Consider the following 144,179-nt stretch of genomic DNA (forward strand, 5'->3'; position numbering starts at 1 on the left):
TTCAGAAATGCACAGGTTTGGTAGGTTTCCTTAGGTGCCGGCTGAGCTAGAGGCCTAAATCTACAGGTAGGCACTTCGCAAAAAACACCTCTGTTTTCTTCAAAAAATTTGGATGTGTCCACGTTGCGCTTTGGGGCGTTTCCTGTCGCGGGCGCTAGGCCTACCCACACAAGTGAGGTATCATTTTTATCGGGAGACTTGGGGGAACGCTGGGTGGAAGGAAATTTGTGGCTCCTCTCAGATTCCAGAACTTTCTGCCACAGAAATGTGAGGAACATGTGTTTTTTTAGCCAAATTTTGAGGTTTGCAAACGATTCTGAGTAACAGAACCTGGTCCGAGCCCCGCAAGTCACCCCATCTTGGATTCCCCTAGGTCTCTAGTTTTCAGAAATGCACCGGTTCAGTAGGTTTCCCTAGGTGCCGGCTGAGCTAGAGGCCAAAATCTACAGGTAGGCACTTCGCAAAAAACACCTCTGTTTTCTTCCAAAAATTTGGATGTGTCCACGTTGCGCTTGGGGCGTTTCCTGTCACGGGCGCTAGGCCTACCCACACAAGTGAGGTATCATTTTTATCGGGAGACTTGGGGGAACGCAGGTGGAAGGTAATTTGTTGCTCGCTCAGATTCCAGAACTTTCTGCCACAGAAATATGAGGAACATGTGTTTTTTTAGCCAAATTTTGAGGTTTGCAAAGGATTCTGGGTATCAGAACCTGGTCCGAGCCCCGCAAGTCACTCCTCCTTGGATTCCCCTAGGTCTCTAGTTTTCAGAAATGCACAGGTTTGGTAGGTTTCCCTAGGTGCCGGCTGAGCTAGAGGCCAAAATCTACAGGTAGGCACTTTGCAAAAAACACCTCTGTTTTCTCCAAAATTTTTTGATGTGTCCACGTTGCGCTTTGGGGCGTTTCCTGTCGCGGGCGCTAGGCCTATCCACACAAGTGAGGTATCATTTTTATCGGGAGACTTGGGGGAACGCTGGGTGGAAGGAAATTTGTGGCTCCTCTCAGATTCCAGAACTTTCTGCCACAGAAATGTGAGGAACATGTGTTTTTTTATCCAAATTTTGAGGTTTGCAAAGGATTTTGGGTAACAGAACATGGTCCGAGCCCCGCAAGTCACCCCTCCTTGGATTCCCCTAGGTCTCTAGATTTCAGAAAGGCACAGGTTTGGTAGGTTTCCCTAGGTGCCGGCTGAGCTAGAGGCCAAAATCTACAGGTAGTCACTTCGCAAAAAACACCTCTGTTTTCTTCCAAAAATTTGGATGTGTCCACGTTGCGCTTTGGGACGTTTCCTGTCGCGGGCGCTAGGCCTACCCACACAAGTGAGGTATCATTTTTATCGGGAGACTTGGGGGAACGCTGGGTGGAAGGAAATTTGTGGCTCCTCTCAGATTCCAGAACTTTCTGCCACAGAAATATGAGGAACATGTGTTTTTTTAGCCAAATTTTGAGGTTTGCAAAGGATTCTGGGTAACAGAACCTGGTCCGAGCCCCGCAAGTCACCCCTCCTTGGATTCCCCTAGGTCTCTAGTTTTCAGAAATGCACAGGTTTGGTAGGTTTCCCTAGGTGCCGGCTGAGCTACAGGCCAAAATCTACAGGTAGGCACTTCGCAAAAAACACCTCTGTTTTCTTCCAAAAATTTGGATGTGTCCACGTTGCGCTTTGGGGCGTTTCCTGTCACGGGCGCTAGGCCTACCCACACAAGTGAGGTATCATTTTAACGGGAGACTTGGGGGAACGCTGGGTGGAAGGTAATTTGTTGCTCCCTCAGATTCCAGAACTTTCTGCCACAGAAATGTGAGGAACATGTGTTTTTTTAGCCAAATTTTGAGGTTTGCAAAGGATTCTGGGTAACAGAACCTGGTCCGAGCCCCGCAAGTCACCCCTCCTTGGATTCCCCTAGGTCTCTAGTTTTCAGAAATGCACAGGTTTGGTAGGTTTCCTTAGGTGCCGGCTGAGCTAGAGGCCTAAATCTACAGGTAGGCACTTCGCAAAAAACACCTCTGTTTTCTTCCAAAAATTTGGATGTGTCCACGTTGCGCTTTGGAGTGTTTCCTGTCGCGGGCGCTAGGCCTACCCACACAAGTGAGGTATCATTTTTATCGGGAGACTTGGGGGAACGCTGGGGGAAGGAAATTTGTGGCTCCTCTCAGATTCCAGAACTTTCTGCCACAGAAATGTGAGGAACATGTGTTTTTTTAGCCAAATTTTGAGGTTTGCAAAGGATTCTGGGTAACAGAACCTGGTCCGAGCCCCACAAGTCACCCCATCTTGGATTCCCCTAGGTCTCTAGTTTTCAGAAATGCACAGGTTCGGTAGGTTTCCCTAGGTGCCGGCTGAGCAAGAGGCCAAAATCTACAGGTAGGCACTTCGCAAAAAACACCTCTGTTTTCTTCAAAAAATTTGGATGTGTCCACGTTGCGCTTTGGGGCGTTTCCTGTCGCGGGCGCTAGGCCTATCCACACAAGTGAGGAACATGTGTTTTTTTAGCCAAATTTTGAGGTTTGCAAAGGATTCTGGGTATCAGAACCTGGTCCGAGCCCCGCAAGACACCCCTCCTTGAATTCCCCTAGGTCTCTAGTTTTCAGAAATGCACAGGTTTGGTAGGTTTCCCTAGGTGCCGGCTGAGCTAGAGGCCAAAATCTACAGGTAGGCCCTTCGCAAAAAACACCTCTGTTTTCTTTAAAAAAATTGGATGTGTCCACGTTGCGCTTTGGGGCGTTTCCTGTCGCGGGCGCTAGGCCTACCCACACAAGTGAGGTATCATTTTTATTGGGAGACTTGGGGGAACATATATTAGCAAAACAAGTGTTATTGCTTCTTGTCTTTCTCTACATTTTTTCCTTCCAAATATAGGAGAGTGTGTAAAAAAGACATCTATTTGAGAAATGCCCTGTAATTCACATGCTAGTATGGTCACCCCGGAATTCAGAGATGTGCAAATAACCACTGCTCCTCAACACCTTATCTTGAGTCCAGCAGACATAACGGTATATTGCTTTCGATAATCTGACATTGCAGGGAAAAGTTACAGAGTACAATGTAGAGAAACATTTATGTTTTTTTCATCTCAATTTCAATATTTTTCTTTTTCAGTTGTTATTTTCTGTAGGAAACCCTTGTAGGATCTACACAAATGACCCCTTGCTGAATTTAGAATTTTGTCTACTTTTCAGAAATGTTTCGGTTTCTGGGATTCAGCATTGGTTTCATGCCCATTTCTGTCACTGACTGGAAGGAGGCTGAAAGCACCAAAAATTGCAAAAATGGGGTATGTCCCAGTAAAATGCCAAAATTGTGTTGAAAAATTGGGTTTTCTGATTCAAGTCTGCCTGTTCCTGAAAGCTGGGAAGCTGCTGAGTTTAGCACTGCAAACCCTTTGTTGATGCCATTTTCAGGAGAAAAACCACAAGCCTTCTTCTGCAGCCACTTTTTCCACTTTTTTTTAAAACAACTAAATTTTCCCTGTATTTTGGCCAATTTCTTGGCCTCCTTCAGGGGAACCCACAAAGTCTGGGTACCTCTAGAATCCCTAGGATGTTGGAAAAAAAGGACGCAAATTTGGCTTGGTTAGCTTATGTGGACAAAAAGTTATGAGGGCCTAAGCGCGAACTGCCCCAAATAGGCAAAAAAAGGCCTGGCACAGGAGTGGGAAAAGGCCTGGCAGCGAAGGGGTTAAGGCAGTGCAACACCATGGACTGTAATTAAACAGTTTTCAGTAGTTTCGAAGTTAAATGTAAAAACTCACATTGCTGTCAGAGATGAATTACACACAATGGTGGTGGTTGTACGAGAGAATAAGTTATTTTAATTTTCATTGTTTATATAGATGTGAGAAACTGGGTTGTTGATTGACTGAGGCGTGAGGCCTGGTCAAGAAATAGCCACAATCCCTTGCACGGTGAACCACAAAAAGTAATTAAAATAACCTGTGCTTAACCATGAGTAGCTTGGCACACAAAGCAGTCAGACTTAACTTAGAGGCAATGTGTAAGTATTTATGAAGCAAACAAACAGTAAAAATGTAAAAACCCAACACAAGAAAAAAACTTGTAATCAGGCACTTATTACTTCTAATAATAGTTGGCTGGCTTTCCATTTTAACAGATGAACAAATCTTTCACTTAGTAAAAGTAGTAGGAAAACAAAAAGTGAACAATAATGTACAGTAGGAACACATTTCAGAAAGTGATAATTTGGAGGGATAGTGTAATGTTTTATCAGCATTAACACACATACACACAGACAAACACAGCATACATATATATATATATGGAACTAAATGAAACTAAGATAGATTTACATTTGCCAGAGTCTTCAATTTAAAATTCTCAAATCATGCATACAGTGTAACTCTATAAATGACTGCAAGAAGAGGGAACATAGAAAAAGATAATTATCACAACGTCATTTATGTCCCATTGAACAACAAGCTAACAAACCAGGGCCTCCAAAAGACCTCCTTTCCAAGCATCCTACAAAGAATAATGAAATTTAACGTAAATTTAGAAATGTAACCGAAAGATAATGTACAATTTCCAAATAGTTCGGCTTCTGTCATTTTTGCAGGACAATACAACCCCGATCTGTGAGGATTCTGGACTGAGGTTGAAAAACTGCAGCAAATTTTTAAGTGAGCGCTAATTGTGCACTGCATTTACTAGGATGCAAAGGGGTGAACTGTGCTCCCAACCCCACTTCTGTTTAACAAGTGGAATGATATCAATCTTTTTAGGAGAGAACGTTGGATCTTCTGCCTCTCCACCCACAGAATGAGTTTGAATGATGAAATCCTGTGGTGTGAGATTTAACTGTCTTACTAATCTTCTTTGACTTGAAGCAGTTCTTATTATGGTTAAATGTGGGATCTGAGTGAGTATATGCCACCTCAGCACCTTAAGAACTATCATATCTTACATGGACTTTGGCCCTCATTATGAGTTTGACGGGCAGTGGAGGCCACCCACCAAACTTGTACTGCCACCTGACCACCATTCGGCTAGAACACCGCTGGCTCTATTACGAATTTACCGCAGGGCCGGCATGCAGCAACAGCGTTTCAGCCTGCAGGCCCTGCAATAAACATGGCCTTAACATTGACGCCAGATCGTAATCAAGCCGGCGGCAATGTGGCAGTGCGGCGGGTGCAGCAGCACCTGTCGCGCTTTCCACTGCCTGTAATTTAGGCAGTGGAAAGTGCGACGAGGCTGTCCATGTGGGCCCCTGTACTGCCCATGCCAAGTGCTTGGGAGTGCTGGGGCCCCCATGGGTCCCCCTGCACCGAAATTCCGCCAGCCATTCCATGGCAGTTCAACCGCCCTGAAAAGGATGGCAGATTGGGTAGTCTTAATCCCCAGGGCGGCGCTGCTGGCGTATTACAACTCCCAAGACCACCAGGCTGTCGACTGATGGCAACCTGAAGGTGGCGGCGATCAGACCGTGGCGCCTCCGCCACGGTCATAATGTGACAGTCAGTCCGCCATGACCGTGGCCGTTCGACCACCACCGCGAGTCTTGCGGTCTTAAGACCGCCAGACTCCTAATAAGGGCCTTGGTCTTTTGTCTTAATACTATGGATAGGGAATTTACACAGTTGCTGTACGATCCCTTTGCTTTCAGCTGATTTCCATAGTTACCTTTTATCTCTTCTCTCAATTACTATTTGGGAAACATTATGGTGCAAATTTAGAATATGGTGGTTACCGCCACACTATTGGATGGCCATATCCAATGAAACAGTCAACACCAATTGTCACCTTTACTGTAGATTGCTGCCAGGATACGATGTCTGCAGTTTTGATTATCATCAAGGTTCCAACTAGAGACATTCAATCATACTCAGAACACCATAAAATGGCCACCACTATGTAGCGACTTTCCTAAGGACTTTACTTTGTAAATACGATGTTTGGATTATATGGACTTTTTGGACTGCCATTTCCAGTTGCCCCTTACTCAAACTTACACACTGCCATACTAGATGCTGTTTACTATTACTTATGTCTCCACCAGGGACATTTGGTTCTGTTCATAACACTACTAGATGGCCGCCACCATGAAGTATGTCTTGCCATCAACTTCACTTTGCAATATGTCTGCATTACACAGGCTCACAGCACTGTCACCTTCCACTGCTCTTGGTCTAACTTATTCACAAACACTGGGAAACTTTAAGTCACCTGTACGCTTAGAAGTTAGATGGTGTTGAGAATAGTTAATATTCCAAGCAGAGACATTGGGGGTCATTATGACCCTGGCGGTCCTTAGACCGCCAGGGAAAAGGTGGCGGTTTCACCGCCTAGAGGCTGGCGGTGAAGACTGCCGCATTATGAGTGTGGCAGGTTGGCCTCAGTATCTCCGACCCAACAGTCCACAGAAGACCGCAGCTGTATTTGGAGCCGCCTATCCACCAGAGTTTCTGCCTTTCCACCAGGGTTTCTGCGGTGGTAGAATAGCCACGAAAACCCTGGGGTAAAGGATACCGGTGACAGTGAATTTCTTCACTCCCCAAGCGCATTTGACACTGTTTTTGCTTTGACTCGACTTTGTGACATGATGTCTTCATTCCACAGTCTTACAAGACTGCCACCACCTGCTACCTGTGGTTTGACTATCTCATAAACTTTGGGGAACTTTGAGCACCTGTTTGCTCAGATAGCATTGTGCATAGTTAGTATTCCACTTACAGATATTTTGTCTCGCTTGCTTCAACTAAAGATGGCCACCACTAAGTAGAACATTCATCATTGATTCTACTCATCACCACTTTCCAGTCACGTACTTCTATTGGGTACTTGCCTTTTCCCCCTCTGACGACCACAGATGCTACACCTGATTACGATCTCTCTGACTGGCTGCTTTTTAAAAGATGGACCACTTCTTCTGCTGAGTCTCACTCTGGGCGAGCAAAGGAAGGTAGGTCTTATGCACTTTCCGCTCTGAAGCCATGTGAGTATGATCAACTCATGGGATGTCACATTTTATCATTGTTATCAAAAGACCTCTTATATGGATATGACTAGTCTCTAGCCACTGACCGGTTACTCTGTGACCCATTGATTATAGACTTCAAACTGCCACTTCTCTTTTCCTTATAGTTAGCAGTTGTGTGGTAATCTTTACTTTCGACCCATGATGCAGATTTGATTGATTCTTAGGGTAAGACCCCTTATTCAGATTAAAATATGATCTTAGTGTGACACCTACACAGTTTGTGTATTGCACGCATCACATTTGTCCACATGCCTACCTATATTTTATCACCTTTTTCATATGATGAATACTAATTAATGTCATACACAGCATGCGCATTTCTACCATTGTGCACATTACTATATTGAATGCTGATCGTGATGATGATTTGAATGAGATTTATAAGCAACACTTGGTGTTTATCATATGTCCGCCCTTGTCTTTCTCATTTACTTGTTCTAGGTTGGATGATCAATGTTAATTATTGTATCAGGTACTGTTTTCCTGGGGAATGCCTACACTTCACTATATGGTTTAGGTGTGGGGTAAGGATAGACCCTTCCCTTTTCTTACATCCTAAAGAACTAAAGAAGTGCCATGGATCCTTGTTAGGCAATAGGGTGTGAACCATGTTGACCTGACTTCATACACTGATCTGAGGCTATCTAGGGACATTATGCCTTCACAGCAACCCTGAACCATTTGTTGTTTTTTAATTCTGCCAAGGGAGCCATCACATTAACTTTGATCCGGTATCCCTTAGACAATTTAATTTTCCTCAATACTCACAAACACTGTCACTCTGCCCTATCCTCCACATCCTAGACCCCCTTACTCTTACATCTCTCATCAAATGGCAAGATTTTAAAAAATCTCCGCTAAAGTGATCCTTTCTGGGGCCCATAGGGCACTGCAGTGCTGGCCATATGAGGAGAACGCCTGATGATGAAGCCTGACATCCTTAGGGATGTGTGAGGGCACCAGGAGATAAACCTTAGGATTCCCACCTTGTGTTTCATCCACCACTCTCTTATTTTCCTTTTTCTATCTGGTAGGAAAAGTACCTCTACAAATTGTTACATTAACAGTTTCCAAAAGTATTACATTTTTTCTTTCACATACAGAAGTAGATTGACAAGGATCTCACCCTACACAACACAGCAAGGCAAATAAGACTGTGAAAAGGCATGGCTTGAGATGACAACAAGTTATCAGACACAACGTTGTCTTACAGGCTTAGATGTATCTTTTATTCACTGTATTAGTAGGCAAGAAACAATAGTGAGGAATTAGCTAGCTGTCGTCTTTCTTTCTCTTCTTAGGTGCCAAACGAGAATGGACTAACTGTGGTCCCTTGAGATAACAGAATATGATCAGGTGAGTAAGAGAATCAAAACATTTCACTGCTACCTCAAAATCATTTCATACCTCTAGTGTCTGAAACCGTGAATAACACAGTGTAGGTTTGTCCAAAAGAAAAGGTGCTACTGTGGCGTATCACCCATGTAAAATAGTGTCCATGATTATAAGGAGAAGATGAGAAAATGTTAACTGCCGTTCTGTTAAGAAAAACCTGCCCCTCTTTTCTTATGTAACTACACTTCATGCCCCTTTCACTGGCGGTGTTTTGCCCCAACTAATTTTACCCAGCCCCACATGGCCCTACACAATTGTGGGTCTGCTCCATTCACCACTCCTCTTTGCTCAGTCTTTCCACCCTGGTTCACGTTCCCAGCCTGTGGATTCATCCTGGCTGCAACTGTAGTCGCTTCAGCGTCTTCCGTGTTCTCTGCATCATTGTCTTCTAGCTTTGCCTTCAACCACTATGACGATGACACAGGATCCCCCATTCTTTTTTTATCCGGAGACTTCCTATTGGAGTAGTGCTCTGGCCCGCTTCTCGTGTTGAGGTATAGTCTTCATTAAAGATGTAGCAGTCTTCCTGTGAAAGAGAAGACGTCTATATTAGGGGTGAGAAAGAATATGTATTTCTCATGGGCTCAGCTGTCTGGTGACAGACACAGAAAGGTCAATTTTGGGAGATTCCTCAATTTCAGGAGACCCTAACAAATCTTTTATGTGCTCAATGTAGGACTTTAATAAATAATTCACACCAGCTGCAACATGGAGAACGTAGTATACAAGATAATGTGCCCATGTGGGTCAAGATATGTGGGTATGACCTTATGTAAAGTCCATATCAGGATTAATGAACAAAGAAGTAACATCAGGTGCAAGCAGAGCACTACGAAGAAAACAAACACAGTAAAGACATCAGCTAGGTCATGCTGGAAAAAGTTCATGTACCATAGAAGGGGAATGTAGTTCAATCATTGCTCATTTGGGAACAGCATTTGATATACCACCTCAAGACACACACCAAGAGGTTAAATGATGAGCATTCATGGCTAGTCAAGTAAGCCATTTTTCTGTTTTAAGACCATGAGGTACATCAAGTGTTTTACTGTTGCACATAACTTGGTTTTTCCCTGTAGTTGTATTTGAATATTACTTTTAAATTCATTCCAACTATTGCCATTAGGTTAATTACAACTACTCATAGGTGTGGAGATATTAATCAAACTGTTTTGCATGAAGGCATGTGCAACTTTGGACTATAATATGAGGTTATCTCAGTCACCTTCTTATTAGGGTGGTATGACCCATTCTAACTGTAGTTCCTCATATACACTAGGGGTGTCCATTTTTTCACTACATTCTCTATTGAGTACCTTAATGATTGTGCCTATTAGTTCAGTTTTTGTCATTAAGGCATGACATGATCATTCACACCTACCTCTGTACCTAGTATGGTTGATTAATTTTCATTATGTGCATTTGTAGTGGAACCATCCAATTCTTGTGGGCCCTGGTGAGGTAAAACGGCCAAATTCGTTTTTCCCTCACTGTAGTGAATGGCCTCCATAGGCTAAAATGGGGAGACTTTATTTTAATTAACAAAGTCCCCTTAAGTGTCAGATACATCTGTTTTGGTATCAAATTGTTAAAATAAATCCCACAACTTAAAATTGTTGGATTTAATATAAGTAGCTCAGGTAAAGAGTTTTAAACTCCACCTGAGAAGTTGCCAAGTTCAGCTCTGTGGTGCCCTTCTCTGAATGGCCATCCTCTGGCAGCCTGTCCATGCTGCCTTGATGTGTGAAGTGGCCCGGGCTGAACACAAAGAATGTGCCTGGGGGGAAGATCTGCCTCAGCAGATGGGGAAGCAGGAAGGGGGGCTTCCAAACTGGTCTTCAAAGGCAGGGAAGGACATTTGGAGAAACCAAGCACCTCTCTCACACCCTGCAGTCCCAGACAACTAGGTGCCCTTTTGATTAGATTAGGAGAGGACAGGAGAGGGGTGTGTTTAGGATTTTGAGCTACACTAGTGGGTGGGCTCAGCCAGATGTAACCTCCAAAAATCAGTTTCAACCACAATGGATTTTTGAAGAATGTTGCTCCCTGGGATTGATGTTTGTCACACTTCCCAGGAAGTGGTCATCACAGGGGGAAGGACCCTACATCTGATTGGAGAACCAGGACCCCCCTGTTTTTCACCCAGGAGCAAGGATAAATATGGCAAAGCTGCACCCACAGCTCAGATCCCTACCAGATTCCTACAAGGAAGAACATCAGCAGAGGTAGGACTGCCCTGCTGGACCCTCATTGACCTGGTCAGTGAACTGCTCTGCCACCGCGTAGCTCCAGCAGTAAGTGCAGCCCGTCTGTCTTGAACTCAGAAGTTCAAGGCCCTCCTCCACCCACATGCTCCTGCCTGCCCCTCATCCCTGGTGTCTACTGGGAGAGCTCTGCTCTTCCGTTAGGCTGCCCTCAGCCTCTTTTTATGTCCTCTCCTTTCATGTTGCTTTTCATGTTCTGTATTGTGCCTTTTTTGCTTTCTGTACTCTCTTCTATCTTTTTCCCCTTTTTCTCGTTTGATCAATCATTCATTCCTCTTACTCTTGCTTCTCTCTCTTCTCTCACTCTATCTCCCCTCCGCTGCTGTCCCTGCAGCCTGACCCCCTTTTTTGTGTTGTTTTCCCACTCCTACTCCCACTTCCCAGCTGTCCTCTCCTCCCCCCCTATTTAATGGCGGCCACTGCGCGGTAAGAAGAGCAACCCTACTGACCTGGTCAGTGAACTGCTCTGCCACCGCGTAGCTCCACCAGTAAATGCAGCCCATCTGTCTTGAAGTCTGACCTCGGTCAGAAGTTCGAGGCCCTCTTCCACCTGCAGGCTCCTGCCTTTGCCTCATCCCTGGTGTCTAGTGGGAGAGCTCTGCTCTTCCGTTAGGCTGCCCTCAGCCTCTTTTTCCATCCTCTCCCTTTGTGTTGCTTTTTGTGCTCTGTGGTATGCCTTTTTTGCTTTCTGTTGCTTTTAGTGTTCTGTATTGTGCCTTTTTCGCTCTCTGCGCTCTCTTCTATCTTTTTTCTCCTCATTCATGCCTCTCACTCTCGCTTCTCTCACTCTCCTTTCACTCTATCTCCCCACTGATGCTGCCCCCGCAGCCCTGCCCCCCTTTATCGCACCGCTTTCTTGCTCCCAGCTGTCCTCCCCCCTCCCTACTTAATGGCAGCCGCTACGTGGCCAAAGACACACCTAAGGCACACCTGTCTATGCTCATCCATGATCTGACCACGACCAGTGCTAGGACCCCTGGACCTGCCACCTCCCACCTCTACACTCCAACAGCTCTCATCGCACTCAACCCAGGATGCGACAACAACTGCAAACAGGCATCACCAGCCGACACCCACGGACCCTTCAGTTGTCTCAGCTGCCTCAGCTGCCACCAAACCCACACCACCACCAAGACCTTGGACCTGGCACAAGCCACCCGCAACAACACATTGACTCAGAAAAATCTGAAATGCATTCTCCTCAACATCTGCTCCCTCCATAAACACACTACCAAAATCTGGGACCTCCTTGACTGCACCACCGCGGACGTTGCTTTCCTCACCAAGACCTGGACAAACGCCATCTCAGGCCCAGACATCGCCATCGCCATTCCCCAAGGATACAAGATCACCTGGAAAAAATGCCCCAACCGCCTGGGGGTTCGGGGGTTCACCATCGTCCACAGGTCTAACCTCCGTCTGAGCACACAGTCCGAAGACTCCAAAAGCCTGATGGAACACTTTCACTTCAAACTACAGACCAGCCGACATCCACCCTCAGGGGCACCTTCATTTACTGCCCACCGAGACCCCGCACACCCTTCGCTGATTCCATCACTGACTGCATCACCACACAAGCCATCACAGCCACCAACTACACCCTGCTGGGAGACCTCAACTTCCACCTCGACAACCTTCAAGACCCCAACACCGCATCCCTCCTAGACAACCTCCACAACATAGGGCTTTTACAGATTGTGACAGAACCAGCGCACTCAGCAGGACACACCCTCAACCCCATCTTCACAACAGGAATCTCCATTACCTTCAGTCACACCTCCAAACTTCCATGACAGACCACTGATGCATCCATTTCATCTTCAACACACCCACCGTCATCAGACCCCGGCACCAACCATCACATAGAAGCTGGACAAGAATCACAGACGACCAGCTCACCATCACCCTAGCCAACTCTGCCCCCGCCTTTGCACACAACGATGACCTGAACACCGCAGGACACACCTTTCACAAATGGATCGCCGACTGCACCAACACCACAGCTCCCCTAAAAAAAAAACAGCACCCACACTAAGAAAGCCAGCTGGTTCACCCCAGAACTCCGAGAATCCAGACGGGCTTGTCACCGTGTTGAGAAAATCTAGAGAAACACCAAATCCTCAGAAGCCAAAAGCAACTTCAGAGCTGCCACCAACGCACACCACCAACTCATCAGAAACACCAGAAAGAAAGCTATTCAAGATAGAATCTCCTCACATGCACACAAAAGCAAGGAACTCTTTAGCATCATCAAGGAGTTCGCCCAACCCATCAGTGAAACAATTGACATCCCACCCTCACAGGACCTCTGTGACAGACTCAACACCTACTTCCACCACAAAATCAAGGCCATCTATAACAGCTTCAGCGAGGACAACCCATGCACAGAATCCCCTCTACCAAAACCCGACACCAACAAACCAACAATCACCAACTGGACTTCCTTCACCACCGAAGACACTCTGAAAACAATGAAGTCCATACACTCCGGGGCCCCCACAGACCCATGCCCCACCACATTTTCAAGAGAGCCACATACACCATCACCCGCAGGCTCTGCCTCACCATCAACCGCTCCCTAGCTGCCATCTCTTTCCCCAATGATGGGAAACACGCCAAGATCAACCCCCTCCTCAAGAAGCCCATGGCAGAGCCCACCGACCTCAAAAACTTCAGGCCCATTTCCCTACTATCATTTACTGCGAAAGTCATTGAAAAAGCCGTCAACAGCCAACTCGCCACTTTTATCGAAGACCACAACATCCTCAACATCTCCCAGTCCGGAATCAGGAAAAACCATAGCACCGAAACGGCCCTCCTGGCTACAACAGATGACACCGGTTGCACTCATCCTGCTAGACCTTTTGGTGTCCTTCGACACAGTCTCCCACCACACCCTGATATGAAGTCTTCACAAAGCCGGCATCAGAGACAAGGCCCACAACTGGATCCAATCCTTCCTCTCCGGCAGAACTCAATGAGTGAGACTCGCCCCCTTCCTTATTGACCCCACACCTACCACCTGCAGAGTTCCCCAGGGATCCTCCCTCAGCCCCATGCTGTTTAACGTCGACATGGCCCTGCTAGCTGCCATCGTCAGAAGCTACAGAATCAACATTGTCTCTTACGCAGAGGGCACCCAACTCATCCTCTCCCTATCTAACGAACCCAACACAGCCAGACACAACTGCATCGAAGTCATGGAAGCTGTTGTCAACTGGATGAGAAACAGCTGCCTTCAACTCAACGCAAACAAGACAGAAGTACTCATCATGGGCCCTCAACCCAAAGTGTGGAAGGACTCCTGGTGGCCACCCACCCTCGGAAATCCGCCCACCCCCACAAGCCAAGCCCACAATCTCAAGATCATCCTGGACTCCAAACTCAACATGAACCACCAAATCAGCTCAGTCATCCCCACCTGCTTCCGCACCCTCCGCCTCCTACGCAAGACTCTCAAATGGATCCCCCTCGAACATAGACAGACCATCACACACGCCCTCATCACCAGCAGCAGTCTGCGTCGGAATCAACAAGAAACTCACCAGCAAACTACAGAACATCTGGAACGCCACCTCCAGACCTTTCCTCGACCTGCCTCGTCACCGCCACATCTTACAACAACTGTGCACACTACACTGGCTTCCCATAGAGAAAAGAACCACCTTCAAGATCCTCACCCACACATACAAGGTCCTCCACAACACCGATTGGCCTACATGAACCGGTGACTCAACTTCCACGTACCCCACAGGACCCTACACGCAGCCCAGCATTCTGTTGCCGAAGTAACCTGCATCAGGAAAACCAGAACAGGGGGACACTCCTTTTCCTACCTCGCAGCCACCACCTAGGACACCCTTCCAGTCCACAAACCACCCCACCCCTCAACTTCACAAAGGATCTGAAGACATGCAATTTTTAAGAACCACCTCACCTTTGGATGCTACAATTCCCACCCAGTGCCTTGAGACTGTTGCGGATGAGTAGTTGTGCTTCACAAACACTGATTGATTGATTGACCCCTGACGTGCACCTCGACACTGCACTCTGAAGTACCGCACTAGCTGCACACTTGGACTTCACCACAAGAAGGACTTTGCCTGGCTTCAACTCATTCAAGCAGGGACTCCATGTTTGCTACAGGTAAAAAATTGCTAACCAGAGTCCCCTGCATTAAATCCTGAAGAAACTGACCAGCTGACCACTGCCTGTTTTGGAGTTTGAGTCAGGTGCATTCTGGGAGTTGTAGTGCGCACCCTCAAGGAGGAACTCAGAGATTCTGGAACCTTGGGGTGAGCTGTGGACTCCAAAAGAACCTTAAAAGACCTTCTGGAAGAAGATCCAGAAGTTTGGAGAAGATTGGAGAACTTTTTGGATAAAGCTCCATAAAGGGACCGACCCGCCACATCAACTCTAGCCGGCTTGCCTCAACCGTGACATGGCCTGACTTGCAGGTTTGTCCCACTGAAGAAAATCTCTGAGAAAGTGACTAAGGCCCTCATAATGAACATGGCGGTAAAGACTGCACTGACGGTGGTGGTGGTAACTACCACCAAAAGTCAGGTGGTCTGGGCCGCCAAATAATGAAGCACATGAAAAACAGGCAGCCTGAAAAACATCCACCGCCAGCAGAGGAGTGTCGACAATGATGGAAGAAGCCGCCCACAATCCGACGAAAAGGCCCTACCCGCCCAACAAATAATAAAGCACTAGACCGCCATCAGTTCCGGGGCGGGAACCACCGCAACGCAAAGCCTGGCAGAAACAAACTAAATAAAAGGAAACACTCACCGGAGGCTCACACAACACACCGAAGCAGACATGGAGAGAGAGTTGCAAATTATGCCAGTGCTGCTCCTTGCCATATACCTCCACGACTGTGATTGCCGACGAAGACGACAACAGTAAGTCCTGCAACCTACCAAACAAAGGAAGAAAGGGCACAGTTACATACCCACCCACTCCACCCGCAATGCACCCACCACCCCTCACAATATCACAAGCCACACGCACCTGAGCAAGAGGTACTTACCCGACACAAGCCCAAGACAACCTACCCAAAGTACCCACATGTGCACAACACCCCCCCACAATGAAACGAGGAACCACGGATCCAGAGTGTGCCAACACCAACACTGGGCACACAAACTTTATTAAAGATCCAGGAGCAACAGAAATGAGGCCACTGGCCAGTCCATATCAAAAAGGCGGATGGGCCCAAATGGCCCGAACTTGACTCCCACATGTGCACATGGTACTCCACCATAAAGGGGCATCAATGGGGCAGCCAGGCACCGTAGGGAACAGGGGCAGAGGGTTGCGGGGGTGGGGACTGACGTCTGGGAGGGGCGGGCTTGGGCTTACGTTTGGGAGGTGGAGGAGGTTTGGGTTTAGCCTTGGAAGTTGAGGGAGCGGGCTTGGACCGGGGGGCGGCAGATGTTCCTGGGCCAGCATGGGGCCTCTTGCTCACAGGGGAGGGTGCACTGGAATGGGAAGGGCGGACTGGTGCGGACTTGGACATGGGAGGAGTGGACAGGGCAAGGATGCGTGCACGTTTAGGGATGAGACGGGGTGGGCGAGTGAGTTCAAAAAGGTCTACACGGGATAGGAAAAGTTTCTTAGGGGCAGTCGGGGTAGACCTGGAGGAAGGTGTGAGAGTGGAGGTAGAGGGAGTGGTTGTAACAGGTGTAGGTGTGCGTGACGTGGATGCAGGTGACTGTACAGTATGCTGAGGTGTGGTGGATATGTGTTGGGTGGGTGTCTAGGAACGTCTGAGTGTAATGGGAGGAGGGGGGTGGACACAGTGGGACAAGACAGGCTGCCAGTGTAAATGGATGTTGTCTGGGTGTCTGCAAGTTTAGTGAGTGTGCTGAAAGTGGTACTCAGAGTCGTGGTGAGTGCAGGTGCGGTGTCTGGGGTGACTCCAAGAATGGGGTCAGAAACAGTGAATGAAGGTGCAGTGCCTGTGAGCGTGCATGTAGAAGTGACAGACAGGGAGGCGGGATAGGTGGACACACTGGGGGAAGTGGATGTTGTTGTGTGTGCCTTTGTATGTTGGTTGTGTGTAGGAAGTGTAGTGCTTGTGTTTCTCTGTGTGCTTATTGTGTGTTAAGGTGTGAGCATGGCTGTCTGGATGTTTGCTTGGGATGGGTGAAGAGAGTGGGTTGTTGGAAGGCGTAGAGGTGGTTGGAAGGGGGACACTGGCTGCCGTCAAAGAGGAGGCCAGAGCCTGAAAAGATCTCTGTAGGCCAGACATGGCACGTGAATGCCTTCCAGGTATGCATTGCACTGCTGCATCTGGGATGCTAGCCCCTGGAGGGCATTCACTGTGGTTGTCTGCCCTACAGAGATGGTCCTCAGAAGGTCAATAGCCTCCTCTGTGAGGGCAGCAGGGCTGACTGGGGCAGGGGATGAGGTGCCTGGGTCGAAGGAGACACCCACCCTTCTGAGTGAGCGGGCACGGGCAACTGGGTGGGGCTCAACTGGGAGGGCGGTGATGGTATGGGGGTTGGCGGAAGATGTCAAAGAATGGGTGGGCCCACTAGGATCCACCATGGAGCTCCCATCGGAGGAGGTATCAGAGAAACTACCTCCGGTGGTAGTTGCCTCCCCCGTGGTACTCCCCTCGCCCTCCAACCCACTGGTCCTCTTGTCGTCGCTCGACTCTGCCTCCTTGGAACCGTGGGGCGCTGCATCCCCACTCGCCGGTGCCACTGCTCCCTCGCCAGATGATGCTGATGTACACAGACAACACAAGAGTACAGGGGTGGGGAGCCAAAACAGGAGAGAAATCTGTAAATAGCTGAATGGATGTACATATCTGGTTCACACATACTCCCACCGAGCAAATATACCAACAGGCAGCACCTACAGCTATACTCATGGCTATGCCCCTGACTAGTGGCAAAAACCCTGGTAAACAGCTATCTCCAACATTACAGAAGGACCTGAAGAACTGCAGATCTGCCCCTTATCATTTAACTGCCCATGGGGCCCATTATGCTAAATGACATCAGTCAGAGTCCCTGTCACTAGACAGCATATGTACTACAGCACCCTCAGACATCCATCAAAGAGGCATACAAGGGTCTTGGTACTCACCCCCTTGTGTCTGCTGTGCAGCCTTCAAGCGCCTATCCACGTCTGGATATGGCACCGCCAGAATGCGGTGCATTAGGGGGGTCAGGGCCGACTGGCACCCCTTCTTCGTTGGGAGGACTTCCCCAGCTGGGCCTCGTAGGTCTTGCTCGCCCAGCGCTGCATGTCCTCCCACTGCTTCCTGCAATGGGTGCTCCGCCGGTTGTAGACCGACAGGGTTCACACTTCCCTGGCGATGGCATGCCAGAGTCTCCTCTTCTGATGGGCGCTTACCTGTAGTAGACACACAGGAAAGAAACACTGAGGTCAGAAAAAGCAGGTGATACCGCTGGCCATCCATCCCCTAGGGGACAAACACTTAAAACAGAATTACAGCACCTCACTCACACAGATTGCCATGCATTAAATGGCTGTGCAGTTACAAATTGTGCACACATGTTTACAGGCATCCACCACCATCACACACATCCATGCACCCCAATCCGCCTACTCACCTGCACCTCTGGTCATCCATATAGCTTGGCATACAGCAGTATCTCCACTGTGACTCGTGCCATTTCCAGGACCAGAGTCAGGACACAGCAGCACACTCAGGGGAGTACTTACATGCACGGAATCCAGGAGTCAAGTGAAGCTGGGGTGATGAAATAGCATACACTCCGCAGCAGTGTATACCGTCACTGCCGGCGGCGATCATGATAGGCCCATATTACCCATTGACAACCATGTTAACCAATGACTGGGTGCATGGCGGAGAACACCGCCTTACACCATTACGACAACCGCTAGCAGTATGAAGTCACTTCCACTGCTACATATCTGGATGGCAGGGGACTGACATTTTGCGAACTACTACACAGTTATTATTTGGTCATTGGCCCCATGCTGGCCCTGTGGACCCCAGCCCTAAAACGCATGGCCAAAAGACAATTTACTCACCACAACAGTCCAGATGTATCAGTTAGGACATGTCACTACAGTTTAACATCCTACAATACTTATGTGTCACCTACTTGTTTGACAGCAGTGTCATATACACAACATGTTGTGCAAATGAATTTGTGTACCTCACATGTGTTCTCCACTTCTCCTAGGTACAGACCCACGTGGTGAGGACCCTATCTGTGTACAGACCACTTGTTGATTTGGAGACCATGGTGGAAAGTCACATCATTATCCATTACAGACTCACTTGTGCTACTATTCATGAACTTTGTGCATTACTGGATCCAGCACTGAGACCGGCTAATCGAAATCAGCATGCCATCCGTACTGAAGTGCAAGTGCTCTCTGTACTCCATTTCCTGGCCACGGGCTCGTTTCAGGTGACTGTGGGCATGGGTGCAGGGTTTTCACAGCCAATGTTTTGCCTCATCCTGTCCAGATTCCTGGATGCATTTGAACAACACCTGGAAGTCATATGCGAGGTTTCCCCAAAGTGCTGAACTACCTGCCATCAAGTAAGACTTTTATGCCTTTGCCAACATCCCCCATGTGAAAGGTGCCATATATCGCACCCACATAGCTCTCATTCCATCAAGAGTAAGTGAACAGGTATACAGAAACAGGAAGAACTTTCACTTTATGAACATTCAATTGGTGTGTACTGCAGACCAGTACATCTCACATGTGAATGCCATGTTCCCTGGATCAGTCTATGATTCATTTGTGCTGAGGAACAGCAGTGTGCCACATATGATGGAACAAATACAAGGGGACAGAGGATGGATCATAGGTGAGTGTGGCTGACAATTTTACTGTACATTGCTGACAGCCAGGCAGTCTGCAACTGAGGGTAGTTAGTTACAGTCATGTTTTCCCACTTTTGGAGGTGATTCTGTCTACCCCAACATGCATTGGCTCCTGACACCAGTGAGGAATCCTAGAACAGATGCGGAGAGGAATTACAATGAGGCCCATGGAGGTGCTAGGAGGGTGATTGTGCGCACTATAGGTCTCCTAAAGGCTAGATTCCGTTGCCTCCATATCTCTGGGGGTTCCCTGTGATGTGGCTCTGAGGAGGTGTCTAGAATAGTGGTGGCCTGCTGCATGCTGCAAAACGTGGCTGTGAGGAAATCTAGTCCCCTCTTGGAGGAGGAAGGTGCTGTATATCCAGACCAGCTTCCTCTGAGAGGGGATGAGAGTGATGATGATGATGAAGAGGGGGGAGATGTACACTCCAGGAACCATCTGATCCAACTATACTTCCAGTGACTAAGAGGTACTGTTTGCTGATATTGTTGTCTGTACTGCATACTGTTGGTCTGACTTATTCTCTATGGGGGTGTTGGATCTGTAGACATTTACACTGTAACAAGATTTTCAAGTGCCATGTGACATGATGAACAACTAGTTAGACATTCCTGCAATAAAGGTCTGAATATTGGATTTCAATGGCAAATGCATTCACACTTCGATTTAATTCAACGTAATGACAGGGGATATTGACATTGGTGTACATGTGTTTTAATAGGTGTCAGGGATGCAGTGGTGCTCTTTACAGTGATGGCAGTGGGCTGATGGTGGATGTCCATACTGGCTACATGGTCTCAGCGATTGGTGACAGTGGTAATTTGTCCATCTGTACCTTGAAGGTTGTTGAGTTGCTATTGGCCGGTGAGGTTGGTGGTTCAGTGGCACACTTGAGAGACAGTCCATGTCAGAGTCACTTCTTTGACGGTGCCTTGGTCTTGGCAGGTGTACCAGTATCATATCTGGGCCTGAGGGACCGTTTGAGTGCCTGTTGTTGGACTGTACGGGTAGGGGTGCTGGTCTCCTGTGTGTCCTTAGATAGTGGCACCAGTCCAGTTGCTGCTGCTGATGTTGATGACTGGTCTGTATCGTGGTCTGTGGTAGGGGCTTCCTGGTTTGTGGGGGTCTCAGGCTGGGTTGGGAAGTGGTGCAGCAGCACCCCTGCAATGGTGGCCATGGTGGCATTGAGCTGTTTCCACTGCTCCATGGCCTCTTAGTGGTGTGCTATCTGCAGTCTTTGATTCTGGTCCAGGGTGGCCACGATCAGGCCCATCCTGTCCTGGGTATGGTGGTATGCTCCCAGGACCTCGGAGATCACCTCCTGGGCTGCAGCATCCATCCTTTGGCCTCCCCCTGGGCCACTGATGCCCTCCCACTGGCCCTAGTCCCCTTTGCCTGTGTCCCCTGCACAGGTCTGGCAGTACCACTTGCACTGGGGCCATCGTCATCCTGCCTGTTGTTAGGTGGTGACTGTGGCCTCTGTACTTGTGTTCCACCAGTCTGTGGCCTGGATACACTGGTGTGGGGTCATTTGGCCAGAGCTGATGTTGGTGGCTGGGTGGTAGGGGTGTCAGTGGTGCCCTGGGTGGGGCTGCTGGATGGTTACAGTCCAGGGCTGTGTGATTGGCCAGGATATTCCTCACTGTCCATACTACCCTCACAAGTGTCTTGAGTGGTTCCTCTGTCTCCATGTGGGGCGCTGGCACTCCTTGTCCTTTCTGTCAGGGTGGCATGGTTAGTGGTTCCTGTGGGGGAGAATGGATATGTATGTTATATTTACAGAATCAGATGGGGTGAACAGGGCAGGACTATTTTGTGCAGGTTTCCCACTGTTGGGCCATGCAGGGTTTTTTTGTGAGCTTGTCATTGCATTTAGCATGGAATGTGGAGGTGCATTGTGGGTGGTATTCCTTGCAGGGGTAAGTGACTGTGGACAGGGGGAGGGATGTGGGTCTGTTGGTGGGTTTGTGGGCATGTAGGGTGCCTGGATGTAGTGATTGTGGCCTGGGTGGGATAGTGGTCCTGGTGGTAGTTGAAGGGGTGAGGTGGTGCATGCATTATAGGTGTGGTGGATATGGGGTAATTGTAGATGACTTACCTTAGTCCATTCCTCCACTGAGTCCAGTGAGGCCTTCAGGGTGCAGGAGGGCCAGTACCTTTTCCTCCCAGTCAGTGTAGTCAGGGGGTGTTGGTGGAGGTCCTCTCCCAGACTTCTGGACCGCAATGTTGTGCCTTGATGCCATGGACCTCACCTTCCTGCACAGGTCGTTCCGTCTCTTGCGGATGTCGTCCCTTCTGTGTGGATGGTTTCCCACTGCATTGACCCTGTTGACTATGGTCTGCCATAACTCCATCTTCCTGGAGATGGGTGTGTGCTGGAGCTGTGCCCCGAATATTTGTGGCTCAACCTTGAGTATATCGTCCACCATTGTTCTTAGCTCCTTTCTGTGAAGCGTGGGTGCTTAGGGGGTGCCATGATGTGTGTAGTGGGTGGTAAGTTGTAAGGCTATTGGTGAGGGTGCTGTTGTGTGGTTGGGTGTGTGAGTTGTGTGTTGTTCCATTCAGCGTCTTCAGGTAATGTTGTCAGTCTGGTTTCTCCTATTGGTGGTGCAAATGATTGTGGGGTGTGTCAGCGTGTTTTATAGTGTTGTGGATGTGTGTCAGGTGTGTGGGTTTCAAACTTGCCAATGTGTGCATTTCTTGCAGTTGGGTTCCATTGCTGGTCGTTCGGCATCCACTGACCACCGCAGTGATTTGTGCATCATTATTTGGAGGGCGGGGGACTTGTGTGCTCGGCGGTGACGGGTGGGATGTGCAGCTTTTTCGCTGACAGGGCCCTGGCGGTGGCTTGTGGCAAACAACATTTTGGCAGTTTCTGTTTTTGGCATCTTTACATGGCGGGTATCTGTTCACTGCCAATGGCGGTATTCTGTTCACTTCGCCACGGCGGCTGACGGTGTTTACCACCATGTTCATAATGACCCCCTAAGTCTGAATGTAGAAAGTTGACGGGGATGTCACAAGCAGTGTATCTGAAGAGGGCTCCAAGGACGTCAGATCACCATTCAGGTTCGGCCCGGTTGAAGGATTTTCTTCTTGAAAAATCATCTAAGTCCGAATGTAGAAATCTTCACCAAGGGCTCCCGCGACGTGTATCTGAGGAAGGGCTCCAAGGAACCCGGATCGGACTGGCAACTTTGTTCCGCTGAAGAAAATCTTCAAGAAAATGACTAAATCCAAAGGTAAACTTTTGACAAGGCCTCCCGCTTGCTGTAGCCGAGCAGGGCTCCATCGTGGTGAGCCTTAAACTTTGACTTTGCCCCGGTCGAGGTGCCACCAGATGACCAGATTGGCTTTATTTGTTTCTATGCACTAAAAAACACTAAGGCCCTCATTATGACATTGGCGGTAAATATTGAATACTGCCACGCTGACTGCCGCCAACATACCACCACAAAAGCGAACATCCGTTGGCCAGATTATAACAGATACACACAAAACCGACAGAAAACAGCCACAAACACAAATCCGCCAGACCCACTGGACTTGATAAACTGTCGGCACTACCACCCATACGAATAAGCCATCAAAACAATGCCCTCCAAATAATGACCGATGAATCACCACAGCAGATATTCAACAGTGGTAAACCATTGGCAGTGCACACCACCATGGTGGAGATGACCACTCAAAAACCAAACAAGACAACATTGGCCAAAAGAAAAAAAAACACACCTGACACAAATACACACACCCCACACACTCAACCAAAAGTACTATAAAACACACCCCCACATCATCCACAATCCTTTGCAAACACGAGAAGACCACTACACTTTGCCAAGCCAATCTCAGAGAGAACTGCACGCACATATCACAACTACCCATTTATCTGTCACACACCACATACACCACCACTTCACACATCGCCCTCTGCAGAACACATACCACACAACACCCATGTCCCCAAAAAGGCACCCCCGTTTCACTGAAGAAGAGTTGCAGGTCATGGTGGAGAAAATAGTCAGGGTACAGCCACAGCTGTTTTGGAGCACAGGTACAGCAGATCTGCATTGCCAGGAAGATGGAGCTATGGCGGAGAATCGTGGACAGAGATGCCCCCTGCATACCAGTCCAACTACTGGTGCTAGGCTGACCAGTTTCTGCCAGCCTGCCACATCCAGATGGGTTTTTGGCCACATGGGGCGAGTGCCTTTGTCCTGGGTGGAGGTCCTTCACACCTCCCCCTGCAGGAACCGTTACACCTGGCAGTGAGCCTCAAAGGCTCGAGCCTGGTGTTACAGCGTCCCAGGGTGCTCCAGCTAGTGGGGATGCCCACCCCCCGGACACAGTCCCCACTTTTGACAGCAAGTTCAGAGGAGATAATGAGAAAAATAGGGAGGAGTCACCCTCCAGCCGGGACAGCCCCTAAGGTGTCATGAGCTGAGGTGACCAGTGCCTTAAGAAATCCTACATCTTGCTTTGGAGGATTTCCCCCAATAGGAATAGGGATGTGCTCCCCTCCTCACAGGGAGGAGGCACAAAGAGGGTGTAGACACCCTCCAGGACAGTAGACATTAGCTACTGCCCCCAGACCTAAACACACCCCTAAATTAAGTATTTAGGGGTGACCCTGAACCCAGGAAAGCAGATTCCTGATGACCTACAACAAGAAGAAGTATTGCTGACCTGAAAGCCCTGGAGAGACAACGGAGACGACAACTGACTTGGCCCCAGCCCTACCGGCCTGTCTCCAGAATCAAAGAACCTGCACAGCGATGAATGCAGCGAGACCAGCGACCTCTGAGGACTCAGAGAACTGCCCTGCATCCAAAGGACCAAGAAACTCCAGTGGACAGCGGCTCTGTCCAAACAGCAACAAAGAAACCATCTTTAAAGGAACTCCATCAACACTCCGGAAGCGTGAATTCCCAACACTCTGCACCCGACGCCACCGGCTAGTGTCCAGAAGAACCAACACTTCAGAGAGGACCCCCAGGCAACTCCCACGATGTGGACACCCTGAGCCGACCTCCCTCCACCCCCACAGTGATGCCTGCAGAGAGAATCCAGAGGCTCCCCTTGACCGCGACTGCCCGGTACCATCGAAGCTTACGCCTGGAAGAAGCACTGTACCCGCAGCCCCCAGGCCCGAGAGAAACCAACTAGCAGTGTAGGAGTGACCAGCAGGTAGCCCTCATTCTTGCCCAGTCAGTGGCTGGCCAGAGAAGCCCCCCGTGCCCTGTCTGCATTGCCAGAGTGACCCTCGGGTCTCTCCATTGATTTCTACCTAAAGCCTGACACCTACTTCACACACTGCACCAGACCGCCCCTGTGCTGCTGAGGGTGTATTTTGTGTACCTGTTTGTGACCCCCCCCAGTGCTCTACAAAACCCCCCTGGTCTGCTCCCAGAGGCACAGGTACTTACCTGCTAGCAGACTGGAACCGGAGCACCCTTAGTCTCCATAGGCGCCTATGTTATTTGGACCCTACTTTGACCTCTGCACATGACCGGCCCTGTGTTGCTGGTGCTGGGTGTTTGGGGTTGACTTGAACCCCCAATGGTGGGCTGCCTATGCCCTGGAGACTGAACTTTTAAGTGCTTTACTTACCTCAAAAACTAACTAATACTTACCTCCCCCAGGAACTGCGGATTTCTGCAGTGTCCACTTTTAAAATAGCTTACAGGCATTTTTTGCAAAACTGTGTACATTACTGTTTTAATTCAAAGTTCCTTATTTACCTATGCCAAGTACCTTTTAATTTATGTACTTACTTGAATTCTGAATCTTGTGATTCTAAAATAAATTAAGAAAATTATATTTTTCAATATAAAAACCTATTGGCCTTGAGTCAAGTCTTTGAGTGTGTGTTCTCATTTATTGCCTGTGTGTATACAACAAATACTTAACACTACCCTGTGATAAGCCTACTGCTCGAGCACACTACCACAAAATAGAACATTAGTATTATCTAATTTTGCCACTATCAACCTCTAAGGGGAACCCTTGGACTCTGTGCACACTATCTCTCACTTTGAGATTGTAGATACAGAGCCAACTTCATGCAGTAGTGTGCCCACCTGTCCAGGGACCCGAGTCCATACCACACAGGCAAGACAATGAGGGTACTGGTGTCAGTGGGAGTGGGCACCATTAAAGGGACACAGGAACAGGCACAGGGACCCCCGGAGGACAGCTGTGCACCAGGAGGATGACAGGCCCAGGTAACCAACTGCCCAGGAGGCACTCACAAATGTCATGGTGGCATACCAACAAATCCCAAGAACAGGATGGGTCAGGTGATCAACATCATGCAGGAGAACCAGTGGCTGCAGGGGGTACATCACCAGGAGGTCATGCAGCAGTTGCAGGGCCTAAATGCCAACATGGCCTCCATTATACGGGTGCTGGGTGACATGGCCAACACCATGTGGGAGGACAGAGCACACCACTTCCACTATCCACTCCACCCAGCACCCATAAACATGTGCTGCAGCTAATGGACAGGACCCACAGGCCACCAGCACGCCTCCCCCTGTAGAAGGTGAACCAGCCTGCAAATGTTCCCTATGACCCAGGCAGACACCAGAGACAGTTGCCAAGACCAAGACCACCGCCAGGAAATAGCCCCTCCTGAATGTCCCCCTTGTGTGACTCCTGAAGGCATACACTGATACACTGGGTGGGGACTCAGGCTCACCTATAAGCCACACTCTGTGCCTCTGTAGTTGTGCCATCAGCTGTGGGATGCTGCTATTCCGCAGGACAAAGGCATCATGCACCGACCCAGGATACTTGGCAGTGACTTGGGAGATGTACTGGTCAGCAAGGCACACCATCTGGACATTGAGAGAGTGGAAAATCTTCCTATTCGTGAACACCTGTTCATTGGCCTGGGGGTGAGGGGACCAAGGCAATATGGGTCCCGTCAATGTCCCCAATCACATGTGGTATGGGTCCCATTGCACAGAATCCAGCCTTCAGAGTGGGCAATTCATCTACCTGGGGGAATGCGATGTAGCTGCACAAGTGTTTGAGCAAGGCTGCCAAAACCATTGCAAGCACAATAGATTACATTGGCTGTGACATTCCAGACGATAGGTGAGTATGATGTGTCTGTCGTCCAGTGTAGCCAAGTCCACAAGGTCTGTTCAAAGGTGCTTGCCTCCTCCTCTTATTCTTCCGCAGTGGTTGGCACCTTAGTGACCCAAAGTAAGAAGAGAGTGACAACAGGAACTATGGACACACCACATCAGTGTACACAGAGCATGTTTGTATGTTGGACACTGGAATTGTCTAGGTGTGTACATTCAAGACCATTGACACAGTTTTATATCAGTACATGTGTACTGGCATTAGAAAACGGCAACCGCCTGTCCTGTATGCAGGTGGAAGTGACCTCACTCCGCTGGTGTTAGGCGTCATAGCAGGAGGCGGTCTGCACCACTGTGCAATTCCCCATTGGCTAACATGGGGTTCTATGGAGTACAAGGAACCAATGATGATGAACGCCGGCGGTGACAGTGCTCAACGCTGCAGATGTGCCTGCCATTTTCTGTCTATCACTTCACTTGATTCCTGACTTTCCACAGGACTACATCTCCACTGCGTGTGTTGCTGTGGCCTGTGATTGGAACCTGCCATGGCCCATGATACAGGGGAAGGGGCCCCTGACTTCACGTCGGAGGAGTTGGAGAGGCTCTTGGATGGGGTCCTACCCCTGTATGGGCAGTTTTATGGGCCTCCAGACCAACAGGTGAGTACATCATGGGTACATTGCATGCAACATGGCTGCAGGGAGATGTGTGTGTGCTGGCAGTATGTCATTTGGGGGATATGGCTGGTGACAGTGTTAATGCAGAGGTACATGTCATGTGTGTGCCTGATGAGGGGCAAATGCAGTGTGTAGGCCATATGTGTGACAGCCTGGACTGTGTGGTTCATGGTGTTCCTCTGTCTGGGTTTCCTCTGCAGGTCAGCGCCCATCAGAAGAAAGGGTTGTGGCGTGCCCTCACCAGGGATGTGCGAACCCTGTGGGTCCATAGCCGGAAGAGCACCCACTGCAGGAAATGGTGGGAGGACCTGAGACGCTGGCCCAGAAGACCGCAGAGGCCCAGCTGGGGATGACCTCCAAACGAAGAAGGGATGCTCGTCGGAAACTGACCCCCCTGATGGCCTGCATAGTGGTGGTGGCCTACCCAGAGCTGGATGGGCACTTGAGGGCATCACAACAGCCACAAGGGAGTGAGTACAGTGTTTGAGACAGCCATCTTGTTGCCTGGCATGGGATTTGGGTGCAGGGTTCTAGTCAGTGGATGCCCCAATACGCCAGCTTAGACATTGCAGTGTGGTCCAGCTTAGCTTTTTTGGGTGTAATGCATAAGTTTGATGGCTAGGTAACTGGCTTTCAATGTCAGACAGGGCTTAGTTGATCCCAGTTGGTGCGCAGATGTCAGTGTTTGGCTCCTACCTGGTGTGGCACCTAACCAATGGTATGCCAGTGTGGTCCATACTACCCATTCTTAGTCTCAGTGTGCGAAAGTGATGTGTATGCCATCTGTGCTGTGATTGACCCTGTGCTTCATTTCTTTCCCCCCCCCTCTCCTTTTGTCATCCTGTGTGCATTAGCATCATCTGGCGAAGGAGCAGGGGCACCAGCAAGTGAGGGTGCTGCAGCCCCGGGACTCAGGAGGCAGAGTCCACCGACGCAGAGGGGACCAGTGGGATGGAGGGCGAGGGGAGCAGCACGGGGAGGACAGGAGTTGATACAACTGACTCTGATTCCTCTTCCGATGGGAGCTCCCTGGTGGTGGCGGACCCCTCTGGGACCACCCCAGCTGCGGGTTCTACCGCCACCCCGTACCAACACTACCCTCCCAGTAGCCCTCCACTGAGTTACCCGTGCTCACTCAACCAGGAGGTTGGGCGTCTCTTATGCCCCAGGCACCTCAGGCCCTGCCCCAGTCAGCCCTGCTGCCCTCGGTCAGGGGCTGTTGACTTCCTGAGATTCATCTCTGTAGGGCAGTCAACCATAGTGAATGCCATCCAGGGGCTGGCATCCCAGATGCAGCAATGTAGTGCCTTCCTGGAGGGCATTCATGGTGGCTTGACGACCCTACAGAGATCGTTTCAGGCTCTGACCTCCTCTCTGACAGCAGCCAGTGTCCTGTTTCTTCAGTCCCCGCTCCAACTACCACTTCCCAGTCCCAGTCTCCTCTTCCCAACCCCATCCGACACACACATTCTGAGAAGCATGCACCCAAAGCAACAGACAAGACTCGTACAGACAAACACAGGCAGCACACTTCAATCCACAAGCACTCACATAGCCAACACACGGATGCACACACAAGATCATCTACTGCCTCCACTGTCTTCCCCTCCCCCTCCTCCCTCACAGTCACATCTGCACTCACACCTGCATGCACAGCATCAACAGTCCCAGAACCTGCCACCTGCACAGCCTTGCCCACAGTCACCACAACAGCAGACCCACATACATGCACCACACACCACATGCAAAGTCATCACCACTACCATCACCACCTCAAGTAGCACACCCACCTCACTTGCAGACACCGTCACAACATCCATCCACACATCCTGTTTGACTTCCCCAGCCTGTCTGCCCTCCCTCCAAACACACACAAACGTTGACACTCAGACCTCCAACAGCCATCCACCTTACACACGCACACTGTCCATGCACCTGCACCCAAGTCCAGCACACCTCCTACTCCTACAACAACTCCCTCTACCTCCACTCCCATTCCTCCTCCCACAGCCAGCCACACTGGTCCTAAAAAGCTTTTCCTTTCCCACCTTGACCTCTTCCCTCCCCTCCCCCTGTCCTGCCCGCATGAAGAAGGTCCTGCCCCCCGCCCAGTATCTCCAGCGCCAAATATAGCGTTGTTCCACCCCCTAAGACTTCAGCTGCCACTAAGAGGCACATGAATGGAACTCCGGCCTCCCGCCCCAAGCCTACTCCTCTGCCCAAAAAATGGAAGGGTAAAGACCCACCCCCTCCCAAACCCAAACCCTCCCAAAAAGAAGCTCCCACCAGCCCATATGCCACCACCCCTGAGGTGCCTGCCTGTTTTCAACATGATTCCCCTGCTGAGTGGAGTCCCGATGTTGTCAGGAGTCAAGTTGGGGCTTGGACTTTACTCTGTGGGCATTTTCAGACTTTGTACTGGCCAATGGCCATGCATGTATTTGAGCAATTCTGTAATTGTTTGGATTTTGGCTCTTCATCCAACTGGATTACAGTGGTTGGAACAGAGGTATGTGTCCTGGCTTTCATTGCTCCTGGGCCCTGTTACAGTCAATTTACTCTGCAGATGGTTCTGGGTGTGCGGTGTGTGTGTGTATGGTGTGTGTGGTACATTGCCTGTCTATGGGAGGGATCAGCACCATGGTCATTATTTGGCAGTCATTACCTCCGGCCTGGCGGCGGTACTACCAACATCGCCGGTGTGGCGGTCGCCTGACCGCCAATGTCATAATGACCACCTAATTCTTTAAAAATTCATATCTCCAGTTTCCCTTTCCAATTTTATTTATTTTAGTGTCATTTTAAAGATAAAAATATAATCTATTCTTATAAATTGGTGTTGGATTTTTATTTTGTTTTGTGTTTTACTCCTTTAGTGTTTTATGATTCATTTATTGAGACCTACCTAAACCTAAGTGGAGGTTAGTGGCCTATTGCTAAGTGTAGGTACTTACCTGCCCTTACTAATAATCCACTTTCCAACACTTTTCTAAATGGATACCAACTCATTTCCAGTTTCACACATCTGCCCCTTCAAATTACTATGTCTGAAAAATTTATTATGTTTAAATAAATAAAATAAAAACAAAACTACTTACTTACGGTTTCATGTGTGCCTGGTAGACCCCGGAGATGTGGGATGCCAGGACCACCATCTGGTTGTTGTCTTCAGAGAAGTAAGGCATTAATCCCAGAAAACACATGCAGATAGTTATGTGATTAACACATCCCAAAAGATCAGATGCACACATCAGTACAACACAGCATGTTTTAAGAATGCTATTTGGTTTACATTTTCCCACAGCTACCTGCACAGCATGGTGGCACCACTCACTCAAGCTATCTGAAAAATTAGCAAGTAATGATTTAAACTTTCAGTGCACAACTACTGACAGCAGTTGTTTTTCTTTTTATGACAGACTCTTAGCTTCATGACAGCACCTTCCTGCACGGGCTGCCCAGTGTGAAAGGAGCTATTTGCAGCATCTGTCATGGAGTCACATGAGTCTCCTCTCATGTTAGTGATGCTCCACATGGGGTCTGGCAGCACTGTGGATTGCAGGGCTCTTGAGGAACCGTGTACCTCGGGCCTCTTCTTGTGCTGGTGATGCGCCAGGCGAGTCCTGACACCACAGTGGCCTGCATGACTTGGGGGGGAACGTGTACCTCGGACCTAGTCTCAGGGTATTGATGCTCCATCTGGGGCCTAGGTACACAGGGACTACTATGTTCTAAAAGAACTGTGTACCTGGGGCCTGCACTCAGGTTACAGATGCTCCACTCAGGGCCTGACAGCACAGTGGGCTGCCGGAATCAGAAAAATCAGGGTCTGTGCTCAGGCTATCGATACACACAGCTTAGCTTAGTAAATGTTCCACTGTCCATATAGCTTTGGAATGTGCCATCACAAGGTACTTAATTATGTTAAAGTTCATCGTCCTATAATAAAAGGAGGAAGGCAATGAGTTGGCAAAGTCACCAATGCTTCAAACTGGTAAAAAGTGATCACGTAGACTGAACAAAAAGAAAATCACACATACCACACAGCCCGCCTGACTGGGAAGTAAAGAGCCTAACCAAGCCTGCCATTTTGAGCATGAGAGTAGCACCATGATTGGTCTGAGCAGGCCAGCACAGCACTCCTTATCAGACTAGGAGCCTGTGCCTGCAGTCCGCCCAGCTTTTACACAGCTCACATTGGTGCAGTCTGAAGTGCGCATGTCAGGCTGGCCATCCCAAGACAGTCGGCCAATCCGACATGCACACTTTAGGCTTTGCCAAAAAGCAGCAGGAATGGCCGTATCACCAAGTTCAGAGAAAGACAGTGCACTTCTTAAAATGGTCATGTCCATTGAACATTTTATTAAATTAATGTTTGCTGCACTGGTTGCAATTGGGTAATTCTTCGTGATTATATTACAAGGAATGATGTGACTTACACCTACCCTAGTAATGAGAAAAGATTGTGCAAGAACGTTGAGAAAACTGGAATCAAGTTTCAAAATTGACTCTCAACACCAGAAAGCCTTTGATACTCAACATGGAAGACAAACTCTGGAAAAATAGTGGATGAATTATGAAAGTAATTTGATAGACTCTCTCTGTGGAATAGAGACTGGTAAGTGCCCAACATTATGCACACATAAGACCACTGGGTAAAACTGGTAATTCTATATGAGTTAATTCTACATGAGTTGGTACACCAGGTCATTGACCCGGGCATTGTGGTCTATTTAGTAACCATTTGGATATAAGCTAGGATAAACATACACAGTATTACCCTACCAATATGACATGTTACCATGAGACATTCCTCTCCCCAAATCGATCTTGGCACTGGCGGCAGGTATTGGCGTTGACCGTATGCTGCATATCGCCATCAGGTGAAACCATGAGGTGCTGATAAGTATTTATGAGCGATGATCAGTAGACACACAGGCCAGCGACCCTACAACACATGGTAGTGCTATTGACATGCAATGAACTCATCACATTCAGACACGGACAAGCACAACAACCAATACATCCCAAATGGGCTTCCCAACATTCGCCCATCATGTAACTTTCACAAGCACTCACAGACGTATTCACTTAATCACTTTTTACATTAGGAACTGCAAACACACCAGCAAGTTTTATATATCTACGACATTGATCGATATGTTGTTACATTTCTGCCGATTAAACATTCATACATCTTTTATGCGATGGAATATAAAATCGTGACTGTAATTGACATAGAAATAATTGCTCCCGTGAACAAGGCACTAACAAGCTGTTGGATGAGCCAAATGTGGGATTTTAAGTCAGCTGACATGGCCCTGCAGTCCTCAACCTGAAGTACAACAGAAAGTACCACTGGTCACAATTTCTAGCATATATTACATCAGATTCAGGGAGGATTCGGCACAAATACTGATAAGTTAAACGTTACAATACTCTAGCTTCAATTAACTTTTTAACTTTTTTATATATATTACAATGTAAAACAATACAAACCAACCATTAAAGTGCCCAAGCCTTTTACCTCTAACAAGATATACAGATAAAGCAAAAATATCTATATCATCAACTAATTTATGGCATCTGGGTTAAAAATCACATGACACATTCTGTTAGTTTCATTTTCAGTCCTTCATTTCAGTGTTAGCGACCAGTTCGATATTGGATCCAAATTTCGATATAAGCAGCCAACACATGTTTTGTTGGAAACCCCACTTCTTAAGGGCTCAGTTACAATATGAACAACGACATTACTTTAAAATACACAAAAAATATAAAAATGACCCTGTACAAATATACGTTACAATGCATTATTCATAAACGTAAGTCCAGCAAAATAGAATAATATTAATAGAGAGGACACAGATAAAAATATAATTCTTCAATAAAAGGTAATTTCAATAAAAACATACTATCGTTCAGCATGAGTGACAGACAGCCATGCAACACTACATCCAAAGTGTGCCCGTAAAGTCCTATTGGGTTGACTTGAACCAATATCTAAACACCATAATGAACCCTCCATTTGATAATAACTTGCTGTAAGGAAATGCCTCCTTGGCATGGTTGCCCCCTGACTTTTTGCCTTTGCTGATGCTATGTTTACAATTGAAAGTGTGCTGAGGCCTGCTAACCAGGCCCCAGCACCAGTGTTCTTTCCCTAACCTGTACTTTTGTATCCACAATTGGCAGACCCTGGCATCCAGATAAGTCCCTTGTAACTGGTACCTCTAGTACCAAGGGCCCTGATGCCAAGGAAGGTCTCTAAGGGCTGCAGCATGTCTTATGCCACCCTGGAGACCTCTCACTCAGCACAGACACACTGCTTACCAGCTTGTGTGTGCTAGTGAGGACAAAACGAGTAAGTCGACATGGCACTCCCCTCAGGGTGCCATGCCAGCCTCTCACTGCCTATGCAGTATAGGTAAGACACCCCTCTAGCAGGCCTTACAGCCCTAAGGCAGGGTGCACTATACCATAGGTGAGGGTACCAGTGCATGAGCATGGTACCCCTACAGTGTCTAAACAAAACCTTAGACATTGTAAGTGCAGGGTAGCCATAAGAGTATATGGTCTGGGAGTCTGTCAAACACGAACTCCACAGCACCATAATGGCTACACTGAAAACTGGGAAGTTTGGTATCAAACTTCTCAGCACAATAAATGCACACTGATGCCAGTGTACATTTTATTGTAAAATACACCACAGAGGGCACCTTAGAGGTGCCCCCTGAAACTTAACCGACTATCTGTGTAGGCTGACTAGTTCTAGCAGCCTGCCACAAACCGAGACATGTTGCTGGCCCCATGGGGAGAGTGCCTTTGTCACTCTGAGGCCAGTAACAAAGCCTGCACTGGGTGGAGATGCTAACACCTCTCCCAGGCAGGAATTGTCACACCTGGCGGTGAGCCTCAAAGGCTCACCTCCTTTGTGCCAACCCAGCAGGACACTCCAGCTAGTGGAGTTGCCCGCCCCCTCCGGCCAGGCCCCACTTTTGGCGGCAAGGCCGGAGAAAATAACGAGAATAACAAGGAGGAGTCACTGGCCAGTCAGGACAGCCCCTAAGGTGTCCTGAGCTGAGGTGACTCTAACTTTTAGAAATCCTCCATCTTGCAGATGGAGGATTCCCCCAATAGGGTTAGGATTGTGACCCCCTCCCCTTGGGAGGAGGCACAAAGAGGGTGTACCCACCCTCAGGGCTAGTAGCCATTGGCTACTAACCCCCCAGACCTAAACACGCCCTTAAATTTAGTATTTAAGGGCTACCCTGAACCCTAGAAAATTAGATTCCTGCAACAAGAAGAAGGACTGCCCAGCTGAAAACCCCTGCAGCGGAAGACCAGAAGACGACAACTGCCTTGGCTCCAGAAACTCACCGGCCTGTCTCCTGCCTTCCAAAGATCCTGCTCCAGCGACGCCTTCCGAAGGGACCAGCGACCTCGACATCCTCTGGGGACTGCCCCTGCTTCGAAAAGACAAGAAACTCCCGAGGACAGCGGACCTGCTCCAAGAAAAGCTGCAACTTTGTTTCCAGCAGTTTCAAAGAACCCTGCAAGCTCCCCGCAAGAAGCGTGAGACTTGCAACACTGCACCCGGCGACCCCGACTCGGCTGGTGGAGATCCGACACCTCAGGAGGGACCCCAGGACTACTCTGATACTGTGAGTACCAAAACCTGTCCCCCCTGAGCCCCCACAGCGCCGCCTGCAGAGGGAATCCCGAGGCTTCCCCTGACCGCGACTCTTTGAACCTAAAGTCCCGACGCCTGGGAGAGACCCTGCACCCGCAGCCCCCAGGACCTGAAGGACCGGACTTTCACTGGAGAAGTGACCCCCAGGAGTCCCTCTCCCTTGCCCAAGTGGAGGTTTCCCCGAGGAATCCCCCCCTTGCCTGCCTGCAGCGCTGAAGAGATCCCGAGATCTCTCATAGACTAACATTGCGAACCCGACGCTTGTTTCTACACTGCACCCGGCCGCCCCCGCGCCGCTGAGGGTGAAATTTCTGTGTGGACTTGTGTCCCCCCCGGTGCCCTACAAAACCCCCCTGGTCTGCCCTCCGAAGACGCGGGTACTTACCTGCCAGCAGACCGGAACCGGGGCACCCCCTTCTATCCATTCTAGCCTATGCGTTTTGGGCACCACTTTGAACTCTGCACCTGACCGGCCCTGAGCTGCTGGTGTGGTGACTTCGGGGTTGCTCTGAACCCCCAACGGTGGGCTACCTTGGACCGAGAACTAAGCCCTGTAAGTGTCTTACTTACCTGGTTAACCTAACAAATACTTACCTCCCCTAGGAACTGTGAAAATTGCACTAAGTGTCCACTTTTAAAACAGCTATTTGTCAATAACTTGAAAAGTATACATGCAATTTTTATGATTTGAAGTTCCTAAAGTACTTACCTGCAATACCTTTCGAAGGAGCTATTACATGTAGAATTTGAACCTGTGGTTCTTAAAATAAACTAAGAAAAGATATTTTTCTATATAAAAACCTATTGGCTGGATTTGTCTCTGAGTGTGTGTACCTCATTTATTGTCTATGTGTATGTACAACAAATGCTTAACACTACTCCTTGGATAAGCCTACTGCTCGACCACACTACCACAAAATAGAGCATTAGTATTATCTATTTTTACCACTATTTTACCTCTAAGGGGAACCCTTGGACTCTGTGCATGCTATTCCTTACTTTGAAATAGCACATACAGAGCCAACTTCCTACATTGGTGGATCAGCGGTGGGGTACAAGACTTTGCATTTGCTGGACTACTCAGCCAATACCTGATCACACGACAAATTCCAAAATTGTCATTAGAAATTGATTTTTGCAATTTGAAAAGTTTTCTAAATTCTTAAAAGACCTGCTAGGGCCTTGTGTTAGATCCTGTTTAGCATTTCTTTTAGAGTTTAAAAGTTTGTAAAAGTTTGAATTAGATTCTAGAACCAGTTGTAGATTCTGAAAAAGTATTCCAACTTTTAGAAGCAAAATGTCTAGCACAGATGTGAATGTGGTGGAACTCGACACCACACCTTACCTCCATCTACAGATGAGAGAGCTAAGGTCACTCTGTAAACTAAAGAAAATAGCAATGGGCCCCAAACCTACCAAAGTACAGCTCCAGGAGCTTTTGGCAGAGTTTGAAAAGGCCAACCCCTCTGAGGATGGCAACTCAGAGGATGAAGATAGTGACTTGGAGGGAAATTCCCCCCCTCCAGTCCTACTTAGGGAGAACAGGGCTTCTCAAGCCCTGACTCCACAAATAATAGTCAGAGATGCTGGTTCCCTCACAGGAGGGACCAACAACTCTGAAATCACTGAGGATAACTCCAGTGAAGAGGACATCCAGTTAGCCAGGATGGCCAAAAGATTGGCTTTGGAAAGACAGATCCTAGCCATAGAGAGGGAAAGACAAGAGATGGGCCTAGGACCCATCAATGGTGGCAGCAACATAAATAGGGTCAGAGATTCTCCTGACATGTTGAAAATCCCTAAAGGGATTGTAACTAAATATGAAGATGGTGATGACATCACCAAATGGTTCACAGCTTTTGAGAGGGCTTGTGTAACCAGAAAAGTGAACAGATCTCACTGGGGTGCTCTCCTTTGGGAAATGTTCACAGGAAAGTGTAGGGATAGACTCCTCACACTCTCTGGACAAGATGCAGAATCCTATGACCTCATGAAGGGTACCCTGATTGAGGGCTTTGGATTCTCCACTGAGGAGTACAGGATTAGGTTCAGGGGGGCTCAAAAATCCTCGAGCCAGACCTGGGTTGACTTTGTTGACTACTCAGTGAAAACACTAGATGGTTGGATTCAAGGCAGTGGTGTAAGTAATTATGATGGGCTGTACAATTTATTTGTGAAAGAACACCTGTTAAGTAATTGTTTCAATGATAAACTGCATCAGCATCTGGTAGACCTAGGACCAATTTCTCCCCAAGAATTGGGAAAGAAGGCGGACCATTGGGTCAAGACAAGGGTGTCCAAGACTTCAACAGGGGGTGACCAAAAGAAAGGGGTCACAAAGACTCCCCAGCAGAAGGGTGATGAGACAACCAAAATTAAAAATAGTAAAGAGTCTTCTACAGGCCCCCAAAAACCTGCACAGGAGGGTGGGCCCAGAGCCTCTTCACAAAACAATGGGTACAAGGGTAAAAACTTTGATCCCAAAAAGGCCTGGTGTCATAGCTGTAAACAGCATGGACACCAAACTGGAGACAAGGCCTGTCCCAAGAAAGGTTCCACTCCAAACTCCCATCCAGGTAACACTGGTATGGCTAGTCTCCAAGTGGGATCAACAGTGTGCCCAGAGCAAATCAGGGTCCACACTGAAGCTACTCTAGTTTCTGAGGGTGGGGTGGATTTAGCCACACTAGCTGTCTGGCCGCCTAACATGCAAAAATACAGACAGCAACTCTTAATTAATGGGACTAGAATAGAGGGCCTGAGGGATACAGGTGCCAGTGTCACCATGGTGACAGAGAAACTGGTTTCCCCTGGCCAATACCTGACTGGAAAAACTTACACAGTCACCAACGCTGACAATCAGAGAAAAGTACATCCCATGGCAATGGTTACTTTAGAATGGGGAGGGGTCAATGGCCTGAAACAGGTGGTGGTCTCCTCAAATATCCCAGTGGACTGTCTGCTTGGAAATGACCTGGAGTCCTCAGCATGGGCTGAGGTAGAGCTAAAAACCCATGCAGCAATGCTGGGTATCCCTGAACTGGTGTGTGTGAAAACAAGAGCACAATGCAAGGCACAGGGTGAAAAAGTAGAGCTGGAGTCTGGAAAAATGGCCCAGCCTACCAAGAGAACAGGAAAGTCAGTTGGGAACCCAACTGCAACACAGCAAAAGAAAGGGAACCTCTCTTCTCAGGAAGAAGTTCTGCCCTCTGAGGGAACTGAGCCTTTGGAGCTTGAACCTTATCAGGTTGAGCTCTTAGGCCCAGGGGGACCCTCAAGGGAAGAGCTGTGTAAGGGACAAGAAACCTGTCCCTCTCTTGAAGGCCTTAGGCAGCAAGCTGCTGAAGAGTCCAAAGGCAAGAAAAATGGAACACATAGGGTCTATTGGGAAGATGGGCTCCTGTACACTGAGGCCAGAGACCCCAAACCTGGTGCCACTAGGAGAGTGGTAGTGCCTCAGCTGTTCAGAGAGTTCATCCTAACATTGGCCCATGACATTCCCCTTGCTGGACATTTGGGACAAACCAAGACGTGGGAGAGGTTAGTCAACCACTTCTACTGGCCCAATATGTCCAGCATGGTTAAGGAGTTTTGCCTCTCCTGCCCCACCTGTCAAGCCAGTGGTAAGACAGGTGGGCATCCAAAGGCCCCCCTCATTCCACTTCCAGTGGTGGGGGTGCCCTTTGAAAGAGTGGGTGTGGACATAGTTGGTCCACTAGAACCTCCCACAGCCTCAGGAAATATGTATATCCTGGTAGTAGTGGATCATGCTACCAGGTATCCTGAAGCTATTCCCCTTAGGTCGACTACTGCCCCTGCAGTAGCCAAGGCCCTCATTGGTATCTTTACCAGAGTGGGTTTCCCTAAGGAGGTGGTGTCTGACAGAGGTACCAACTTCATGTCAGCATACCTAAAGCACATGTGGAATGAGTGTGGAGTGACTTATAAATTCACTACACCTTACCATCCACAAACTAATGGCTTAGTTGAGAGATTCAACAAGACATTAAAAGGCATGATCATGGGGCTCCCAGAAAAACTCAAAAGGAGATGGGATGTCCTCCTGCCATGTCTGCTTTTCGCTTACAGGGAGGTACCACAGAAGGGAGTAGGGTTCTCACCCTTTGAACTTCTGTTTGGTCATCCTGTAAGGGGACCACTTGCCCTTGTTAAAGAAGGCTGGGAGAGACCTCTCCATGAGCCTAAACAGGACATAGTGGACTATGTACTTGGCCTTCGCTCTAGAATGGCAGAGTACATGGAAAAGGCAACCAAAAACCTTGAGGCCAGCCAACAGCTCCAGAAGTTTTGGTATGACCAAAAGGCTGCACTGGTTGAGTTCCAACCAGGGCAGAAAGTCTGGGTTCTGGAGCCTGTGGCTCCCAGGGCACTCCAGGACAAATGGAGTGGCCCTTACCCCGTACTAGAGAGGAAGAGTCAGGTCACCTACTTGGTGGACCTGGGCACAAGCAGGAGCCCCAAAAGGGTGATCCATGTAAACCGCCTTAAGCTCTTCCACGACAGGGCGGATGTCAATCTGTTGATGGTAACAGATGAGGATCAGGAGGCAGAGAGTGAACCTCTCCCTGATCTTCTGTCATCAGACCCAAAAGATGGTACAGTAGATGGAGTGATCTACTCAGACACCCTCTCTGGCCAACAGCAAGCTGATTGTAGGAGAGTCCTACAACAGTTTCCTGAACTCTTCTCCTTAACCCCTGGTCAGACACACCTGTGTACCCATGATGTGGACACAGGAGACAGCATGCCTGTCAAGAACAAAATCTTTAGACAATCTGACCATGTTAAGGAAAGCATCAAGGTGGAAGTCCACAAGATGCTGGAATTGGGAGTAATTGAGCGCTCTGACAGCCCCTGGGCTAGCCCAGTGGTCTTAGTCCCCAAACCTCACACCAAAGATGGAAAGAAAGAGATGAGGTTTTGTGTGGACTACAGAGGGCTCAATTCTGTCACCAAGACAGATGCCCATCCAATTCCAAGAGCTGATGAGCTCATTGATAAATTAGGTGCTGCCAAATTTCTAAGTACCTTTGACTTGACAGCAGGGTACTGGCAAATAAAAATGGCACCTGGAGCAAAAGAAAAGACAGCATTCTCCACACCTGATGGGCATTATCAGTTTACTGTTATGCCCTTTGGTTTAAAGAATGCCCCTGCCACCTTCCAAAGGTTGGTGAATCAAGTCCTTGCTGGCTTGGAGTCCTTTAGCACAGCTTATCTTGATGATATTGCTGTCTTTAGCTCCACCTGGCAGGATCACCTGGTCCACCTGAGGAAGGTTTTGAAGGCTCTGCAATCTGCAGGCCTCTCTATCAAGGCATCCAAATGCCAGATAGGGCAGGGAACTGTGGTTTACTTGGGACACCTTGTAGGTGGAGGCCAAGTTCAGCCACTCCAACCCAAGATCCAGACTATTCTGGACTGGGTAGCTCCAAAAACCCAGACTCAAGTCAGGGCATTCCTTGGCTTGACTGGGTACTACAGGAGGTTTGTGAAGGGATATGGATCCATTGTGACAGCCCTCACTGAGCTCACCTCCAAGAAAATGCCCAAGAAAGTGAACTGGACTGTGGACTGCCAACAGGCCTTTGACACCCTGAAACAAGCAATGTGCTCAGCACCAGTTCTCAAAGCTCCAGATTATTCTAAGCAGTTCATTGTGCAGACTGATGCCTCTGAACATGGGATAGGGGCAGTTTTGTCCCAAACAAATGATGATGGCCTTGACCAGCCTGTTGCTTTCATTAGCAGGAGGTTACTCCCCAGGGAGCAGCGTTGGAGTGCCATTGAGAGGGAGGCCTTTGCTGTGGTTTGGTCCCTGAAGAAGCTGAGACCATACCTCTTTGGGACTCACTTCCTAGTTCAAACTGACCACAGACCTCTCAAATGGCTGATGCAAATGAAAGGTGAAAATCCTAAACTGTTGAGGTGGTCCCTCTCCCTACAGGGAATGGACTTTATAGTGGAACACAGACCTGGGACTGCCCATGCCAATGCAGATGGCCTTTCCAGGTTCTTCCACTTAGAAAATGAAGACTCTCTTGGGAAAGGTTAGTCTCATCCTCTTTCGTTTGGGGGGGGGTTGTGTAAGGAAATGCCTCCTTGGCATGGTTGCCCCCTGACTTTTTGCCTTTGCTGATGCTATGTTTACAATTGAAAGTGTGCTGAGGCCTGCTAACCAGGCCCCAGCACCAGTGTTCTTTCCCTAACCTGTACTTTTGTATCCACAATTGGCAGACCCTGGCATCCAGATAAGTCCCTTGTAACTGGTACCTCTAGTACCAAGGGCCCTGATGCCAAGGAAGGTCTCTAAGGGCTGCAGCATGTCTTATGCCACCCTGGAGACCTCTCACTCAGCACAGACACACTGCTTACCAGCTTGTGTGTGCTAGTGAGGACAAAACGAGTAAGTCGACATGGCACTCCCCTCAGGGTGCCATGCCAGCCTCTCACTGCCTATGCAGTATAGGTAAGACACCCCTCTAGCAGGCCTTACAGCCCTAAGGCAGGGTGCACTATACCATAGGTGAGGGTACCAGTGCATGAGCATGGTACCCCTACAGTGTCTAAACAAAACCTTAGACATTGTAAGTGCAGGGTAGCCATAAGAGTATATGGTCTGGGAGTCTGTCAAACACGAACTCCACAGCACCATAATGGCTACACTGAAAACTGGGAAGTTTGGTATCAAACTTCTCAGCACAATAAATGCACACTGATGCCAGTGTACATTTTATTGTAAAATACACCACAGAGGGCACCTTAGAGGTGCCCCCTGAAACTTAACCGACTATCTGTGTAGGCTGACTAGTTCTAGCAGCCTGCCACAAACCGAGACATGTTGCTGGCCCCATGGGGAGAGTGCCTTTGTCACTCTGAGGCCAGTAACAAAGCCTGCACTGGGTGGAGATGCTAACACCTCTCCCAGGCAGGAATTGTCACACCTGGCGGTGAGCCTCAAAGGCTCACCTCCTTTGTGCCAACCCAGCAGGACACTCCAGCTAGTGGAGTTGCCCGCCCCCTCCGGCCAGGCCCCACTTTTGGCGGCAAGGCCGGAGAAAATAACGAGAATAACAAGGAGGAGTCACTGGCCAGTCAGGACAGCCCCTAAGGTGTCCTGAGCTGAGGTGACTCTAACTTTTAGAAATCCTCCATCTTGCAGATGGAGGATTCCCCCAATAGGGTTAGGATTGTGACCCCCTCCCCTTGGGAGGAGGCACAAAGAGGGTGTACCCACCCTCAGGGCTAGTAGCCATTGGCTACTAACCCCCCAGACCTAAACACGCCCTTAAATTTAGTATTTAAGGGCTACCCTGAACCCTAGAAAATTAGATTCCTGCAACAAGAAGAAGGACTGCCCAGCTGAAAACCCCTGCAGCGGAAGACCAGAAGACGACAACTGCCTTGGCTCCAGAAACTCACCGGCCTGTCTCCTGCCTTCCAAAGATCCTGCTCCAGCGACGCCTTCCGAAGGGACCAGCGACCTCGACATCCTCTGGGGACTGCCCCTGCTTCGAAAAGACAAGAAACTCCCGAGGACAGCGGACCTGCTCCAAGAAAAGCTGCAACTTTGTTTCCAGCAGTTTCAAAGAACCCTGCAAGCTCCCCGCAAGAAGCGTGAGACTTGCAACACTGCACCCGGCGACCCCGACTCGGCTGGTGGAGATCCGACACCTCAGGAGGGACCCCAGGACTACTCTGATACTGTGAGTACCAAAACCTGTCCCCCCTGAGCCCCCACAGCGCCGCCTGCAGAGGGAATCCCGAGGCTTCCCCTGACCGCGACTCTTTGAACCTAAAGTCCCGACGCCTGGGAGAGACCCTGCACCCGCAGCCCCCAGGACCTGAAGGACCGGACTTTCACTGGAGAAGTGACCCCCAGGAGTCCCTCTCCCTTGCCCAAGTGGAGGTTTCCCCGAGGAATCCCCCCCTTGCCTGCCTGCAGCGCTGAAGAGATCCCGAGATCTCTCATAGACTAACATTGCGAACCCGACGCTTGTTTCTACACTGCACCCGGCCGCCCCCGCGCCGCTGAGGGTGAAATTTCTGTGTGGACTTGTGTCCCCCCCGGTGCCCTACAAAACCCCCCTGGTCTGCCCTCCGAAGACGCGGGTACTTACCTGCCAGCAGACCGGAACCGGGGCACCCCCTTCTATCCATTCTAGCCTATGCGTTTTGGGCACCACTTTGAACTCTGCACCTGACCGGCCCTGAGCTGCTGGTGTGGTGACTTCGGGGTTGCTCTGAACCCCCAACGGTGGGCTACCTTGGACCGAGAACTAAGCCCTGTAAGTGTCTTACTTACCTGGTTAACCTAACAAATACTTACCTCCCCTAGGAACTGTGAAAATTGCACTAAGTGTCCACTTTTAAAACAGCTATTTGTCAATAACTTGAAAAGTATGCATGCAATTTTTATGATTTGAAGTTCCTAAAGTACTTACCTGCAATACCTTTCGAAGGAGCTATTACATGTAGAATTTGAACCTGTGGTTCTTAAAATAAACTAAGAAAAGATATTTTTCTATATAAAAACCTATTGGCTGGATTTGTCTCTGAGTGTGTGTACCTCATTTATTGTCTATGTGTATGTACAACAAATGCTTAACACTACTCCTTGGATAAGCCTACTGCTCGACCACACTACCACAAAATAGAGCATTAGTATTATCTATTTTTACCACTATTTTACCTCTAAGGGGAACCCTTGGACTCTGTGCATGCTATTCCTTACTTTGAAATAGCACATACAGAGCCAACTTCCTACACTTGCCATACTAGAACTCAGATAATCTTTCAATCTCTTCATGAGTCCTTGCTCGTGTAAAACATCACCTAAATGCGTTGACAAGAAATGCTGCCTAAAATGTTGGGAGTTTATTTTGTTAAATCACAAATCTAGAAATATAACAAGACAGCTATTTCACATGTTTAATAAAATTCAACAACCGTCAACTGTGTTGCAGTGTTGTCATCAATTATGTCATCAGATGTCATCAGTGATCGTATTGATAATGTCATAAAAAGTCTTGAGTGATGTAACATGTGAATTATAGTTTCAACAGTTAAATATAACTGGTGAATTTCAATGTTTTGGAGTTTGAAATGTTATGCTTAAACTGACATTTGCACCTAACTGTAACCTCATTTGAACCTTTGTTTTTTAAATATAAAAAAATATATTATTCCTGTTTCTACATGTAAGTTTAACCTCCATTTTTTTCCTTGAACTTTATTTAAAAAAAAAATGTAAACTACGATTTTGTTACCACAAATAACTATGCCAACCAACAAAGGCTGTGTGCGATGTAAGGTCAGACCCTTCACCCCACCTCCTAAGAATGGCCACCCTGCCGCACACCACTTCCGTGGCCAAACCACCACAGACACCCACAACCCCTTTGTCTTTAAAATGGTTTTCATGTACTGTGGGACTCTCTCAGGAGACTGCTCAGGGCAGGAGTAAGGGGGTTGAACTGGCTTCAGATGAGTCCTGTGGGATCGCAGTAGCCTACATTTTTTATTTTAAATTGTTCCTCAGTAAGGATCCATTTAGATCCTCCCAGAAGATCGATGGGGTAAGGTTATCCCTACCCTGCCCCCTTATTCCATATTTGTTTTATATTTTCATGACAGGGAGAGTGAACCCTTTGTCCTGTAATGGTGGCTACCATGTGTCCCTACTTGTTGCAGCCAGTCAGAGTGCAAGCTCCCATGGGACTTGCAAGAGAGAGAGAGCTGATGGAAAAAATAAACCCTCTACCAATTAGACCTCTGTGTTATTTGAAGTTGCATGGCTGCAAGACTCCTGAAAAAGTCCTGTGAACCTGACTGTCTAGATAGCTAGAAATTTTAAACATTAATTTCTCAAAAACTACTGAATGGGAAATAGAACAAAAGCAACCTTAGAAATTCATTGAAAAAAACAAAGGTTTACAGGGGTGTTATAGTTAGATTCAGATTTTACACACACAAAACCATAGAAATTCAGCAGTTATGGTTACCTGAGTTAACTATAACTTGCACCCCGCAATGAATTGTTTATGATCTCACAAATAAGATCACTCGTGACATGGTCAGTGACATCACTCATGACATCTCAGATGACATCACTGATGAGATCATTCATTGCTGTTGATGGATTGTTCCACGGATTGCATTGATCCACGGATCCAATGCCGTGGATCCACGTCTCTAGATATACATGAATATTATTACTTTACTCACTCCAAAACTTGTGAACAGATTTACACCAAATTACAAAACGCTCTCTGTCTGGAGCAAGACCTAACTTTCTGCTAAGTTTGGTGTAATGCCGTTCAGCGGCTCTGATTGTAATTGTGTCTGAAATCCCTATAGGAAATTGCATGGGGAAAATGCACTTTGCGTCCTCCCCTTTTGCTCAGTCCCCACTTGATAGATCACCTCAGAAATTCCCAGACAGCAGAAGAAGTGACCCAAACCCAACAGTTCCCATGTTGATATCTGCTTGGCTGCAAACACTTCAACTAGGAAGTGTTGGCAACCAGTTTGGGATTCAACTTCATCTGAGTCTAAAAAAAAACACCAAGAAAAGGGGTCAGGGTAGGAATACCCTTGTTCCCTAGCCTTGGTCCTGAGAGACCCAGAGAAACAGCCAGACCAATTCGGAAAAATCCATGGATGGATCAGTGCATTTTGCAGAAAATTAAAAAACAAAAAATGCAGTCTCCGTGCCTTTTTATTTATATTGCTCCTTGTTTCAGGTTGCTGGCGCATCATCAGTTAAATCAATGAGAAGGGGGCGCACAGGGTCCCCCTCCTAGGGCTTTTAAAAGCTCTGAGTACCACCACCTCCCTGGGGCTACATTTGATGATAATACAGTGGCCCTCACAGACCCCCGAACTCCTGGGACCCCCATCTCCTTGGGCAACATAAATGTAATTAAATTGTTGTGGGGGGCCACATGGATCCCCAGTCCCCGGGGACCACCACCTCCCCCAGACTACATTTAATAAAAAGGCAGGAGGGAGTGGACACCCCCAGGCCCAGGGGACCACCACCTCCCCAGGGGGGCTACTTAAATAAAGTGGTTAGGGGGGACCGCATGAATACCCAGGGACCACCACCTCCCTGGGACTTTATTTAATAAAAAGACAGAGGGGCCGCACGGACCCCTCAGGCCTCGGGGAAAACCACCTCTCTGGGGCAAAATTGATAAAATAGTTAGGTGGGTGCAAGGACCACCCCCCGGGCCCTGGGGACCACCACCTCCTGGGGCCAATTACATTTTGAAAAAGAGGAGGATTGCCGTACAGCCCCCCTGCTGGAGCCATTTATGGCCCTGGGGACTGCCACCCCCCAGGTCTGCTCCTGTGATCTCCTTAGGTAGTCACCCTCAGCAGATGGCTGTTTGCTTGTGCTTGGCAGGAGCTGTGACAGCTCCCGCAAACACAAGCAAAGATAACTCCACTGCCAGCAAGCCGGAGCATTGAAACTGCTCCTGCTTGCTGGGAGTTGAGTCTTCATCTGTTTCCCTGCCTGCTGTCATATGAGCAGAGAAAGAGATGAAAACATTGCTCCTGCATGCAGGGAGTGGCATTTTCAGTGCCTCCCTGTGTGTGTGTGTGTGTGTGCAATGCCGGAGGCAGGGAGCCAGCTGGGATCCCAGGGGCCTTAGGCTCCCCCTGCAGTCCCCAAGGGACTTAACCGAGTGCCCTGCACCCAGGAGGATGTAGCCAGGCCCTAGGGGATGGGGGACATGCAACCAAAATTGGCCTAGGGAGGGGGGTCACGTGGTCCCCTCACAATTGTAAATTGGTATTTCGCCATGGGGAGGTGGTGGCCCCTGGAGCCCCAGGGGGGTCTGCATGGTGCATCAAATTATTGGAGAGAAAAATGTGCATGGAGGTGCACATATAAGGAGGAGTTAAAGAAGAGGAAAAGTACCCTCAGGGGTACAGCTTGGGTGGACCAGGGACAAGCAAGCACTGAGAAAGACTGTTCTGCCTTTTGGCCTATTATTAACCAACCCTGATTTGCAAAAGAGAATGCCTCTACTCTGTGCCATCACATTACGGCTGGCAAATGGGCTACCCATGTCAGGGATATTTATAACTTCTCAGGTCTACCTTTCTTGATGGAAATGGGAATTCCTGCATGGGAGAGGTAAAATCTGGCCTTGACCCTGGAAGAGACCACACAAGATATCATAGGTCTCACCAGCCAAAAGGGCCCAGGCCCCGTTGGCATCCCACATGATTTATATACTAATGATGTATATTTTTGGGCCCCAGTGTTGACACTGATTTTGAAAGCTGCAGTTAGGGATGGTCCACCTTCCTCCTGGTCATCAGCAGTCATAGTGCCTATCCTTAAAAAGGGCAATAAGGACAATCCACAGTGCTACTGGTCCATATCGCATAAAGATTTGCATAGCGCCTCTGCTATGCACAGTTCTTTCCTCAATAGTTCTACTCAAATATTATATTCATGTAAATCAATGATGTTATCAAAGATGTCATGAGTGTTGCAATATGTGGGGTACTTAGCAGTGCATGGCAAAGGCTTACGTTATGGTTACCTTAGGGCATAAGTAATAGTTGAAATAACTCTAACTATAGCTGCTGAATTTCTGTGTTTTTTATGTTTAAAATGTGAGCCTAACTATCTCCTATTTCCTAACTATATCGTCCCTTTAACCTTTGTGGTTTTTTCAGTGAACATCTATGGATTTTTCAACTTAAAGTATTTTAATTACTATATGTTAATCTTACCACTGCCACGCACAGCCTTTGGCAGTGCACAGAGTGAGATCTGCCTTCTCTATGTACCTTAAATATTTGAAATTGAAAAGAGTTTAAAGCTGAGAAATAACGACTAACACACCTAGACTGGAACCCATAACCTTCTTTGTGAAGGTCTCTGAAATTAGCCACTAGGTCACACTTAATATGCAGTGTCCAGGCATCTCTATGGCATTCAATCCACAGATGGTGATGGGAAAAAGATGTAAATGTTCCATCACTAGATTTGTTTAGCATTTAAAACACAAGTAAATAAACATACACATTGCCATGAGATACGACAATTTGAACCTTTGACCTGTGAGCCTGTGCTCTCTCAGTGACTCGGCCAAAGGGGGCATGAAAGCGGACACTGAATCTGAAATTCCCAACTGTTCCGAACAGGGGCCCGCAAAATACATTTGGCCCAGGGCGCCTAAAATCCTCAAAATGTCTATGCAGGGTCGCAGGTGGAGTCTGAAGGCTCCCCACAGTCCTAGCTGGCATCCCGCATCCTGCAGGAGCCGGTATTGTTCTTGCAAGCAGAGAGCTGCTTTAAATAGCACAAATGCAATAGGACACTTTATACAATAAAACTATGGGAGGCAAAATATCTCTAGCAGTAATACCATTATTATCTTAATCAGTGTTGTACATTGACATTTTGACACATTTTGACACAGTCCTCATTATATGGGTCCCATCAATATACAAAAATAAATCCAGACACATTGTGACAGTAAGTAAGTAGTAGCCTCTGGATGCCATGCCTCATGTTAAATGAATTCCACATGTTTATAAGTTATGAACCGCACAATGTGATATAAGAATACCAGTGTTGACATAAGTGATGCAGCACCTAGATGCCACCTCTTGCTTTCTCTAGAGTCCAAAGGGGTGATACCATGACCCAATATCTTCAGGTATATGTGAAATGATGATATACGTATCACAAACAGCATATCATAAGGACGATTCAGATGTCCTTTTCTACAACAATATGTTGATTTTGTTAACTTTTACTGAGTAATATAATAGTGTATGTAGTACAATTTGATCATAATTTTATAACTGGATAGCTATAGTTAGGAACAGGTTTGCTAATAACTTTGCAAACCATACTTTGAACAATACTTTGAAGAATATTCACAAAAATATATTTTTTTAAAAGTTAATCCATTTCACCTTCATCCTGGAAAGTTTTGAGGTAATTCATCAAGCAGGGGCGGAAAAAAGAGGTCCTAAAATATATTTCCCTTTGCAATTTTCAATAGGAAAACTGAACATTGTTACCATAAACACAGCTTAATAGAATTACACCACGTTTGGCAGAAAGCTAGATCTTGGGCTAGAAAGTGTGCTTTTTGTGATTTCCTGTAAATATGTTCAGTAGGTTTTCAGAAGTAAGGTTCAAAATATTTGTATATTTCACACCACTGAAGAGCTGCAGAGATCACAGATCTAAAGATATGCTCTGATTGGCTGTCACCACATCAACAAGGACCATTAGCTAGCTGAGGATCTGTTGTAAAAATGTCTTTAGAAAGGTAGGCTAGAGCCCTTAGGGGTTGGCATGATGGCCGCACACCCCCATCCCCTGAACTTCCAAAAGGCCCCAGCTACCCTATCCCCCAGATCTGATACTATGATTAGGGTGATATGTGGCCTCCCTCCTTGACCATTCTGAGGTCCTGGGGCCCCATCTCTCCGGGCTGATCTTCAAAATTGGTTGAGGGGTTGTGCTGCCCTCCTCCATGAGCCTCATAGAGGCCCAGAGGACTCCTTCATCCAGAGCTGAGCCTGAAATTTAGGGGAGGGGGCATCAAGTCCTACTCACCTAGACTCACCAGCCCCAGGCTGACCCCATCCCTATGGAAGAGACTAAAGAAATGTCCCAGGTATCCCCTCACCTGGGACATAGCGGTTCCCCTCCTACAATAGTGTGCGCAGGGAGAACTTAAACTCCCTGCCTGCACTACTGCAGGCAGGGAACACAACTTTGTGCCAGCTCAATGGAAGCAGAAAGAAGTTGCTTCCACTCAGATGGGGGCAAAGGAATGGAGCTGGCTCCCCCTTCAGCCATAATTCTTGCTGCCGGGGTGCCCTGCAATACTAATTTCCTCACATATTACATCACTTATGACATGTTCAATAACATCATTGATAATATCACTGCAACATCTGAAATGACATCATGGGTGACAACACTGTGCATGCTGGGGAGCAAGTTATAGTTACTTTAAGGTATGAGTTATGGTTACTTGTGTTCATTTCATGGAAACATTGTTATCAAGTTTGGAAACATGTCTTAATAGCTGTATGGCACACATGAATGAAGTTAAGCTTTTCACTATTTATTGTAGGTGCCCAAAACTTTTACAGCTATTGCGCTGTCTTTTTTGCATTTGTGGATGTGCATATGTGATGAATGAGCATGTGTGTATTTGTTAATTGATGTGTAGTGTACACAATGATCAACATGGAATTGGACCCATCTCACAAAGGTAAATTCAGTCATAAATATATGTTCATGACAAAATGTACTTCTTCACACCTATCGGTTTATCACAAACATATTCCTAGCAGACATTAGAGAGATCTCAGCCATAAGCGCAGAGTTCTTTGTGCCATAACCCCACCAAAGCTATCTGAAAATGAGTGTTCCAAGAAATGGCTAGTCTTGGAAGTTTGTGAACATCCATATACTTTATGTTTGTGGGCATTTACAAACTCATCTGATTCCCCCTTCCACCCTAGAAATGGGGATTTCAAAAAACCCTTCTAGTCTGGTAAAAGGGTCGATCACATTCAGATTTGGTGGTGGTGGTCTATTCCCTTTGTGCATAGTTTTCTGCTATTGAGAACTCTTCATAGTGGTAATAAGATCCCTGTGTGAATGTCACATGTGCTGGAGCTGGAATTCTTGATTCTCAAACATCAGATGTAATCACCATACAAATCCAGCCACTGGTCTTCTGCACCTATGTTAGTTAACCACAAGAGTGGATACGAGCTATCATTTACAATAATTTCTATAGACAGAGAAGACCGATTGCGACCTCACAGGAAACAACAATTGGAAAAGGAATATGTTAAAAGGGGTTTATTAACAAATCAATTCAATCCAAAATTATTAATTCATCATGTCCAAAGTTTAGCCACTATTATTACAGATTTTAATTCTCTAAAAGTTGATACTTCAAAATAAGTTAAAAGAGAGCATTAGTAAGAATTACAAACATAATGCAAAATGTGCAACAAGTGTGTTCCATAAAATCACGAATCTATATTAGAGAAGGATAAATCAAAAAGGGCATTTAGTCAATAAGGTAAGGTCACAACTTCAGATAAAACAAAGAAATGTTTCGGATGACAAAATTGGAATGTTCAGGCACGAAGCCCTTCCATGCAAGCAGTGGAGATTGGCAGTGTTGAGAAGGATCTTTTCAATACCAAGTCAGCAAGCATCTATGGAGTCTGCTTCTCCTAACCAGTCTAAGGAACAAACAATATTATAATTCAACAAAACTCTAGTTACAACATTTCAGATTGTTCCCTCTCTCATGCATCAGTCATTCTCATCCTAAAACTGGGATTAGGTAAACTCCCTTATACCTCATGTGATTACATGGTCATGCATGGCTATGTCCTTCAGTTGTTACACTGGGCAGAATATCTGGGGTAGACCACACTTCTCAAGTGTTGAACTTGCTGGCACCTTCCCCTCCTGGTGGAAAGTTCAAGGTCAGTCATATAATACATAACAAAAGCCTATCCACTACCTATAGAAGGCCTATGAAAATTGCAGTATCTGCACTGGGAATGAAAAAACGAAAACAGTATCATGCAAAACAACAGCAAAAATTTGAGAGAAGGCATCTTAGCCTTAAACATCTAGGGCCAGATGTACGAACCGTTTTGCATGGCGCAAACTGCGAAAATCGCAGTTTGCGCCATGCAAAACGGCCCTCGCGATGCACATTCCAATTTTGCAAGTCGGTACTGACTCGCAAAATGGGAATGCGACTCGCAAATAGGAAGGGGTGTTTCCTTCCTATTTGCGACTCGCACCGCGATGCAGAATTGCTTTGTGACCGCGAAAGCGGTCGCAAAGCAATTCGCAGTTAGCACCCAATTGAAGTGGGTGCTAACTCATTCGCATAAGGGAATGGGTCCCTATAGGACCCCTTCCCCTTTGTGAATGTCGCCCAAAATATTTTTTCAGAGCAGGCAGTGGTCCAATGGACCACTGCCTACTCTGAAAAAACGAAACCAAATGGTTTCATTTTTTCTTTTGTAATGCAACTCGTTTTCCTTTAAGGAAAACGGGCTGCATTACAAAAAAAAAAAAAAAACTGCTTTATTGAAAAAGGAGTCACCGACATAGAGGTCTGCTGTCTCCAGCAGGCCACCATCCCTGTGAGTGCAGGGAATCGCAAGGGGGTCGCAAATTGCGACCCACCTCATTAATATTAATGAGGTGGGTCTCTGCAACCCCCTTGCGATTCGCAGAAGGTGTCTGAGACACCATTCTGCATACAAATTTGCGAATCGGAAATTGCAAGTAGCACCGACTCGCAATTTCCGATTCGCAAATTCGTATATTGCTACATCTGACCCTTAAAGTCAACATTCAAAATGCTATTAGTATTAGATTAACTTCATTCATTACAACATATTAACTAAAGTTTTTTCTTATACTAGTTAAGTAAGATTAGCTACTAGAAATATATGATAAATACGCACATATTCCTTAAGGTTGTAAATAGCACTTTGTTAATGGATTTGTTTAATTTTACACAAAAAAAAAAAAAATACACTCCTTTGCATGGCCGTTTCATAAGAGTGACTGGAAACCTGTATCATGCAGCTTTTTTAAGTACCCCTGGAAAATGCTTGTGAATTCGAGAAATTCTGAAAATTTGTCTGACTTTCTTGATGTACTGAACCTGTTTTTGGTGTATATTCATTGAGGTTTGTTAACGTTTGTGCAAATTAGTTTGCACACCATGTGGTCTGGATTTCAGAGTTGCTATTCCATCTCGTATAGATGGAAGCCAGGCGTTTCACTTTTTTATTTTTAGAAGTATTCTCTTCCCTTCCTTCACTTTCTAGTTTAGACTAACCTTGCTATTTAAGTGTTATTGTTTCCAATATGTTTAAGAATCCTTTGAATAACTGGCAAGTCTCATGTAAACTTCAAGCTTGCTTTTTAGTGATCTTGTACGATGGAAAGGTTTACAGGCTTGATAATCTTGTTTACTGGCTTCTTGGAGAAATCATGACATTAGAGCGCGAGATGTAGTAATCGTGTTTGCTAAGGATGAAGTGATTGGTTTCACACAAAAAATAGATGCAAGCTGACATTTCAGAACTATTGCAGCCGTGGAGAAAGAATTAAATTATAAGTCATTGAATAGGTTAGATGATTTCACTAATGGAGCAGATTAAAGGTTAGAAGAGAACCTATAAGAGAAGCAATTACTGAACATCCTCGGATAATGTAATCAGCAGTTATCAAGAGATTGAGCTAATCAGCTATATAATTTTCCTAGAATGCACGAAATTTAGGAACTGCTGATTATTTTGTGTGTGTGTACCTATGCCGGATTTACAACCGTAACTCCTTTTTTCTATACCATAGCCTCGTTTTTAGGAAATGATTTATATGAGAAGCTCCGATGTCGGCCGAAGTCGGTTTTCTTGGATTCTCACCAGCTTCTCCTTTCAAGGGCCTAGGGACTGTATATGGCACCACTTGCCAGGCCATGAGACTCAGCAGAGAGTCCAGGTGCTGGTGGGGGAAGTCTTTGATGGCCCTGAGACTTCAGAACAGGGGCCAAGCTCAGTCCACAGTGGGATAGGATACAGTGCACCAGGCAGCCTTACTGAAAGGGTGCCTGCACCAGGTGCTGCAAGGAAGTCCAAGGAGGCACCACCAGCTGCATCAAGGAAGGGCAAGGAGGCACCACCAGCTGCGTCAAGGAAGGGTAAGGAGACACCACCAGCTGCGTCAAGGAAGAGCAAGGAGGCATCCCCAGCTGCTACAGGGAAGGGCAAGGAGCAATCTCCAGCTGCTGACAGGAAAGGCAAGGGGCCTGCACCAGCACTCATTCGGAACCCCCACCACCAACCATGGGGTTCAGCCAACTAAGGCTACAGGGGATGGGATGGAGACTCCCACCACCACTGCTGGCACTGCCACCAGCACCACTGCCAGCAGCAGCAGCCACAGAGGGCAGCTGTCCGAGGCTGCAGGGGATGGGCTGGAGCCTCCCCCCACCACTGCTAGCACCACCACTAGCACCGCCAGCAGCACCACTGCCAGCAGCAGCAGCCCCAGTGGGCAGCTGTCTGAGGCTGCAGGGGATGGGCTGGAGCCTCCCCCTACCACTTCCAGCACCGCCACCAGCACCACTGCCACCACTGAGCAGCCATCAGCGCCGGCGAACAGTGTGTAGTCCTGCATCCATAGGCTGTTGTGCGGCCCGGCCCCTGCAAATCCTGTGGGTCTGATGCCCAGGTGAGAGACTGTGACCTTGCACTCCTCAAGATCTGCATCACTGCGCACAAAGCCCCCTCTAGAACCAGTGGAGAAGCCATCCACTCACCCCATCCTTCCCAGGATGAAGCACACAGGGCACAATGCCCCCTCCAGAACCAGTGGAGAAGCCATCCACTCACCCCATCCTTTCCAGGATGAAGAGCACAGGGCACGATGCCCCCTCTAGAACCAGTGGGTCAGACACCCACCTGAGACTGTGGGCCAGATGTAGGTAGCATAAAAATTGTGAGTCGGAAATTGCGATTCAATGCGAATCGCAATTTCCGACTCACAGAATGGAATCCAAGAAAAAAGTGCGACACCAATTTGCGACTCACAAATGTGTCGCACCGCCTTTTGCAAGTTCGCTTTTAGCGAGGCCGCATTTTGCGACCTCGCTAAAGGCGAGGTCGCAATTTGTGAGAAGGGTGTCGCAAATTGCGACTGGCTCGCAAATTGCCTGCAGGTGCTGCACAACAGTTTGGAAATTCACTTCCTGGCTCTTCGTGATGACATCAGAACCAGGAAGTCATCAAATACAGGAGGGAGGACCACATCCTTTCCAAACTGCAGTGCAACACCCAGGAGAGAGGACCTGCTGGTACAATGGAGGAAACAGGCAGTGCTGGAAGAAGAAGAAAGCTGAAATTTTCAGACAAAGAACTGGAGGTGCTGACAGAGGAATGCTGCCTGCACCACAGCAAACTGTTTGGGAAGGCAGCCCTGAGTGCCCCAGACACAGAAAAGAAGATGATTTGGCAGCAAATTCAGGAACGGATTAATGCCATTGGGGTGAGCCACCGCACCCTTGATGAAATCAAGAAAAGGTGGTATGACCAGCGCTCCACGACAAAGGAGAGGGTAGCAGAGTGGCTGAGAGAGATGAGGGGCACCGGAGGAGGCCCATCCACTGTCCCACCACCAACAGCCATGGAAGCAATGGTCGAGCAGACCCTTGAGCCTGAGGCCATAATCGGAAGGGGAGAAGTGGACACTTCTGCGCCAGAGACATCCAAAAGTAAGTACCATGAGATACGCATTCACACCCACAATTGCAGTATACACACTCTCCCAGTACACAGCAGCAGGCACCACCAGACTAGCTCCATTCCAGTCTAGCAACCTCTAGAATAGTGCATTATGGGAAATGTAGTACAGTAGTCAGTATATAGGTAAATGTTTATTATGAGGCATGAAACAGATGTGAGAGACTGACAGTGTATTCCCTATGTCCCACAGGTCTCCCACAAGACACCCCCAGCAGCGACGCAGGGAGGAGAGCATGGGCCAGAGACAGTGCAGGAGGCTGCTGCAGAAATTCCTGGGCCCAGCAGGACACCACCAGAGTCCTATCAGGAACAAGAACAGGAAATGGGGGCAGTTGATATGACCCCTGGCCCCCGCCCCACAGCAAGTCGTTCTGAGGCAGCAGCAGGACAAAGGCGCAGACGCCAACGCAGAGTTCTGGCGGTGCTCCAGGAGGAGAAAGGGGAAGCAGGCTTTGCAGGAATGGAGGCATCCCTCATCAATGGTCAGCGCCTGCAAAACAGACAATTGAGGTCAATCTCAAGAACATTAAACAGGATGCAGAGCAGCATGACCACTGGGCTGGCTGAAGTGAACACGCAGTTCACTAGAATGAATAAACATATGGGGGATCTCACCCAGACCGTCCGCCAACTTGTGACGGAACTGGTGGCAGACAGACAGTATGCAAGGCGCAGGGAGCGCCACACAGTGGCACGATTCGCCCGCATGGCTGCTTCAATTGGGTGTCTTGCAACAAACACAACTGGCCTGTCTAGACGGACAGTGAGCTTACAGGTTGAACTTGGCCACTTTGCGGGCGATGTGGCACGTGGACTTGGCCGCATCAGCCATGCAGTGGACTTGATGGAAGCTAGGCAGGTGGCAAGGGGCACAGGTGAGACCCCTCAGGACAGTGAGGAGGGGTCCACAATAAGTCGTGTGTCTGCCAGTGAGTCCCGTGTGCTAAGGAGTGCAAGTGCACGGCAGGGGTCAGGTGACCCACCTGTGATGAGCCATGCTGGGCGCACAAGGAGGAGGGTGTGAGCCACCAGACACCATGAATCATGAGGCACATTATGTTAATGTGTCCTCATAACATTAGGACAAGTACAGACTTTAACGGACAGCACTTTTCTTTCACCTTATAGTTTACAAATAAAAAGGTTTTGATTGTTCCACTACACAACTGGGCTCCATGTGTCTGACATCAGTGAGTGTTGCAATGTAGTTCCGTCTCTGTCTGCCTTGATTTGCAATGTTTCTATCCCCAGGCTGTCGGTGTGGAAGCTCTTGCTCCTCATCCTCCGGATCTGTGTCTTCAGGGGTGAGATTTAGTAAACATCTGGTGGCAATGTTGTGTAGGATTGCACAGGCGGCGACAATCTTGAATGCTGTTTCTGGGGCATACTGGAGTGCACCTTCACTTTTGTGGAGGCATCTGAATCTTGCCTTTAACAATCCAAAGATCCTCTTGATGACAGTTCTGGTCCGCCGATGGGCACTGTTAGATTGCCTCTCGTTCTCATTGCCAGGTGTTAGGTTCAAGGTAAGTATCCATGGTCTTAGAGCATATGCATTGTCACCTGTTTGCCTGAAATAAGCAATGTTAGCAGGGCATAGATGGTTTCCACAGTGACCTGTATGTAAGGCTTCAGGGTGTATTAAGCAATACCTAATAGATATCCGTCTACAAACTCCCCACGTTCTATGCATTGGTGTATTCCACTGTGCCTGAATATATTTGAGTCATATGTACTCCCTGGAAATTTGGCTACAATGTCAGTAATGACATTATGGGCGTCGCATACCACCTGGATGTTTAGTGAGTGGGTACATTTCCTATTGCGGAACACATATTCCAGATTTGCAGGAGGGCAGATTTGTATATATGTCCCGTCCACACACCCTATTACATGGGGGAAGTTGGCAATTCTTTAGAAGTCCAACTTGGTGCTGTTAATTTCTGACTCATTCCTGGGTAGGTATATGTATGTGGACATGTGTGTGAGTATGGCATCTAGGAAACATCTGAAGAATCGTGAGAGTGTACTTTGGGATACCCCACCTGCCACGGCAATCATCCCCTGATAGCTACCCGAGGCCAAGAGGTGCAGTGAGCATAGCACTTGCACATGTGTAGGGATGGTGCTGCCATGCATTGTCTGTTGTTCAAGCTGCGGATTGAGTAGTTCAATTAATTCTAATATTGCTGCACTGCTCAGTCTATATTTGTCATAAATCTCCTCCTCAGTTTGTTGGAATAGTGTCTGCCGGGTTCGGTATATCCTCTCCTGTCTCTGCGTCCTCCTCCTCCTCTGCTGGGCACCATGGACTCTCCTCCTCCATGCTATCACATACAGTTCAGCCATTTTGAGTAACCAAGATGCCTTCTGGGTCTCCTTTTATACTTTCGTTCTGGTTACCACCTGCTCTCAATCAGTGGTAATCTGGATGTGCAAAATTGGCTTTTTGCGACTAGTCGCAATTTGCGACGGGCTTTTTCATATGGTTTGCGACTCGCAAATTACGACTTCCTATTTGCGGGTCACAAAATCAGGTCCCACATTTTGCGAGTCGGTAATGGCTCGCATCGCTACTTGCACTTCGGAAATGGGATTTTTGCATCCCATTTCGGATTTTGCGAGGTCGCAAATTGCGAATCGGGCCATTAGCGACTCGCAAAACTTTGCTACATCTGGCCCTGTGTCCTTGCACTACCTAGGACCAAGCAGTGGGCAAACCACCCACTAGAGAGACTGTGGCCTTGCACTCCCCAGGACCAATCAGTGGGCAAACCACCCACTTGAGAGACTGTGGCCCGCACTACCCGGGACAGCGCACAGGGCATGTTGCCCCCTCCAGGACCAGTGGTGTTGTGCCATCTTCTGGCTGAGGTGCCCCCCCATTCCCCATCCTCCTGAGGTACCTGTCTATTTCCCTCCTAGTGACGTCTGATATCATCAGCACGCATTTGCGCACTGACCTCATCAGAGGTCACTTCCCCCAGCGTGATCAGAAGAGAAATGCAACGCATTTCTCTTCCAATCATGTGTTGGGGCCTGAGAGGCTTCAAAGGGAAGGAAAGGACTTTCCTTCCCTTTGAAGTCTCTCAGAGCATTTCAGAAGCCGGGGTGGAAATTGGCATGAGGGGAGTGACCCCTTGGGCAAGGGTCGCTCCCCAGAAGGCGGGCAATATTTTTCCAGGCCTTTTCTGCCCCCCACCTATTGCGCCAGGGATCATTAGTTGTTTTTTTGTTTGTTTTTTCGAGGTGACTCCTTAGGCAAGGGTCATTCCCCTGGGGGGTAAATTGTATTTAGACCATTTCTGCCCCCCTTGGGGACTAGATCGGCCAATTTTTGATAGGCCAATCCGCCCCCAAGGGGGGCAGAAACCACTAGGCACCGTTTTTTTTTTGCACCAATTTCACTCAAGGGGAGCGACCCCTTAGGCAAGGGTTGCTCCCTGGGGGGGGGGGGGATTTATTTTAGGCCATTTCTGCCCCCCGGGGCAGATCAGCCTAATGTTATAAGGCCAATCTGCCCCTGGGGGGGGAGAAACCACTTAGGCACCAGGGATTGGTATGTGTGTATGTGTGTGTTTTCTTTAGGGGGCTGCCCCTTGGGTAAGGGTTGCTCCCCATGGGGGCACATTACTGTTGGCCATATCTGCCCCTCTTGGGGGCAGATTGTCCTATTTTTGGAAGGGCCATCTGCCCCCAAGGGGGAGCAGAAAGCCCACCAGAAACCAAGGAAGTTTTTTTTTTCCAAAATAAGAGGGTGGCGGAATGGCCATACCCCCACCCCATATAAATGGGGCCTAAGTTGTTCTGCCCACCAGTGGGCAGATGGGGCAATTACCCCTGATCCATACCCCTTATCCATATCCCGGGAGGGCAGAAAGTCTACTAAGTGCCAGGGAATAAAAAAAAAATAGTGTGGTGGTAGATACCAACCACTTTGGGCCTGGTTATGCCCCTACCCCAACTGAGGGGGTAACAGTCTTTCTGCTCTCCCCTGCACTCTAAAACATCTTATCCCACAGCAAGCAAGAAGTCATTTGATTATTTTGGGTTTTGGTTTTACATTTGGGCCACAAGAGCTTGGCTAACTCTCAAATTCATCCCACTTGGAATGGTGAGGGCTGCACTTTATGGACTTTGGGACGCTGCCATGTAGAAAAATCCTCAAGACCTAGACACATCTGAAAACTAAACATCTGGGTGATTCCAGGGTGGTGTGTTTCACATGCACCCCATACTATTTTCTTACCCACAATGCCCTGCAAACCTCTAACTTTGCTGGAAATCACACATTTTTCCCACGTTTTTGTGATGGAACCTTCCGGAATCTGCAGGAATCCACCAAATTCCTACCACCCAGCACTGTCTCATCTATGCCGATAAAAATTCTGCTGCACTTGTCAGCCTAAAAATGTTTTTTTTCAAAACTGCCCTTTTAGTCCCGCTTTGGTTACCCCTCAATTTCAACATGTTTTTGGCTGTTCCCTGTCACAAGCACTTAGCCCACCTACACAAATGAGGTATCAGTTTTACCGGGAGACTAAGGGGAACGTTGGGTGGGATGAAATGTGTCCTGGTGCGGTGATCCCACACAGAAATGTGGGAAAACTGTGATTTTTTAGCTAAAGTTGAAGTTTGCTGAGGATTCTGGGTAAGAAAACATTGAGGGATCCATGCAACTCACACCTCCCTGGACTCCCTCGGGTGTCTAGTTTTCAATGTCTGAGTTTGGTAGGTTTCCCTAGATGTCTGCTAAGCCAAGGACCAAAAACGCAGGTGCCCCCCGCAAAAACAGGTAGTTTTGTATTTGATAATTTTGATGTGTCCAGATAGTGTTTTGGGGCATTTCCTTCCGCGGGCAGTAGGCCTACCCCCACAAGTGAGGTACCATTTTTATCGGAAGACTTATGGGAATGGTGGATAGAAGGAAATTTGTGAATTTGAACTTTCTGTCACCCAAATGAGAGGAAAAAGTGTTTTTTGGGCCAAATTTGAGATTTGCAAAGGATTCTTGGTAACAGAACCTGGTCAGAGCCCCACAAGTCACCCCATCCTGGATTCCCCTAGGTGTCTAGGTTTTAAAAATGCACAGGTTTGCTATGTTTCCCTAAGTGCCGGCTGATCTAGAGGCCAAATTCCACAGCTAGGCACTTTGCAAAAAACAGCTCTGTTTTCTTTGTAAAAATGTGATGTGTCCACGTTGTGTTTTGGGGCATTTACTTTCGTGGGCGCTAGGTCTACCCACACAAGTGAGGTACCATTTTTATCAGGAGACTTGGGGGAACGCTGGGTGGAAGGAAATTTGTGGCTCCTCTCTGATTCCAGAACTTTCTGTCACCGAAATGAGAGGAAAAAGTGTTTTTTGGCCAAATGTTGAGGTTTGCAAAGGATTCTGGGTAACAGAACCTGGACAGAGCCCCACAAGTCACCCCATCTTGGATTCCCATAGGTGTCTAGTTTTCAATACTGCATAGGTTTGCAAGGTTTCCCTAGGTGCCGGCAGAGCTAGAGGCCAAAATCCACAGCTATGCACTTTGCACAAAACAGCTCTGTTTTCTTTGTGAAAATGTGATGTGTCCACGTTGTGTTTTGGGGCATTTCCTGTTGCAGGTGCTAGGCCTACCCACGCAAGTTAGGTACCATTTTTATCGGGAGACTTGGGGGAACACAGAGTAGCAAAACAAGTGTTATTGCCCCTTGTCTTTCTCTACATTGTTTCCTTCCAAATGTAAGACAGTGTGTAAAAAAGACTTGTATTTGAGAAATGCCCTGTAATTTACATGCTAGTATGGGCTCCCTGGAATTCAGAGATGTGCCAATAACCACTGCTTCTCAACACCTTAACTTGTTGCCATTTTGGAAATACAAAGGTTCTTGATACATATTTTTCACTTTTTATATTTCAGCAAATGAATTGCTGTATACCCGGCATAGAATGAAAACCCATTGAAAGGTGCAGCTCATTTATTGGCTCTGGGTACCTAGGGTTCTTAATGAACCTACAAGCCCTATATATTCCCGCAACCAGAAGAGTCCAGCTGACTTAATGGTATATTGCTTTAAAAAATCCGACATCGCAGGGAAAAGTTACAGAGTAAAATGTGGAGAAAAATGGCTGTTTTTTTTACCTCAATTTCAATATTCTTTTATTTCAGTTGTTATTTTCTGTAGGAAACACTTGTAGGATCTACACAAATGACCCCTTGCTGAATTCAGAATTTTGTCTACGTTTTCAGAAATGTTTAGCTTTCTGGGATCCAGCATTGGTTTCTCACCCATGTCTGTCACTAACTGGAAGGAGTCTGAAAGCACAAAAAATAGTAAAAATGGGATATGTCCCAGTAAAATGTCAAAATTGTGTTGAAAAATAGGGTTTTCTAATTCAAGTCTGCCTGCTCCTGAAAGCTGGGAATATGGTGATTTTACCACCGCAAACCCTTTGTTGATGCCATTTTCAGGGGAAAAAACACAAGCCTTCTTCTGCAGCCCTTTTTTCCCATTTTTTTTTAAATACAATTTTTTTGCTGTATTTTGGCAAATTTCTTGGTCTCCTTCAGGGTAACCCACAAAGTCTGGATACCTCTAGAATCCCTAGGATGTTGGAAAAAAAGGACGCAAATTTGCCATGGATAGCTTATGTGGAGAAAACGTTATGAGGGCCTAAGCGCGAACTGACCCAAATAGTCAAAAAAAGGCTCTGCACAGGAGGGGAAAAGCCCTGGCAGCGAAGGGGTTAAGCAAGAAAATGCCTACTTACTAAAAGTGGCATTTTCAAACACACAATCTAAAAAACAACTTCACTAAAAGATGTATGTTTAAATTGTGAGCTCGGAGGCCCTAAACTCTTTAGTTCCATCTGCTCCCAAAGGGAATCTGCACTTTAATAATATTTGAAGGCAACCCCAATGTTAACCTAGCCCAGTGAAAAACTAATTTGTCAGTATTTCACTGTCAGGACATATAAAAGACTTTATTATATGTCCTACCTTAAAAATACACTGCATGCTGCCCATGGGGCTACCTAGGGCCTATCTTCGGGGTGCCTTACATGTAAGAAAAGGGAAGGTTTATGCCTGGCAAGTGGGTACACTTGCCAAGTTGACTTGGCAGTTTAGAACTGGACTCACAGACACTGTAGTGGCAGGTCTGAGCCAAGTTTACAGGGCTACTTACATGGGCTGAAGGCCCAAAAGTAGCATTTGATTTACAAGCCCTGGGCACCTCTAGTGCACTGTACTAGGGACTTACTGGTAAATCAAATATGCCAATCATGGAAACTCCATTACACATACATTTTACATAGGAACACTTGCACTTTAGCATTGGATAGCAGTGGTAAAGTGCCCAGAGAAACAAAAACAGAGTCCAGCATACATCAACAACCTGGGAAACAGAGGCAACAAAGTTAGGGGAGACCACGTCAAGGATGCCAAGTCTAACAACTATTAAACTTCATATATACATGTATGGTGGGCTGGGAAAAGGCGGGTGTCAAAAGGCTGAGAGATTTATTTTCCAATGGAAATATAACTTTCTTTGAGGAACTTTTGGGTGAAATATGAACTGACTAGCTATTTGTTTTTTAAATACTCACAAAGATTATACTTTTAATACAGGAAAGGGGGAGGGTCCTAGTAGCTTCTCTGAAATAAAGCTTCTGGGCTTTTAGCATTCTCCCCAGGACTTTTTCTTCTTGCATTTGTTGCCATAAGTGGGACGAGTATGCCCCGACGTGGGTCCCGTGCTCTTCATTCCATTGGACTCAAGCTAGCCTGGCTGATGAGGTGTGATACCCAGAAACTGGTCCAAGGATGCTTATTTTCAGTCGAGGGATGTCCTGGACTGGCAATTCGAGCTGGACAGTTGCCATGGGGAGCAGGGTCAAGAATGAATTGCATATGGCTGGGTCCAAACTAGAATGACATGGGTAGAAATAAAACAATGGATTAAGACCCAGATCGCTGTACTGGGGGTAAATGTTTCACATTGTTCAGTATTCCGTCCATCACTTTTTTTTTTGCCTTTGTTGCCCTAAGTGTGATGGGTATACCCAGATGTGGGTGCCATCCTTCTCATGTCACTGGAATCATGCTAGCCTAGCTGATGAGAGTTTATACCCTGAAACCGGACCCAGGATGCTTGTTTCCTGCACAGGAAGGAGCTGATCCGGCAGTTCAGGCTGGACTGTTTTCATTGGGAGCATGGTCAAGACTGATTTGCATATGACTGGGTCCAAACTGGAATCGCATGGGTAGCAAAAAAATATGGACTGAGACCCATATCTCTGTACTGGGTGTGAATGTTTAACATCATTCAGCATTCTGTCCATCACTTGTTCTTTTTTGCATTTGTTGCACTAGGTGGGACAGGGATACCCAGACGTGGGTCCCGTGCTCCTCATGCCACTGGAGTCAGGCTAGCCTGGCTGATGAGGGTGACCCTGAAACAGGTCGTTCCTGTGGGGAGCAGGGTCAAGACTGATTTGCATATGAGTGGGCACAAACTGGAATGGTATGTGTAACAAAACAAAATGATGGATTTAGGCCCAGATCTCTGTACTGGGGTGAATGTTTGAACTGTTCCGCATTCAGCCCATCACTTGTTATTTTTACATCTGGGTTTTTTAGAGCAGAAGGGTGAAAGTTCGATTAGCCATATTTATGAGAGCTTAAACTCCCTCTCTAGTGATGATTTAGAGAAGCAGCAGGATAAATGGAAGAAAAGGTTAGACTTCTTAGACTGTTCATTTCTGAGTCCTTAGAATTATCACATACGATTTTATGCTCAGTGGGACTACAAGCCCAATGCTATAAAACTGCTTTGTATCTTTATTGCACCCCGGCCAAAATCGCTAAATGGAGAGGTCACTCAGATATGTGCTGCCCCAGCTGCCATCAAAAAGTGGCTAACAATTCATATATTTTGTACCTGCCCTACTCTCAAGCCACTCATTAAGGGAACATCAAATTTTCTGGAGGTCTCCTAAACTTCTCAAATGGTTGTTTTTGAGTTCATAATAGCGCGGTCCCCAGGCCCATTAACTTTTTCTTTTTGTAGCAGTGGCATTGTTGAGACTCTGCATGGCTTCGGGGTCGCTGGACATGAACCCTACTACACAGCTGCAGTGGTTGACAAGAATATTGGCACTGTCTCATCTTCCCATAAGGACGAAAAAAGGAAGATTAAGGGGGAGGCGGATCTGGGCCAATTTCTTGGATTGGACTGATTCTTATCAAGGGGTGCAGCAACCTAGGATGTAGATGTTCCATCGTTCCCTATATTTTGCACTTTACCAATGGATTTTGCATTCTTGTCGAATTGATGGATGGGACTATAGAGCTTTGCAAGACTGCATGCGAACAATGGTGTTGGAATTGTGTTTGATTGTGACTCCCTGCACACTGGTTTACATTTTTCAGCATCTGCCCTGAGAGCAGTATCAGGGGTGCCTCAGCAATAATAATTTTATTGTCTTATAATTCATCTCAGTGGTCGGGTCCCCAGAAGTAACAACATTTTTAGGTGCATGAATTATATTAGCATCTATGATCGTCATTTTTTTTTCTTCTTGGATTATAGTGTGTGTATAATTATGTGAATTGGAATGTATAGATTTTATCTCTCTCCTCTTGTGCAATTCTGAAAAATCTGCAATAAAAATACATAAAAAAAGGAAAATAGAACAACTTCAAACTTGACTGAGGTGTGAATTGAGGAGTTTTGATACTGAGAAAACTACTTTTGTGTGTACTAAAAAGTATGTGTAATTGTTCCAACGTACTGGGTTTTCACAATGTAGAATTGTTCTATTTCCAAGGCTCCGTGATGGGGAAAATAAAAACAAAAATGTACAAATACAGTAGGTTTCATCTTGCCCAATCCTGTATTCAACATCCAGGCAAAGGCATACATTCCTTGCTTGATGTTTAATGCATTCAAAATGATTTACCTTTGCACATTGTCATCATCATGACATGCATGCTGTATTATGTTATGAATTACATCTATACATCAGCGACCAGTATTACAGCGTATGTGGATTTCATGGATGCCCACATGTCAAGTAGTACCTCCATTGAACAATGAATGCCAATAGTATGGTAATAATTACCATCTATTGCACAAACCATCACTGTGCAACACATGGCTTCATTAATTTAGGAAGTAGCAAAATTGTGTGAGTTGAATAATATGCCATGGATGCCACCATTGTCAATGGATACCCTCCGGATGCCAAGAATTCCGAATATATTGACATGATCACCATTATAACATAAGTGGGCACCACTCTCCCTTGGATGTGCACAATATCTCAAGAATAAAAGCCAGTCTATGAGTGATAGGCAACATCATTCTACAGACACCTACTATATTCCAGTAATTATCACATTTATTCCCAACACCATCATGAATGCTTACAATATTCCAGGAATTACTGTAATTCTGCCAGGACCAGCTTTATGTGAATGACAGACACCATTGTACCATGGATGCCCATTGTTTCCCAGACTTTATCATCATAGTGCCATGGTGAATATTATGCCAGCGTTTACTCCTACAATTAATACCTGCAATATTCCATGAATTCCAACATACTACACTCCACAATAGATGTTCTAATATGCCAAGAATGATCAACATACTGACATTGTCAATATCATGCCATGAGTTCTGCACCACTGTGCCTGGATTTGTAAAATATATGCAGAAGGACCACTGTTCTGTTAGGAACACCATAATGTGAGAGTTAGATACTGTCATACCATGGATGCCAACAATATGGAAGAAATTATCACAATTCTACTAGGATTAACATTATGATTGAAGGTGACACCATCATAACATAGGTGACCTCTGTATTCCAATAATTTCCACTGTTATGCATTGATCTGCATGACTGCCAAGAAATATCACCATTATGAAAGGCCTGACATTTTACCTTGGGTGGGGAATTCCCATCATCACATGGATGCTGCCAAATTACCAACAATTATCACCACTGTGCCAACATTGGGCACTGACCATTATCCTATGTATGCCCACAAGTTGCCAATATTTACCATCATTGTACCAAGGCTACCACTTTACCAGAGCTGATAGTGAGTCCAATATGTAAACAGGCTCCACATTGTATGTGCCCACTGTGTGGCTGTCCTTCCTACTTAGCGCCTTCCCAGTTGGTCACACAACCTCCCCAGCAAAATACTTAAGTAAGATTTTGACCTATGAAGCCCATAGAAAGAAACTTAAGCAGAAAAGAAATATGACCAACCAATACTCAAAACATTCATTGTAAACTTAGAAATGCTCAGACAGGACTTTTAACATAATGGGAATAGTGGCCATCTTGGACATGCCCCTAGAATTTAAGATGTTCCTTCCCAAATCCTTGTGTGTCACGAAGGGAGATTCTGCATACTTTTAGTACTGGGCTTTTTTTCTGAAGCGAAGCAAGACTTTAGAGTCAGGAATACACTGTAGCTTCAACCACAGATTGCCCCTGGCAGTGTTGCCAATTAAGAACCAAAAGAACTACTAACCATCACAAGTGTGGTAATTCAGACTATTCCACCCCCCCAAAGCTATGGGAATGGTTTGGGTAACAGATGTTAGTCATACATAATGTATATTGAATTAATATACAACTATTGTGGTGCTTATCTCTGAATTAGATAAACAGTACCACCATGTGGCAGACTGTCATAAGTACTGACGCTGACAAATAGGTGTTGATCGAAATCACCAGAAACAACCGTCTCAAAGTAAGCACTGCCTAATTGTTATGGCAGCAATCTTGTATGCATCTCTGAAAGTCTGTGACAATAAAATATCCAGAAAAAGGCGTATTTGAAAAGGTAACATTCACGTACAAGACAGATTTACATGGATAGTCTTAGCCAATATGAAGCTTGTTGAGAAAACCCTGTGTGTGAAAGTAAAGTATTTTTTATCTAAAGGCAATCACCACAAGAGGTTTGTTGTGAGTCTCAATTGGTAGAAAGACTGCAGTTTTGAAAAATCATTAAACTTTAATTGAAAGGCATTATATTATAGATGAACATTAAGTTGACATGAAAGAATATAACAATTTTGGTAATTATTAGTAAGACTGAATAGCTGTTTGATAATTATCTTCAAGGTTTGAATGTTTAATAACATCAACCAAGAGTGAAAGTCATAGCAGTGATTGATGTCAGCTGTTGATTTTCTTATGGTCCCCTTAACCTTATGGTGAACTCAAGGGAAAAATGGAACATTAAGAAAATGTAATGAAGAAATAGGAATTAGGAGACATAATACACCTACTTGCTATCTGCAACTAGTATTTTTGCAACTAGAAAGTTTTTTTCTATGAACTGACACATATACAAATAGGTCAGTTTTTAGAAAAAAGGACTAAGATTGAGTGTTGTAATCCACCCTACCTTATTGATATTTATGAGATTTCAAAATAATTTTAAATCACTCCACTTGTAGATAACCTCAGGTATGGTGACCTGCTAGGTTCAGCAGGCCATCATGTGTGTGATTAACTCTAAATAAAGTACTTTTTTAAAAGCATCCTTATTTGCTTAGAGAACATAGGTCTTCTTAAAAAAATTTTTTTTTTAAAGTTGATAGTTTCTTTGAGAGTTGACAGTGGTCAACTCAACAACTGCCTACTCTTCCAGAAACCTGTTTCAAAACTAACTTAGGGGAAGGGTTCTCAATGGGTCCTGTCCCCCTTTCCGAATGGATCACAACATCCTTTGAGGAGTCAGTAATATTTCAATGGTTTGCAACTGGACTTACAGTAGCAGACCATTGATGCATATGGTACTGAATTGCTATTTGGAAGGGATGCCCACAACATGCCCCGTCCATATAATGATTCATAAACCCTTTCTATGCTCATTTACTGATTATCAAATATTTTTTTTGATTTTGTAAGTGGGTTTACCACATAGATAAAAACATTTTAGATGTTGCAGACCTACTAATTTGTCGAATTGCAGACCTTATGAGCACTAAAAAATGTTGTACATCTGGTCCCAGATTACTAACAGTTTGAAGCAGAGGTCTCACTTTATATTTGTTTAGCATAGGCCTGGCAACAAGTACATAGTTAAGAGTTTTTTTATTCTCAGTCTTACTAATCTTCAATCAATTCTTACGGATCATGTAGCCAACACGTGTTTTGTTGCCTTGGCAAGTTCACCAATTATTTCATCAGGGTTACATTCAAACAAATTATGCTTAGCTATTGACAAAATTGATATCACACATGCATAATGAATTCATCACCAAACACACGGTATAGTGCAGTGGTTCCCAACCTGTGGGCCAGGGACCCCTGGGGGTCCGCGAAGCCTCCTCAGGGGGTCCGCGACTGCTTAAAAAATGTAACAATATTAGATCCCAGCTATCAGTAATGACTCAGTGGGGGTCCCCGGGTCCCAATAATGATTCAGTGGGGGTCCCCGGGCTCCAGTATTGATAAAATGGGGGTCCACAGAAGTCAAAAGGTTGGGAACCACTGGTATAGTGGCATGTCGTACCTCTACGTAGTCTACATATTAGTACACATTCCATATTTCTGGATGCAAATAATGTCGGGCCTAAGAAGAAACCATAGTATGTAATGGTGAAATAAGGATAGTGTTTCACAAATAAGTGAACCACGAACAGTGCTACCATCCACCTAGTTAAAACACTATGCATGTAAAAACCTAGGGGCATAATTACAAGTGGCCTGCACTGCCGGTGCATCACTTTTTGTGACGCACCGGCAGCACAGGCTTCTGACCCATATCTACAAGGCCACGCAAAGCCACTTTGCTTGGCTTTTCATGGCCTTGAAGATGTGGAGTAAGGCAACGCAGTGCAGGGTGCTGCATTGCCTTACTTTTATCAATGGGTGTTGTTGAGTGTTCCCACGCAACATCAATGAATTTTGATGCATTATTTGATAATCAAGGTTTTGCAAACAAGGGAATGCTTCAAAAGCCTAAGCCACCTCAGGGGTGGCATAAGGGTGACGCAACAGGGAGAAATATGTTTATTTCTCCCCGTTGTATCTCATTCTTTATATGCTGCATTTTGAAGCACACATAGAAAGAAGAGAATGCCTCTTGTGATTGTTTTTGTGCAGGAAGGTGTCCCCTTTGTGTCCCAGCACAGGGGAAAAGAACAGGAATGCGTTGTAATTTGTAGATACAGTGCATTCTTGCCCTTTTGTTTTGATGCAGGTCAGGTCTGCAAGAAGTCTTGCAACCCTGCCCCAAAATGCTGTAAATGAGACCCCTAGTGTGTGGGGCTGACATCTCAAATCTCAAAAAGGGAAAAAAAAGTAAAAAAAGAGAAAGACTAAGCTCCTGTGTCATAAACAACCACAACTTAAAACCACAAGACCTGTGTCTTACCAAATCACAACATGTTATAAATGATCTGGCCAGTGTTTCAGCAAAACACCCTATTGCCAGAATCCTGTAACTCAAAATAAATTGAACTGCTATAACCACATTCAGTAACCAGTGTGGCTACACGACCAGTCAAAATTTATTGAAGATTGAGAAGAATGAAAATAAAAGAACAATTGATATAGACTGTCTACACTGAACTTTATAATTTTGGTTGCTCTGGGAGTCATCATTTTCTTGCTGGAAGCTTTGCGCTTTTGGGAGAAGTCCATGGTGGTGGCTTCTCCCCCTTTGAGCACCACATGATGTTATTTGCTTTCTGAATTCTTAAGGCACACACAGGTTTGCACCACCTAAAACCTAGCCACATATTCAAATTATCTTACTTAGTGAAGAACCGCTGAATTTAGGACACATTAGATGAAGAGCCCTGCAACCAAGCCACCCTTTTTCTTTCTTTCCTCTCAGTCCTCTTTCCATTCCTTATCTGTTGTACCTGCATGTTTAAGTTCAGACTGCAATGCACAAGTTTGAAGGAAGAGTCAACAGCCAGTATGTCTTAAATCTAGTTCTCTCCTATTGGATTATTTTCAGAACTAATCAGGTAAGATTGGGTTCTTGACCACATTAATGAAAACACACATGCTCAGATACTCATACACATGCACATGCATGTGTACACACAACTTTGAAGAGATTGTATTGAAAGCTTTATCCTGCTGTTCTGAATCCCACAAGGGCTTTGTGCTGTCTCTCCTCTTAAACACATGACTGGGCTCCTTGTTTCATAGAGGAGATGAGAGCTGTTGCAGAGACAGGGGTGAGATCTCTTCCCACCTCCTGCAAAATATGTAAAATGAAGGTGAGTGCATGCTACTGGGGCTGGAAGAAGTAGTCCTCAGAGAGGCATGATACGTAAGGGTGAGAGTCAAAAAATGGCTCAGGTTACGGGTCTAATGGTGAGGTGTCTCGAGAAAGAGAGGACAGTGAAGTGTGTTGAGAGAGGAGGAGTTGGGAACTGCCTCTAGGTAGGTGGAGACCGAAAAGTATGTTTGGGATGTGGATTAGACAGGGAGATACCTCAGGGGTCCAGTTTGAAATCATCCAGCTCTGCTGACAGCTTACCTTCCAGCAAGGGATTAAATTTACATTTTTTAACTATCCTAGTAAAACTAGGCATTGATTGTTTTAATATTTGGCAATGTGACACAGGTTATTGCTTCACAGTATAATGATTGATTTCCAGGTATTCCTGGGTTATCAAAACCTAAAACAGTAAACATGCCTTGCTTGTCACTTGCCAAGAAAAATCATCACAAATTACACTGAAGGCGCTTGGTCACACTGAATCAAGTGGTTTGGTATTGGTAGGACCAAAACATGCCCAGGAAGCACCGGATACAATGTTTAAAAAAGGTTATTCAGCCCTTTGCCAGGTGTGGAAAGTCAAGTTCTTTTTGATGCAGGTTTGGTGAAATGTAACTGTGGCAACAACATAATGGAGAGGTGGAAGAACATTTTCAAGTCTCCTTGACACAAGTCTCACTTAACAGACAATATACCACCAAACAGTGATATCTGTAATTGCTTAATCCAAAATTATACTCAAATCAAATTGCAGTACACAGAATCAGAAGGGGAGATTAGTATTTAAAGCTTTGGAAATGCAAGTAACAAACAAGGATGGGCAATATCATATAAAATCTGTGTCAGGTTTACTTGACACCAATACATCATGTGATGTATTCTGCAAACCCAGCCTTTTCTAACTTGTTAATCACTTGCTTTCTTTTAAGTAAAACATACTTCAAGTTTCAACACTAAACCAGGGGATAGTAATGAGGGAAACACGCTCACTATATAGTACCGCTAGTAGAACAGAAGGATGGTGCTAATCTAGGTTTTTCCCCTCATTGGGATGGACCATAGGAAAATCCCTAAGTATTACCCAAAAAAGGAAGCACTCAAGTCCAAACAGTCGTTGGGGAGATGTTTACCCAGACGGAACACGTGTTGGCTTAGAAGTGGCTGGCTTTGAAGTGGATGATACTATGAAACATTAAAGAAGAACTTGAATTAACCTATTGAACTATGGATTATATACAGAACTTTATCTATATAAATTTTGGACTTGAGTGCTTTCTTTTTTGGCTAATACTTCAAGTTTCAAAATCAAATTCTTCGGATATTATCCACATATTGGCACAAAACCATCACTTGTAAGGTATTTTTCCTTTGTTGTTTTCTCTCTATTGAGGTACTACTGTATATCTTAAATTTTAGTTAACCCCTTCTGTGCCCAGGACGTAATGGTTACGTCCTGAGGCACAGTGCTAGCGCTTCCTCTGGGGGTCCCCCCCACCCCCCCAAGGCAGGGATGGAAGGGGAAGTCCTTCCCCTTCCAACCCCCCACCCCCGTGACATCAGTGCGCGATCACGTGGGCCTCCTCCATCGCGCTGGAAACTCAGCTTCCAGCGCGATCGAAAGAGAAATGCAAAGCATTTCTCTTCCGATCACGTGGAGGAGGCAAGAGAGCCTTCAAAGGGAAGGAAAGGAATTTCCTTCCCTTTGAAGTCTCTCTCTGTGTTTCAAAAGCTGGATTGCACAATCCGGGTTTTGAAACGCCCACTGGACACCAGGGATTTATTTTTGGAAATGTAATTGGCATGAGGGAGCGACCCCTTGGGCAAGGGTCGCTCCGGGGAGGGGGGGCATTTTTTTAAAAGGCCTTTTCTGCCCCCCCATGGGGGCAGATACCTCTAGGCACCAGGGAGCATTTTTGTTGTTGTTGTTGTTTTTCTTTTTGTTTTATATTTTTGAGGTGGGGAGCGACCCCTTGGGGGCAGATTGGCCTATTTGTATGAGGCCAATCTGCCCCCAAGGGAGACAGAAACCACTAGACACCAGGGAGTTTTTTTTTTTTTTCCGCGAATTTTACGCAAGGGGAGCGACCCCTTAGGCAAGGGTCGTTCCCCTGGGGGGCAAATTTATTTTAGGCCATTTCTGCCCCCCTGGGGGGCATATCAGCCTATTTTAATTAGGCCGATCTGCCCCCAAGGGGGGCAGAAACCACTAGGCACCGGGGATTTTTTTTGTTCGTTGTTGTTTTACAGATCGGGAGCGACCCCTTAGGCATGGGTCGCTCCCCTTGAGGGGAACATTGTATTTAGGCCATTTCTGCCCCGTTTGGGGGCAGATCGGCCGATTTTAGGTCAATCTTCCCCCAAGGGGGGCAGAAACCACTAGGCACCGGGGATCATTTTTTTGCGGCAACGTCACGCAAGGAGAGCGACCCCATAGGCAAGGGTCGCTCCCCTGGGGGGTGGGGGGGAGAGGGGAAATTTTATTTTCGGCCATTTCTGCCCCCCCGTGGGCAGATCGGCCTATTGTTATTAGGCCGATCTACCCCCGGGGGGGCTGAAACCTCTAGACGCCAGGGCAAATTTTTTTGTGTGTTTTTTTTTGTTTGTTTGTTTTTTTAGAGATGGGGAGCGACTCATTAGGCAAGAGTCGCTCCCCTGGGGGGCAAATTGTATTTAGACCATTTCTGCCCCCCTTGGAGGCAAATCGGCCAATTTTAGGTCAATCGGGGGCAGAAACAACTAGGCACCGGGGATCTTTTTTTTTTGCGCCAATGTCACGCAGGGGGAGTGACCCCGTAGGCAAGGGTCGCTCCCTGGAGGGGTTGGGGGGGGGGCAATTTTATTTTCGGCCATTTTTGTCCCCCCTGGGGCCGGCTGAGCTAGAGGCCAAAATCCACAGGTAGGCACTTTGCAAAAAACACCTCTGTTTTCTGTGAAAAAATGTGATGAGTCCATGTTGTGTTTTGGGCCATTTCTTTTCGTGGGCCGTAGTCCTACCCATACAAGTGAGGTACCATTTTTATCGGGAGACTTGGGGGAACGCTGGGTGGAAGGAAATTTGTGGATCCTCTCAGATTCCAGAACTTTCTGTCACCGAAATGAGAGGAAAAAGTGTTTTTTTGGCCAAATCTTGAGGTTTGCAAAGGATTCTGGGTAACAGAACCTGGTCAGAGCCCCACAAGTCACCCCATCTTGGATTCCCCTAGGTGTCTAGTTTTCAAAAAATGCGCTGGTTTGCTAGGTTTCCCCAGGTGCCGGCTGAGCTAGAGGCCAAAATCCACAGGTAGGTACTGTTTTCTGTGAAAAAATGGGATGTGTCCACGTTGTGTTTTGGGCGATTTCCTTTCGTGAGCCGTAGTCTTACCCATACAAGTGAGGTACCATTTTTATCGGGAGACTTGGGGGAACGCTGGGTGGAAGGAAATTTGTGGCTCCTCTCAGATTCCAGAACTTTCTGTGACCGAAATGAGAGGAAAAAGTGTTTTTTTGGCCAAATCTTGAGGTTTGCAAAGGATTCTGGGTAACGGAACCTGGTCAGAGCCCCACAAGTCACCCATCTTGGATTCCCCTATGTGTCTAGTTTTCAAAAATGTGCTGGTTTGCTAGGTTTCCCCAGTTGCCGGCTGAGCTAGATGCCAAAATCCTCAAGTAGGCACTTTGTAAAAAACACCTCTGTTTTCTGTGAAAAAAATTGATGTGTCCACGTTGTGTTTTGGGCCATTTCCTTTCGTGGGCGGTAGGCCTATTCATACAAGTGAGCTACCATTTTTATCGTGAGACTTGGGGGAACGCTGGGTGGAAGGAAATTTGTGGCTCCTCTCAGATTCCAGAACTTTCTGTCACCGAAATGAGAGGAAAAAGTGTTTTTTTGACCAAATCTTGAGGTTTGCAAAGGATTCTGGGTAACAGAACCTGGTCAGAGCCCCACAAGTCACCCCATCTTGGATTCCCCTAGGTGTCTAGTTTTCAAAAATGCGCTGGTTTGCTAAGTTTCCCCAGGTGCCGACTGAGCTAGAGGCCAAAATCCACAGGTAGGCACTTTGCAAAAAACACCTCTGTTTTCTGTGAAAAAATGTGATGTGTCCACGTTGTGTTTTGAGCCATTTCCTTTCGTGGGTGCTAGGCCTACCCACACAAGTGAGGTAACATTTTTATCGGGAGGGAACACAGAATAGCAAAACAAGTGTTATTGCCCCTTGTCTTTCTCTACATTTTTTCCTTCCAAATACAAGAGAGTGTGTAAAAAAGACGTCTATTTGAGAAATGCCCTGTAATTCACATGCTAGTATGGGCACCCCAGAATTCAGAGATGTGCAAATAACCACTGCTTCTCAACACCTTATCTTGTGGCCATTTTGGAAATACAAAGGTTTTCTTGATACTATTTTTCACTTTTTATATTTCAGCAAATGAATTGCTGTATACCCGGTATAGAATAAAAACCCATTGCAAGGTGCAGCTCATTTATTGGCTCTGGGTACCTAGAGTTCTTGATGAACCTACCAGCCCTGAAATAAACTAAATTTTCACTGTATTTTGGCTAATTTCTTGGTCTCCTTCAGGGGAACCCACAAAGTCTGGGTACCGCTAGAATCCATAGGATGTTGGAAAAATAGGACGCAAATTTGGCGTGGGTAGCTTATGTGAACAAAAAGTTATGAGGGCCTAAGCGCGAACTGCCCCAAATAGCCAAAAAAAAGGCTCAGCACAGGAGGGGGAAAAGGCCTGCCAGCGAAGGGGTTAAGATCAGTCAAGGAAATGTATGACTCATTGGACTATTATCTCAATAGAAATGCAGTAATGTTACAACTGTGTTTGGAAAACACATTTACAACTAAATGTAGTTTTATTTAATAATTCAAATTCTGGGAAATGTATGAGCGTGAGAAGTCATCAACCTTGTGTTCCCTCATTGTTTCCTGTTTGATTTTGCTGGCTTCAGGTCTCTACTTTTTACTACTGCTAAACAGTAGTTACATACATTGGAAAATATATATGGTTGGTGTCTCTATGCATTTCAAACACCATGCATAGGACCTCCTACACAGGAAACATGTAAATGAACATAGAGTGGAGAAATCCTAACATGAAATAGTGATGCTCACTTCTCTGGATTCAATTCTTTATCATAGAACCAACTGGTCATTCATCAATTTTATGTCAATGGCTTTATAGTTCATTGTTCAAAAACTTTAGATTGTGCCTTCAGTCATTATTCAGAAAATGACAGCCAACATGTATTTTGCTGTCTACAGCTTGCAAGCGTGTATTTCTTTATAAATGAAATGTGCGGTATAGATAATCAAATAAGTGTAGATTATGTAAACATTTATGAAATTAGAAAGATACTTTGCTTACTTAACATCGAACACATTTATAGAGTGAGTGCCATGTGTGATTCTAACTGTAAAAAAAACTTACTGAATGGAACCAAATCATGCCTGAAGACACATAATTATGTTTTTCAAGAACAAACAGTGAAGTCATTACCAAAAATAATTGGTGAATGACCAGTTACTTCTATAGTATAAAAGGGAATCTAAAGAAGTGCTCATCATTAATTTATAAAGCAGTGCCAATAGCTGCCCCTGGTCTCTTTATATCTGGGAGTTCCCTTGTGTTTCTATAACATATGTTACATAATCAATTGATTGCAAGGGATTATTTTATTCCTCCTACGAAACAATAGTGGGCCCCTTTAGCTTCCTTCTTACTTTCTTCTGTCACTTGTATCTCTTTTCCCCCACTTTTATCCTGGAAACATACCCTTAGCTCCCTGTAGCAGCTATATGTCTGGTGTAGTATGTCAGACCATTCTCCACTATATCCCAATGAGCATATACAAAAGATATTGTAAGGCCCATCCCTCTTCTCTGCCATCCATGAAGCAGCTCAACCAGTGAGCTTCAGCCTGACAGATCAATTAGAGAAATGCAAGAAGAAATACACAAAATTACAATTGATGATTAGAATGCAACCAGAGTACCTAAAAGCAGATAATACCTCTCCTTGGGCTGCAAATTAGGAATATCCCTGAGGAATTTACAAAGGACAGAAAATACAAACAAAGCTTTAATTACATTAGTACCACCTGCTTGTGTCACTGGATGGTGCTTGGTTTTAACACAGCAATAGAACACTCCAAAGAATTATTGGAAGAAATTCTAGAACTTGAAGAAGTGATCAAAGAATCAAGCTCAATAATTGATGCTAAAAATTTACTAGAGAAGTTTGAAAAAAATATTGCAGAATTCACCAGACAAGAGAAAGACAAAAAAGTCAAACAAAGGAGAAACATATGTAACTATATAAACAGAGAAAACTTACCCATACTTAAACAAAGATTTCTATACCAATAGAAATTATTTCAATCCAAGTTTTAGGCCCTTGTGGCTAATGTAACAAACCAAACAAACTTGTTACCCTCACTGATACAGCTGAGGAATTGTCAGACAATTCTGACCCAGGAGAAGGGACTAGCTCTTGTACCACCACACCAAACCCAAGGTTTTAGAGAGGGGCCAATCCAGACTTCCCAGAAGAGGGCAATGACCACGATGGTTCAACTCACTGGGCCAAAGACAAACACTGCAGAAATACTATCAGTGGGAGTACCAATAGATAAGATTACTGTAACACCTTATTACCTATGCCTGCTGAGATGTGCTCCAATGCACCATTTTCAATTTGTCCAAATACTGTCTGTCTTTTACAGAGATATCACGACTCAGCATATGCCTCTCATTTGTCTCCATGATGCAGCCCAACCTTTTAGAATTACAAACCACAGTCTTTAGATTTTTCTGGAAGATAAGACTCCATACATTTTTTCAGACACCCCAAATACTCCAGCTAGTGTAAGTACTATTTTCAGCTCACCCTTCTCTTTTTTTCTTTCTCACCACCCATTAATTGTTTCCCATCACACATTTGAGAGACTTGCACTTAAGGATATCTCCAGCCTAGAACATCTAAGGATATTTACCTCTTATAACATCTCTATATCTGAAAGGCAGGCCCTTGTACATCTCAACCAAAACAACTCCTTGATAATCATACCAGCAGGTAAGGGTTGGGGAATAGTGATACAGGACATTGGTAAGTATAAGAAAGAGGTTACCAGACAAATTTCAAGTAATGAACATTACCTGAGATTAGGGTGTGAGCCTACCAAGGAATAACAAGAAAAAATCTTGGAAATTACTGGAAGGGGACGGCGGCAGATTTCATCAGTAAGGATGAATACTTATTCCTCAATAACAAGACCACATGCATGCCTGTGATCTATGCTTTACTGAAATTGCATAAAAATCAGACCAACCCCAGTAGGCCCATAATATCTGGATGCGGGTCTATAATTGAACCCCTTGGTCATTACATAGACTTTGTTATTAAAGAATTTGTTCTGAACACCAACTGTTATGTCAGAGATAGCATGAACTTCATTGATCAGACTGAGCATCTAGTATTTGACCTGAACCAGTGCCTTTTGTGTACAATGGATATTGAATCCTTGTACACAAACATTCCCCAAGCTGATGGCACTGAGGCCATTAGATAAAACATAGAGAAAAAGGCATACCCATACCATGTATTCATGGATTTCATTGTAGAATTACAGCAACTCACACCAACTAGGATTTTTTCACTTTGATGGTGAATTTTACAAACTGATTGAAGGAACATCCATGGCTGTGGTTTATGCACCAAATTTTGCTATCCTGTTTATGGACAATTTAGAAACAGAGACTTTTCTGTATAACTACAATCCATTCCAAGGAACATATGCAGGTATGGAAACAATACAGTGATGATATTTTCCTAGTATGGATGGGATGCTTTGGCACCCTAGTTACATTTTTAGCTTGGCTCAATGCCCTTTGTAATGGACTTAAATTTACCCTTTAATACAACAAAAATGAAATCCCCTTTCTGGACCTCCTGACCAAAATACATGATGCTGTACTATATGCATTATTGTTTTGCAAACCCACGGGAAGGAACACATTCCTGGCTTATTCCAGTCACCACCCGAGGGCACTATTTGACTCTCTTCCCTATTCACAATTTTTAATGAATAGGAAGATTTTGCTCTCTCAAGATTTTTTTTTTTCAGAGAGGTAGAGATAATGGGGGTCATTACAACATTGGCGGTATAAGGCGCTTACCGCCGTGCAGAAGACCGCCAATACACCGCTGCGGCCGCGGTAGACCGCCACAGCTATTATGACACACATCACGGAATCCGCCGAAATTCAGACACCCACACAACACCGCCACACCAAAGGTCAGTGATAAACTGGCGGAAACAAATCCTCCACCTCCACGCCAACAGAAACACGCCCATGCTATTACGACCCACGAATCCACGAGGCGGTCTTTCAACTGCGGTATTCCATTGGCGGTACACACCGCCGCGCTCAAAATACACACACATATACAAAACACTGCCACATTGGACAATTCCAAATACACACACCTGATACACATACACACACCACTCCCACACATGCAATACAATATAAAACACACACCCACATCACACACAAACCCCTCCAACCAGAAAATCTGAGAGAAGGCCAGAGAGACAGCACAGCTATTGACAACCCCATCACACAGAGGCACACAACACCATCACCCACACAACATCCTCACACAAAACACCACATACCACTACACTCACCACACTCATCAACACATACACCACCCCACACATCACACATAACACCCCATGTCACGCCAAAGACACCCCCGCTTCTCCGAGGAGGAGCTCAGGGTCATGGTGGAGGAAATCGTCCGGGTAGAGCCACAGCTATTTGGCTCACAGGTACAGCACACATCAATAGCCAGGAAGATGGAGCTATGGCAAAGAATAGTGGACAGGGTCAACGCCGTGGGACAGCACCCAAGAAATAGGGAGGACATCAGGAAGAGGTGGAACGACCTACGGGGGAAGGTGCGTTCAACGGTCTCCAGGCACAACATCGCGGTGCAGCGGACTGGCGGCGGACCCCCACCTCCTCCCCCACAACTAACAACATGGGAGGAGCAAGTCCTGACCATCTTGCATCCTGAGGGCCTCGGAGGAGTCGGTGGAGGATGGGACACTGGTAAGTCAAATCTTAACTATCACATCCCCCACCCTACATGCATGCTATCACACACCCCCACCCTCACACCCTCCCCTATCACCACAAATCCTCACTAATCTACCCATGACACCAAGCACCCATCCCAACACCAAGCCCTGCATGACACAACTAAGCATGGTCCCCCCTCACTAAAGCATGCCCACTGCACATACCCAGAACACCACCCCAACCATCACCACACAAGCCCCCACACAGGAATGCCTGCACTGGGGATCACGCACACCCAACCATTGCACACCATTACATACACAGATGCAATAATCATGTTCTCATACCCCTGCAGGAACCCGAAGGAACGTCACCACACCAGAGGGTCCAGACAACACCACTCCAACCCCAGAAGAGGCCCACAGTAACGACAGCAGCTCTGCCCCACTGGATCCGGATGACCAGCCCGGACCATCATGGGCCTCGGGACAGTCGGTTCCCCTTGCCCAGCCACAGCCCAACACCGAGCTGCCACCCTCTGGTAACACCAGCACAGCACCCACCTAGCGGACCCAAACCTCCCTACCCAGGACAGGTCAATCAGCGGTGTGTCCACCACTACAGGGCACCCAGGCTAACCCACCACCCCAACAACAACAGGGACCTGGGGGCAGTGGTAGTGGGCACACGGTCCAGGGGACGGAGGCACAGGAACACCGGGGAACAGGGAGGGCTGCTGTGCGACAGAGGGAGGACAGGCCAAGGGAACCAACTCTCCACGAGGCCCTATCCTCCATCATGGGAGCATACCACCACTCCCAGGAGACGATGGCCACGGTCCTGGACAAGTTGCAGGAGACCCTGCGTCTGCAGGACGAACTGTATTTGGGGTTCAGGGAGGAGCTCAGGACCATCAGCTCCGCCCTGGGCACCATCGTAGGGGTGCTGACGACCATTCAAAAGACCTTGAGGGACACCGTGGCACTCCAAGGGGCCCCTGACACTAGCCAGGACGACGAACTGCCCACCACCTCCGCCGGCGCAAGTGGACAGGACGCCCCGCCACAGGACCACCACACCAGCACCCCATCCTCTGCAGACGGACAACCACCACGCAAGCGGTCCCTGAGATCCAGGAACAGGATAGAGCAAGATGGCAAGACCCTCGCCAGGAAATAAGACCACCCTGATTGTCCCCCCACTGTCCCACTTTGTCACCCTGTCCAGATTGGAACTGCCCCAGCTCCACTTCCAATGCCCAGATGGGCAGTGCACCTGTGAGACGAATAGACTGGACTCTGCCATGGACATTCCTCCACCATCACCCATCCTCATTTTACAACCTTCCTTGATGTTTTTAGCACTTAAATAAACACCCTTGAAAGCCAAAAAAATCTTTAGTCAGTCTATGATTTGAGACTTTGTATTATCAATTACATTGTCATTATGGGTTACGCATTGTAAGGCTAACATACCAATATCACACATCAAGGATGCAAGCAGTTGACACGTAGGTTACCACACTTGTGAAACTGAAATGGAAGGGTACAACTCAATTAACAAATAGTGAGCGAAATGTAGGTACAGGATAGAGGTAGACGTGCGAAAGTTAATGTAATGCTAAACCAGAAAATGTTCTCACCTGCGTGTCACTGGAAATATTGCTGTATGACTGAGTCCCTGTTGTCGTTTTCTTCATCCTCAGCTTCATCCTCATCACTGTCCACTGGTTCCACAGGCTCCACAGCTGCCACAACACCGTCATCTGGATCATCCTCCTGCAGAAAAGGCACCTGGCGTCGCAATGCCAAATTATGGAGCATGGAGAAGGCGATGATGATGTCGCACACCTTCTTCGGTGAGTAGAATAGGGATCCACCTGTCATATGGAGGCACCTGAACCTGGCCTTAAGAAGGCCGAAGGTGCATTCGATTACCCTCCTAGTCCGCCCATGGGCAGTATTGTACCGTTCCTCTGCCCCGGTCCTGGGATTCCTCACTGGGGTCAATATCCACGAAAGGTTGGGGTAACCAGAGTCCCCCAATAGCCATACACGGTGCCTCTGGAGTTGACCCATCATATCAGGGATGCTGCTATTCCGCAGGATGTAGGCGTCATGCACAGAGCCAGGGAACATTGCATTTACCTGCGAGATGTACTGGTCTGCCAAACAGATCATCTGGACATTCATCGAATGATAACTCTTCCGGTTCCTGTACACCTGTTCACTCCTGCGGGGGGGACCAGAGCTACATGGGTCCCATCAATGGCACCTATGACGTTGGGGATATGTCCAAGGGCATAGAAGTCACCTTTCACTGTAGGCAAATCCTCCACCTCAGGGAAAATGATGTATCTCCTTACGTGTTTCAGCAGGGCAGACAACACTCTGGACAGCATGTTGGAAAACATAGGCTGGGACATCCCTGATGCCATGGCCACTGTTGTCTGAAATGACCCACTTGCAAGGAAATGGAGGACTGACAGCACCTGCAGGTCAGGGGGGATTCCAGTCGGATGGCGGATTGGTGACATCAGGTCTGGCTCCAACTGGGTACATAGTTCCTGGATTGTGGCACGGTCAAACTGGTAGGTGAGGATGATATGTCTTTCTTCCATTGTCAACAGGTCCACCAGCGGTCGGTACACCGGAGGATTCCGCCATCTTCTCATATGTCCCAGCTGACGGTGTCTAAGAAGGACAACAGCGAAGAACCAGTCACTATTCCTCCAGGTATGTACCCACAGTTACAGACAAGACTACACCAGACAAAAAAGCCTTCCTGTATGTGTGTTGAGTATAGGCCTAGCTATGCGTGACGCAGTAGTAAATGAAGCCATGTGGGCCCCTGAAATGGCAGCTGCCTGACCTCTAAACTGGGACAATGGGATTGTGGGGTAACTGCGCTGGCGTTGCACACCGTCGCGGTAGGCGGTCGGAGACCGCGGCGCAATGCTGCATTGGTTAACATTGGACCCTATGGGTCCCAGGAGCCAATGAATAGGTGCGCCGGCGGTGATGATGCGCATTGCCGTGGACGTCACCGCTGCGGACGTCACCGCCATTTTCTATCTCTTCACTCACTACGTAGATACCTGACCTTCGACAGGAGAGGACCTACACTGCTAGTGCTGCTGTGACCTCTGTCTGGAAGCGACGATGGCTGCTGCGTCTGGGGAAAGGGCCCCTGCCTTCACTGCACAGGAGTTGGAGAAACTTGTGGATGGGGTCCTCCCCCAGTACACGCTACTCTACGGTCCTCCAGACCAACAGGTTAGTACACAGGGAGCACGTTGTATGGGCTAGGCCTGGGTGGAGAGGGCTGGGTGGAAGAGGGAAGGGGGCAGAGTACATAGAACAGTAATGCATGGGAATGAATGGGCCACATGGCCAGAGTAGGGAGGGGGCCACTCACATTGACTGTGCAGTTGGTAATGACTGTTCCTCGTTCCTTGTGCATGTCATGTAGGTCAGCGCCCACCAGAAGAGGGACATTTGGCGTGCCATCGCCAAGGAGGTCCGGACCCTGGGGGCCCACCAGAGACGGGGCACCCACTGCCGTAAGAGATGGGAGGACATTCGCCGCTGCAGCAAGAAGACAGCGGAGGCTCAGCTGGGGATGGCCTCCCAATGTGGGAGGGGTGCCCGTTGCACCATGACCCCCCTGATGTTCCCGATCCTGGCGGTGGCCTACCCGGAGTTGGATGGGCACTTGAGGACATCACAGCAGACACAAGGGGTGAGTATAACCTCATTCAGCCCACTTTGTGTGCAGTGGAGGGGTCTGGGTGGGGGAGGTGGGCTGTGGGTGTCCCTAGGCCAGGGCGAGTTAGGTAGGCAAGGCCCCTCCGTAATGTAGGCCATGTGGCACTCAACCCCACCTCAGCAGAGTGCCAAGTTGAGGTATAGTTGCCCCTGTGGCATCCATGTGCGCAGATTCCCACCATTGCCATGTAGACCATGTCCCAGAAATTGCATGTGCAGAGGTCAGGAGAACGGCGAAATGCAGGGGGCTGCTGCATCTGTCTTGTCCGCCAAAGGTAGCGGTATGCCATGCACTAAAACTCTCTTTGTTCTGTCTCCCCCCCTTTTCCTGCTCTCCCTGTCCCTTTGTACATCAGCATCATCAGGCGGAGGTACAGTGGCACCGGAGCACGAGGGAGCTGCATCCCACATGGCCATGGAGGGCCACTCCACAGACTCTGAATGCACCAGTGGGACGGAGGGCGAGGGGAGCTTCACGTCAGCCACCGGATCACCAACCAGCGACTCGGACTCGTCCGCCGATGGGAGCTCCCCTGTGGTGGCGGCACCACCTGTGCGCCCCACTTCTACAGGTACAGCCGCCACCCCCCCCTACCAGCACCGCCCTCCCAGCAGCCCCTCAGCGTTCGCCCCGTGCCCGCTCACCCAGGAGGGTGGGCATCACCTTCGCCCCAGGCACCTCAGGCCCTGCCCCAGTCACCCCTGCTGCCCTCAGTGAGGAGGCCATTGACGTCTTCAGGTCACTCACTGTTGGGCAGTCTACCATTGTGAATGCCATCCAGGGTGTAGAAAGGGAGTTGCAACACGGTAATGCATTCCTGGAGGGCATTCATTCTGGTCAGGCTGTTCTTCAGCGAACCCTGCAATCTCTGGCCTCAGCACTGATGGCATCTATTGTCCCTGTGTCTAGCCTCCCCCCTCCAACTTCCTCCACCCAGACACAATCTCCTGTACCCCAGCCCATCCCAAGCACACCTACAGACCAGCATGCACACAAGTCAACACACACAAGTAGCTCAAGCAAACATAGGCACCACACACCACAGGCACTCACGCAAGCCTCACCAACATACAGACACAGCAACATCCACTGTCTCCATTGTGTCCCCTCCTCCTCTTCTCCGTCCTCCCTCCCAGTCTTGTCTACACACACACCTGCATGCACCACATCTACAGGCACTAGGACTCGCACCAGGACACCCAGCACCACAAGCCGCTCACCTGCACTCACCACCTCCACTGCCATTCACACGTTCCCTGTGTCCTCTCCCAATGTGTCTGTGACGCCCCCTCCCAAAGTACCCAAACGCCGGTAATCACTCACCCAACATCCATCCACCTCACGACAGCCTCCAGTACCTGCACCTGCACCCAAAACATCTAAAGTGACACCTCCTACAACCACCTCCTCTTCCTCCACTCCCAGACCCCCTCCAGCTACCCATCCCAGTGTTCCTCAGAAACTGTCCCTCTGTCAAATTGACCTTTTTGCCCCCACGCCCCCCTCCAATTCATCAGTCCAGTCGTAGCGCCTCAGCCAAAAAGCCTCCAGTACCAGTGGTGCGTGTTCCAGGTTTTTGGAGTGCACCGGACACCAGGGCAGGCAGTAGGACCTGGAGCCAAGGCAGTGGCAGCCCACCCCCTGTAAAGGCTCTGAAAATGGACAGTGGACGACTGGACAGTCTTAAGACTCCTGGTGGGACGACAAGTGACATGGGATCGAAGGCGATTGGTGAGTCAGCTGTAACTCCACCAAAGGTGGGGAAGGTCCAGAGGAAGTCTGCCCAGCCTGTTGTGAGTGTCACGGCGGAGAAGTGCACCATCATATCCGGTGGTCCAGACACAACCGCCAGCACCGTCGTCACTGGTTCAGAGACCACCGCCAGAGTCACAGCCCAGGAGGGCACAAGTATCGTCACTGGTCAGGAGACCACCGCCGGAGTCATTGCCCAGGAGGGCACAAGTATCGTCACTGGTCCAGAGACCACTGCCAGAATCACAGCCCAGGAGGGCACAAGTATCGTCACTGGTCAGGAGACCACCGCTGGAGTCATTGCCCAGGAGGGCCCAAGTATCGTCACTGGTCAGGAGACCACCGCCGGAGTCATTGCCCAGGAGGGCCCAAGTATCGTCACTGGTCAGGAGTCCACCGCCAGAGTCACAGCCCAGGAGGGCACAAGTATCGTCACTGGTCAGGAGACCACCGCCAGAGTCACAGCCCAAGGAGGGCACAAGTATCGTCACTGGTCCAGAGACCACTGCCAAAGTCACAGCCCAGGAGGGCACGAGTATCGTCACTGGTCAGGAGACCACCGCCGGAGTCATTGCCCAGGAGGGCACGAGTATTGTCACTGGTCCAGAGACCACCGCCAGAGTCACAGCCCAGGAGGGCACAAGTATCGTCACTGGTCAGGAGACCACCGCCAGAGTCACAGCCCAGGAGGGCACAAGTATCGTCACTGGTCCAGAGACCACCACCAGAGTCACAGCCCAGGAGGGCACGAGTATTGTCACTGGTCAGTAGACCACCGCCGGAGTCATTGCCCAGGAGGGCACAAGTATCGTCACTGGTCAGGAGACCACCGCCGGAGTCACAGCCCATGAGGGGCCAGGATGCCATAGCCCCGCTGGGCAATGATGGAACGTCATGCCACACACCAATGTCCGTATCAGAACCGCCATGTCAAAGCACCGCTGAACAGGGCAAAGACCGCCATGGCAAAGCACCGCTGAACAGGGCAAAGACCGCCATGGCAAAGCACCGCTGAACAGGGCAAAGACCGGCATGGCAAAGCACCGCTGAACAGGGCAAAGACCGCCATGGCAAAGCACCGCTGAACAGGGCATGCACCGTGTAGGAATGAATGGACCGCCACATCAGGCATCCTTCTCCCATGTGCAGCTGGGACAGTGACAGCACAGGAACTTTCACGTGGAGACTCATCCAGTCTGGGCACCAGTCCCCCTCCACAACCAGTGGAGACCTGCATCTACTTGAGAGACTGTGGCTTTGCACTCCCCAGGATGTAACAGTGGGCAAACCACCCACTGTAGGACTTGAGAGACTTTGGCTTTGCACTCCCCAGGATGGCACAGTAGGAAAACCACCCACTGTAGGACTTGAGAGACTGTGGCTTTGCACTCCCCAGGATGGCACAGTGGGAAAACCACCCACTGTAGTGACTTGAGAGACTGTGGCTTTGCACTCCCCAGGATGTAACAGTGGGCAAACCACCCACTGTAGGACTTGAGAAACTGTGGCTTTGCACTCCCCAGGATGGCACAGTGTGAAAACCACCCACTGTAGTGACTTGAGAGACTGTGGGTTTGCACTCCCCAGGATACATCAATGGGCATGGCGCCCCGCCGTGGATCTGGCTTCGCATTCATCTGGCTGAGGTGCCCCCCTTCCCTTCCCCCTGAGGTGCCTGTAGTGTTTCTATCTGATGCCCCGGCAGTGTTCTCTCCGATTTTGGTCAGGTATCTATTGTGGGCCTTGCCCATGCATTTTTGGACTGTTGGTGCACGGACATTGTTGTTTACATATCTGCACTACTTCTCGGATTGTATGTGTAAATAAGAGTGATTTTGAGATATGTATATCTGTATATTTTTGTATGACATGTATATTGGCACATTACAATGTTTGCCCGAATTTCGCATTGTCTTTGCATTCTTCCGGGGGGATTGTGGGTTGTTACTGTGATTTTTGTGACTACATTGGTGTGTATGTTGTGATATGCGAGGGTGGGGGTGGGGGTGTTTGGTGGGTGTCCCCCTAACTTTTGCCTCCCCCCTCCCCTGTGTCGTAGGTGCAGTACTCACCGGTATCTTCTGCGCCTACATAGCAGTTGGTCGTAAAGGAGCAGAAAAACAAGGGCAGGTAGGATTTGTAATTCGGGCTCCATGGTGTCCTCCTTCCTCGTGGGATGTGTTCAGATGAGCGTTTTCCCATAGCAAAAGCTGTTTCCGCCGTGTTTTTGTTCGCGTTGATTCCGCCCCAGAAAAGGTGGTGGATTGGCGAGTTATAATAGTGTGGGCGGTACATTGTCTCCCGCCTGTCTGTTGGCGGTAACCGCCGCGCTGCTTGTCTGTACCGCTGTGGCGGTCGGAGTGTTAAAGTGGCTGTCTTTGTTGGCGGTTTCCGCCACGGTCATAATTCCTTTTTTTTTTCGCTGACCTTTTTGCGGTATTACCGCCGCTTTAACACCGTCCGCCAGGGTTGTAATGACCCCCAATATCTTGTAAACTACTCGCTCAGGGATATCCACATAAATTAGTCAGTAAATCCATGAAAAAAGTATGGTATTGTCCTAGGGAAGAACTGCTGACCTCTAGACCAAAACATGACACTGAAAAGTTGGTGTGTGAAACCTCATTCTCATCCATTTCTAGCCAGGTGAAGAAAAGTATACTACTGCACTGGAGTGTGTTGAATGCAAGAGTGCTCTCGTATGAATGCCCCATTTTTTCATTCCGTATAAATCAAACAAATTATGGATCATTTGCTAAGACTAATTGCACACTTACTGATCAATAGGATCTGACCCCAGTGACTGGCCACCATAAATGTGAGAATTGTGGTGTGTGTTAATACACTGTTGAGGCTAAAGAGTTTGTACACAAATATGTGAAACCTGTATTTACTCACTTTGTTGCAAGTTTGCCAATGCATCCCTGGTGGAACATTTTGAAATACTTAGCAACAGCGAGAATGACCTACAATGGTTGGTAATCGCGGTCATGAGAATACCTGAATGTGGTGGAGATATTGGGGTCAAACTCATAAAGAAAAACTCAAATGGATTTTGAGAATGACAATTGTCATAGTGGATTGAACAAGATGACATTGACATTGATTTGAATCCATCTATTGCCTTTTTTGTTCTGAGTTCTTTAATATGTCTCTTTTTTTTGTAGAATTACTGTGACTTACCAGGGTGACATTAAGTGTATGTCGCTACAGCTTGGTGCCTCCATATTTTCTTCTGACCAGACATTGAGCTAATTACTACTTTGTCTTCTCTTTTATATTGTATTCACTGTATTATGAGCATGATATACTTTGAATACTTTCATTCAATTGCTCTGTCACATACTAAGCTATGTATGTTATTAACTGATGTTCATCATGTTTTTGATGACTATTCTGACTAGTATGCCCTCCCTACTTGTTGCTTTCAGACTTCCTTTTTCTGACAAAATACTGAACTTATTATCACTTTCCTTTTTTATTGCACCAATTGCATTATGTACATGATATACTTCATGATTTTTCATTCAATTGCTCTGTCATAAACTGAGCTATGGAAGTTTTTATCTGATGTTTGCTACATTTACAATGATTATTCTGACTATTCAAATTTAGTTATGACTCTCCAAATGGACAGCCCACTGCCTACGTGTGACCAGACATTGAACTAACCATTTTCCCTAAACTGAACCATTTTGTTGATTACATTTACTGTATTAAGAGCATGCTTGACTGTAAGAACTTTACTCAATTGTTCTGGCATACACTGGGCTATTTACAGTTGTTCATTATATTTATGATAATTAATTTGAGCACTTGCCCTGACTTTATCTGTCCAGGTGATAGCCTCTCTTCCTTGCACATGTTCCTTCTCTTTATTGACATTTCTGTAATTCTGTATGGTTTCTTGAGGCCACCTATGGTGGATTGATGGATAGGTCCTAGACACTGTAATGTTGACCTCTGCACAATCGAGGCATGCAATTGCTCAATTGGTCACAGGGACAAATCAGTAGCCACATCACGTATCAACGTATATGCTCTTCCTGCATGGCTGTCTTGTCATACTATTCTTATCAATAGGCCATTGATGCTCTTTCTTTTTTCTTTCTTTGTCTTTCCTTGTCCCCCCTCCCAGAGTTCAGGCATGAATTTCAGTGTCCTGATGACGATACTGTAAACACAGAAGGATCAAAACGTTGTTGACTCAGACACACTGACCCTGTCTATTTGTATAACTGTCTATAGGTGCAGATGTGTTTTGTTTTCTATAAGTGTGACATTATACTTATAAGACTTACATTTCAATGCCTGAGCTGTTTTCTATCACATTTTGTTATGTGCCCTTGGGGTCTTCACCTCCACAAATTCTTTTGACTGTATTATTAAAATTATGTGTTTTTTAACAGATGATTGAACCAATTATCTGGGAATTATTTTTTTCCCAGCACATTAGCAGGTATAGGGTTTGTTAAGGGACACTTGTTCCTTTAAACAATAGCTACCCCTGTTCCCTTTAGATCCATGGGTTTCCCTTGTGTTTCTATACAATAAGCTGCAGTTTAAATGTACTCTAGGGGCACATGGCAAGGAAAAGTGCCCTTGCCATTAAGGAAAAGCCTATTTATAATTATTTATGTCACCCCGAAAATAAGCCAAAAGTGCAGGGTGTCCATATATAAAAATGCAGTTACTCTTCATATTGGATTTAGTGTGCTGTCGCAGTAGAATAACACCCAGAAGCTATTTCACTGTGTAGGCCTTCCACAATTATTCTCTGTACAGGCCTACATGGGAATACATTTGTTTTTCCTATTTCTACTGATGAAAATGTTATAAAAATGATTTAACAATATTTCCTACTTCGGTTTCCAAATTTGAACATGCTACTCATCACAGATCTAGTACTGGAACACACTTCATATCCCTGACTGGAAGAGATAATGACAGAGTAGGCACAGGAACAATTGGCAGAATAAAGGGAAGCTTTAGCACTATCTCTCAGAAACTTGGAAATATCAGGGAGTGCTACCCCTATTTATTCCAAGGAACCCTTTTAGACAGCCATGCTCCAGTTATAGTGGGGAGACAACCAATGTTCCTGCTGTAACATGGGAGGAGAGCTCGTCGACATAGGGGAATGTCTCATGAGCTGAAAACAGGACTGAGGGATGGCAGCTGGATTTTGCCATCTTGCATTGGGGCTCCTGGTTACAGAGAAAGCCCTGCAAAAGGATGTGGGGGACTGCTAGAAAATGGATGGGATTCAGGGTTCAATAGTTTCAAATCACTAGCTAGGGCACACAATAAATCTGGTACCTCAACCACCACTACTGCAGAATATTTCTAACCCCTTTAGAAAGTAGTCAAAATAGCATTTTAAATAAATACAATAAAAGTTGTCTGTTAGACTTGACATTCTTGGTGCAGTCTTCTCCCAAATTGTTTGCTTTACTTCTGTTCCAGAATTGACAGTAAAGGGACAAGGTGTGAGCACAATGTGCTATCCTGCCAGGATGGTTGGAGAGGAGCTGTGACTTTCTGCACTTACACTTCAAAGGGCTTGTCTCAGGCACACACAAAGGAACCTGACACTGTACTTTTGTTACGCCAAACATCCTGAGGCCTTGACACGAGAAGGGAAGAATGTCCCAAAACATAATGTGGGGTTAGATTAGGAAATCCCTCAACTTCAAATGCTGGATGGCAATAGATTTACATATTGGACCTCCAGAACCATTTTCAGTACAATCCTTGTCCTGTGGAGATTACAGAAGAAGGACTCTCCCATCTCCAGAGGACTGTCCTACCGCTACTAGAACACTGTCTTGCTGCTTGAGGACTATCTCTGAGCCATCCCTGGCTAACCTTAGAGACTCCCAAGGTCAGTTGATTGACCTCCTATCTGAGCCAAAAAGACACTACAAGCTCCAGAATCCTCCCTGCAACTGCCCAACTGACCTGCTACATTGGACCTGCCTGAACCTACAACTGGATTTGCCTCAACCATGCTGCCCTCTGCTGGAGTGAGTTCCTGATCTCCAAGAAGTACCTCTACAGGTCCTGGTCCCTTGTCTGGCATCAGCTTTGTGAAGAAAGGTGAGATCCTGAAGTCTTTGGCTCTTCATGACCATGAACAGGTTCCTTCATGCCGAGACCCCGCCGCACACAATGACTGCCAACTTAAGCTCCAGTGAACTCTTTGAGCTACAGCAACCACCAGAAAAGTTCGGCCACAGATGATCTGCACTTTATGCTACAGCAACTACAGCCTGTGGTGACCACCAATGCAAAGCTTCAACAATGACCATCTGTGATGCCTGTTTGGTTCTTCGCACTAAAGCAACAACCATCTGCAATGCTCTAACTGCTCCTTGCAGCCTTCTCATCCATGAGGGGTACTCTTCGTGCCAGACTTTGAAAAGATAACTTTTCCTGCAGGACAAACCTGGTCCATCATGGTCAGCTTGAAATTGCTCAGCCAGATGACCACAAGTGTTGTGCTCTTAGGTACCATAGCTACCTAAATTACTACAATTATATACCTCTGAGTCTACTGATTGTTTTTAGTCATTCTGGTTTCACTTAATTTATTAACTTTTACACTATATTTCTACATTGTTTTGGGATGTTTCTCGTGTTGTGGTTATACTTTATTACTGTTTGTGTGCTGCAAAATTACTTTACACTTTGCCTGTAGGTAAAGCTTGACTTTTGTGCATAGCTACCACAGGGTTACACACAGGTTAGTTTAGTGACTTTTGTGGTTCACCCTGACAAAAACTGTGGTTCTAATCTGAGTAGGGCTCATCCACCTCAGCCAATAACACAATTTCTTACATTGTCAAATTAAGCTGTTTTGGGGTTTAATAGTGTTCAAAACATTGCATTATGGATAATGTAAGCCATGGGCATACTGTCTAGGCTTACAATCAAAACTGTTTTTGACATTTTTACCTTTATTGTCTGTAGAAAATGAAGTACATTAAACACTAATGTAATTAGAGAAGTCATGGAAAGCTCCTCTGTTCTAGCACATTTCCATGCATCGGAACAATCACTTTTTAAAATTCACTGAGTTACTTCTGAAAAGGATAGACAGGTGGCAAAATTAGATAGATCCATTTCTGCATGTAATACAACCTTTCAATCAGGTGTTTGAAGACAACAATGTCTATAAAAGAATTGACCACACAATTGGCTCTTGACTCTGCAGCACACAGATATCATGATCAATTGCCTTCTGAGATCTGTTAAAAGGTTGGCTATAGCCACCTCAACCATGTGTCAGAGAACTGCTAACATGCAGGGTGAGATAGTACACCACAGTAGTGTTGAGGTAAAACCAAACCTAAACAAAATAACAAACACCTTGGAGGAAATGTAAACTACCAATGCAGGAATCAGGGCAGAAAGGTCAGTTGGAGAAAACCAAGGAGGGCTCATGTGGGAGCACTATTTCTGATGATGAGCCAGCTACATTGAGGGGCACTACAAGACAGAGTGGAGAAGGATGAGAAAGGGTTGCACAGTGCTCCCACAGAAAGACCAACTACTGGGTAACCAAGCAAAATAGAAAAGCATACACTGACTGTTTATTTTTTGTTTAAACTTCAATAATATAACAATTACAGATGAATATGTTCAAAATTAAAATGTTTCAAATGAACCTGTGAATAAACAGAAGAACATTTGCTTACTAATTTATGCACTTTGTTTGATCTGTATTTAATAAAATGTGACATTTTCCTTAAAAGTTAGTTGTTAGTAAGACCATTCCTGCACGAACGTCCCTTTGCATCTCTTGCCGCATTAGTTCCTACAGGGGGAATGCAAAATCATCTTCATCAGATTTGTCACTAGAATGATCACTTGTGAGTCTCTTGTGGATCGCTAAATTATACAACATGGCAACTAGGCACAGGTGAATCATATGTGCTCCCGCAGTATCAATAAACTAGGCCTTTGATCAGACATGTGGCTGTACAGACCATTTAGATATTTAATTAATCGTTTTGTCCTCATTTCATCATCTATCTCTGATTGTACATATTGTGCCAATTAAACATCAGAGAGAGCTGCTTGCAAGTGGTACTCCTTGGAGCAGCATTGTTAAGGCTGTCCTGTAAGGCCACAACATCACTGCGTATCCAGTGGACAAGTTGCCATACCCTAGAATCATTCAATATTTTATCCTGACTATCGGGGTCGCATGCAAGGTTCATTTGATGGATGCCAAAGGGAGATATACAGAGGTCCTTTTTTTTTTTTTTTTTTACAAATTTCTCTCTTACGAATTAATGCCCATATTTACAAGCACCCTGCGCTGCCGGTGCATCACTTTTAGTGATGCACCAGCGGCGCAGGCTGATGACCCATATCTACAGGGCCACGTGAAGTCACTCTGCATGGCTTTTCATGACTTTGAAGATATATAGTAAGACAACGCAGCATAAGTCACTGCATGTCTTACTTTGCATCAGGGAGGCACTTCCATGGGTGTTGCGTGGCTATCCCCATGCAACATCCATGGATTTTGATGGATTCCCAGATTTACAAGGTTTTGTAAACCTGGGAATGCGGCAAAAGCGTACACAACAAATATCTTTATTTCTCCATGTTCTTTCTGCAGTACACATAGAAGGTGTCCCTTCAGCACAGAAACAATCATCCCCACAACACAAGCATCCTTGCAATGGGTGCAAGGGTGCCTGTGCTGATGTATGGCAACAATTTCTGTGCCTGCGCCGGCAGAGAGGACAGAAATCCACTGTATCTTGTAGATATGGCACAATTCTGCATTTTCCCACAAGGGGGAGCAGCAAGAAACTTGCTGCAACGTCCTACACCACAGGTCCTTGAAAATATGGCCCTAAATATTCAATACATTTTGTCTCTTTCTCTTGCAGTTTAGAGGGTGGATAAATTAGTATATTTGTGCTATTTACAAATGAAATCACTTGAGCAAAATGAGCAATTGAATAGAAATGGATTTTTGTAGGTTCCACCTCAGAAGGGGTAATGTGTGAATGAAGTCTTGCCAACTTTGCATCAAAAACATTTCTAAAGACCCACCTTATGGCACTCTGGGCTATCCCCCTGGCAACTGTTACAGTGTGTTGGTAGCTATCACATGCTAAAAGGTGTATGGTACACAAAACCTGAAAATCGGCTGAAATAGGTCGGTATAGCAACCTCTCCTGAAGCCATTTTTGTATTGTATGATTGTACTGGCATTCTTTTTTATTTGGATTCCAGTGACTTCGCTGTGATTTTACTGATATATTTTTATTTGTTTTAATTGCTTTTGGGGGATATTTGGGGGTGTTTCTATTTTTAACTTGCACTCGGTAGCGCCGGCGCCCATGTTCAGAGGCTTCCGGCTGCTCCGATTTATTTATTTCCCTCCTTGTGTTGGGCTATTTTTGGTCCGCCATTTTTGTTGGCAGTCTAGTGGTTCAGATCCTCGGGGCCAGGCCAGGCGTCCTGCATGGTTTATTTAAAGCCTGACGGACGCTGGCAGTGCAGCGGACGCGCGCAGCGGGTGTGCCGCTGGCAGGCCGAAGGCGCACCAAAGGCAAGCCCATCTGTGCCCGTCCACGCCCTGAAGTGCCCAGAGTCCCTCCCATTACCAATAAATTGGCCTACTCTTCTTTGCAATTACTGGAACTCAGAAGCACTGGGCCATGTCTGGCCCCTGTAAGTACTTTTGGGCCCCATGTTACCTCTCCATGCCCTAGTTGGTCTTGGATGCCCACTGCTGCCTTATCATCTAACACCCCCTTTCACCAACTGGGTAGAATGTTGCTGCTCAACTGCTGTTGCTTACTAGCCCACTCCCTACATATTTATACTCTCCTAGAAGACCTCCTACCTGACGCCCTGTTTCTTACGTAAACATGGTTGGGTGAAGAATCTTCAGTTGAGATCTGTGAATCTCTGCCTTCTACTTACTCTATAGTGCATATAGATAGACCTCCTGTGAGAGGTGGCGGCATAGCCATTATTTATAAAAGTACCATCAAGTGTGTCACATCGTCTCTTGACATTCCAGACTGTCAAAGTATGACCTTCTCTCTATATTTGTCACCCACTTTTGCTTTCTCTGAGATCCTTCTCTATCGGCCTCCGGGCCCCTGTGCCAGCTTCTTAGAACACCTACCCGATGTTGTGGCTTGCCTCATCTGTAAATTCTCTAACCTAACCATCCTCAGGGATTTTAATATCCACCTCGATAATGCAGACTGTCCTTCAGCTAAATCATTGTTAGCCTCTCTTATTGCACTTGACCTAACTCAACATGTAACTGATCCCACCCACCTTAAGGGCCATACCTTGGACCTCATATTTAGTAATATTTCTGATCTTACCTCTCTATCTCCTCTGCCTCTATTCTGGACAGATCATTCTCTTTGCTCATTTGCTTTCCCTTATAATGCCCCTGGGGATCTTGAACCCAGTTTTATAACCTTTGGGCGTATCTGGTCGAAGTTGGACTCTAGTGAATGGCACAATGCACTTTGTGCTTCCTTTCTAACTAACAACTTTTCTGCTTCGACTGCTGCAGATTCTTTCGATGAGTGGATCTCTTCTTCCCTGGATTCTAATCTGCCTATTAAATCAAGAATAAAAAAATCCTCTCATAAGGCCAAACCTTGGTTTTCCCCTCTTTTACTAGATGTGAGAAAGAACTGTAAAAAGCTAGAGAGAATCTGGAGAAAGAATTATAGCCCCTCTGCCAAAGAAACCTATATAATAATAATATTAAAGCAGCTCAGTCTACCTATCATGGCACTAAAATGGATCACAGAAATAGATTTTTCAGATCTTTAAAGAACTCACCATAATCCCCATGCCAGCCTCTTCTATAGCGGCATCCACTAAATATAATAACTGATTGGCAGCCCATTTTCAGGACAAGATCATCAAGATATACTCTGGGTTTCCTTCCTCTTCTCCTCAGGAACCCTCAGATGATCAGGCCACTGATCCCTCTCATTCAGGGATTTTATTAACTGCTTTTTTACCCCTTACAGATGCTCTAACATCCAATCTACTTCTTAATATTTAATCCGGTTCCCCCCGGGACCCTGCTCCTCCATCTATTCTCTAGTGGGCTTCAGACATCATTGTCCCACCTCTCACAAGAATACTAAACTATTCCCTTTCCTCAGGTTCTCTTCCTCAATCTTTTAAGCATGCCATTATTAAGCCCCTCCTAAAAAAGCCTAAGTTGGACCCCTCGTCTCTGGAAAACTACAGACCTATTGGTCTTCTCCCCATCTTAGCTAAGATCCTGGAGAAACATGTGAATCATCAATTAACCAACTATCTCGGGAGCCACGAGCTCTTACATCCTAGCCAAATGGGTTTCAGAGCTCAACACAGTACTGAGTCGGCTCTCCTTACAGTGACCGAGTCTGCCCGTCAACTTCTGGATCAAGGGGGCCACACGGCCATTATCCTACTTGATCTTAGCGCAGCATTCGACACTGTGGATCATTACCTTCTCTGATGCAGACTTTCTAAGATGGGGATAGGAGGCATGGCTCTCTCTTGGCTCTCTTCCTTCCTCATAGGAAGATCTTTTCAAGTTATGGACCGTTCCTTCCTATCTGATACTTTCCCACTGATGTGTGGAGTCCCTCAGGGCTCCTCCCTGAGTCCGACTCTTTTTAATATTTATTTATCACCGCTGGCTAAAGTGATTGCTCCCCATAACCTTTTTATAGTTACCTATGCTGATGATACCCAGCTATTATTATCCCTCTCCAGCACTGGGGATTCGTCCTCTACGAATCTTTCCCGCTATATGAAGGATATTGGTGATTGGATGATACAATCCAAACTCAAATTCAACAATGGAAAATCAGAGGTAATGATTGTAGGTAATGGCCCCCCTGCTCTTACTCTGACGTCGTACTCAGAGGTTTTTAATAATCTCCCTCCTCCCAAGGCGCATGTTCAAAGCCTTGGTTTCTGGCTTGACCCTCGCTTAACCATGGAACTTCAGGCCAATAAAGTGTCTTCCATGTGTTTTGGTCTCCTAAGAACTCTTAGGAAGATCTTTAATCTCTTACCTTTTTAATGCCAGAAGAATCCTCATTCAATCCTTGATTCTTTCCCGCCTTGACTATGGGAACTCTTTGTTTCTCAGCTCCCCTGCCTATGTGATAAAGAAGCTGCAAATAGTGCAGAATGGAGCAGCCAGGCTCCTTACAAATTCACCTAGACACCTCTCTGCGAAGCCGGCCCTTGCAGTACTTCACTGGCTTGCCATTAAGCAGCATATTGATTTCAAAGCTCTGTGCATTACTCACAGGGCCTTACATGATAAGGGTCCGCTTTTCTTCAGAAAATGGATCTCTATCTACGCTCCTACCAGAAGTTTGAGATCATCCTACACCCGGCATGTTTACATACCTTGGTTCAAGACAGCATGGGGAGGCAACTCTTTCTCCATCAAGGCTTCCCGCCTTTGGAATGCCCTCCCCTCCGAGCTCCATCATGAACCTTCGGAGCGTCTTTTTAGGAAAAAGCTAAAAACCATTCTTTATTGTAGTTAACTCTTTTTTCTTATCCTTTTCTTTGTTTTCAGGAGTCGCTATATACCTTTAGCGTTGGGATGCCTTAGGGTAGCTACGTGCTTTATAAATTCATAAAATGAAACTAATAAAACTAAATAGCACCACTGTGATGTGTAGATCTGCTTAAGGCAAGGCCTGGGCATGACTCATGTAATTGCGATAATTTCACATTACACATGTGACACAAATTTCCTAAAATTACACTATTATGCCATGTTGCATAATTAAGCATCATTTGCTGTTAAATGTACTGTAGTAAAAATTGACCACAGAGTCAAATGGTTGTGTTTGAGGCGCTTTTGTTAAAATGAATTATTTCTGCAAAAATTGATGTGAGGACATTTTTCACACTAAAATATAGTGCAAAATGATAAGTGTACATTTTGCATAATTTTGCCAAAATTTCACACAATTACATTCACACACACCTACTTAGTACAGGGTTCGACTGATTAATTTAACCAATAATGACCACTTTGCTAGAGTCACTCTGTGAAATTAAATCCTCTCTCTCCTCCTCCTCCTCTTCTCTTGAGGTTTAAGAATCTGCAGTCTCTTCACTATAGAATAGAACGCAGTTGTTTTGAAAGGTTGCAATCCATTTTGGGTCCTACTTCCGTTTGATGTTATTTTGTAGGTGCAAATTTCCTATTTTGCAAATGCTTTGCACATTGAAATAGTGATTTACTAAGAGAATTAGAGGTTCAATATTTGTTATCGCTTAAATAAGGTGTTGCAAATTATTCAGTGCAGTGTGCAATTTTAAGTAATATGAAATTAGCGACTCTTTGTAAATCAAAAACATTAGCGGTCCCTTTTCAGTTTGCATCTGGTTTGCTACTCGTTATCTTTTCATTAGGCCCAAAGTCCTAAGGCAATATTTTTAATGGGGACCACCAACTTGATGTATCTGACCTCCGCTTCATTGAGGTCAATCTGAAATTACAACCTAGATCCCGGTCAAAAAAGAACTGTTATTTTTCAATAGTGCTGTAGATTTTCTAGCCACTTTTGCCTCAAAACTTCAAAACATTGAAGCTTATGGTAGCCCGGCGCTCGACTCCTCATAGGGCCCAGTCTCACTCGAGAAGAAGATCCCGAGACCGGTCACGGCGTCACCACCGCTTATCTTCTTCAAATTTATCAGGTCAAGGTAAGAAGAAGAAGAAGAAGTCGAAGAAATCCCGTCATCCTTCGACTTCGTCACATCGCTTGCTCCCATTGCTCAGCTGATGCGATGCAGGAGGAGCTTCGTCGCTCGAGGCCTCTGGCTTCAGAGCCTGCTTTTAGGTTCTCTCCTCGGCTCCCTGAGTTTCCGGGAGCCAGGACTACCCCTGCCCATTTGAAGGAATTTTATGAGGCCATGCGCCTCATTTTTGGGCAGTCCAACCCCGCTACCTCACCTCAGGGATCAGGCCCAAGGGGTTCGGTTGGAGGACCTGTTCTCGGATCCGCATCAACGCCGGTTGTCCAATCAAGACCTTCCCCGGCGCCAGTTCGATTGTTGACGTTCCTGACATTGGTGATGCCCACCATCGATGTCAACCCGATCCCCGATGACTCAGAGTCAGACCTGCGTCGGCCGCAGCCACCTCCTTCTTTGATGGGGCCTATTCACCCCAGGTTGGATTTTGACCCTTATTTGTATGGGTTAGAATTTAGGGAAGGATTGGAGGGGTCCCTGGACCCTTATGAATTCCAGGGTGACCCTAACTCTGACTGGGCACAGGAGTTGGGCGAGGACAGTGGTCTAGGTACCTCTCCAGATGCTGGCGTACTGTCTCCGCGGCTACTTATTCCATGGTGGTCAGTAGAGCGACTGAGGTGCTCGGCCTTGAGCTGCCTACTCTTCAGGTCCTCTTGGCTCCTGTGAAAAGGTGAATCACACGCCGCCTTCGGCATGCACCGAACGACCCTAAATTCCTGTCCCAACACACTACACCTGAGAGCCTTGTTATCCAGCATCCTCATCCTAGGACACAATCCCTTCCACACCTCTGGATCAGAAATCAGAAAGGCTGGAATAATTTGGGAAGAAGCTGTTTTCTTCCTCCAGACTTGCGCTGCAGTCAGTGAACACTGCATGCCTTTTGGGGCATTATACTCACTCTCTGGGGAATACGGTTGTGCAAGTTCTGCCACAGATTTCGGAGAAGGCCCATGCTATCATCTCCCAAGCTGTCTCTGATGGGAGAGACGCAGCAAATTTCACTATCTGATGTGGGCTGGACATGACCAACTCTCTGGGTAGATCGTTGCGATGACTGTGGCCTTGAGGCGTCACACCTGCTTACGTACATCTAGTTTCTCAGGAGATGTTCAACAGATTCTTATGGACATACCCTTTGATGGCTCCCGTCTCTTAGGAGTCAAGGCAGACTCTGCGCTGGAGAGGCTCCAGAACTCCCGGGCTACCACTTGGTCTCCCAGCTTTTCCACTGCCCCTAACCCTCAACAGTTCACCTTTTGCCCCTTTCATAGCCACAGAAGGGGCACCCTGTCATGTCCCTTTCCCAGCTACCATGCCACCCATGCTGTTCAGCCTGAATCCCATGTGGTCGTGGGACAGGGAACCAGAGGTCTGCCCAGTCCACCCCTGACCCTGCTGCAGCCTCCAAACCCTCATAGTCCGTCCCTTCACTCTGGTCCAGTTGGCGGCAGGATTTGCCATCACCTTTCCCACTGTGAATCCATTACTATGGACAGGTGGGTTTTGCAGATCGTTCGAAGGGGCTACTCCCTCCCCTTTGAGTCTGCCCTACCAGCCATGCCTCCATCATTCAGCCATTTTCCGGAAATCATTTGGCACTTCTTTGCCAGGAAGTCACGTCTCTCTTGGTAAAGGGAGCCATAGAGAGGGTCCCTGCTCCAGAAGTAGGTCGTGGTTGTTATTCCCACTACTTTCTGGTACCCAAAAAAGACAAGGGCTTATGCCCTCAATTTCTTCCTCAAGAAGGAGAAATTCAAAATGCTCACTCTTGCTCAGGTTTTGTCTGCCTTGGACCCAGAAGACTGGATGATAGTGGTGGACTTGCAGGAGACTTATTTCGATATTCTCACCCTGCCTGCCCACAGACGATACCTATGGTGTCAGAGTCACCAGATCCTCGGGGTCTGTGCACGTTCCCAACACTTCCACCACAAGACAGCTCCAATACTCTGATTAGATTTATCACAGAGTCTAAGAGAGTCCAAGTGGGGAAAAGGGGATTAGGACGGGAACAGCTGGGAAGGAGACCTGTAGGAAGCAAAAGGTTAAAACACAACATCAAAATTACATCTCATGAAATCAGTACTATGCTACAACTCTAAGCTTCGTCTTTTCCGAAAAACATGAACAACCCTAGAATAGTCCTAAAACTGACTAGGCTTTAGATGAGCGAATGCCTGAGGAGGAAACAGGAAAAGTTAAATAGGACTTTCAGATTCGAGTACTTTCTTTAGCATGAGAATCAGGAAACACTCTGAGCAATTTCTAAACAACCATATGAATCTCCTTTTAAGAATATATATCAGGAACACACAGCATTACATCTAGAACTCTGGTATTGTTGTGTTCATCCCAGAAAAAACATTGGGAAGTGAATTGCGCACATTGCAGATTTTTATATGAGTATTAAACACCATAAAGGATTGTGCACCATGAAATCACACAACGTAGATTCAAGGAATAAATCACGCAACGTGTCAACTTGAAATGCTACCAAGAAAATGTCTTAGAATAGTAGCGCACAGTAATTTACATTATTTATACACGAGGAAAGAATTGCGCGTCTTGCCGATTCAAATGCCACCATACAAATGCCAAGAAATGGTAGCGCACAATGAACAACATGAAAAGCACTCAGGGAAAGAATTGCGCGTATTGTCGATTCAAATGCCACCATGCAAATGCCAAGAAATGGTAGCGCACAATGAATAACATGAAAAAACACTCAAGGAAAGAATCGCGTGTGTTGCCGATTCGAATGCCACCATGTAAATGCCAGAAAATGGTAGCGCACAATGAACAACATGAATTACACAGAAGAAGTGAATCGTGCGTTTCGCCGATTCGAATGCCACCATGTAAATGTCAAGAAAAGGTAGCACGCGCGCAATGAACAACAAAGTTAAATGCTCATGAAACGAGTTGCACGTCTTGCCAACTCGTAAAACATAATGTAAATGTCAAGAAATATCAGCGCACAATGAATATCAATGTAATAGCGAAATCAAATCTTTATGGAATAAATTGCGCGTCCTCCCTATTTGCAAACCACCATACAAATGTTAAAAAATGGCAGCACACAAGTAATCTATGAAAATTCTCAATTACGGTGTTGGGAAATGTCCAAACACCGTCTTACCGCCTGGAAACAGTGATCACCAATGAGAGATGAGTGCAGAAGACTGGAAAATCCAAATAGGCCGCCGGGACAGGAGCTCAGGAAGAAGCTGCTGCTCTGCACCGGGACCTCTGAATAGTGAGCACTGGAAGTTGGGCTGACTCTCTTTTATAGAGTCTTGGCCCAGCCTAGAACCACGCCCAGGCATGTTACAGGGAAAGTCTCTAGAAGGCCCTGGAAAGGGACCACACCATAACACACTCTGAATGTCTGCAGCAATACATTGCAAATGTACAGTATTTATAAGCACCTTAAAAATGAATCTTTTGGATGGAATTCTGCAATGCAAAAGGTTAAACAATAACATATCATCACAAAGCATAAATTACATTATCTTGCAAGTGTTGGGTTTTTGCATTCTAGATGCCTGTAGAGCGTGCACTGTCCTGGTGTTGACACTATGGTACGTGGTAGGTTATGAGCACTTGCAATTGACCATGCTCCCCTTCGGCATTACCAGCATCCCTCACATGTTTATGAAAGTGATGGCAGTGGTTGCAGCATGTCTGCGGAGGTTGTGTGTTTCAGTCTTCCCTTACCTTGACGACTGGCTGTTGAAGGCAGACTCACTCCAGAAAGTTGTCTCCCACCTTCAGACAACGGCAAACCTCCTGCACATGCTGGGGTTCACTATAAACGTGCCGAAGTCACACCTAACTCGTTCTGAGATGCTTCTTTTCATCAGAGCAGTTCTGAACACTGTGCAGTTCTGGGCCTAACCTCCTCAAAAGTGAGTCCAGGATATTCAGGCTATGATTCCGATCTTTCAGCTTCTATCTTGGGTTTCGGTGAGACTGAATCTGAGGCTGCTGGGCCTCAAGGCATCATGCATCCTGCAGTGACACATGCAAGATGGCATATGCGGGCTCTGCAGTGGGACTTGAGGTTCCAGTGAGTGCAGCATCAGGGAAATCTCTGCAAAATGGTCCAGATCTCAGAGGGGACTGCGAAAGACCTGCAGTGGTGTCTTTCGAATAGGCACTGGGCCAACGGCAGATCCCTTTCCCAACCAGATCTATCCATGGTGATGGACGCACCACTTCTGGGATGGGGTGGCTACATGGGAGAGGCGGAGATCCGAGGCCTTTGGTCTCTGGCTGAGTCCGGGCTCCATATCAATCTTCTGGAGCACCAGGCGATCAGGCTTACATTGAAAGCATTTCTTCCTTATCTCAAAGGGAAAATAGTGTAAGTGTTCACGGACAACACTACTGCCATGTGGTACTGCAACAAACAAGGTAGAATAGGGTCTTGGACCTTTTGTCAGGAGGCGCTGCACCTCTGGACATGGCTGGCACATCAGGACATCAACCTGGTGGTTCAACATCTGACTGGCTCTCTGAACACCGGAGCAGACAAACTCAACCGTTGATGCACAGCCGATCACAAATGGGGTCTCCATCCGGATGTGGTTCAAGGTCTTTTTCAGCAGTTGGGAGAACCTTGGTTAGATCTGTTCGCCTCCACAGAGAACACGCAATGTCAGCTGTTTTGTGCATTGGAGTTTCCAAGGCGGCACTTGCTCTGAGACGCTTTTCACCTTGCATGGAACTCTTGAGTGGGACTCAGAGATATCGCTGGTGCCATTGGGTTCACCTACGTAACATTCAATGAAATTGATACCCTCAATATACATTTGTATTGACCAGCTGAACAACTCTTTGCTCCCACTGAGAAAATTCTGACTGCTGTTCAGATGGCTATCATAAACAAGAGACCTTCATCGAGGGAAACAAATTATTGTTGTGACCCCAATTATGACCTTAGAGGCTGTGACAAAAGCCAGCATTCCAAATGCAAAAGCATTACATCAACGCTGCATTCAATGAGCCACTGCCGCTGATGTTGATTATGTTTGTGATCCAAACCTTCAGACACAAGAGTTCCTTCAACATTAACTTAAATACCCAGCACCTACAAACATTTTACCCCTTGATCAATATCAAATGGTTATTTACACTGATGGTTCAGCACAGCCAGCAGTAAGCACAAAACAACAATACTCCACTGCCTGCTTGACTGTGAGTGGATTCATGAGGGATGGCAAGTTCTACACTCAAAGCACATACACACAGACCTTAAGGGATTGCACTACACAATTGTCTTAATGCTCTGTTATTGCCACTGGAACACACAGATCCTGACCTCGTAACACTGATTGTGTGTGATTTGTATTATTGTGTCCAGTCCTTTGCATTACTGGCACCAGAATTGGTTCAGAGATTCTGAAGGGAACACCATCAAACACAGGCTCCTATGGGGGAAGGAAGCAGATCTAAAAGTGATTCTACCAAATACCCATGTAATACATACAATGGGCCATCAACGTGTAGGGGTGCACATTGCAGGAAACACTTCAGCTGATGAAGCAGCCAAGTCAGCAGTAGCCACGGCTTCCGCTGATGTGATTACTCATTCTACGATGAGTTTGGATGATGAAACACTGAATGCTGTGAAAGCTGTGACTCACAGCAAGCCCTTGCCAAAAGCGTATCTCTCCAAATATTTGTTCCATTTAGATGCCCAAAATGTTGCAATCACATCAATACCTGGAGTGGGTTATCATGTGACCCCCACCAAGACCAAATATTAGATCTAATAAAATCAGCACATGAAGGGGTTGCTTCTGCCCATGCAGGTGTGGTGGCTGCAATTATATTATTGTAAAAATGCTATTGGTGACCAGGTCTATACAAACAGACCAAACAGTATGTCCTTTGTTGTGACATCTGCCAACAAATAAGGGAGTCCACCATTGAATGCCACCTGGAGACACCCCTCCTAATTTCCTATCATGTGTTTACCTGGATCATTGTGGTGCCTTAATACCTGATGGTGCATACAGTTACATCTTAGTCGCTGTTGATTGTTGCTCCAGACTTCTATGGGTATGGCCATAATGATCAGCAGACTCTCTGTTAATAAGGATTTGCATGTCTTTATGGGACATATGTAGTAGTGGCTTTCCATTCAGACCAGGGCCCTGCCTTTGCCTCCTGTGCATTCAGGGACACCATGGCAACAATGGGGGTCCAACCACATTTCTTGTCTCCATATCATCCCTAGGAAAACACTGTTGTGGAGCTGAAGAACCGAGACTTAAAGCAATCCTTAACAGCTAGAGCACTAGGTTCAGTTAATATTTGGCTTAACCACCTGTATAGAGATTAGAGTGCACCTGATAATCCCCCCAGAAGGTCCTTGGGAGGGCGCACCCCATATGAGGTTCTGTTTGGCATACCTATGTATATCCCAGATCTTGAAGGCCATGGTGCAGTGGCAGCAGACAAACCTTGTGACATAAATGAACGTGCCATTGTCTTGCAGGAATTACAACAGTTCTATGATGAAACCTCATCTGTATGTGCTGCCACCTTGGGAATGAGGGATTCACCAACAACATCTACCAGCTGGATTCCAAAAGTTGGGGATCTATTGAGTGAAAGGATTTCTGTGAAGAAGGAATTTGGCCCTTCATATCAAACACTGGCTCCAGTCATGGGAATACAAGGTACCAGAACTGCCATTCTACCAGTGCTGTCTGGTTCTGAAGAAAACTGCTTTGTTTCAATTGACAATGTCAAGTTCTCCATGTGGCCAGTCCTACAAAGTAGTCCACAAGGACTCCTGAGCAGTGTCAGAACCCCTCTCACTGCTAGTCAGGATGTGCCTCTCCAAAATGTAACCTATAGTGATGAGACTTGGGGAAGGTGGAAAATGAACTTTGATTAGTACCTGTCTCTATACAGTATATATGACAAGAAATGTTCAAAGTTCTGAGCAATATAATTCAGTTTCAACATAAATAGATGGAATCATTTACTGCAAACCACCAAGGGGTACAGCTGCCAGTTCTCCTTCTCCAACACTGGCTCCAGTGTTTGCACAAACTGCTTCCAGATATTTTGTAGGCATCAATGATGCCTTTGCAAACTCTTCAGCATCTTCGCCTACACCTGTATCAAGAGCACAAAAGCTCTTCAATTGGCTTACAACTAACTATCTAATTCTTCCATGGAATTATCTATGGGTACTGTTAACTGTGCTTGCCTTCCTTCTTTTGATTGGTTTTGTCATCCTTTTCCTTCTGCTGATGCATGGACATTATCTTCCTGAAAGCTCTGTTGCTGAACTGGTGGATGAAGTTTTGAAGCCTCACCTACCCTGACACAGGCACTCATTATGACTTGGGCGACAGAATACTGCCAGCTCTTCCGCCCACCATATTATGAATACTGCTGGATTTCCGCCACATTTTGGATGGAAATCCTGTAGTAGTTGTGCTGGCGGGCAGAGGATCTGGGGCGGTACCAACACTGGTCCCGTCCCAACAAAAGGACGCCACCAGCCGTATTATGACCTGTAATACAGCCTGATGGTGTCCTCATGGCATGGTGCTGCACGAGGTGGTAGCGCCCTTTCCCTGCCTGACGACCTCCTCCCCAGACTAGGTGAGTCAATCATCTGACAGGCAAGGGAGGGTTGTGTGTGTTGTGTGTGAGTGTGTGGGTGAGTGTTGTCTGTGTGTATGCATGTCTGTGTTTATGCGTGGTTGAATGCATGTATGAATGTGGAAGTGAGTACGTGTATGAATGTAAGTGTGTATACATGTGTATGCATGTGTGTATGCGTGTTTGTATGTGTGTTTGAATGTTGGAGTGAGTGCGAATAGGAGTGTTGTGGTGAATTCGAGTATGAGTGTTGTGGTGAATGCGAGTATGAGTGTTGTGATGAATGCGAGTGTTGAAGTGAATGCGTGCGTGGATGCATGTGAGTGAATGTGTGTTTGTCAATGTTGGTGCATGAGAGAATGTGGGGTGCGTGTGGGTGTCTGTGTGCGTGTGCGTGCATATGGTGAGGGAGGGTGGGGTTGTTTGAGGGAGAGGGTGCTGTACCTGGAGGGGGGTTAGGGTTGGGGAGCTGTCTGCCAGTGACAGGGAAGAAATTCCCTGTCACCAGTAGCCTTTCCACCAGGGTTTTTGTGGCAGTGCTACCGCCGCAGAAACGCTGGTGGAAAGGTGACTCCTAATGCCGCCGGCAGTCTTCTGTGGACAGCCGGGTCAGAAATGCTCATCTCTAGCCCAGCAGGTCTGACTGCCCTCGCAGTCTGAGCGGAGATGTGGCGGGTTGGAAGAGGCCAACCCGCCAGTAGACCACCAGGGTCATAATGAGGGCCATAATGTCTGCAGAGACTTGTCCCTAGTGAACATTTCAGCTATACGGATTCCTGATGGGATTGTTTGGGCTAAAGTATAATTTGATATATGAGGACCAACGCAAATCATTCAAATTCCATATGTATTCAAAGTCTCTATGAATGCTATAATAATACCTCAGGTGGTTTCTGATGTTTGGAATGTGAAAACATTTGATTCTATGCTTTCTGAGCTTGCATACTATACTGTGTTTGAAAGAGAAGATGTTTACTAAACAACATCAAAATATGGGGACATTTTCTGTTACCATCATTATGGACACCCTTTTGTACATAAATCCAGCACCCCGAGAAATACACACAATGAGAACATTGTCCAACTCCACCAGTGGGGAGTTCTAAAACGTATATTAAAAAGTTTGCATAATTGTTTGAGCATGATGTCACAAATGCTGAGTCTTATTATTTTAAGTTGCCTCCAATGAAATGTCAGAATGTCCTTTTAACAGATACCAAATTAATCTATTTTGATTCCTTTGTTTTCCAGTTGACTGTTGAAGACTATGAATATTGGTTGAAGTTGATTGATTTAAAGAGTGTGTGGGGAATTAGAAACTGACAAATACAAGGATGGGAAGCTTTGCATAGAGAATGCATTATTCTGTTGCAAATTCTATTCTTAAACTTAAATGATACTGTACAGTAAACAGGTTGTTTAGGCATAGCAAAAGTTAAGGAAATGAATGTGCCTAGTATTCTGTCACCAGCTAAACTTAACAAATGGCAAAAGATTCTAAATGTTACTAAAGGACAACTGGGTGGGTGGGTGAGAAATTAAACCTTTAACTTAACACTTTCAGGTCCAAATGGGTAGTTATTGTGGCCCGTGGACACAAATTGTAGTCATGCACATTTTGTAAGCTCCACAGGGAGTTTTAGAGCGAGCCGACCTGACCCTCATTACATATCATCACAACACTTCAATATGGTTCCCACACATAGCGTGGGAAAATTATGTTAACAATAGCTGAAATATTCTACATTAACAGCCGTTAAAGAACACCTTAGTCTCCTGTCAGAAAACACAGGTCTTAGAAAACCACGCGCTAAGCGCTTCTTATGTGCTATATATTACGAAGATTGAAACTTTCACAACAAGAAGCCACTGCCCAGTTGAGGCAAATAGATCAGGAAACCTACGAAAGCTCTAGATGTTGTAGATAATGGCATGAATATTTTATCAAACCACATGTACATACTAAATAACATTGTTTAATCTGCAATGGACATCATACAAAGTGACATGTAATTTTCACAACATGGACTCAGTTAGCTTATATCCATTATACAAATAGGTTGGACTTCACAAGTTCTAAGAAGTAGTTGCGCGCCATGGCAACACGTCAGCTCCAGGGAACTGCTTGCCACATACTATCTGACACAACAGCAACAAATAATGGCTAAGAAAGAAGCAACATACATTTTGTTAAACATCGAAAAGTTGGAAAAGTTGCTTTTCACTATGGCTGAAATACCCTCTGCAGTTAATCCATGGGGTGGTTAATCTGTCCATTTCAGCACTTCAATTTACCTTGTTTTTGAGGTACATTCCTGTTGGCAGATTTGAAAAGCTAAGAGATAGTTATATCGATGATGATTGAGAGCTGCCCTTCATGTACAAATGCTTCTATGAGATGAAGGATGTCTTTCTTAGAGGAAGCAAATTTGAGACTTCTGTGAGTCATTCAATGATTTGTAAACAGCTGTACTTGCATGGAGCATGCAATGCTTCAACTGTGAATTTAGCTTGTTATCTGAATGAGGTCCTTGGCGCTTTGATTCCGGTGTTCCAGGTGCTCTCAAATGGGAGTTATGTACTGAACTAAATCAACTGTTGTGGTGTGCAAGCCAAAATTGACTATGTAGTTTCAGTCTCCCAAATTGTTGCATGTTGCAGAAATGTGTTTTTCCCCCCACGTGAGAGATAAAAGTAGTAGAAATTTGGCCTCATATTACAAATGAAAATTTTGACAAGCTGAGTAGACTAAAGGCTCTTTGTTTCAAAATACATGATGTTTATATTTGCCCACAAGATCTATGCTCTCCAAATGACAAGGTCATCAGCAGGGATACAGTCCCTTTTAAATGCAAACTTTTCAAGACATTTGGTGTACTCATAGGTCACATTTTCAAAGCATATAACACAGTTGGGATTGTACACTTACTTAGGGCTGATGGTTCTGGTTTTGTCAGCACCTTCTCCTCTATATCTGGCGAATACCTTCAGCCATATACTCTATTTGTGGAGTGTCTTTGGTGATTCCCCGTTACTTTTGCTTTGATTGATGGTATTTTGATGTTGCTATTTTTTATTCACACATGGCTGCCCCATCTCAACAAGGAGGACTGATGGCGCTTTCACCAGCCGAACTGTGTTGTGACCTCATGGTGAAGTATTTTGGAGCACCACTCCCAGAAGAGCTGGAGTCCAACTTTTCTTTGTCATTCAGATTGGTTCTGAATTGCGTGAAGCCCATCTTACAATGTTTGTGGTGGCCATTGAAACATGTACCAGAAATGTGTCTTACCATGCAGAGCATACCTTCTGTGGACGCTGGTCTGTTGGTGTTCTCGATGAGGGTTCAATACCACATATTGAGATTGTGATTGCTACGGAAAGCTTCCTATGAGCTGCCCTTTGTGGATCATGTGGCTCTGCTGAAATGAGGGTCTTTCCTGGAGTCAATAACAATTGATGATATTGGTAATTTTTTAAAAGATGATTATTGGTGACTTGTTGACATTTTACCTTGACTGATGTTCGAATTGTGGAAATTCTAAATTCACCATTTTTAATTCAGTTCAGATTTGGTCTATTTTGCTTGTCGTTATGGATATTTTATCGCATTCAATATATTTTAGTTTGCTCGTAGTGATTAATGTAGGAAAGGTGATTTTGGTGTTAGGCTTTATTATAGACCTTTGCATCTTTGAACCAACAATGAGGAAGGTGTTGTGAGGATATTTTAGCATTTACACTGGCATAATATTTAGTCCTGGGCCTGAGGCCTGTGCTCTCTCACCTAGTTACATTTAGCTTTTTTTCCTTTTATTATTTCAGCACAGCTTCAGTTTAGTGGGGATGCCTTTCATTCTTTTATCAGTTGCCCTTCCACACAGAACTTTATATTCATTCCTTTGCGTGACATTTGCATCCAGGGCTCAACCCAAGGCTGTACACAATATTTACTGGGTATTGCTGGTCTAAAGAGTACATTGTTTAATCTACACCGAAAAATACAGGTTGTCACATCAGGGAAGTTCTGAGAAAAAACAGATATCTTATTGCAACACATCACACTGCCCACACCATGATAGAGGGGATATTCCAGCCAGCTTGCCATCTCCTGCTGCATGTTGTCACAGTTTCTGCTGAAACTCTATGGTTCTTCTTTGTCTATGTGAGAGGACTCCCAGCAGACTAACAGACCTCTTCTTCAAACCTGGATACAGGTATGGGGGTTGGGCTTCCTTCCCAGGACCGAAAAGATAGATTAGGGCTACCACTGCAACTTGCTCTCATGTCAAAACTTAGTAGTGCAGATAGGGATATTAGGGTCACTATTGTGACAATATGGTGGGACTCTTCTTGTGTTTATTTTTCCTGGTCACTGCTGTAATACCGCTGTGTTTCATTATCCTCATAGTCGCAATTCATGCCTTTTAAAATATATATTGAACCAAGATCCTGCTTCTGTTTGCCTTTGCATGTATGAGACTTGTATAACTAAGAGCATGGGGTACGATCTGTTCCACCACAACTTCCCTAAGGAGTCTAAGTGCCATGCGATACGCTGCCAGACTCCCCCAAACTCAATGGTGCTGCCGCCCAAAACGGGAGTCTACAAAATCAATGCCATCTTAATTGCTGTTGATGATATTTTATGTTTATTTATTCTTCCTTCGTTTTATAAGTATTCATTTTGTCTTCAACAGCATGTCCCACTATATTTGTTGTATTGTTGTTGACTTTTCTTTAATTTATTTTTGTGTTTGTTAATGTTAACCTTACATACCTGCTTTTGTTTCCTTGTGCATTATCGTCTTTTTCTTCAACCTACTTTCTCCTGTCTTCTTTCAGTTTTCTTTTCTCCCTTTCACGTATCTCTTTTTTCATTCATTGTATTTCTGATCCTCTTCCAGTCTTTCCAATTTTAAAGATTTTTACTGCTTTCAATATTTGACTATTTTGAATTTTATTTTATAGAGGTAAATGATTCTACAGGATGATTTGGTAAGTAAAAAACTCAAATGGAAGTCACACATGTATGAGTAGCTGTGGTTATGGAATAATCACACATCTAATGTACTACTGTGTAAGGGTTAACTTAATGCAATTCAAACTACAAGTCCAATATCAAGCTTAATTTTAAATATATGAAATGTACCAAACAGTATTCATACACCCTGCCACCCCTTAGGGTGTTCACTTGATTGTACAAGACAATCACAACAAAATAATAATTGAAAACACTGGAGCACACTGATCTTGTGTTACATACCACAAGAAGACAGTCCCTGTGCTTGCTGTTTACCTTTATTTTCACCTCTTTAGGTATTGTGGCAGATTGCACAGTACAGTTCAGTGTTGTATGTTGAACACCTCTCCTGCTAATTTGCTTCTTGAACTTATTATGGCTGAACACCAATAAGTGGGGGATATTTTGGATATCCTCGAAAGAGGGAACAATGGATCTTTTATCTTCTAACTACCTATGAATGCAGCTATATTTGGCTTCTTTAGAGGACTTGTTGTTGGCTTATTTGACCTCTTATCATTTATACATGCAATGGATCCCAGTAAATTGGCCCCTGGAAACACTATAGACTTGACATACAACTGGAATATCTCAAGCCTTCAAACACTCTTTTTGAGACAAAGCACACGTTGGCTGTCAGGCACATTGGTGTGAACTATGTGAGGATTCCATACTGACTGAACACAAAACTAAGGTAATACAGTTCTTCCACCTCACACACATACCCCAAAAATGTACAACTATACAACCAAATTAACACTACCCACATGCATACTCCACATCCACAAGACAATCATGCAATCAAGTTAACATTGATAAATAACATTTAAAATAAGGCTATCAGCAATAATACAAATAACACAAGTGCACCTCCAAGAAGGATACTTTGAGGTAAGACAGAATAATGAACACCACCATAATACATTGTGCTTCCTGTGGATACCAGTAGTATAGGCTTCTGCATCTTCTGGTTTAGGAGAATGAGTACTGCAGCTGCTTCTGCTAGTCAAATGCAAACCCACAATTCACATTGGTTTCTGTCTCACTGTGTTTACTGCTTCAATTACCATTCCATTTCGAATCATCCATCTATACAGGAAGTTATATAAGTGGTTTTCTTCCAAAACCATCTTTAAACAAAAAAGCCAATCAAGAGGATTTTATGTCCCATCCTCCATTTCCACATGATTTGACACCCCTGCATTTTCCATCGTCCACTGGCACAGGAAGTGACATCATTGGATGTCCCATGATAAACCTGCACAATAATTGGCATCACTGGAGTTCCCATCACCCATCATCACAGGAAGTGACATTACTGGTTTCCAACCAAAATAGTCTCTAAAAGAAGAATCCAAGCAAAAAGATATAATTTCCCACTGCTCATTTGTATAGAAAGTGTCATTATTGGTTTTCCCATCAATTATCCTCACAGGAAGTGACATCACTTCCTACCTTCTTACTGCTTAAAGCAACCCTTCAGAGTGTTCCATTCCCTGGGCATTCCCATCAAAGTGTGGACAGAGGCAAGGGCTTTGCCTGTTTTGGCCTTTTATGGCCAGGAAGGGCCTTGTTCCTGACCCCTTATCCCATTGAAACTTACAAGGTAAGATAAAATCATGTGCATCACCTTTCATCTCATAGTGCCAATTCTCACAATCGCACTCAGATGTAGAAAACCCAACTCGCATAGCATTCACACAACACATACACCCAACCTTGTACACTTCCCAGTAAATACCACATACCCTCAAGCTACAGAACACACATTGTTACTCATTCTCATCAACACTTGCTCTGCAGTAAACCATACACCATACATCTCAAACCCTATTACCTATCTGAAGTTTAACACTCGCTTCACTACACCCACATCTTCACACATCCTGGACACCTTTATTTCATTATTTCAACAGACTACAGAGTCCATTGTGTAGACCGTACACAAAATAAGGGACAATACTTTACTGTCATCTACAAGTCCTCCTTATCCTTTACAGCTACAAGCAAGTAACACCCAGCTCTACTGAGGTATTGACATGCCATATCCCACTTTCTACAACTCAGACTGCCACATTTGATTTACGTACAGTCCTCCCATGCAGAACAATGACTTCATTGCTCTTCGCAAACTTGTCCATCCAACGTGCCCATACCATCCTGTTGGGTGACTTCAGTCTCCCAGACAACACAGATACAAAAACCACAGGAGACAGCCTCTTCTACGTTATCAACACATTCAATGTGGTACATTATGTTGCATAACCAATATACTGCAAAGGCCATATGCCTCACTGTGTCTTCTCAACATTAGCAGCCACGCAATGCAATCCACCATACCCATGCCAACCCTATCTCCCTGCTCAGCATCCTACCAACTAATCAACGCCAACAAAAAAGAGAAGACAAAGGGCCGGATGTACGACCCGAGTTTTGCGACTCGCAATTTGCGACTCATTTGCGAGTCGCAAGACCGTATGTACAACAGTGACCCCTTCCCTTTTGTGAATTGGTTAGCACCAATTTGAAACTGGTGCGGTCACAAAACAATCATACATTGGACTGCGACTGTCCCTTCCTAATTGCGACTCACAAACCCTTTTTGCGATTCGATAAATAGATTACTGAATCGCAAACATGGGTCTGTACATACCAAAATGCTTTTTTCTTGTCACAAACGGCCGATTCTGTGAATCGGGCCGTTTGTGACGAGAAAAAAGGTACGTACTTGTGGCCCCTAATGACACTAAAGAGCTTATTTAAAAGCCGCCTGTGCCGCCTTGCACCACATTAGAGGCATTTTTTTACCCTAATGTGGTATTAAGGAGGCATTTTTGTCGAGCCATATTTACAAAGTATGCAAGCATTGCGCCACTTTGTCACATTATGCCTGTGCCCGGCATAATGTATGCAAGAGGGGCGTTTCCGCGTTAGGAGGCCCAAAGAAATGGTGCAGGGAAATCTACAATATTTCACTGTGCTATTGTTAGTGTAATTTTTAACGCCTGCCTTAGGCCGGCATTAGAGTGACACCCCCCATTGTATTCAATAGGCCTTCCTTGACTTTGGTTGATTAGCTCCATAATGTTTGTCGCTAATCCTCCAAAGCGCCACAGTAGTGTCAACATTTTTTACGCTATTGCTTAACAGGTGCCATGGTACGCCGTATTGTAAATACTGTGTACAAATGGTATTGTTAGGGGGCGCAATGGGGCGCAAAAAAGTGGCACATCATCTATGATGCTCCACTTTCTTGTAAATATGCCCCTAATGCTTTAACTCACCCAACAAACTCAGCCTACCAACTGACCTGCCGTCTACACAGTCAACCATCCCACCATTACTCAATCCCTGGAGTCTCGAATAGAATTCACCAGCAATGTCCTTCAGCAGTTCTCCTCTTACTTTTCCAACCAATACAAGTTTGTCCATGTGGCCACCTACAGATCAAAAAAGATCCCTACCACTTTTGAAGTCCCCCAGGGCATGAAGATGTTTCCTGTCATTTTCAAACCTGCACACTTTAGTGCCCTACTCTTAGACAACAGCATTAAGATTCCTAAGTATGTCAATGATACAAAACTGTACTAGAAATTCTACTCTGATTCAGATATCCATTGCCACAAACAGTGCTCACATCATCCAGACCTGGATGTCAAACAACTACCTGAATCTCTACCCAACCAAGACAGAATTCCTGTTATTTGTCATGAACAAGAAATACTTGCATCTAGATGGCAGTGATGCCCAACTCCATGGCCTTACAGACCTCACACTGGCACCCGTTACACCTTAACACTTTCAGAGTTGCAAGAAATGTGATCACATCGTCCACATACTGATGGAACTTCATGAGCTCCCCTTGTCAACTCACACCATCTTTAAAAACAGCTCCATCATTTACAAAACCATCATGGCCAGCACCACCTCTTAACTTGCAAACAAGCTCACCAGCTCTGGTGGTTCTCAGCACACTTGCAGCCAGGGCCCAATAAGACTGCAGACTAAGAAGTGTAACAAAGAAAAAATTAAGACAGTACTCTTTTTCCATCTATGCTTCCAGGATCTGGGACAATATTCCCGTATCCATCAGGACTGCTGCAATGCTGCTCCAATTTTGGAAAGAGGTGAAGACTCAACTCTTTAAAGATTACTACATCACAATGTATTAACTATCCACAACTCTGATTCCTCTCCTATTACTCATTGAATTAATGCTTGTTTTGACCATGTATAGTATAGTGCTTTGCTGCCTTTTGCTTAGGTTTGCTCTATAGAATTATCACACACATACATACCACTACACTAAACCCTCAATTCACAGCAATTTTTCACTCACTCAGTCTTACACTTATTCCTCCATTTGTAAGAATCCATCCATACAGTTAAAATGAGAAACATCATAACCCTCTACAGAGCCCCAAAGGAATTCACCTCCTTTGCGGGTCAACGTCTCAAGCTGTTTCACTCTAATCCAGTCACAACCGTCATATTCAGTTGTTTTACACACTTTCATCAACGTGAGCCTTGCTTTTCCGCTTTACTACTGCTGCATTTTTCCTAGTTTCCTGAGAAACACACTTCTCAGAATGTCCAACATTTTATTTACTGGTATACAAGAAGGGACAAACAGTAAAATCATTCTTTCCTTCTAAGAGCTTGGAAACCTACACTTTGTTTGATGAATACGATATCATCTGTGTGATGAAATGTATCATTTGTTTGATGTATTGTTGTATTGTTTTGAGTTGTATTGTATTGATGTGTTGATGTTGTATTTTATTGTATGATGTATTGTGATATGCAACCACTATTCCTGCGTGAAGTCCTCTAAATTCCTCCTGTTAATCAATGTTGATCTCCCGTTCACACAATTGCCTATCAGCCTATTGATTCTCTCCACTTAAGAATTGCCCTGAGGACGATATAAATTACTTCTTTTGTAAAATATTCCATATCTATCCAAAAATGCCTTCATCTCGCCAAACATCAGTTGTATGGTATTGTCAGATAGCAGTTTCCTAGAAGGACCCTCACTCACAAATTGCATTTCTGTCAAACCCTCGTAGATTTTTGTATCCTGTACAGTACCATGGGACTTTACTAGCTGTATCAAATTATATGGCTTTGACACATTAAAATCTATATAGCACACAAAACAAAAAAATGTTTCTAGCATGTTTTTTGTTAACTTGCAATTACATGTTAATCTTAAATTCTACCATATTCCTATCAGCATCGCCTGTCTGGTCGAAGGCTTATTTTGGCAGTACCCTTCAAGTGATTCATAATTTTAATGCATTTATGATACATAATCACTTTTGAAGAACCATTTTAATTTCAGTAGGTAATATATATATATCATTTTTAGAACATTATTTATAAAAGGACTAAAGCTTATTTATCAATGCATTGAAGTAAAACCTTTTATGATACTCTGCATTAGGGTGTATTTTCAGGACTCAACGTTGACTAATTTATAACCTCCTATAAGGTGGCAGCTGAAAATCTGATGTTATTAGTGTTTTCCATCAGGATAATGAAGGTTGTACCTCCAAAGAGGCTGTGCATGTCATGATCATAGCCCCATTGGTGAAAAACCGTTGTTTAAATATGTATTTACACAGATTTATCAACAAGTAACATAAAATCAGGCATGTGATAACTAATGAACAAACTAATCATCTATGGTCTAATCAATTAATCTTAGTAACATCAACTCTTGTAGTGAAATCTGTACAAGACAAGAGCCACCCATTTACCTATTTCTTATTCCTTTGCTAATTGTGTCTTCCGAACCTCAGTCATACTGCTACTTCCCTCATCCTTGACCTTACTATAGGTGTTGTGTTACCCATACCTTTGGTTCTTGTGCATCCTACTGTAAATATACCCTCATTAGGAACTGCTTGGTATTTGCAATATGTGTGTTAACTCCTGTTACCACTCATATCATAATAATGGGGTTGTGACAACTGTCAGTGAGTCAAACCTGCTGATATTTATCAGAAACAAACTGCTAATATTTGAAGGAGGCTGGCCTCGTTTGTAGTGGGTACTTACACCTTATACCAGGTCTAGATATCCCTTATTAGTGAAATGTAGGCAGTGTCTAGAAGCCAGGCTCTCTAGAGGTAGCTGTGGATGAGCAGCCAAGGCTTATCTAGGAGACATGCAAAGCTCATGCAATACCACTGTAGTCACACCGTACTCACACACAAGAAAGAAAATACTCATTGTTACAAAAATAAAGATACTTTATTTTGGTGACACAAATACCAAAAATATCATATAGACTATAGTCCCTTAGGAGGTAAGTAATACACAAATTATATACACTAGTATATAGAAATAAGCATAAAAACAGTTAGAAAACAGTGTAATTAGTGAAATCACAATAGTTAGAAATGGACCTGTGGGAACCCAAACCATATAGTAAGAAAGTGGAATGTGAAAGTCGGTCTCCCACCTAGGCAAGTGGAATGTGTACAGGGGAGCTGGGAGTTACTAGAAAACCCTGAAGGTAAGTACCAGAACCCATTCCAGTGACCAGAAAAGTGGGAGTAAAACACAGTAACTTTCAAAGAACACACACAGAAACAAAAAGGAGGATTATGCAAGAACCAGAAGAGACTTCAAGACACCAACAGTGGATTCCTGGACCTGTGGACCTGTGTAAGAGCAGGACTAAGTTGAAGAAGCACAGAAGATTCCAGAAAGAACAGGAGCCCCTGCTAACCCATGTGAAGGTGCAAAAGGCGAACCACAGGTGAAGAAGAACAGTCAGTATTGCACCCAAGAAGATGGAGTCGGTTTCCTGGTTGGTGCAAATGATGTCCCACACCAGATGAAGGACTGCAGTCTGGTTTGTGTCTCTGGAGTCCACCAACAAGACTTGACACACGTGGCTAGCTGAAAATGGCACTGCCCGGGACCAGGAAGGACCAGGTGGGCTCTATCCAGGAGGAGGAGCCCGAGTGGGCTCTCAGCAACTAAGAGAGCCCAAAGAAGGCCAGGCCGCGCGCACAGGAGCCCCACAGCATGGGGACAAGTAAGGTGCAAAAGAGGCCCATGCAGCACTACGACAAAGGCTCCCACGCCACCGGAGAAACACTGAGGAAGCTGTGCATTGCAGGATAGAGAGCTGGGGCTGGAGCTGCAAGATGCATGAAGAACTTTGTGGAAGGATGCCAACAAGCCTTGGCAACTGCAAAACATATGGTGCATGGGGTACTGTCTTGCGTGGGGAGACAAGCTCTTACCTTCACCAAAGTTGGACAGTTGGATGTGAAGACCATCCAGACCACTTCAGTCTATAACCCATGATGCAGGATCCACGCAGCTCAGCAGGAGAGGGGATCCAAGCAGCCGGTCGTTTTTGCAGTAGGTGCCAGCAGAAGTAGGGGAGTGTCTCCTTCACCCCAAGGGAGATTACTTCGCTCTTCTGATGCGGGCTAAAGATGTGCTGTCTTCAGAGGATGCACGACTGGGAAACAGTTGCAGCTGCTGGCAGGGGCTGGAGATATAATTTTGCAGAAGGTGTCTTGCTTCTTTGTTGCAGTTTGTAGAGTTCCTGGAGGGTCCAGATGCAGTTTCTTCAGTGAGAAGTCTAAGTGGAGGATGTAGAGGGTTCCTTCTGGAGTCTTGCAATCCAAATCTGAGGAACCACCCAAAAGAGAGACCCAAAAGTGCCCTGAAAGGGGGATTTGTAAGCTAACCAGGTAAGCATCTATCAGGGGAGGGATGTGACGTCACCTCATGGCACTGGCAACTCAGATGCTTCTGGAGTTGCCTGCCAACCTTGAATCCAAGATGACAAAACCCAGGGACCCTCTGGAGGAGCTCTGTGCACCACCCCGGGGTGGTGATGGACAGGGGAGTAGTCACTCCCCTTTCCTTTGTCCAGTTTTGTGCCAGTGCAGGGAATGGGGCTCCTTGAACCACTGTAGACTGGATTATGCAGGGAGGACACCAAATGTGCCCTTCAAAGCATTTCCAGTGGCATGGGGAGGCTACCCCTCCCAAGCTTGTAACACATATTTCCAAAGGGAGGAAGTGTAACACGCCTCTCCCAAAGGAAATCCTTTGTTCAAGCACCAGGGGGGTAGAAAACTGTCTGTGAGGGGGCAGCAGCTGGGGCTGCTTGGGGGCATGATTCTTACATGTTTGATACTATACATGCCTATGTTTGGAGTTACCATTATGTAGCTGGACATAGGAAGTGACGTATGTACAGTACATGCGTACAATGGTATCCCCATACTCACGGAGTCCTGGGAAAATGGTCCTGGAGGTTGTGGGGTCACCTCTGATAGTACAGGTGTGCCGTCACATACAGGTGCTTTGCACTCTGCCCTCAGGGCTGGAGGGCCTGCTATAGGGGTAACTTCTAAGTTATCTGGTGCAGTGTAAATGGCAGTGAAAGGGTGTTTGCACCTTTTCACGCAGGTTGCAATAGCAGTCCTGCAGAAGCCTTTGCATGGGCTCCCTATGGGTGGCAAAAGATATGCTGCAGCCAATAGGGATTCCCCTGGAACTCCTATGCCCTGGGTACTTAGGTACCATGTACTAGTGACTTATAAGGGGGCACCAGTATGCAAATTGTGGTGGAATACTGTGTTAACAGTATCCTAAAACCAATTTCAGAAGGAGTGAGCATAAATACTGGGGTCCTGATTAGCAGGATCCCAGCAGACACAGTCAAGAACACTGATATCAGGCAAAAAATGGAGGTATCCATGCCAATAAAGAGGGTACTTTTCTACAATATTTATGGGTCAAAAACAGTCAATATTTACTGGAACATGAAGATTGTGGTGTGATCAGCACCAAAATCAGCAGACTGTTCCCCAAAAAATCATAATTGGCTGGTTATCGACAGAACCCGAAAACTTTTGACTTAGTTGAATTGGATTTTATCAGGTAAAGTAACTATCACAGTACTGACCGACTGCTCATAATGAGGCCCTAAGTAGTGTATTTTAGGTCATGACAGTCTATTATCTGGTGGGTTAGTTCATTGTGCTATCATTCTGCCCACCCCACTAGAGCTTCTGTCAATTTGTCACCTTTCTGGGTAATTTTTACATGTTCTTCGCCTAGTGCACATTTTATCCTATCTCTTTTTCGTAGTTTATGCTTTGGTGCTCTTGGTCGAACCAAGTGAATTATTGTTTTCTTTTTGTGGAAAATAGAACATAGAAAAGCAAGTCGGATTTTCATTTTATATCTGTTTCTTTACACAAAATATCCCTAGCGGACTTTGTTTTATAGTTTAATCAGGCAAAGACCCTGTCACATCATTCAAATCCTCGACCACTGTGCCCAGAACAATGACATTAATAGGTACCCTTAAACCATACATACCAAGTCGGCCATAGCTCCACTGCATAATGTACACTCCGAAGATCTCCAGAGATATATCCTCAGCAATAGTTGTGGTGTGAGGTAGGTCTTGTGGACCTAGTAAACTTAGATCAAATTGAACCTAGCATTAGTGGATTTTTAAAATGTTTGCATATCTTGTTCCTGCCTGAGGGGGTCATTCTGACCCCGGCGGTCAGAGACCGCCAGGGCCAGGGTCGGCGGGAGCACCGCCGACAGACCGGCGGTGCCCCGCAGGGCATTCTGACCGCGGCGGTTCGGCCGCGGTCAGACAAGGAAAACCGGCGGTCTCCCGCCGGTTTTCCGCTGCCCCTGTGAATCCTCCATGGCGGCGGAGCGCGCTCCGCCGCCATGGGGATTCTGACACCCCCTACCGCCATCCTGTTCCTGGCGGGTCTCCCGCCAGGAACAGGATGGTGGTAGGGGGTGCCGAGGGGCCCCCGTAAGAGGGCACCACTTTGTATTTCAGTGTCTGCTATGCAGACACTGAAATACGCGACGGGTGCCACTGCACCCGTCGCACCTTCCCACTCCGCCGGCTCAATTCTGAGCCGGCGTCCTAGTGGGAAGGCCGTTTTGCACTGGGCTGGCGGGCGGCCTTTTGGCGGTCGCCCGCCAGCCCAGTGCAAAACCCAAAATACCCTCAGCGGTCTTGCGACCGCGGAGCGGTATTTTGGAGGGGGGAACTCTGGCGGGCGGCCTCCGCCGCCCACCAGGGTGAGAATCACCCCCTGAATCTGTTAAAAATTCGGGGCACTCTTACTTCCTCCACCTCTGTGAATCTTCCAAAATATCCTTCTCTATCCTGAACCAATACTCTGTATAGATTTTTTACTAGTCCCCTACTTCCTTTTAAACTGAAGATCATTTACATAGTGAAGGATGTGGGAGGAGCATAAGGAATGTAGTCCAAACCTCTATGGCTGTACATGCCATCTGTGTGTACTGAAATTTCTTCTGCGGTGGGACAAATGTGAGGGATCTATTTTTAACATATTGAAAAAAAAAAAGGTTCTTCTCTGTAATACATATGAATGTTTGATATAGTTCAGCACAAGGGGCTGCATCAGCTATGCAGCAGAATGTTCAGTCAGAAGGATAACCACACATACATATATCGAGAATAATTGACCACACCAGTAAGGGTTTGAACAAATCTATGGGGGTTATTCTAACTTTGGAGGAGGTGTTAATCCGTCCCAAAAGTGACGGAAAAGTGACGGATTTACCACCAGCCGTATTACGAGTCCATTATATCCTATGGAACTCGTAATACGGCTGGTGGTATATCCGTCACTTTACCGTCACTTTTGGGACGGATTAACACTCCTCCAAAGTTAGAATAACCCCCTATATGGGTAAGGCACCCATAAGCAAGTATATCATGTCCCAACCAAACGGAACCTACAGTATATAATAGAAACACATCCAATCTATACATTAAGATAGGTTTCCAAATGACAGCCAGGTAGACTTAGATTAGGCAATTTCATATGAGTTTGTAAAGGCCTAATCAACGACGGTACGACCCTCTCGACAATATGGGTCTCATAAGGGCACCTTCTAATCCAAAAACAAAAAACAAAAGTCCATCATTGAACTCACATGAAAATTAAATCTAAGCCCTCCCCATGGGAGCTTCAGTATAGCCAGCTTTAAAAGACTGCATAATGTGCGTCAGCTTTCTGATAACCCTGAAATAAATATTTTACCTGGAAGAAAACCTGTTCGATCATCATTAAGCAACATTGTTATCAGTTGGAGGGCTCAGTGATTTACTGGGTATCTTAACGTATATATTGAAACTTGACATTTGACTGAAAGATGCTACTGGTGTTAGACCTTTGACAGGGTTCAGGACTAGTGTTATGAGTGACTCTCTCATGTTAGACAATACCTTGCTTAATATATGTGGGTCCTCGCACATTTGAAAAAGTTTGTCTATCAATATTTCAGGTGCTGTTTGGTACCACTCCACTGGGATGCTATTTCAGCCCGATGTCTTGACCTTTTGTTTCTCTTGGAGAGTATCTTTGATCTTGTTTTTTGAGTCAGGATATTCTGCTTGATTCCAAGTGGCCTTCTATTTCTTATTTGTTTATAGCCTGTGATTGCCTTTTTCTTTCGGAGAGGTTAATCTCTGCACTTAGCATTTCTCCTCCGCTGGGAAACCTTGGCCCTCATTATGACTTCGGCAGTCCTTTAGAGAGACCGCCGAAGCCGTTGCAGCCAGCATATTTAGAGTAATTGGAGGACTTCTGCCCATTTATGCATTGCCAGCACTGCCACGGCAGCAAGATTCCGCCTGCAGTATTACGAGCCATAACACAGCTTTGCAGAGTCTTGTTGGCGTGGTGGTGCTGGCAATGCAAGACTGCCAGGATCCATCCCCTCCCGGATGACCTCCTCGACAAAGAAGGTAAGTCATTGTCCGAAAGGGGGGGGCATGTGTGTGGTGTGTGTGTGTATGTGTGCGAATGTGGGTGCATGTGTGCAAGTCTGCGAGTGAGTGAGGGTGCATGAGTGCAAGTGTGCGTATGCGGAGAGGGGAGTGTGTGAATGTATTGGTGCGTCTACGGGGTCGGGGTATGAATGACTGTGGAAGAGGGGAGGTGGGGGGTGTTTTTGTGTGCATGTGCATGTGTTTGTGTGAGTGACCAGAGAGAGCAAGTGAGAGTATGAATACGGTGCAGGGGGCAGGGGGAAAGGGAGAAGGAGGTGTTAATGTTAGCCGAGGAGGGGTGTGAATGTGTGAGTGGGGCTGTGCGTATGTCAGTGTGAGTGCGGGTTGGGGTTTTGGATGGATGTGTACAGTTGGGGGGGTTTGAAAGTGTGTGGAAGGGTGTGGGGGGTATTTGTAAGTGTGTGGATGGGTGGGGGGTGGGCATGGAGGTATGGGGACATGTGTGCATGTCTGTGCCGGCGACAGGAATGGGAATTCCTGTCTCAGGCTGTGTTACTGCCAGAGTTTTCATGGCGGGGTGACCGCCACGGAAAGCCTAGTGGTCTGCAGCCTTGTAATCCAGCTAGCAGGCTTAGGCCTGTCGCCGGGTTGGAGGTGCTCACCGTTGGCCGTGTCAGTGTGACCACATCGGCGGGCCAAACGGTGTTGTGGAGGTTTGGCTTCTGCCAAGCCCCACACCTTGCAGCGGTAAGACTACCACGGCGAGGCTAGTGGTCTGATGACCACCAACCTCATAATGAGGGCCCTTATCTGGTCCCTCTTCACGACCAAGAACATAATGTGCGAGTAAGACATTTTTCATTTTAATAACCACATATACATATGCAATATGTATTCACTTTGTCTGTGTAGCTTTGCTTGTATTTATGTGGGTGTACTTATCCAAGTGTCCACATTTTGTCTTTTTACTTCAATAACTTGTTTATTTTATCTAGAGCAGCAGTTCTTAACCTGTGGTTCGGGGACCTATGTGTTTTGCAACTTTTTACAAAATGAAATAATATTAATACATTTATGGAATGTAAAATGGAAATGTTAAACAATTTGAAATTGGAGGCTACAAATTAAGTTGCTGCCCACATATTGATTGATGGGAGCAGAGCAAACAGAATAAAGTATGGGTGGCCTCAATTGAATTTAGAAAGGTCCCACCTTCTCATTAGAATGACAATTTTGATTGTGTTATAGTTGTTTGTGAATAAAATCAAATATTTAATCTTTTTTTGTATTTTTGTATTTGTTTGATGAATACTTTTTCTGTATTTTTTGTGTCTTGTTTTGAGGTTCAAATCATTAAAATTGCTTCAGCCGTGGTCCATGGCTTTCATTAATGGCTCAGTGGTGGTCTCTGGATTCATGTAATGATACAATAGGGGTTCCCAGATTCCAGTAATGATTACATTGGGATCCACAAAATAAAAAGATTGAGAACCACAGATTGAGGGCTGCCAATGCCGTTTTTCTCTCTAGATTTATTAATGTGTGCACCACCTAAGCCTGTAAGTTTGTGATATGCAATCTCCTGTGACCACTACATTAAGGGCTTCCTAATCTAGTGCTCTAGTGGTCTAGTGCTCAGCTCCCTGCTGTTTCTTCAGTCATCACCTATGTTGTGAATGCTTGGTCAGTTATGACTTACTGTTACATGCCATGTGGAAATCCATTCATTGTTTTAAGCCTAATTTTGGTGGGTATCTTACTGTTTGGCCATTAGACACACAATTTAAATCGCCTGTCCAGAGAAACCTAGGGCCAGATTTATCAAGCCGATTTGCATTCCGATACGGTGTAAATAAGTAAGTTTGGCCTTTTGCAAATCAAAATATGCTTTCCTGATGTATAAAAGGCATTCGAAGTTTATTTTTAGGAAATACATTTTTTTGCTATTCCGTAAAATTGTGACTCAAAATAGGGATTCTCAGTTAGCGAGTCGCAAATAGGTGATAGCTAAATCTATGTATGACACATTCGCAATTCGCAAAAAGGAGAATTTTCATGTGCAATTTACCACCAACTGAAATCGGGTGATAAATTGGTGCAACCTATATAAACAAGCCCACAGTGCATCTGCATTTCCCCCAATGGCTGCTCTCTATCTCATGGCTAGGAGAATGAGGATCCTGGCAGTTTTGCAGAGGAGGAAGAGATAGGAGAGCACATTTAGAATTCGCATTACTATGGTTGATCAGACAGAAGAAGAAATCAGATTCTGCCCTGATTTTGGGTTTAATCTCTGATCTTCATCCACAACTGCAGTGACATACTCAAAGGGGCAATGCAATTCCCACCCATGTGCAGGTGTTATGTTCCCTGCACCTCTTAGCCTTAGGAAGCCACCAGAGTGTGACAGCTGCAGCAGCAGGGGTTTTCATAAGTGTGCTTTCACACTTTTTCCTGGCATTTCTGGATGCAATGCCCATGAGAATCAAAGATTATATTAGATTTCCAAACAGCACAGGAATTGCATCTTACTAAATTAACATTTTACCATTTAGACCAATTTCCACATGCTACAGGCTGCATTGAAGGGGCAAATTTTTCAATATATCCACCATCTAAAAAAAAACACATCTTCAGAAATCGTAGGAAAACCATTCATGGAGCATTAAAGTGGTATGCAATGTCTTGTATATGATAACTGATATAGTGGGTAGATTTGATGGTAGTACACATGATTCCTTCATATTTCAGCTGAGTGGAATTTACAGACAGCTTCTTTGTGGTGAGTTTGGAGAAGGATATCTACTAGGTTTTCCTCCTTAAAACTGTGCAGTTTATAGTTAAATTGTATTTCTATTCGTCAGTACATCATTATTTGATCGTGTCATTGCAGAAGACTGTGCATGCTGTGCGCTCTTTATTTTAACACCATATTTGTGTATTTGAACCTGCTTCTGCAAGTAAGCACCATTACAAAGGTGGAAATAAAGCAACAGGAAATGTGATAAAGAGGACTTTTGGTCTGCTGAGGAGTCGCTTTGGATGTGTCCACAATAGTGGTGGAGCACAATTATACAGCCCAGAAACCTGCTGCAAATCATGGCAACATGTGCCATACTACACATTGCAACATCTATGGGCATACCCCTGACCCTGTCAGATTCTAAGTAGGATGAAGATGAACAGCCAGTTCCATCACATCGACATGCAGATCGATCAAGGCCAGCAGAAGGCAGAGAACAGCATGCAGAGATTACCAACAATTAATTTTAGGGTAAGTAATGAGTAAAAATGTATGTCAGATTAGAGTTGCCAATATTTAAGTTTATTACCTTAACTTCAGGTAAAATATTAAGTCACATTTCTACTTCATGTGAAATGCACATTGTGTGCAAAACCTACATTGTCACCTCAGACATTACAAATATCAACAAATGTTCTTCAAAAACTCACTTAAAACATACAACCATATCCTAACTTCTTTTTCCTCCCACACACTCCACGTTGTGCCATTCTGTGTGCTCTGCACTTTGCTTTGGTGAGGCCTCTGTAGATGCACTTTGTCTGGAACTATGATGCCTATTTATCATCTCAGGAGCAGTAATATTACTGAGGCTGGAGAGCTCCTCACTTTTCCCTCCACCTATGCCACTGTTTGCTGGGATCTGGGCTGTCTACATGTGTTCAATTGCTGGTGACTTGCACTAAACCTCTTACTATGTCTTCACTAAAATGTGCCATCTCCACTTGCATGGTGACAGCGTGGCAAGACGATAATGTAGTTGCATTTGTAAGGCAATGGACAGATCCAGTAAAACCATGTAATCTGCCCATTAGTTGATGATGGCACCTACGGTGTGTTACATGATCGGGCTGCATGACTGTGCAAAGTTCCTTTATGGCATTTGTCAGCTCCTTCTAATTGTCTGCAGCTGCCTTTTGCCCCTCCTCCACTGTTGTGTTCAGCTGCTGATGTCATCTTTCACACATGTTTTTATTTGGTGACACCAGCTGTGTTTGCAATGCCTTCATATCCTTACATTGCAGACATTGCACCTTTAACATTGATGCCTCTAGACCACCAAATATAGCTGTACTGTCACCTTCCTCTGAAGCACATCTTACAACAAATCTACACTTTCTCAGGGCATTGTTTTTGTGCATTATAGAGGATGCCTTTGTAAGGATCTCACATCAGATAGAGGTGTAGGCATGTCATGTTGTGATATTATCAAAGTCTTCCACAAAATCAGGAGTCAACTGTTGTTCTGCATCTGGTGGTATAGGTGCTGTGGGTGTTGGAGGCACAATGTTTTCTCCTGCAATTTTTGTAGGTAGTTATGTGATATGAATGATAAATAGTTTAGTTCACTCTATGTTGTTTTGTGTGTCAGATGAGTAAATTATTCCAAACAAATATCTAAATCTTGAACAGTATTTATTCATGTCATTTGGTATGTCAGTGTAGATGGAACTACAAAATGCAGCATTATTGGACTTTCATTCATGTTACACCTGGTATCCTTGGTGTGACCTCCCCTAACTTTTTGCCTCTACTTACAAGGTTGTTGCTGTGTACTGGGCTCTGGTTCTACTGTTTTTGTTACTCTAGGCACTTTACCACTGCTGACTAGTGCTAATGTGCAAGAGCTCCCTATGTGAAATGGTATGGGTTATTGGCTTTTCCATAATTGGCATATTTGATTTACTAGAAAGTCCCTTGTAAAGTGCATTAGAGGTTCCTAGGGCTTGTAAGCCAAGCCAAGCTTCCAATCGCGTGAGCAGGGGGGTAACCAGGTGTGTTTCTCCTTTATCCTGACTAGAGTGTGGGTTCTTGCTTGGACAGGGGGCAACCTGACGGCCATCCAAAAAAAACATTTGTAACAATTCACTATTAAAATTCAAACACCAATTCCTATAATGCATTGGTGACCTAATGATAGAATTTGGCCTGGAGTGAATTTTGTTTGTAGATAACTGAGATTTCATATTTGGCTACCTTTATACCTAACACATTTTTATGGGGAAAAAAAACCAATATCTTACATTTGCTGGAATCGGACCGTTTTTTGCAAAGTGGGTAGCTGTGGATTTTGGCCTCTAGTTCACCCGGCACCTAATGAAACCAAGCAAAACTCTACATTTTTTAACACTAGACACTAGGGGAATCCAGGATGAGGTGACTTTAGTGGCTCTCATCAGGTTGGTTTACCCAGACTCCCTACAAACCTCAAACCTTGACTAAAATAACACATTCTCCTCGCATTTCTGTGATGAAAAGTTCTGGAATCTGTGGGACACCACAAAATTACATCCACCCATCATTCTCCTAAGTCTTCCAATAAAAACAATACCTTACTTGTGTGGGTAGAGCTAGTGCCTGTGACAGAGAATGGCCCAAACTTGGGTAACAGACCTGCATTTTGTAAAGTGGGTAGCTGTGGATTATGGGCCCTAGCTCATCCAGCAACTAAGGACACCTAGCAAAACTGTATGTTTTGTAATGATAGACTCATCAGGGAATTCAGCATGATGTGACATGCATGGTTCTCATCAGGTTGTTTAATCCAGAATCACTTGCAAACCTCAAACTTTGAGTTAGAAAACACATTTTCCTCACATTTCTGTGATATGAAGTTCTATAATCTGTTAGCATTACGCTAGGACTTCCAATAACATTGGTACCTCATTTGTGTAGGTAGGCCTAGTGACTGGAACATCCAAACAAGAAAAAACACAAAATGCACACCTAACATTTTTCCACTCATAACTGATTTTTTTTTTTTTTTTGCAAAGTGGGTAACTGAGGATTTGGAGTCCTAGTTCAGCTGTCACCCAGGGAAATCTAGCAAACCTGTACAATTTTTAAAACCTAGATATCTAGGGCAATCCAGAATGGGGTGACTTGCATGGCTCTCACCAGGCTCTTTTACCCAGAATTTCTTGCAAACATCAAACTTTGACTGAAAAACACATTTTACTCACATTTCTGTGATGGAGATTTCTGGAATCTGCAGGGAGCCACACACTTCCTTCCATCTAGGATTTCCACACGTCTTCCAATACAAATTATACCTTATTTGTGTGGGTAGGCTTAGTGTCCTCAACTGGAAACAGCACAAAATGCAACATCCATACAACACGTTTTTCCACTCATATCTTACCTGTTTTGTGCAAAGTGGGTAGCTGTGGATTTTGGATCCTAGCTCAACAGGCATCTAGGGAAACCTAGCATACCTGTCCATTTTTGAAAACTAGACAATCTAAGAACATCCAGGATGGGGTGACTTGCATGGCTCTCACCAGGTTGTCCTACATAGAATCCATTGCAAACTTCACACTTTGACTCAAAACACATTTTCTGGAATCTGTGGGAAGCCACAAACTTCTTCCCTCTAGGCCTAGTGCCCTAAGTTTCCAATTAAAATAGACCCTTACTTCTGTGGGTAAACCTAGTGCCCACAACGGAAAATGGCCCAAAAACACAGCATGGATACATCACATTTCTCAACTCAAAACTTTCCTGTTATTGCAAAGTGGGTAGCTGTGGATTTTGGGCCCTAGCCTAGCTGGCACCAAGGAAAACTTAGCAAACGTACATTTTATTAAAACTAGACCCCTCAGGAAATGCCATGTGTGGCTCTCACCAGGCTGTCTTACCCAGAATCAGTTACAAACCTCAAATGTTGACTAAAACACAATTTCCTTACATTTCTGTGATAAAAAGGTCAGGAATCTCTTGGCAGCCATGATTTTCCTTCCACCCAGCATTACCCTAACTCTGCCAATAAAAATTATAACTCACTCGTGTGGGTAGGCCTAGTGCCCACAATAGAAAACCACCCAAAATGCAAAATGGAAACATCACATTTTTCCACTCAAAACGGGCATGTTTTTAGTAAAGTGGGTAGCTGTGGATGTTGTGCCTTAGATCAGCTGCCACCTAGGGAAATCTATCAAGGCTGTGCATTTTTGAAAAATAGATACCTAGGGGATTCAAGGCTCTTGCCATGTTGTGTTATCAAAATCCCTTTCAAACCTCAAACTTTGAAAAAATAAATTGTTACATTTCTGTGATGGAACTCTCCGGAATCTGTAGGGAGCCACAAACTACCTTCTACCTAGCATTCCCCTAAGTCATCCAATAAAAATGATGCTTCACTTGTGTGGGTAGGCTTAGTGCCCGTGACACTAAACAGCCCAAAACTCAACCTGAATCCATCACATTTCTCAACTCAAAACTGGCCTGTTTTCTGTAAAGTGGGGAGCTGTGGATTTTGCACCCTAGCTCAGCTGGCACCTAGGGAAATCTAGCAAGCCAGTACATTTTTGAAAACTAGACACCTAGAAGAGTCCAGGATAGGGTGACGTATGTGACTCTTACCAGATTGTTCACCCAGAGCACTTTGCAAACATCAAACTTTGACTTAAAAAACTCCTTTTCCTCTAATTTCTATGAAAGAAAGTTCTGGAATCTGTGGGGAGCCACAATCTTCCCTCCACCCAGCATTCCCTTAACCCTTTGTATGCATTGTGCGGCACCACGCTGTCTGACTCCCTGGTGCTTGTGTGTGCAGGACAGCCTCGAGCTGTCCCCTCACATGAGTCTGAAAATCACTCTGGACACTGTCCCCTTTCCAGTGGTACTTCTCCTAAGTGGATCCCTGCTTGGTGATCTTCCAAGGAGGGTGATACCCAAGCAGGGATCCACTTGACTAGACACCAGGGATTTTTTGTTGTGGCAGAGAACGGGACCTTAGGCAAGGGCCGCTCCTCATAATTGGCAAACAATTTTGCCCTATTTCTGTCCCCTCAGGGGGCAGATGGACCTTTAATACCAATAGACACCAAGGATTTTCAAACTTATATATCAGGGAGGGGCCCCTTGGGCAAGGATCACTCCACATTATGTGGGCATTATTTGGGCCATTTTCTGCCCCCCACGGGGGCAGATTTGCCCTATCTTTGGCCTGGTCTGCCTCCAAGGGGGACAGAAAACCACTGGAAACCGTGGACTTTTATATAACATGTCACTGAGTGACCACTTGGGCAAAGGTCTCTCCCCATTATGGGGGCATTATTATGGCCATTTTCTGACCCCCCGCCCCCCAAGGCAGGTGACCCAAATTTGTGAGGCTGTTCTGCCACTAGACACCAGGGATTACTTTTTTTTTTGTATGGGTTGGGGCTGCCCAGCATGGACATGGCCATGCCCAACCTCCCCCCAAAAAGGAAAAGGTCTTTCTTCCCCTTTGGGGGGCTGATGGGGGCAATTTGGGCTTTGGTAGGCTGCCACCTGGAAAGACCTACCAGACCCATACAGTTCTGAAAACTAGGAGAGTCCAGGGTGGTGTGCTTCGAATCCATCCCATACCATTATCTTAGCCACAATGATCTGCAAACTACAAATGTTGAATAAAGGCACATATTTGCCTCACATTTCTGTGAGGGAAACTTCAAAAATCTGTGGGGAGACACACACTTCCTACCACAGCATTGTGTCCTGATAAAAATGGTACCTCACTTGTGTGGGTGGGCCAGGAGACCTTGATAGAAAACGCTCTAAAGTGATATGCAGGGAAATCTGCAAAATAGGCAACTGTGGAATTTGGGGCCGAGCTCGGCTTCCACCCATGGAAACCGAACATACACATTTTTTAAAAGTAGGCAAACAGGGGGTTCCAGGGAGGTGTGCCTCATGTCAATCAAACACGTTTTTTTTACCTATAATACCCTACAAACCTAAAACTTTACCTGAAATCATTCATTTTCCTTACATTTCTGTGATGGAAACTTCTGGAATCAACAGGAATCAACAATATTCATAACACCCAGCAATGCCCCACTTGTGTCGATAAAATGCTGTGCCACTTGTGTGGTTGGGCTTAGTGACCTCGACAGGTATAGATCAAACAGAGGTCAGCAGGAGTTCCACTCTAGGGCTCTCATTAATGTTAGATTGATCCACTTCTGTCACAAGAACCACATCTACCCACACAAGTGAGGGACCTTTTTTATCGGAAGACTAAGAGCCTTGTTTAGAACTTGGCAGCATTACCGCCAATCTGCCGCAGCGGTGCACTCGAAAACACCGTCAAGTCAGCGGTGCTCTGCCAGCCGTATTTAGATTTATTGCGGCTGAGCCACAGATTGCAGAGTGCTCGCCAACCCTATTTAGATGTTACAAGCCTGCCTGCACTGTACTGACAGCAGTTTGCTGACACAGGAAGACCATTGTGGGAGCCATTAGACATTGTACAATGGCAGTTGCTAGTGGATATCATTGCATAACACACTGTACATTAGTCATATATGTCCACCTTCACAACACACAACACACACACTATTATCTATTGCCATTCCAACACAACATGATGTCTACATGCAGAAAACACACATTGGCAGACATCCATGACAATACATACACACACTATTGAGCCTACCCACACATACAACACAACCACAACAAACAACACAATGACACACCCAACTACACAAACAAACACACACAAAAGCACAATTGTACACAGCACAACAATAACCACCACACAAAACACACCTGAATGTTGAACACAGCAACACAACACACAACCCAATTCACACAATGCACATCAGACCCACATGCATATGGCACACATACAGGCACAACCACGTTACCCACTCCAGCTCTCTCCAACTCAATGAGCCAACCCAATCCCACAAACACATGACTCTCATACACAACTGGACTCACAATATCACAGGTTCAGATACACTTGCAATGTGCACACATAAACACAGTGACAAGTGTGATGCCAATGTTATTGTGATGCCACCAATCATTTGGCAATGAATACTGACACCACAATAGCAATGGTGTATGTGTCTTTTAGCAGTGTGTCCCCATCAATCACTGATACAAATGTGATCCAGAAATATGCATGTCAGAGGTATATTAAAAAATTACTTGTGTATTGGAAATGGCACTCTCTACAGGGCCTCCCCCAAACATTTTGCCTTATTCTTCCTACTTTTTCCTGGATTTTTGCTTGTTGGCCTTAGGCCTCTGTGCACTTTATCACTACTAACCAGTGCTAAAGGGATGTATGACGGAGCCACACATGCATTTACCATGCATGCCATTACAATGTGGGAACTACAATGAATACGTCATTAATACGCATGCATTTACAACTAAAGTTTTACCATGCATATGCCTTTACCACCAAGCCTTCACCATGAAAATTTCCTAAAGGCATGGTTAGCAAATGCATATGCATGGCAAAAACTATAAAGTGGAAAGTATAACCCCTATATGTATGTAGCCATAACCACGCTAAACCACAAAAAAACCCTTACCAGCCAAAAACCCATACTCACTCTAAAACCTAAAAAACCTTACCACCCAAAAACCCATACCCACCCTAAAAATACCCTTAAAAGCTCTTACCACCCAAAAACCATTAGCTACCCTAATACCTTTAAACTTCTTACCACCCAAAACCAATAGCCACCCTAATACCTTAAAACTTCTTACCACCCAAAAACCCATACCCATTTTAAATCCTAGAAACCCCTTACCACCCAAAAACCCATACCCACCCTAAAACCCAAAATTCCCTTACTATCCAAAAACCCATTCCCACCCCAAAACCCAAAAAACCCTTACCACCCAAAACCCAAACCCACCCCTAAACCTAAAAAAAAACTCTTACAACACAAAGCCCCATGCCCACCCTAAAACCTAAAAACCCTTACCACCCAAAAACGCATACCTACCCTAAAACTCTCTTGCCACCTAACAACCCATACTCACCCTGAAACCTACCTAAAAACACATACCCACCCTAAAACTTAAAAAACCCTTATCACCCAAAAACCCATACATACCCTAAGACTTTAAAATCTCTTACCACCTGAAAACTCATACCCACCCTAAAACCTTTACAACCCAAAAACCCATGTCCACCCTAAAACCTAAAAACCTCTTACCACTCAAAAACCCATACCTACCCTAAAACCTAAAAATACCTTTACCACCCAAAACCCCATACCCACCCTAAAACCTAAAAACCCCTTACCACCCCAAAACCCATACCCACCCTAAAACCTAAAACTGCCCTTACCACCCAAAAAACAGTATCCACCCTAAACTCTCAACAATATCTATCTATCTACCTATCTATTTCTCTCTCTCTCTCTCTATATATATATATATATACATGTATATATATGTCCCCATAGAGATATATATATATATATATATATATATATATGTATATATATATCTATATATATAGATATAGATAGATAGTTTAGGGCCAGTGCTGGTGGTATTTCTGGCTCCCTATTTGGACTTTTCTGCTGGGCCAGCGGACGGTAACAGTGTTACCGCCCGCTAGCCCAGTGGAAAAGTCACATCAACATTGCTGCCGGCTCGTAATAGAGCCGGCAGCAATGCTGATGTGCAGTGGGTGCAGTAGCACCCATCGTACATTTCACTGCGCAAAATTCGGGCAGTAAAATGCACGATGGGGCTGTTCCTGGGGGCCCCTGCACTGCCCATGCCAAATGCATGGTCAGTGCAGGGGCCCCTAGGAGCACCCCAAGTCCCCCTTACCACCAGTCTTTCCATGGCGGTGTTTACCGCCGTGGCCAGGCTGGCGGTCGGGGACTCATAATCCCCAGGGCCACGGTGGTTGCAACGCTGCCCTGGGGATTATGACCGCCAGACGAAAGCCTGGCGGTATAGTGGAGGGGCCGGAGGTATGGCTGTGGCTATTGTACTTACCTATACTTACCTGCAAAACCTTTACCATTCATGCCTTTGTGAGATTAAAAATATAATACTTACCTTTAAAACCTTTACCACATATATGCATTTACCTTTCATGCCTTTAGAACGAAATTCGTTGTAAAGGCATGCGTGGTGAAGGTATATTCGTGGTAAAAGCATGCGCGGTAAAGCTATATGCATGTTAATGGGTTCGTTGTAGAGGTCATGCTTGATAATCACCGCGTTGTAATGACTATTTCCCTTCCCAGCCTGAGGTTGCAAATATAAGTGCCCTTTTCAACACTTCTCACTTTTACATGCACATTGAAGAATCAACTGCCCATTCTCAGAAAAGTGTTGCTCCGGAAAACTCTGATGTATTTTAAGATTGCTCATCAATCGAAGCAATTAATAAGAGCCTCAGATTAGTCCAAGCTGGACTTCAGCAATACTGTCTAACTCGGCAGCCCACAACCCTCAAACAAGTACTTTGCAAAACAAGGCAGTCAGAACCAATCTTAATGCAAAAAGAGAACAAAACGAGACCTGTTCTAAAACATTTCCAAGGCTTCCTGTTGAAGCTAGAATTACATTTACTGTCTTACTAATCATGCCCCAGATCTTTTGTAGAAGACGACCCGTCACCAATGAGAGACCATGGATGAGCAAACATCACCTAATCCTAAAAAAAACATATTAAATCAGAAACACGAGGACAATCCGTTGGAGTCCCATCGCCTTTAATTCTGGAAATTTATGAAGGCAATTTGTTACACTGTATTGTTTATTTTTATTATAGCTAAATGTTTGAGGAATAGCATGAGAAATGATTAATAGAAAACAATCTGAACAAAGCTTCAGAAACATGCTAGAGCCATAGGAGCCCACGATGTTGCTCATGGAATATTTTCGCTAATTATTCACATTTATTGCTCAGATCACAAAAAAAGATGTAATATCTCGCAGTATGAGATTATTTACAGCCAGCAGCAAGGTCAGCTGTCTGACACGTGCGAAATACCGATATGCCAATTGTCTGACACGTACATAATCTGTTTTTACTCTTACCCAGTACGAGTGAACTACACAAAAACATTGTGAGTAAGCGAAGACAGATCTGCTTATCAAAATTTAAAAACCTCTCCTGCCCAATAAGAGATGCCTGCATTGCTACTGGAGGTAATATATCACTGTTTATTGCCTCGAGCGGAGGGGACTCTGGGGCATGGTCATTACTAGATGTGCATCTCTTCCCTAGGGAATTTTATTTTTCCCATTCTAAATAAGCAATTTCACAAAGGCCGACGCCATAGAAGTGAATTTGCACGCAGGTAGTTTGTTGTCCAGTAGGACACACACAGGAGATCTGACCTTTATATCAAATGGCAGTGTATTCAAAATGCCAATGTTATATTAAAAAAGGTAAGGGATACCACACATTTTCATTTAATACTTAGTAAACATTTATAACAGGCTTGTGTAATACATGTGCAATATATAGGTCCAAAAGAGTATCAGTCCCCCTCACGTCCCAATATTATTATCAAAACATTACATAGCAATCATATGTATATATAAAGGATGTTACAATTCTAACACATAGCTATACAATTGTAAGGCAAGAACACACATACTTAAGTTGTATAATTAAAGAAATGAGGGAATTAAACTAATCATGAAGTTCTATATAAGTTTGTAAGATTCATTTTAATTTTGACTAAACATGCCTCACACTGAAGGTCTGGCGAATATTTGGGAAGGAGGGGGTTAAATGATTACTTCAGTCTTCGATGCTTAAATTTAGAGTTGCACATTCATGATTAGGCTTTTTCTTTGTTAAATTTAATTTTGCTAACCAGGGACTAAGGGCCAGTATATCAACATGTGTGAATAACTTCTCTTAACAGCACCTCCAACGGGTAGAGTCTTCTTTGAGGTGTAAAGTGAATATTCTATTCTTATCCGATATGTACACATTTAGGCCCTCATTATGACCCTGGCGGTGGGTGATAAAGTGGCTGTAATTACCGCCAAATTATGACCATGGCGGTGATACCCCCAATAGACAGCCAATGCACCACACCAACTGCCAGGGCAGAAACAACAGCCACCACGGTGGTAGCCACCAACAGCCAGGCGGAAGACAAAGTACAGCCCGCCATATTTTGACACAGGAAACTTCCACCTTTTCTGGGGAGGTACCAACACTAACAAAAGCCTGGCGGAAACAGAGCTCAAAAGTGGAAGGACTCAACATTGGAGATACAGGGAAGAACCACGCCACCATGGAACCCGAACTGCACTCTTCCCGATGGTCTTCTATGTTATGCTCCACCTGGAACACCAAAGAAGACAAAAACGGTGAGTACAGCCACCTAGCACACAAAGGAGGGAGGGAGGAAAACGACAGTGACACACACATGTACCACACACACCCGACACACACACACACCATACACACAACCAGCTGCACAAGAAAAACAATTTGTCCCTGAAAATCAGCAGAATAATGCAAGGACAACAGGAATTGATGAAAGTGATTGTAATCAGATCAACAACAAAATCAATAATTTGATTTGGTAATGAAACAGATATGTACACATGTACAAAAAGGGAAACTGCCCAGTCCAAAGTTCAAAGGGCACACATGGCACAGTATATGGCCCAACTCGAATCCTGAGCACATCTGTGTAGAACACGGCAGGGGCATCAGTTTTCAAATAGGCAGGCACCTCTGGGGGAGATGGGGGCACCTCAGCCGGAGGCAGGAACAAGCCCACTGGTTCTGGAGGGGGGCAACATGCCCATTGCTTTGTCCTGGGGAGTGCAAGCCAAAGTCTCTGGAATGGGTGTCTTCCCTTCTGGTTCTGGAGGGGGCAACATGCCCATTGCCTTGTCCTGGGGAGTGCAAGGCCACAGTCTCTGGAATGGGTGTATTCCCCACTGGTTCTGGAGGGACAACATGCCCATTGCTTTGTTCTGGGAAGTGCAAGGCCACAGTCTCTGGAGTGGGTATCTTCCCCACTGGTTCTGGAGGGTGCAACATGCCCATTGCTTTGTCCTGGGGAGTGCAAGGCCACAGTCTCTGGAGTTGGTGTCTTCCCCACTGGTTCTAGAGGCGGCAACTTGCACAATGCTTTGCCTGTGGGAGTGCAAGGCCACAGTCTCTGGAGCTGGTGACTTGCCCGCTGCTTTTGGAGGGGGCAGCCCGCACTGTAGCCCCTGGAGGGTGGACTAAATGGCGTCCACCGGCAGTGATGGCTGCATGGTGGTGGTGCTTGGGGGAGGCTCCTGGGCAGCCCCTGCACTCAGCGATGGCTGCATGGTGGTGTTGTTTGGGGGAGGCTCCTGGGCAGCGCCTGCACTCACTGATGGCTGCACATCCACAGCTGGCAGTGGGGGCCCTGTGACAGCTGGTGGTGGTGACGGTGTTAGCATGACAACTTCCACTGGCATTGAGTGCCTCTTCTCCTCCTGTTCATGGTTCAGGGATCCCTTTCCCTTCCTGGCAGGGGTGGATGGGCTCTTCCCCTCTCTGCCTGGTGGTGCAGGCTCCTTCCCCTTCCTCACAGCTGGTGCAGGCTTCTTCCCCTTCCTCACAGTTGGTGCAGGCCCCTTCCTCTTCCTCACTGCTGGTGCAGGACACTTCCCTTTCATCCCTGGTGGTGCTGGCTCCTTCCCCCTCAGTGTTGTAGGTCTGGTATCATTACCACCACAAGTAGGTGGTGCTACCACTGTCCCCGTGGACTATCTGGCTGAGGTGCTGGGCTGTGTCCTTGGAACCCTGCCCATACGTTCAGGACGGGGGTAGGGGTAGGGAAGAGGTCAAGTTGGGCAAGGAAAAGCCTTTTAGGGATGTTGGGGCGGGAGGAGGGAGGAGTAATGGGGGTGGAGGATGAGGGACTGGTTGCCAGAGGTGTATGTCTGCTGGATTTGGGTGCAGGTGCATGGGATATACTGAAGTGAGGTTGATGGCTGTTGGGTGTCTGAGTGCTTGCGTTTGTTTCCTTTAGGAAGGGGGGACAGACACAGTAGGAGAGGACACAGGGGACGCATGCATGAATATTGGGGAGGTGTCAGCCAGTGAGGTGTGTGTTCTGCTTGGTGTGGTGATGCGGGTAGTGGATGTTGTTGTGGTGCATGCAGGTGTGAGTGTGGATGTAACTGGGATTGGGGTGGAGAAGGAGGAGGAGGAGGAGACAATGGAGGCTGTGGATGTTGTTGTGTCTGCAACAGTATGTTGTTCGTGTGAGTGCCTGTGGGATTAAGTGTGGTGCTTGTGTTTGCCTGTGTCACTCTTGTGTGTTGCCTTGTGTGCATCCTCGTCTGTTTGTGTACTTGGGATGGGTTGGGGTTGAGGAGAATAGGACTGGGAAGTGGGAGTTGGAGGGGGGACGGTTGAAACAGGGACAATGGCTGCCATCAGAGAGGAGGCCAGAGCCTGAATCAATCTCTGTTGGGCCGCCAAACCACCATGATTGCCCTTCAGAAATGCATTGCATTGCTGCATCTGTGCTGCCAGCCCCTGGATGGCATTCACAATGGTTGACTGCCCTACAGAGATGGATCTCAGGAGGTCAATATCCTCCTCACTCAGGGCAGCATGGCTCACTGGGGTAGGGCCTGAGGTGCCTGGGGCAAAGGAGATGCCTACCCTCCTGGGTGAGTGGGCACGGGCAACTCACTGAGGGGCTACTGGGAGGGCAGTGCTGGTAAGGTGTTGGCGGCCGTACCTGCAGCTGGGGTGGTCACAGAGGTGTCTGGTACCACCAGGGAGCGCCCATCGGAGGAGGTATCTGAGTCTGAGTTGTCCCCTCCAGTCCTCCCACCATTTCCGACAGTGGGTGCTCCGTCTGCCATAGACCCCCAGGGTCCGCACGTCTTTGGCGATGGCACGCCATAATACCTTCTTTTGATGGGCGCTGACCTGCAGGGGTAATACATACAGGAGAACACCATTAAACAAACAGTCCAGCCTGCCACACACATGGCCCACCATACCCGATCCCATCAACATTCGAAAACACATAGGGCAGCTCACAAGAGAAAATCCCCCCACCCACCCTTACACAATGCCTTCACACACATCTCCATGCATTCATGCCGCACACATTGTGCCCACAGTGTACTCACCTGTTGGTCTGGAAGCTCATACAGCAGTCCATACTGGGGCAGGACCCCATCCACCAGTCTCTCCAACTCCTCAGAAGTGAAGGCTGGGGCCCTTTCCCCAGTCACACTGGCCATGGTAGGTTCCAGACACACGTCACAGCAGCACATGCAGTGTAGGCCTTCTCCTGTGAAAGGTCAGGAAACAAGTGAGGAATGAGATATAAAATGGTGGTCACGTCAGTGGTGGTGTATACCGTCACCACCAGCGTACATCCCAATTGGCCACTGTTCCCCATAGGGCCCAATAATATCTGATAAAGAACTGCACAGCCGTTCACAACCACCTATGGCCACGGCGCACAATGTCAGCAGATTTACCTCACTTCCACCTGTACCTCCACACAGGACAGAAGGTCGTCATTTCAGAGGCGGAATAGGCCTATCGATAATTGCTACATCACAGAATAAAAAGCACATACTGTTGGAAAATGGGTTATTGGTAGGGCAGGTAGGTACCTACACCTAGCAACAAGCCACTAACCTCCACCTAGGTACAGTTAGGTCTCAGTAAATTAATCCCAGCTCAACCCTTGGTAGCTTGGCAACGAGCGTCAAGGCTTAACTTAGGAGACAAAGTGTAAAGCATTCAAATATCACAAAACAGTAATTAAATAAAACACAGGAAACAGTTTAAAAATCCAAAACCAATTTATAAAAATAGTTTATATTTTTATCTTTAAAATGACACAAAAACGATTAAAATCGGTTCAGGGGAACCGGAGATATGAATTTTTAAAGAATTATTACTTTTCTAGCGCTTAGAAACAAAAAGCGCCAATCGGGTCATCTGGTTGCACCTTGACCGGGGCAAAGTCAAACTTTCAGGCCGACCGCGATGGAGCCCTGCTCGGCTACAGGTCGCGGGAGGCCTCGGTTAAAAAGTTACCTTCTGACTTAGTCTTTATTTTGAAGTTTTTCTTCACCGGGACGAACCTGCCAGTTGAATCCGACCTCCTGGAGCCCTTGTCCGGATACGCGATGTGGGTTTCCTCGGTGGAGACTTTTACCTTCGGACTTAGTCGTTTTTTCGAGATGAAAATCCTTCGACCGGGGTAAACCTGGATCTTGATCCGACGTCCATGGAGCCCTTCTCGGATACGATGGCTGGGAGGTCCCGGTCAACTTTTTACGTTCGGACTTAGTCTCTTTTTTGGATGTTTTTCTTTACCGGGACGAACCTCGAAGTCAGGCCGGGTCGCGGTTGAGGCAAGCCGGCTAGAATTTCTGCGGTGGGTCGGTCCCTCTCTGGAGCTTTTTTCCAAAAATTCTCAAATCTTTTCCAAACTTCTGGGGCTTCACCCAGATGTTCTTTTAAGGTTCTTTTGGGGTCCACAGCTCACCCCAAGGGTCCAGAAGTTCTGTGATGGTCCTTGGGGGGTGCGGACTTCAACTCCGAGAATGCACCTGGCGCAAACTCCTTTTTGGCCACTGGACAGTGGTCAGCTGGTCGCTTTCTTCAGGAGTTGGTGCAGGGGACTCTGGTAAGCAATTTTTCACCTGTAGCAAACAGGGAGTCCCTCCTTGAACCAGTTGAAGCCAGGCAAAGTCCTTCTTGTGGTGAAGCCCAAGTGTGCAGCTGGTGCAGTCCTTCTGAGTGCAGGTTCCAGGTGCAGGCCAGGGGTCCAGCAGGGCAGTCCTTCTTCTCCTTAAGTTCTTTCTTCTTGAAATTTGGTGGGGATCTGCGGTGTGGGGGCAGGTCTGCCAGTTTTATCCTTGCTCCTGGGTGAAAAGCAGGGGGGCCCTGGTTCTCCAATCAGGGACAGGGTCGTCCCCCTGTGATGACCACTTCCTGGGAAGTGTGGCAAAAATCCATCCCAGAAGGCAACAGTCTCTAAAAATCCAACATGGATGAATCTGATTTTTGGAGGTTACATCTGGCTGAGCCCACCCACTGGTGTGGCTAAAAATCATAAACACACCCCTCTCCTGCCCTCTCCTAATCTAATCAAGGGGGCACCTAATTGTCTGGGGTTGCAGGATGTGGGGGTGTTGCTGGGTGCTCCAAATGTCCTTCTCTGCCTTTGAAGACCAGTTTGGCAGCCCTCCCCCTTCCTGCCTCACCATCTGCTGAGGGGAGATTCTCTCCCCCAAGCACATTCCTTTGTGTGAAGCCAGGCCACTTCACACCTCATCAAGGCAGCCTGGCAGAAGCTGCTGCAGGCTGGCCAATCAGAGCACAGCAGCAAAAACAATGCAGAGCTGAAATTGGCAACTTTTTAGGTAAAGTCTAAACTTTTTACCTGAACAAGTTATATTAAATCCAACAACTGGAAGTTGTGGGATTTATTACAACAGTTAATTTGATACCAAATTCTTGGTATGTAACATTTAAGGAGACTTTAAAATTTAAAATAAAGTCTGCCCATTCTAGCCTATGAAGGCCATTTACTTCAATGAGGGTAAAACGAATTTGGCTGTTTTTACCTCACCAGGGCTTATAAATCTATTTTTATAAAGTCCCTGCTTATAGTTACATGGCACCCAGCCCTAGGGGCACATAGGGCACACCTTAGGGGTGACTTATATGTAAAAATAAGGTAGTTTAAGACTTTGGAAGTACCTTTAATTCCAAAGTCGAATTTGTATATAACTTTAATTTAAAAGCAGCCAGCAAGGCAGGCTTGCTTTTAAAATGACACTGGGCACCTCAGCAGTGCACCTAGGTGTGCACCACCTATGCTTTGGTCCCTAAACCTACATGCCCTACCATATACTAGGGACTTATAGGTAGGTTAACTTAGCCAATTATAATTAGCCTAATTTGCATATCCATTTTACACAGAGCACAGGCCCTGGGACTGGTTAGCAGTACCCAGGGCACCATCAAAGTCAGGAAAACACCAGCAAAAAGAGGAAAATGGGGGCAAAATGTTATGGGGCCTCTGCAATCAGCCCTGTTTTCTCACACATACTTTTAAATTATACTGTCCCAAAATATGATTGCATGTTGTGGACTGCTGTTTTGGTATAGTTGTTCAAATTGTGACAGCCTACTCACTCTTGCGTCCCTTATATACCTACCGCTGCAGATGAATAGAAGATGGAGACATACCCCGTGTACAGACCCCTGGTGGACTTAGCTACACTGGAGGACAGGCACATAATACTCATCTATAGACTGGACAGGGCCACAATAACAGAGCTGTGTGCCCAGTTGGATCCTGACCTGATATCACCTATCCGTCATCCGACTGGGATACCCCCTTTTGTGCAAGTTGTATCAGTGCTCCATTTCCTGGCAACTGGTTCCCTCCAAGTGACAGTGGGCTTGGCAGCAGGAATGTCACAGCCAATGTTCTCAATAGTGCTGGCAAGAGTCTTGTCCGCCCAGATAAAACACATGTGTAGCTACATTGCTTTCCCCCAGGTTGAAGATTTGGCCAGTATAATTGGGGCGATTGATGGAACACATATTGCGTTTGTATCCCCGCCAGAATGAACAGGTGTTCCGGAAACGTAATAGTTTCCACTCTATGAATGTGCAGATGGTGTGCCTGATGGACCAGTAGATCTCCCACGTCAATGCTAAGTATCCTGGGTCGGTGCATAATGCCTTTGTCCTGAGGAATAGTAGCATCCCAAATATGATGGCCCAACTACAGAGGCACATGTTGTGGCTTATAGGTGAGCCTTGGTCCCCAGGTGTATGCCTATGCTGTTGGCCAAATAGGATAGTGTGTGGCTAAATGTTGTCCCTCAATATTTGCAGGTGACTTTGGTTACCCAGACCTATTGTGACTTCTGACCCCTGTGAGGAATGCCAGGACAAGAGCTGAAGGACGTTATAATGAAGCACATGGG

General features: G+C 45.9%; 1 protein-coding gene across 1 annotated transcript; it reads left to right on the forward strand.

Moving 5' to 3' along the window:
- The first annotated feature begins 54,908 nt into the window (after positions 1–54,908).
- On the forward strand, positions 54,909–96,729 carry LOC138256085 (myb-related transcription factor, partner of profilin-like). The gene is made up of 2 exons (XM_069205853.1): positions 54,909–55,320; positions 96,389–96,729. Exons 1-2 carry the CDS (start codon positions 54,909–54,911, stop codon positions 96,727–96,729), a joined length of 753 nt encoding a protein of 250 aa, XP_069061954.1.
- The last annotated feature ends 47,450 nt before the right edge of the window (positions 96,730–144,179 follow it).

This window comes from Pleurodeles waltl, chromosome 1_2 (genome assembly GCF_031143425.1).
Source record: "Pleurodeles waltl isolate 20211129_DDA chromosome 1_2, aPleWal1.hap1.20221129, whole genome shotgun sequence".
Lineage (NCBI taxonomy): Eukaryota > Metazoa > Chordata > Amphibia > Caudata > Salamandridae > Pleurodeles > Pleurodeles waltl.

What these genes read in the sequence shown, in the direction of transcription:
- LOC138256085 (XM_069205853.1), top strand. Translation starts at nt 54,909, where the DNA reads ATGGAGGAAACAGGCAGTGCTGGAAGAAGAAGAAAGCTGAAATTTTCA. An exon ending in TGCGCCAGAGACATCCAAAA is followed by an intron (nt 55,321 to 96,388) that starts GTAAGTACCATG and finishes CCCTTTCCTCAG; the next exon opens with GTTCTCTTCCTCAATCTTTT.